Source organism: Leptodactylus fuscus, chromosome 1 (assembly GCF_031893055.1).
Source record: "Leptodactylus fuscus isolate aLepFus1 chromosome 1, aLepFus1.hap2, whole genome shotgun sequence".
In the NCBI taxonomy this organism is placed as follows: Eukaryota; Metazoa; Chordata; class Amphibia; order Anura; family Leptodactylidae; genus Leptodactylus; species Leptodactylus fuscus.
In genome coordinates, this window is record NC_134265.1 from 239,300,029 (window position 1) to 239,444,207 (window position 144,179).

At 42.4% G+C, this 144,179-nt stretch overlaps 3 protein-coding genes across 4 annotated transcripts; all 3 read right to left on the bottom strand.

Annotated features, from left to right (window-relative positions):
- Positions 1-12,253: 12,253 nt before the first annotated feature.
- On the bottom strand, positions 12,254-83,271 carry LOC142215009 (N-acylethanolamine-hydrolyzing acid amidase-like). Its single transcript, XM_075283670.1, has 11 exons — positions 83,122-83,271; positions 73,634-73,902; positions 66,023-66,187; positions 64,054-64,180; positions 58,707-58,797; positions 53,001-53,077; positions 35,441-35,613; positions 30,527-30,589; positions 27,541-27,607; positions 12,799-12,989; positions 12,254-12,662 (listed from the first exon to the last, which is right to left on the bottom strand). Exons 1-11 carry the CDS (start codon positions 83,269-83,271, stop codon positions 12,254-12,256), a joined length of 1,782 nt encoding a protein of 593 aa, XP_075139771.1.
- Positions 83,272-88,927: 5,656 nt separating this feature from the next.
- Positions 88,928-118,987, bottom strand: SDAD1 (SDA1 domain containing 1). Of its 2 annotated transcripts, XM_075264981.1 has the most exons (22): positions 118,728-118,987; positions 116,730-116,834; positions 115,916-116,014; positions 114,262-114,372; positions 112,274-112,345; positions 112,092-112,192; positions 108,825-108,882; positions 108,493-108,564; positions 108,308-108,409; positions 107,084-107,153; positions 104,333-104,436; positions 102,932-102,989; positions 102,459-102,517; positions 100,512-100,588; positions 99,079-99,176; positions 97,056-97,132; positions 94,587-94,722; positions 94,407-94,498; positions 93,364-93,554; positions 91,283-91,370; positions 89,381-89,542; positions 88,928-89,109 (listed from the first exon to the last, which is right to left on the bottom strand). In XM_075264981.1, exons 1-22 carry the CDS (start codon positions 118,815-118,817, stop codon positions 89,059-89,061), a joined length of 2,073 nt encoding a protein of 690 aa, XP_075121082.1. In that variant the 5' UTR covers positions 118,818-118,987; the 3' UTR covers positions 88,928-89,058. The 2 variants fall into 2 exon arrangements, with proteins under 2 accessions (XP_075121082.1, XP_075121092.1); XM_075264991.1 differs by lacking the exon at positions 112,274-112,345.
- Positions 118,988-125,772: 6,785 nt separating this feature from the next.
- On the bottom strand, positions 125,773-128,651 carry LOC142195328 (C-X-C motif chemokine 11-like). Its single transcript, XM_075265005.1, has 4 exons — positions 128,543-128,651; positions 127,546-127,672; positions 127,092-127,179; positions 125,773-126,015 (listed from the first exon to the last, which is right to left on the bottom strand). The coding sequence occupies exons 1-4, from the start codon at positions 128,601-128,603 to the stop codon at positions 126,007-126,009; spliced, it is 285 nt and encodes a 94-aa protein (XP_075121106.1). The 5' UTR covers positions 128,604-128,651; the 3' UTR covers positions 125,773-126,006.
- Between the last annotated feature and the right edge of the window lie 15,528 nt (positions 128,652-144,179).

Sequence of the window (144,179 nt, forward strand, 5' to 3'; positions counted from 1 at the left end):
ATAGTGGCCCCTGCACACAGTATTATGTCCCATAGTGGCCCCTGCACACAGTATTATGTCCCATAGTGGCCCCTGCACACAGTATTATGCCCCATAGTGGCCCCTGCACACAGTATTGTGCTCCATAGTGGCCACTGCACACAGTATTATGACCCTCAGTGGCCCCTACAGGACTAAATACTGTCACGTCACCCGCTGACCGCTATACCAGGACAATTGTGGATAAAAAAAATCTGGTCATGTGCATTACAATTTAGTAACTCCATGTGCTTCATATTAATAGAAGTTAACCCCATCATGTCCCTCACATTAACCCTTGCGTACCTCACATAAGAGTTACTGATATGTGAGAGACATGGAGGTAATAATAAAGTATCTTCATTATTATTACCCCCATATGTATCACATATTAGTAACTTTTATGGTGAGGCACACAGGGGTTAATGTGAGGGACATGATAGGGTTAACTGCTATTAATATGAGGCACATGGAGTTACTAAAACAAAAGTAATCACCCCAAATGCCTGATATTAATAAGTAACCCCAGTATGTACCTGTGTACCTGTTTTCTTTCTTTAGTTTCATTTTCCTGGAGCAGCTTCTTCTTCTCTTGTGTGCAGCTTGGCAGGGATAAGCCCCGCCTCCTGGGATCTCCTCAGCCCTCTCATTGGTGGGCAGAGGACAGGCAGAGAAAGGGAGGGGGGGAGAGAGGGGGAGGGGGAGCGTCCTGAAGCGCTGAGAGGAGCCAGACCTGCAGCTCCTGTATGTCAGCCGTTGCTGCAGCTTCGGGGCCCCTTGATGGTGGAAAGTATTCCACCAACAGGGGGCCCCGATCATTATACTCGGGGGTCCGAAAAGACCTCCCAGAATAATGATAGCAGCGGTAGCAGCTGCTTCTGCTGCTATGGTGGTAGTTACGCCACTGGACTCACCCCTTTAAGTATAAGTAGCTTGCATGCTAGTCTTTCCTTCAGTGTTAGCACCACCTAATAATGACACAACCCCCTAAATTTATTCATATGTAGAACCAACTATAAATCTTAAGGAGCCAGAGACAAATTGTTGCACCAGAGCTAGACTACGTTGCCAGCTGGAAACTGTCCACTGCCAATCCTCAAACCGGTTTGTTGTAATTCAGACTGTCTTGTACTTGACAGTTCCTTCAAGTCAGCATCTGAGGCTGCTCACCCACCTTGAGGGACCAGTTGCTCAAGCCATGTCACCTCCCTGCAGCTATTGGCTTGGCACCCATCAGATACAGGAACTGCCAAAGGGCCACTAGGTCGTCTTGGAAACACTGCGAATTTACCAGCAAAAGTGGAATTCCCACGCCTCGCTACTATCTGTAAAATACCTCAGCTCCCTCAAACACCTTACTCCCAAATTACCTTTTGTGTCCCCTCCATACATCTCTGACCTACTCTCCCGCTACCTGCCCACACGTAACCTTAGATCCTACAAAGACCTCCTACTCCGCTCTACGCTCATCCACTCTTCACACTACCGTCTCCAAGATTTCTCCCGTGCATCCCCAATACTCTGGAACTCCTTACCAAGACACATAAGACTGACTTCCACAATCAGAAGCTTCAAGAAGGCCCTGAAGGCTCACCTATTCAGGAAGGCCTACAACCTCCAATAACACTACTGCCACCACACCACCATCTGAACAGTCTCTTCCCTCACCTTCTGTCTCTATCCCTCTTCCCTCATAGATTGTAAGCCATTGCGGGCAGGGCCCTCTATTCCACTGTACCAGTAGGTCATTGTATTATATCTGTCTGTATATTTTGTGTACCCTATGGAAACCCTCAAATGTAAAGCACCATGGAATTAATGGTGCTATATAAATAAACAACAACAACGATAATAATAATAATTAATAAACATACATCCCCCTACTACCAACATCTATCTTCATTCTCATCAGCTCCTTCTTGCTCATAACCCACCCATATACATTGTTCTACAATACAACCTCCAAGCCTCTCATAACCATTTTGGGGAATTGCAATGGCTCCTCTTATGACTCTTCACCCTTAACCCACTAGAACGAATAACTCTTTCTAGATTTCACCAGTAACAAGCATTTGTCTTCCAAATATAGATAGGGCATGTTAAAAAATTTAAGGTGCTGGTTGGCTGAAAATAAGTATTTGTCATGAATAGGCACTTTTGGATAATCATCAGTCACATAGCAAATTTCACTGCCCCCTGATTGGGAAGTTTAGTTTTTGAACATTCCCACCATCAACTGAACAGCCACATCTTATGTGTCTTAAATCTGGTATATGGGTAGAACATCCACAGGATAGGGGATAATTTGCAGGTTAGTAGGTGCCCAATTGCTCAGACCCCACCGATCAGAATATTAAAAAAAAAACTTTTGTCCCCTGTTTAGAAAAGAGAGGTGGTCAGATAAGGCAGGCACATTCCACTGGGAGTGCTGGAGGTCCAAAAACCTTCCATTTAGAAATGGGGACAAAAATCTCCCCTTGGTGAGGCTTGAGTAACTGAACCCTTCCAATCTGATCTGCAAGTTCTTCCTCATCCTGTAGGTATAGCCCCACTAAGACATTTCTACTACAAAAGATATTTTGAAAGCTGAACCAAACAGAAACAAAGTAAACGAGGAAAGAGGAACCTAAGAAAACTTTTCCCATTGTTCTTCTAAATATATCAGGACACATTGCTAAATTCCTGCTAGCTTGATCATTAGATCATTTCAACTCTGCCACAAATAAAGCTGCTCTGTTATTCTCACAGTACAATAAATAACACTTTATCTTAGAAGAGAACATTCATATTTATAGCATAAAGGGGTTGTACCACCAATCCTATGCTGTAAATTATTATTCTATACAGATATAGTAAAATTTTCTGCTTGTAGTAGAAGGGACAGTGTTGGTTGGGGGGGGGGGGACTGGGCAATTGCCCAGGGCCCCGTCCCCAAAGGGTCCCCCAGAATCCGGAGCATCAGGCTTTTAGCCTGATGGCTTGAATCCTGGCAGCTCCACAACTGTATCAGTCTATGTGCATGCAGGACTTGTTCTTCTGTTAAAAGTAAACAAACATGATGGAAGAAACTATCTGTCATGTTTTTTACATTATAGTCAATGGGAATGGACACAGTCGGGGGGGGGGGGCTCTCTCTGTGTCTGTAACTACTATGATGTTTGTAACACTTCAGATATGTTCACATGGTAGAAAATGAAGATGAATTTCTTCATTTTCCACCGCTGGTATTTTTGCCCACGGTCCAGCCACGAGGGCATGCTAACGCAGTGCTTTGACATTCTGTTGTAGTTTCCCACTGCTGATTAGGCCCAGATGAATCGAGTAGGACGCTTCTTTATTCTGTGTCTTACTCCCATTGAGAACAAATTTGTTTTCAGCTACCATAAAAGTTAGAGTGGTAATGTGGGTTGTGGAATCTGTAGCCATAGAGTTCGATTTTTGTCTCATCTGTCCATAGGACATTCTCCCAGAAGTTTTGTGGCTTGTCAACATGTAGTTTGGTAATTATTACTTTTGGCAGATTCAAGTTATTTCTGTGACCATTGTGGGTTTTTCTTTCATTAAACGAGGGGTACTAACAATTTTGTCCATGTGTCCTCAATACCACTTACATCAAATGTTGATCTTAGCACACATGACAGATTTAATTTTGAAAATCCACTAAGATAATTTTTTATTGAATTTAATCATGCTGACTGATTTTGTTTTATTGTATTTCTATAGTAACTCGTAATAATTGTGCTAAAATATATCAAACGCTAGGTTCACATCTGAATACTGCTCTACAAAAAAAGGGGGTCTTATATAGTGTGATTGGCCAGAAAAAAGGAGTCATTTACTGTGTGATGGGCCAGAAAAAGGGGGTCATATACCATGTGATTAGCCAGGAAAATGGGTTCATAAACCGTGTGAATGACCAGACAAAGGGGACCATATATTATGTGGTGGGCCAGAAAAGGGAGGGGCACGTATCATGTGGGGGGGGGGCCAGAAAAAGCGGATCATATACTGTGTGGGGAGGTCAGAAATAGGAGGTCATGTCCCGTGTAGGGAGACAGATAAAGGGGCGCTAGAAGTGGGGTACGGTAGAAGGTTTGATTGTTAGAACTGTGTTGTTAGCAACATTTTGACTGTAAAAGTAAAATTTTAGCAAAATTCCGATAATCTGGAATTTTGAGACCTCCATCCAATAATCCGGAATATAGTGTGAACTTGTGTTAAACATGTATGTCTTTATTTGTTGACATTCCAGCGAGCTCCCTATTGTATTTTGGGCAATGAGTGGTCACAATGTTAGATTATGTGAATCATGGAATGAATAGTTGAAAGATGTTGATGTAATGAAGAGGTGCCAGAAGGTGGCATGAAACAGGAGTTTAAGTATGTTGCCTAAGTTTAGGATGTCAAAAAGATGGAACTTAGAATGATTGAAACATAAAGTGAAGTGATAATATGCACATAATAGGATGGTTATCAGATTTTGGGACAAAGCAAGTGATAGATTGCCCCAGCAAGTGAAAAGATTGCACAAGAAAGTGAACATAGGTTGATATAAACTGATTGAAATTAAAATTGACTAACTATGTGATGAATCATCAAAAGCATATGATTAATGTATATTTCCAGTCTTCTCCTTCCTTCCAGATTCTGAGTTAATGGAAAGAACTTATAAGCTATAACCCAAAGATTGGATGGTGATAAGAGACACATTATTTTATTTTAAATATGATTTTTATTGAAAAGAAGAAAACTTTTACAATATAAAAGAAGGACAATTACAAACATAAGAAAAACCAGCAAAGGTCCAATCAGTAGAGCAAGAATTGTAAGTCAGAACTTCGGGTAGCAACCTAAATACATGGATGACGCAAACATGACCAAATAAACAAAGACCAAAGGACCAGATACACAAATGCTACAAAGACACCAACTCTGCGAGAGGACAAAAAGGAGGGAAAAATCTGAAGAGAAGAGAATGAAGAAGAGAACACAACCAGAGAGGTACAGGAAGGGAGTAGGGAAAAGAAAGAATAGGAGAGACGGGATAGGGACAGAAGAGAACGAGAAAACCAAACAATAACATAAACAACATAACCACATACCTGAATACAATACTGCAAAAACACAAGGTACAACCAAAAAAAGAAAATAAAGCCACCTGGGGTAACAACACAGTAGATAGATAATGATCAATGGGTCCCCATGGGAGCAGCCTGAGGCCGAAGAGAAAGAGCTCCCTTATTAGACTCCACATATGAGATCCAGAGGGACCACTGGGATCGAAACTTGGCATAAGTATGGTTTTTGTTGGACAACAGACGTTCCAAGGTGCATGCCAAGTTCACATGGTGGAATAATTCAGCTACGGTTAAACAAAGAGCGGACTTCCACTGACGAGCGATCATAGCCCGAGCTGCGAGCACGATCTGCCACAGAACGACCTGCATCTCTGAGGGAAAACTACCAACGTCTAAGAAGCAAAGGGCGAGACTAGGAGAAGGACTGATATCAAAACCGGCTATAGTGGACATGAAGTGAAATACCGCTATCCAGAAGGCTTGAACCGGAGGGCAGTCCCACCACAAATGCAAGAAAGAACCTACTTGGCTGCATCCCCTCCAACAGAGTCTGGAACAAGAAGAATCAATGTGCGCCATTTGGGTTGGGGTCCTATACCACCGCAGCATAATTTTCAAGGCCGTTTCCCAATGAGACGCCCCCCTAGATACGCGTTTAACAAACCCAGCTGCAGTATACCAGTCCGACAGAGGGATGGTTCTGGCAAGATCCACCTCTCAATGGAGCAGGTGAAGAGGCTTGACCCGCTCCGGGGGGATAGAGAAAAAGCCATAAAACACAGATAGCCCACCTCTAACAGGCGAGGACCTATTCCACAGTTTTAAGGCTAGCCTGGGAAAGGTCAATCTAGAGGGCTCGTAGGATTGAAAAAAATGACGCAACTGCAAATATTTAAAGAAGTCCGTTTTAGGGAGATGGAACTCTTCCTGTAACATAGAGAACGACTTAAACCCTTCATCAGAGTACAGATGGGCCACTTTGTAGAGACCCCTAGAGACCCATCCACGGAGTCGCAGTTGAGGGAGAAAAGAGGTCAAATATAATAGGGGTAACTTCGACAAAGGGGCCAGGTCTTCCCTGGAGATATATGACAAAAAGTAGCGCCATGCAGTCCTTAATACTCAGCAAGGGAGGGGAAGTGATGGGGGGGCTCAAATCCTTAGGACATAAAATACTCATAAGCAGGGCATCTAGAAGGCTTTCCTCAATTTCGGCCTAACGCCATTTAGAAGTCTCATCCCACCCAACCTTAAGTTGATCAAGGATGATAAGAGACACATTAGATTCAATGGTCCCTTCCAGTTTCTGTTGATAACCAATACAGCTGTGAGAATATAAGGGAAGTCCTGTTAAACTGATAGAGGATATGGATCCTGAGAAGGAAACCTAAAGGACTATTAGACTGTTGGATCAATTGGACTATATCCCTGCGGCCAAGGAGGGTTGTGTTAGATTTTTGGGACATTGACCCTGATGAAAATTTTAAAATTTATTATGTAAATTGTGATGATAATATTGTGTTTCTTTTGCTTGTTCAAATTATTACTTTGTTTGAAAATGTTGGAACTAACATGAACGCATATATATACTAATAGATGATTTGTGAAGACAAGATGGCTGAATCTTGAGGTTAACATATCACATGACATTGGAAATTTCTCTGAGGAGAGCTGACTAATGGAAGATGAGATATGTTAAAATGGGGGAATTGTGAGGGGAAAATATCTGTGTAAAGAGAGAGACTAGCATTCCACCATCTTGTCTGCGTATATTCCATATTGCTTTTACTAATGTCTTGTCTATGTCATGCAGCTACTGTGAGAGACTTGCAATTGTGCCTTATCATATTTAGAAAAAAGGTTGGAATGTTTCTGAGTTCTCATAGATGAAACTTAGGTTCTCATGTTCCATATCAAGACACAGAATATCCATTAGATATGAGAATAGTCTAAGCTAGGATCAAGGACAGACCGTCCATCTTAGAACACTGTGCTAGCGTGATTAGAATTAAAATGGATGACACGGACAACCATGTGTTAACTCATGTATTGCTTATGCATGTTTTCATAGTTTGTAGATGCCCATTTTGTACTTTGACCAATGATAATTCATATTTCTATATGAAGTAGTTTGTTATGCCTAAATTAGCATACAACCATTATTCCTCTATAGAAGCTAACCACTAACTCTGGGCGTATAGCCAGAAGTAACAGATAAGATAAGATGCTTTCCCAGGAGCTGCAGGATGGATGCAGTAACCCTGAGGCTTATGTTTTGACTAAATGTGTTGATAGTTTGTTATGACTAAATTATGTTTATGTTTATGACTTATGTTTTGACTAAATTGCGTATTATAGTATAACTAGTTAAAAACCAGTTTTCGCCGCCTCTCTGTGCAAAGTAAAATTACCATATTTGTACATCGTAAAACATGATGGTTATTATCTTAATTAGGGGGACCCTATCACACCAACCAACCATAGCTGGGTGGGTATTTTTTTGGTGGGTGGGGGTGGGTTACCCCTTTTACCTGTAGCAATATATTATTTTTCATTCATGACTAGGAGTATTATCTATTATTATTACACTCATCCAAGATACAAAAACTGGATATACTGAAATTAATACAAAACTGCAATGCTACAATATCCGGTGATCAGGATAATAATTGTAACACTCACAATATTTCAGTTCAGACATGAGCTACTTATGATGATTAGTTCATTATTAATAATAGTGTCAAAGATAAAGACAAAAATAGCTGGCACTACCCGTCTCCAATATAGATCTTTCTTTTAAAAAGGGGGGAAACAGTAGGATCTCCTTACCCACTTTTGGTGGTGCTCTGCTGAGTCAACAGTTTTCAATAGTCCAAACAAAAGAAGTAACAGGCAACACTCACCATCCATTCAAAGGTTCTTTTAAGGCCCCGTTCACACGGGAAGTAGATGGGCGGATTTTGGCCCCGAAAGTGATGCCGCGTCACTCTTGGACCAATTTGCACCTGCCACGACTGGTGCGGGTTCCGACTGTCGTGGCTTCCCCCTCCGGAGTATGTTCAAATGAATGGGCCTATTCCAGAAGGTGCTGCCTCGAGGCGGATGCCGGGGCTGAATCAGCCGTGGAGTCTGCCTCAAGAAAGGACAGCTTGTTTCTTTTTTCCATGAGTGGCAACATGGACTCCGATTTGGCACTGCATTTCTCGATTGTTACTGAACCCTGGCTAGCTGACCTCCCTTTGTTGTTGTTCGTCTTGTCTGCGTTTTGTGCATCACTTATACAGGAAGGGAACGTCTTCGTGGTTGCCGCCTATTATGTAGGATAGGGCCTGGCAATAGGAAGGGACAGTTGGGGGCCTTCAGCTTAGGGTTCACTGTCCCTTGTGCCCTTTCCTCCAGGGTTCGCCAGCAGCTTCTGGGGAATTATCATCTGGCTATTCCCTAACACGCTGAAAAAAAAATCACTAGCGGGGAAAAAAAAAGCAAGCGACTTCAATTGAATTGAATGGGAAATGTTTTTGCAGGCGGATTTTGAGCCAGATTCCGCGTCAAAATCTGCCTGCATAAAACTCTGTGTGAACATACCCTTAGCCTGCCATGTTCCATATACCAAAATAATAGGTTAATAATCAACCTGCTAAAGTATAGTTCCATATATTGGACAAATAGCAGGTCAAAAGTTAGGGATAACCCCAAGTATATAAATATTTTTGATATAGGGCTATTGACACTCACAAATGGCATGTTGAGACTCAAATACAGTATAATTACAGGTAGCCTCTTGGCAAGTAAACCCAACTTCCCATTCAAGAAAATAAAACAAACTTAACCTTTAATAATTCCATCAGATAACAGTGTATGTTAAAATGAGGTGCAATGCTATCCATCTATTAACTCTGTGTAGTACTAAATTTAATAGCCACAATATTGAATTCCATGCTAAATTAGTAGTCTGAGAAAAAGAATGGTAATTTGTGTGACCAGCATCTATTGATTTCACCATAGCTATTTGACATTTATAGTGTAGTATTTTTTCTCACTTTTTCTCCACTGTGTATGTGATAATGATAGTATTTTAAGTCTGGGAGACCAATGCCTCTGTTATTCCACTTCAGTGTCATTGCTGTGCACTGGTTCATAGGTTGCGAGCCTGTCCACATAAAAGTGGTTATAGCATACTGAAGGAGGTATTTTTAAAATAAGGATTATGTTGTCCCCGTACAGTCCTATTTTGTGCCCTATTAATCCTATTTTCAGGTCTTTAATGAGGGGTTTGAGCACATAGATTCTGCCTGTGGTTCCATGGCAAGACTGAATGTAATAGGGGACACCCCTGTCTTCTACCATTACTCATAAGGAATGAAACCTGAGGAAAGTAGTATTCTGCAGGGTCTAGAGTGGAGGGCCAGTATACTGTAACTGTTAAGATATGGTCCAAATTTTTCCTGTTGGATTCTGTCAAATGATTTCTCTTCTGTGGGTTGTCTGATGCTTTTCCTCCTGGCACAAATCTGACTTTGTGTATTAGCTCGAGGAGGATCTCACACAGTCTAACTGTGACTACTTTTGCATACATTTTGATGTCTTTGTTCAATACAGAGATTGAGTGAAAATTTGCTCGTAGATATTGGCAATGTTGTGATAGTGGCCATCAATATTTGACTCCATTCCCCATTCCACTTAAAATATGCAGAGAGAAAAGTCTTGCAAGCAGGACTTTTCCCTCTGCCAATTTCAGGCGGAAATCAGGCAGATCCAAAGAACGGAAACCCAAATGCTAGTGTGAACTTAGCGTCAAATGGGAATGCATTCTCTGAAGCTGCTATGCCGAACACTGAAACCAGTTCAGTGGCTTTTTTTTAAATAGTTGTTGGGTAGGTCATCTGGGCCAGGGGCTTTGACAAGTATGGGTGTTCTGATGGCTATTGATATTTCTTCGTTGCTAAAAGGAAGGAGAGTTTAAAGGGGTTGTCCCATCACAAGGATCCTATCTATACTGCTTGTTAATGTGGATGTAAGACTTTTCCTAAATACACTGCTTCAGCAAAACTGCTTTGTTTGTCCACTATCTTACTTTATTCAATTCATTGTTGACACAGCCCTTCAATTATGTGCTCAAAAGTCAAGTGATGTATCTGCCTGCTCTCAGGGGGGAGGGAGGAGGGGCTAAGTGCAGGGAGCGAGCCTGTGTATCTAGCTAATCCTGTGTCTACACCATGTGACCTAGGTCCTGCACTCAGATAGAGGAGCTGCTTTCATTTCTTCTGTTCTCCCAGTTATCAGGCTAGCTAATTCAGTTGTGTTCATTATGGCAGAGACAGGCAGGCTCTGTATGTAACACAGAATGGAGTTGCTGCTGCCTGTACTTCATAGTCCAATATGGGTGGGCGGAGCTACACACAAATTTGGGGGCGGAGCTAAATGACAGGTTGCATGTGAAACCCCGCCCACCAAATGATGCAAGAAACCAGGAAGAAAGAAGATTTTACAGCAGTAAAGACTGGTGAGTATGCGACGTGGGAATACCCCTTTAATTTCTTTTCTGAGTGGTAGTTACAGTAAAAAGTTACAGAGAAATATTAATCTAATGTTTAATTTTCTTTGTTGAGGGGGAGTTGGTGTTGTCTTTACAATTATATAAAGATGGGTAGTCTTCCTTGAATTTATGTAAAATGATTCTTGACTTTACAGTTAACAACACACACAATTTTCAAAGCAAAATCAACCACATAGGGCTCACCCAGAGATGTTTTGGCTAAAGTGTATTTTTATCATATCAATGAGCCAGGGAGCCAGGAAAAATAATTCCCTACCTGACCTATTTTCATCCTAATAATTAAATCAAGGGCGTAACTATATGGGGAGCAGAGGTACCAATTGATACTGGGCTCTGGGGCCTGAGGGGGCCAAACATTTGTAGGGCCTTAGACTTGCCCTGAAAATACTTGTATATTTATTTCCAGAGGGACTGCAGGTCATTTGACTACACACGTCTAGAAGTATATGGAGATGAAGGAAAAGCTTTATGTCACAGCTAAAGTACTTTAATTATACCAGTGCAGGTCAGTACTTAACATCTTTATTCACACCAACATGCTTACAGTATTCTTTCCAGATCCAGAAACTCTTGTCATGTCCTAGGTCATCAAAGAATTGTGTAACTTGTTGAAAATAATATATTAGGGTACTTCTGTGTATCACCAAGAATCGAGGGTTATGAATGATAACCTGTTTCCCTTAGTCCAAACAGCAGCACAACAGATGGGGTATCCCTGCCCCTGTGTGCGGTTTAGGACAGGTGGAATTTTAATGAAATTAATTATAATAATGAACCCCCCCCTATAAGAAGGTAAGAGGAACCTCCTCCCCTTGTGTTGGTTATAAAGTAAAAAAATAATAGCAAATATAGGGAGGGATTCTTGTGCTGCTGTTTGGACTAAGGGAAACAGGTTATCCATCATAACCCTCGATTCCCCCACGTCCAAACCGCAGCACAACAGATGGGGATGTAGCGAGATAACCCCTAGGGAGGGCCGCCTCGGCATACAGATGACAAAACATTTTGGCCGAAGGCGGTAGCCTCTGACCCTTTAGGGTCTAAACGGTAGAGTGACAAAAGTGGATTGAGACTGCCAGGTAGCAGCATAACAAATATGCTCCAAGGAGACCGAGTGTTTTTCCGCCCAAGAGGTAGACTTTGCCTAATGGAATGGGCTTTAACAAAATCTGGGGGAGTAAACCCCTGAGATATTAAGGACAGCTTTATTGCTTCCTTGAGCCATCTGGCTAATGTGGGTTTCTAGATCCTAAACCCCCTTGGATCGCCCCAAAAAGGAAACTAGTAAGTTTTTCCTCCTTCCTAAAACTCTTAGTATGTTCTAGGTAGAGATGCAAGACTCTCACTAGATCTAGAGTTTGCCATTTCTCTTCCTCAGGAGAGGAGGGGAAAGGAAAAAAGACAGGCAAGGAAACAACCTGATTCAGGTTAACATAGGAGAGAACCTCAGGCAAAACCCCCAGCAAAAATCTTAACTGAACCCGATCAGGGAAAAAAGTGTAAGGCTCATGGGCTGACAGAGCCTGTAATTCGCCTACAAGTTTTAGCCGATGTTATAGCTAAAAGCCATCTTAACAGACATAAATTTTAGATCTGCTTCCTACATTGGTTTAAATGGAGGATTACAGAGCCCCGCTAAGACAGTAGAAAGGTCCCACTGGGGAACCAGAGATCTTATAGAAGGCCTCAACCTGGTTGCGCCTTTCAGAAACCGGGATGTAACGACATCCTGTGATAAGCGCCTGTTCAGACAGGCAGACAAGGCGGACACCTGGACCTTAAGTGTGGCAGGAGTAAGGCCTTTATCCAAGCCGTCTTGCAAGAATTCCAACAGACATTGTGTGGATGGATGGATTGTCATGAGACCTTTGTCCCTACACCAGGACTTGAAGGTGTTAAAAACTCTGAGATAAGCCTGGTTGGTAGCAGGAGCTCTAGAATGAGCTATAGTGTTCCGGACGGCTGAGGACAACTCTTCTAGTCCAGGTATGGACCGGTCAACTTCCAGGCTGTCAAGTTGAACCTCTTGAGATCTTGGCATACTCTGGCACCTTGAGTGACCAGGTTGTGCACTGGGGGGAGCCTCCACTTAGGAACTAAATGCACCTTAAAAACTGCAAGACATAAAGTTTGGTTGGATCTTACCATAATGGCGGTGAAATGACTTCCACGGCTGAGCAGCACAGGTGAGTGCGCACGGCTACTGACAAACAACAGGCAGCTGACCAAGTGCACATAGCAATAGAAAATAGTGCTTTAGTTTCTGCACTGGACACAGGAAAAACTGGAGAGGACCTAGCTACCTTATTGCTGGTAATGAACAAGCTGCAACACAGCTGAAAAAATGTCAGTAACAGGAAAGACAAAAGACTGGGATATAAACCCAGATCTTTCTCCAAACCATACAGGAGGCTAAAAAGCCTCCTCCACCTGTCCCACACAGGACAGAAAAAAACACAAGGGGAGGAGGTTCCTCTTACCTTCTTATAGGGGGGGTTCATTATTATAATTAATTTCATTAAAATTCCACCTGTCCTAAACCGCACACAGGGGCAGGGATACCCCATCTGTTGTGCTGCGGTTTGGACGTGGGGGAAACTAGTAGTCATATTGATAGATTTAATAAGGTTAAGAGGAGAAGGAATTAGAAGTTTTGATGTGTGTAGTCTGTGAAGTTTCTCAATCATCTACCAGTATTTCTTCATTTGAGCTTGTGTGTGGCTGACATCCACATGGGTCTTCTAAAGGAAAGGAAACCTAGAACAAAAAATCCACACCTTAGAACCGTAATTGTGCACAACAAGATAAAATTGCTAGAGTCACACCGATAGTTAAATGGTTATTCACAGCCTTTCATGGTTGAGATGAGAATAGTCTTGTGTCAGCCTCCCTGAGGTGGTTGGGAGTTAGGGTATGTTCACACGGCGGAAAGTGAAGAGGAATTCCTCTTCATTTTCCATCGCCAGAATTTTTGCAATGGTCTAGCGGCGACGGGATGCTGATGCAGTGCATCAGTATTCTGTTTGGGCATCTCGCTGCTGATTAGGTCCGGATGAATAGGCCTAATCTGCAGGAGTCTCAAACTCCATGGCTGAATCAGCAGGATGCTTCTTTTGTTCCGCATCCTGCTGTGATCTCTGCCTCCCTTTGAAAATAATGAGGAATCTGCACTCAAATCCACAGCAAATTTTTCTGTGTGAACACAGCCTTATGGAGAAAGCCGACATGTCAGTTTTACATTGTTTCTATAAATCCCATATAGATAAGTAGGAGTTAGGCTGAGTTCACACAGAGTCTTTTGGTCAGGATTTTGAGGCGGAATCCGCCTCAAAATCCTGCCAAAAAACCAACTCCCATTGAAATCAATGGGAGAAGGCCATTTCTTTTTTCCGTGAGCGGTCTGTTCCGACTCCCGGGAAAAAGAAGCGACATGCTTATTCTTCAGGCGGATGCCGTGGCCGGTTCAGCCATGGATGTTCGCCTGAAGACACTCCCTCCTGACTAGGCCCATTCATTTGGGCCTAATCCGGAGCAGAGTGCTGCGACTGGACTGGGACTGCACTGGCATTCAGTTGCAGCTACCAATTTTTTTGGTCCAGAATCTGAGGCGGCCTTTTCAGACCCCTCGAGTATAATAATAGTTCATGGGTGGGCAACTGTGGGTCATAATAGTAGGGTGGGCAACTGTGGGGCATAATAGAGGTTGCAGGGTCCACTGTGGCCCCTGCAACCCCACAGCGGCCCCCTGTAACCTCTATTATGCCCCACAGTGTATTGTGCCACTGATATATGTAGGTTGGGCACATGGATAAGTGAGGAGTCAAAAAAGTCTGTGTTGCAAACTGTACAGAGTCAAATTACAGTTGGAATAAGTGGTCATGGCGGTCCGAAGGGAAGAGACGGGAAATGTAGGAAGACGTCTCCTGTAAGTATTACTGCATGAAATATTACTGCATTGTATTCACTGTAATGTTACCACTATTATCCACCTAAGACAGCGGAGAGGCTAGGTTCACCACTGATTGATGAGCTATCCTTTAGACACCCAGGAACCCCATAGATTATCTGTTTGAGGAGCCCATAGCATTCGAGTGAGACCTGCACATAATACACTGAATACCTTGCGCAGTTCCATGACATTGAAGCTGTAAACAGGTCACGTAATAAACAAAAAACACATCCCTAGCCTGTGAAGAGGAAGTTGTGCTCATCTGAGCACTTCAAGCAGCTGATCTGTGAACCTTTTTGGTATCAAACCCTCATCAATCATATATTGATGTCCTATCCTAAGAATAACAGAGAGTTATTCACTGAGTTTGCATTAGTAGATGTGAAATTTAGGCATGTAACTGCGTTTTTGAAGCATGAGTTAAATACTGAAAAGTCACAGTTCTGCACTTTTGTATGTTTGGATGTATGTGCATGTATCTTTTCTGTGCTTTATTCATTTGTGCAATGTGGTAACCCCTTGGACTTCCGTACTGCAAAATTTCACACGGTGCAGACCCTTCACACGCTTCCTTTTTATATATCTATAACACAGACCAACATGCAAAAATGTACTCAGTTGAATTAATTTATTAAAATGACTTTACCTTGCTATTCTCTGCCCCGAATCATGGAAAAATAGACTTGAGGAGCAGCAGCTCTCATCATTGTTGTATGAACAGTAGCTCTAAAATAGAGAGAATGTACACCACTATAACAAAGGAAGTTGTATCTTTCAAGTCAAAAAGACAACTATACTGTATTAAGGTTAGTCAACAAGGAGATCCGGTTTTCTTTATTATGGGAGTCAATGAAGCCAACTGTGCAAGCTATTAAAGGGTATATTTGCCTTTTACCTGGTTTCTTAGGCTGGGTTCACACTAGCGTCGGTGTCCGACAGCTAGTGTCCGTAGCTAATGTCCGCGGAAGATTTTAGCATCGGTTGCTAGCTGTGTCCGTTTACAATTTCCATTATGCTAAATGGGATATTATGTAGTGTCCTTTACTGTCCGTGTGTGTCCTTAAGTGTCCGTTTACAAAGATGTCCGATTTTTCAAGCGGTCTCCTACATGTAGGATTTTGCTATCCGCTTGAAAAATCGGACATCTTTGTAAACGGACACTTAAAGGGGTTGTCCCATCACAAGGATCCTATCTACACTGCTTGTTAATGTGAATGTAAGACTTTTCCTAAATACACTGCTTCAGCAAAACTGCTTTGTTTGTCCACTATCTTACTTTATTCAATTCATTGCTGACACAGCCCTTGACTTATCTGGTCATAAGTCAAGTGATGTATCTGCTGCTCTGAGGGGGGAGGGAGGAGGGGCTAAGTGCACAGGAGCGAGCCTGGAGGGGGGTAGTTTACACTTTGGGGGGAGGGAAGGGGCCACCAATACAGACCCGGCATCCGCTGTAATAGAGAGGCGGATGCCGGGGAGTGTAGACGCCGGCACAGGTGAAGCCAGCAGCGGCAGGAGCGATGCTGCTATTGGGAGGGGAGGGGAGGGCGGAGGAGCGGAATAGCAGCATCGGTCCTGCCGCTGCTGGCTTCACCTGTGCCGGCGTCTACACTCCCCGGCATCCGCCTCTCTATTACAGCGGATGCCGGGTCTGTATTACATTGTGAGGCTGTATGTCCGATGCCTAGTGCATCGGCAGCGTACACACAGAGCCAGCGGCATAGAAGCGACGACTTCTCTACGCTGGCTTTGCATATGTAACCCCGCCCACCAATGACGTAACAAAGCTGGAAGACAGAAGAATTTACTGCAGCGAAGACTAGCGTGTTGCGACGTGGGACAACCCCTTTAAGGACACACTCGGACATTACATGATATCCCATTTAAAATAATGGAAATTGTAAACGGACACAGCTAGTGTCCGATACTAAAATCTTCCGCGGACATTAACTACGGACACTACCTGTCGGACACCGATGCTAGTGTGAACCCAGCCTTATTTGTGCCACGCAACTAAAATTAAAAGGAAAAATGAAGCAACTTTTAAATAATTTGATGAGAAAATACTTTACTGTATGACTATATTCACACACTGTAGAATTCACACCCTTTATGTACTTAACTTACATGTGTATTTATAGCTACAACTACAAACAAATCCTCTAAATACCAAAATAAGAGTTATTTATTAAGCCTAGGTTCACATCTGTGTAGAGCCTAGCCTTAATAAATCTGCGAAGTCTCCATTGCAGAATCTGCTGGAAATCGGCTGAGAGGAAATTCCTGCAAGGAGGACTATTCTCTCTGCCAGTTTTAGTATAAAAAATTCAGAAACGCAATAGACACCTGTTGTATCCAATTATAACCTATTAGGCCCACAAGTATTCTCAGGTAACCGTTGATTTAGTGGATGGGCTCTCCATTTTTTGGATCTGAACAACTGAGACGCAGCACAGCTATGAACCTAGCCTATGACAGCAGACACTGCACACTAATACAAAATGTATCACATAAAATTTTAAATATACTACTAGACAAATTGTCATCGCCAACACTTTAAGGTTATAATTTAGTTACCTAACTAAAACTCCCTGAGACGATAGCACCTGAAAAGGGAAAAAAATATATTTATTTTTATTACAGAGCAGAATACATAATATCAGTACATAATGTAGTATTAGGAAACATGAACAGGTTAAAAGGCTTTAAGAACAAACTACAATGGAGCGCCATAGCCAAATAACATTATCTTTGAGTCAGGTTTACTAATACAGTTAAAAAGAACTCTTTGTATCCTCTGACACAATATATATCATTAGAAAGCTGTTCTTGTGCTGAAATAAGCATACTTTAACTTTTGCGTGTAATTGTCCACATTGCAGACATATCAGTACCGTCAGTTTCGGGTACTGATATCACTCTATTGCTAGGGTCATTGCTCAGTGGTGGAGAACACCCTCTTCACAGTAACAGACAATACAAGTATACTGACAAAATAGTGATATTTGCTTCCAAAATTAACAGCAACTATATTTTTGCAGTAGAGGAAGTTAAACACACACAAGTCAATGTGCTTTGAATTCAGTTCATAAAAAGTTTTGTAATGGTTCTCTTTATTCTATATTCAGTTCCCTTTGGAGGAAGCCTAATAGACAAAACACATGTTGAGGCATGGTGTCTGAGTTTAATATGTATTTGCTTTGTATATATACTTTGAATAAATTATATTGATATACTTTATTTGTGTATGTTGTTCTTATATGTAGGAAATATTGTTAAGGAGTTATTGTTGTACTTACATATAACAACATATATACAGACTTTATGTTTTGATGTGGGACCTATAGTCCTTGATGGGTAATACTGATATCTTTATGATTCTGTTGCTTTTTAACCCTTTCCCAACATCCGCCGTACTAGTACAGCGGATGTCGTCTGTTTGAATATAGCGTCCGCCGGTTTTCTGCTGTTTTATATAGCAGACACCCAACAGTAATGCCCACAAAAATAAAAAAAAATCAAAAGCGCAAGACTAGCGTTTCTCACAGTTTTGCCTCTGATAAAAATTTTAAATATTAAAATATTAGAATAGGCCCAGTCTTATCTTTGTGTTCTCTGCCTGCTCTTTTTCTTCCCTCTTCATTGACTTGAGAAAACAGACATGACTAAATTCAGCCTGTCTATGGTCAGACTGAATGTACAGTGGAGGGGAAGGAGCCTCTGTTCTTGGGATCAGAGGAGGTCTCAGTGGTCAGACCACACAGATCAGTTATTAAACCTTTATCCTATGGATAAAGAATAAATGCTTTTAGTGTCATAACCAACTTAATAAAAATAAAATTTATCCAAATTTTATACTATTACATGCCCTATAAATTTATGAAATTAATAGTTTTAAAAGTTAAGGTTTTAACCCTTTAAGGTTGCCTTAAGTTGTATTTTTAAGGGGTACTTTTTTGGGGGGGATATATGTTTTATTATTTTTTCGTGAGACTGTATAAAAACCCTGTAACTCTTTCATAATTTATATAGTTTATGTTTTACTTTACACTTTTTACAAAAGAAAATGCTTATTGTGAAATATGTCATTTGGGGCCCCACCATATCTACACTACTACATTTTTTACTTTTCTGTTGAGAAGCTGTGTATGGGGAAGGAGTAGTTTTCATTGGTACCATTGGTCACTATTTATTAATTGGAGAGGTGAGATGTACAAAAAACGATTACCACTAGAGATGAGCGAACACTAAAATGTTCGAGGTTCGAAATTCGATTCGAACAGCCGCTCACTGTTCGTGTGTTCGAACGGGTTTTGAACCCCATTATAGTCTATGGGGAACATATACTCGTTAAGGGGGAAACCCAAATCCGTGTCTGGAGGGTCACCAAGTCCACTATGACACCCCAGGAAATGATGCCAACACCTCTGGAATGACACTGGGACAGCAGGGGAAGCATGTCTGGGGGCATCTAACACACCAAAGACCCTCTATTACCCCAACATCACAGCCTAACAACTACACACTTTCCACATTCCAAAAAGTCAATGTGGGAAAATACCTGGAAACCTTCTTTACTCCCCAAATGGATGAACACAAACCCCAATTTAAACTCAACAAACAGTAACAACCACCCCTTTAAATCACGTTCCCCATGACAACCACGGATGGAATAGACAATGGGAAATCCAAAAGCCCTCACCCTTAACTGTCATTTTGAGTGTGTGTGTGTGTGTGTGTGTGTGTGTGTGATGTGGTAAGACCTTCCAAAATTCACTTTTCTAGCCCTTAACATGAGCCCTTCCAAACAAAGTTACAGGACCTTAAGCTGAGCTACCAGCAGAGATTGAGGCCCTTGGCATGAGTAGAGCCTTGCACCAGCAGTGTTTTTGGCACTTAGGGTGAGTTGAGCCTTGTACCAGCGTGTGTCCCTTAACATCAGGCGAGCCCTAAGTTCTGCACTTTGCACAAAAGTTCAACATTAACCTTAGTAGCCTTAGTAGGCCTGAGAACCAGGAACAGGTCTTGCAATGGCTGTCGGATAACGCTTAAAGCACATTGTCCACCAGCCAGTCAGCCTCTAGCTCCTCTTACCCAACAGTCTTGTCCTCCTTCCACCCAAAATTCCCAATCTTCCCAGAACAATAACCCCAACTGTCCCTGCTCCCCAGAGCTGTTCTCCCTTCCTTTGACTGTACCGCAATCTGCCCCTCCATTTCGCGATTCCACGGACCTAACAGACGAGTATCTGTGTCCAGATGCTCAAACACTAGAGTCTCCTCCATCTCCGGTCGATTTGGTGGCGGATGACCAGCAACCCACCCTCATCGACGACGATGAGATGCAGTTGCTGTCAGGGCAGCCAGTTGACATGCGCATTGTGCAGGAGGAGGAGGCGAGACAGGAGTTGGAAGAGGAGGTGGTGGACGACGAGGACACCGACCCCACCTGGACAAGGCGGATGTCAAGCTGGGAAAGTAGTGTGGATGTTGAGGCAGGTGCAGCACCAAAAAGGGTAGCTAGAGGCAGAGGTCAACAGCTTCGCCGAAGCCAGGCCAGACCCGGAATGTCCGAAGATGTTCCCTTTTGTACCCAGCCCAGAAAAACTCCCCCATCGAGGGCACGTTTCTCGAAGGTGTAGAGTTTTTTCAAGGAATGCGCCGAGGACAGATATAGTGTCGTCTACACAATTTGCCTCTCGAAATCGAGTAGGGGCCCTGAGAAGAGCAACCTGTCCACCACTTCAATGCACCGTCATTTGGAATCCAAGCACTGGAATCAGTGGCAGGCAGCAACGGCAGGACAAACGTCGCCCGCCGTTCATGCCACTGCCTCTGCTCACAGTGCTGGCAATGCACTCCAGAGGACGAGCCAGGACATCACTTCATCTGCCTCCGCCACTTTGTTGACTTCTCCCTCATCCTCCCCTGTTTCTGTCTTATCTCCTTCTCCTGCACCATCAAAGGCACCATCAGGCGCTTCTTTACAACAACCCACCATCTCTCAGACATTGGAGCACCGGCAGAAATACACCGCTAACCACCCACCCACGCAAGCCTAGAACGCCAACATCGCTAAACTGCTGGCCCAGGAGATGTTGGCGTTCCGGCTTGTTGAAACTCCCGCCTTCCCAGACCTGATGGCAACTGTGGCACCTCACTATGCCGTCCCTAGCCGTCACAACTTCTCCCGGTGTGGCGTCCCCGCCTTGCACCAGCACGTGTCACTCAACATCAGGTGGGCCCTTAGTTCCGCGCTTTGCTGCAAGGTCCACTTGACCACCGACACTTGGACAAGCGCATGTGGTCAGGGATGCTGCTTATCTTTAAGGACAGGCAGGGTGAATGTGGTGGAGTCTGGTCCCGGGGTGCAAACTGAGGTACCCTATCTCCTCTCCCAGGCCAAAATTCATGGCAGGAGTAGACTGAAACCCTATGACGCTGCAACCTCCACCCCAGCTACTAGCGGCAAACGCTAAAACACTGGTGTGGGGAGATGTCAGCAAGCCGTGCTGAAGCTCATCAGCTTGGGGGACAGACAGCACAGTGCCTCCGAGGTCAGGGATGCCATCCTGGCTGAGATGGCTTTTTTTTTTCTCTGCTACACCTGGGGCCTAGCATTTTTGCACCTGTGATAATGGCTGGAACCTGGTAGCGGCTCTGGAGCTTGCCAGCCTCCAACACGTTCCATGTTTGGCCCACGTCTAACCTAGTGGTGCAACGTTTTTTGAAAACATACCCAAATGTACCGAAGCTACTGTTGAAAATGCAGCGCTTGTGCGCCCACTTTTGCAAGTGTACAGGAGTCGCTGCTAGCCTAAAAACACTCTAGCAAGGCCTACATCTGTCCAAACACAGGCTGTTGTCCATCATTCACACACGCTGAAACCCTACAATACCATATCTTGAGCAGGGTGTGTGAGCTGCACAGACCTTTGATGGAGTTCCATCTACAAAACCCAAGGGTTCCTCAAAGTCAGCTCCCAAAGTTTCTGCACCATGAGTTTCCAGGGGTGGCAGAGTTATGGCTAGGGGCAGAGGCATGGATAGGGATGATGTCTAGGGGCAAAAGCAGTGTGGATGTGGAGGCAAGCTAAGCAGCAAAAACTGGGGGTACAAGCTAAGGCATGGACTGGGGTGATGTCTAGGGGCAAAAGCAGTGTGGATGTGGAGGCAAGCTAAGCAGCAAAAACTGGGGGTACAAGCTAAGGCATGGACTGGGGTGATGTCTGGGGCAAAAGCAGTGTGGATGTGGAGGCAAGCTAAGCAGGGAAAAAGGTGGCTAGAGGCAAAGGGATGTCCAGAGGCAGAAGACAGCTGCATGACAGAAGCTAGACCTGAGCCAGCAAGGCCCAAGATGCCCTCTTTTCTAGCTTCCTTAGAAAAATTCCCCCATCGAGGCCACGTTCCTCGCTGGGGGAGATAATTTCTAAATGTATAGGTCGAGGACAAACTGAGTGTGGTTTACACACTTTGCAATGCGACTCCCCATCTCCCAGGCCTTTCATTCCAGGCTAAAGTACAGCACAACCCACCCACATGCCCAAGGCTTCAACGGCCTCATCTCAAAAATTCTGGCCCAGGAGATGTTGGGGTCCCGGCTTGTGGACACTCTGCCCTTTTTGGGCCTGCTGGCTACTGCGCCACCTCACTGTGCCGTCCACACCAGCACTTTTCCCCAAACATGAGGCGGACCCTAAGTTCAGCGCTTTGCCCAAAAGTTCCACGTGACCAGCTATGAATGGACAAGTGCATGCGGACAGGGACGCTAACTTTTAATCTTGGCACAGTGGTTGAATGTACTTGAGGCATGGACCGGGTCGCAAAATGTGGTAGACTGACTTGTCTCCCCACACAACATTCCTGGGAGGAGGGCTGAAACACCACCCTCCTCCTCCGCTGTTAGATTGACCCCAGCTACGAGCTGGAAACGCTGCAACACTGGTGTGGGGAGACGTCAGCAGGCCGGGCTGAAGCTCATCAGCTTGGGGGACGGACAGCACACTGCCTCTGAGGTCAGGGATGCCATCCTGGATCAGATGGCAATTTTATTATCCCCGCTGCCCCTGGGGCCAGGCTTTTTTGTCTTGTTGGAGGGCTCTGGAGCTTGCCAGCCTCCAACACGTTCCATGCCTGGCCCACGTGTTCAATCTAGTGGTGCAACGATTTTTAAAAACATACCCCAAATTAGCAGAGATAAGGGTGAAAGTGGGGCACTTGGACACCCACTTTCCCAAGTCTACAGTACCTGGAGCTAGCCGCAATACACTCCAGCAAGGCCTACATCTGCCTGAAGCACCTACTGTTGTGCGAGGTCACCACACGCTCAAACCCTAGATACCGTATGTTGAGCAGGGTGTGTGAGCAGCAGAGACCTTTGATGGAGTACCAGCTACAAAACCCAAGGGTTCCTCAGAGTCAGCTCCCTCACTTTCTGCACCATGAGTTTCCATGGGTGGCAGAGTTATGGCTAGAGGCACAGGCATGGATAGTGGTAATGTGTAGGGGCAAAAGCAGTGTGGATGTGGAGGCAAGCTAAGCATAAAAAACTGGGGGTAAAAGCAGAGGCATAAACTGGGGTGATGTTTAGGGGCTAAAGCAGTGTAGATGTGGAGGGAAGCTAATTCAACAAAAAAACAGGGTAGAAGCAAAGGCATAAACTGGGGTGATGTTTAGGGGCTAAAGCAGTGTAGATGTGGAGGGAAGCTAATTCAACAAAAACAGTGGGTAGAAGCAAAGGCATGCAAAACTCTACCCTGTTGGAAGACTTATTCCTAGGTCTGGAACACGTTAATGGCCCCCCCTGGACAAATTACTGCCACTCAGGGGCCTAGTGTCACCAGGAGGGACAAGTATAGGCGCATGTTGTGGGAATACCTGGCCGACACCAGCTCTGTCCTCTCCAATCCCTCTGTGCTCTACTGCCTACACTTATTTTCTCATCTTTTTTTCTGCACTGCACATCTCTTGCCTACTTCCTTTGGGATCTTAGAAGTGGTGGTCCACTTCCAAAGGTGGTAATTTCAGTGCTGGAGTTGTCAATAGACAGTGTAATGGGAGTAGCTGAGGTATCACTGTCTTAACCACTTTTTGGCACAAAATTAACTTCCAAAGCCAAGTACGGTGCAAGTATATGATGCAAGGACACCTACACACCTATCTCTGACACATTGGGGAGTTCACCCTTATGCGCCCTTTTGGCCTGCACCATCATGCGCCTCTTCCCAGCCACTCCACATCTCCCAAGCTTTTCATTGCAGGCAGAAGTACAACACAACCCACCCCCATGCCCAAGCCTTTAATAGCCTCATCGATAAACTGCTGGCCCTGGAGATGTTGGTGTTTGTTTATGCTTCTGGATACCCAGGCCTTCCGTCAGCAGATGGCAGCTGGGGCACCTCCCTATGCTGGGCCTAGCCGTTACTACTTCTCTTGGTGTGCTGTCCCTGCCTTGCGCCTGCATGTGTCCCATAACATCAGTCGGGGCCAGAGCTCTGCGCTTTGCTGCAAGGTCCACTTGACCACCGACACATGGACAAGCGCCTGTGGTCAGGGATGCTGCAGTGCTTATCTTTACTGACAGGCAGGGTGAATGTGGTGGAGTCTGGTCCCCGGGTGCAAACTGGGGTGGCCTATCTCCTCTCCCAGGCCAAAATTCATGGCAGGAGTAGACTGAAACCCTACGATGCTGCAACCTCCACCCCAGCTACTAGCGGCAAACGCTGTAACACTGGCGTGGGGAGATGTCAGCAGGCCGTGCTGAAACTGATCAGCTTGGGGGACAGACAGCACAGTGCCTCCGAGGTCAGGGATGCCATCCTGGCTGAGATGGCATTTTTTTTTCCCTGCTACACCTGGGGCCTGGCATTTTTGCGCCTGTGATAATGGCTGGAACCTGGTAGCAGATCTGGAGCTTGCCAGACTCAAACACGGTCCACGCATGGCCCACGTTTTTCAACTTGTTGGTGCCATGTTTCTTTGAAACCTACACCATTGTGCCTGATATACAGGTCAAAGTGGGGCCATTTTCGTAAGTGAGAACTAGCCTCTGCTAGGCAGAAAACATTCAGAGCACACTCCTCTCATCTTCGCACCGTTGGCTGGCGGAGGAAGACGAGGGGGTTGGAGTGGCATCTGATGTCCCTGTCCCACACGAGGCTAGAGGGTGCACTTCAGTGCATCCCATTGCTTCACCACAAATGGTGTGAAGGGGAGTGGAAAATGGAGGAAATGGAGAGTGACCCTTACAGTTGGGGCCAGCAAAGGCATGCCAAGTAACACACTGGCACACATGGCTGACTTCATCTTGCTTTTCAACACATATTTCACATCATGAAGAACAAATAATACTGGATTTTTACAAGCCTCGAACCCCGGTCTAGGTCTAATGTCTGTTCCTTTCTTATATTAGGGGAGAGGGAAAAAAAATTACTTCAGTGATACGTTTAGCGTACATAGACTGACTATTAATGTGTATCCCACTTAGTGTTGTTAGGGTTACACACCGTCACAACCTGGCTAAAGCTTCTATAGCTGTTAAGAAAGTCAACATAACTTTACGGTATCCAAAAAGACAGCTGGTACCGACAGAGAGCAAGACAAATGTCAACCAAAGCTGTGAGCTCTGAACACCCACAGTGACTTTGGCGTCATCATCATTATAAGGGAGCGGGTGGTAATAAATAACTTGGCAGTGCCTAAAACCCAAAAAGCTTATACAACTATATTTACATTAAGATACACAAATGACACTTTTTAGTAGCATGTCATGAGACAAGCTGATAAGATCTTCCTTTGTGCAGTGCTATTTGAAAGTTAAACGCTGCCTTTATTTTAATTCTGGAGAAGGTGCAGACATTAGATTTAGAACATGTTGTCTTCATTGTCCAAATCCTCTATATAGGTAATGTGTTTTTCGGGCCGAGCTGTCTGGGAACGAGCTGGTGCAGCACTGACAACCTGGGTGAATATGGCAAGAGCCTGAGATGTAGGGTGAATGAATCCCCAAATTATTTGGGGAATTTCCACTCAGAAACTGGCACTATATACCAGTAGCAAAAATTGTGGGTGCACGTAACCCCAATATATTCTTAGAATTCCCAGTCAAACAATGGCAATATATGGCAGTAGCAAGAAATGAGGGTATTTGTAACCCCAATATATTCTTTGAATTCCCAGTCAGACAATGGCACTATATGGCAGTAGCAAGAAATGAGGGTATTTGTAACCCCAATATATTCTTTGAATTCCCAGTCAGACAATGGCACTATATGGCAGTAGCAAGAAATGAGGGTATTTGTAAACCCAATATATTCTTGGAATTCCCAGTCAGACAATGGCACTATATGGCAGTAGCAAAAATAGTGGGTGTATATAGCCCCAATTCTATTGCTAGGGGACTTGCAGGGTATTTCTGAGGTGAAGGTGGGGGGGGGGGGGGGCACACCGTTGGAACGGGGATTTGGGGTGTATATATGGGGTATACGGGAATACACTGTCAGTGTATTCCATTCAGGATCCTGGGAAAGCTGGGTTGCGGCGATTGAGCCCGTCAGTGCCACGTTACACTGACAAGCTTCTCCCTGGAATTGAAGTTATATGTAACCCCAATATATTCTTTGAATTCCCAGTCAGACAATGGCACTATATGGCAGTAGCAAAAATAGTGGGTGTATATAGCCCCAATTCTATTGCTAGGGGACTTGCAGGGTATTTCTGGGGTGAAGGTGGGGGGGCACACCGTTGGAACGGGGATTTGGGGTGTATATATGGGGTATACGGGAATACACTGTCAGTGTATTCCATTCTGGATCCTGGGAAAGCTGGGTTGCGGCGATTGAGCCCGTCAGTGCCACGTTACACTGACAAGCTTCTCCCTGGAATTGAAGTTATATGTAACCCCAATATATTCTTTGAATTCCCAGTCAGACAATGGCACTATATGGCAGTAGCAAAAATAGTGGGTGTATATAGCCCCAATTCTATTGCTAGGGGACTTGCAGGGTATTTCTGAGGTGAAGGTGGGGGGGCACACCGTTGGAATGGGGATTTGGGGTGTATATATGGGGTATACGGGAATACACTGTCAGTGTATTCCATTCAGGATCCTGGGAAAGCTGGGTTGCGGCGATTGAGCCCGTCAGTGCCACGTTACACTGACAAGCTTCTCCCTGGAATTTAGCTCTTATAAGAGCTGTTGGTTGTCTTCTCCTTCCTATCCTAGCCTGTCTCTGCCTACCCAGAATCTAACCCCTAGCTAACTGGACGGAAACCTCCGTCCCCGGTGAATTGCAAGCTCAGAATGACGCGAAGCTGGGCGGCGCTGTTCTTTTAAATTAGAGGTCACATGTTTTCGGCAGCCAATGGGTTTTTCCTACTTTTTTCAACGTCACTGGTGTCGTAGTTCCTGTCCCACCTACCCTGCGCTGTTATTGGAGCAAAAAAGGCGCCAGGGAAGGTGGGAGGGGAATCGAGTAATGGCGCACTTTACCACGCGGTGTTCGATTCGATTCGAACATGCCGAACAGCCTAATATCCGATCGAACATGAGTTCGATAGAACACTGTTCGCTCATCTCTAATTACCACGCTTTTGTGTGTTTCTTTAGCAGCATTAATGTTTAGTTCCACAATGGTATTTGAACATGCGATTGGCTTTTTTACTGACAGGGAGCTGAAAAGGTGAGACAAAGGGCTCCCCCCCCCCCATTCTGGCATCTGATTTGTCTCTAACTTGTAGCAGGCACAACTTATGATCTGTAATATAACAGTGGTTATTCAGTTAAAAAGTGGAACAGGTTAAAATAGAGGCCATTGAAAAGCAATGGTCAAGTTAAAGATTGCTGTATCTGATTTATTTAAGTGTCAGGTTGAACTTTGCTACATCTGATGATAGATAGGTAGATAGATTAGAATACATAAATGAATGAATTATACCAACCTTATATAAAGTGTCTGTGTCTATGTTTTCCTGCCCAGTTTCATTCAAGGCTTGGGCTGCATAATACCTTTAGAATATAACAGAATTTATGGAAAATTAATACATATGCACCTTTTTTTCCTATCTATTTTTAGATTTCATTTATGTGACTCACATTATAAATTTCCTTTCAGGGACATAAGTTGAGGCTCTTTAATCTAATTTTCTTCCATTTTGCCTTGAGTTATCAAATTATTATTTTTTTATCATACTTAATTTTTTTTTTTTTTTTTTACCTTGGTGTGCAAAGGACTTATCCCGTGGAAAGATAGTAGTACCCTTCTATGCCTTCACATCTATTTTTTTGGTTAATACCAAATTACTCCTTGATTTAAATTTGCATTCTCATTTCCATTTTTCTATTTTGCTGTAGGAACAGAAAAAACGAACATGGTGGCAGTGCTGGATCCATCACATAATGGATACCTACAGTTCCCAATGGACCCTCTTGACTTTAATGAGATCTACTGGGGTTTCATCATGGCATCTATCATCTTATCATAAACAAAGAGTGTTGCATGCTTTGCTATTTTTCTATAAAATTTAAAGGAATATGTGACAGACTACATGCTGCAGATATGAACTGAGCCTTATGTATTAAGAGGTTATCCCAGCTTCTGATATTTATAGCCTATCCTAAGGACAAGGTGTGCATAAATGGGGGGGGGGGGGGGGTCTGACACTCGGCTTCCTGCTAATCAGCGGTTTGAAGAGACTGCAATTCCTGTGAAAGCACTGCCACCACTTCTTTGCTTTCATAGCTCTGGGCCCTGTTAGCAGCCCTAAATGATGTACTCTTAGTATTAGTGTCAGTGTCCGGTACTACAGCTCTGTTTTACCCTCACTGACCACTTGAACTTCTGCAGTTGTCACCCCTACTTTCCCCTGCACTGCTGTCATTTGGGGCTGCTCTGTCTTAATCCTTGTTGCTTCTCCTGGCAATTGTATTCAAAATTCTACAGACTACTCCTCTATTGGATCCTAGTGAGATGATTCTCTGTAATATAAAAGGACCATCTCTGCATGGACTCACACAATATATTTGCCATATTATGCCTAGGACTCATTTAAATCTTACATGGCATCCTTGCTGTATTAAAAGCTCAAAAGCCCACATAGAAGTAAATGACAAGAAACAATCTTCATATTATGACATACTCATCAATGTGAATAAACCACAGATATGAACTACTTAACCACCTCTGCCAACTCCAGTTCTTCCATCACAGTTGGAACATTTTCTTCTACCATTCTTGAGCAATCAATGCTGTTAGTTTTGGTTCCTGATATGCTACTTAGGCTCTGTACTGTTAGGTGAGCACACATCTGACAGTAGGCAGACTAAATCATATATGGGAACAGTAGAGAACAATAGAGAAAAAAAAATCCAACTGCACTGAGATTCATGCAGCAATGTCTATTAAATGATGCATAGAGAGGGACCTGTATGTACAGCTAAGGGAGTAGAAATAAAACATAACTTTTATTTTTTTAATATATTAAAATTGTGCCCATTATAGCATAAAATATTCCAGTAGGGAGATTCACTAACCAGTAAAGAGATTAGGTAGATATGGCTTCTATCTCTTAGATAAAGTGAAACTCTCCCCTTTGTCTTTCCAATTGGCAGGAAAAAAATAGGTAAGTATTCCATTTGTTCAGCAGGACTTTGAGGAGCAAGAGTTAATATGCAGCACTAGCTCCCAACAGTGCTCAGAGGTCTGACCAGGTAATGATATAGCCAGTATTTAAATGGTTAAGCAGCAGTCCTATCTATCCTCTGGTTCAATTTAGATGTATTGTAAGTCCCTGAACTATTATGTGGAGAGAAAACTATTTCCTAATACGTAGTGGACCTAGTGGACATTGTAAAAGATCCTCTTTAAAGAAGTATTTCATATCTACATTTTGAAAGCCATAACTTATCAATTTTCCTTTCATGTTCCTGTATGGGAGCTTTTGTTTTGGCAGAATGAGTAGTAAATTCTAGTGCCACTTTTTTCAGATCATTTTATCATATTTTCTTTAATCTTTCTAAGACAGAATGAAAAAAATAACAATGCTGCTAAGTTTCTTAAACTTTTTATTGTTCACCATGTGGCATAACTGGTTATCTTCACTGTGTGGTCAGTATGACTGGGGTGATACTATATTTATATATATATATTTTTTTTTAGAAATGTTTTACTAGTTTCCTAAATGTGAGCAGGCTGTTGTCCTGTTATCAATAGGTGAATAAATTCTGCAACTTCACTTGATTTTCTAGAGCAGTGTAAACTTTTTGAGACTAGAGTACATTTCCCAGACGGCCCAAAGATAAGGGACATCAGATGACTAACAAAAGCCAATGTCCAGTATGTTCATTGGCTCTTGTCATCATGTGCACTTCCACACTTTTCGCCTGCCTACATATTTCTTCACTTGCCTCTAATAGACATTGTGAGTACCTCTACCCACTCAACCTGGTTGCCCCCCCATCATCCTGCTGCCATCTTCCATCACACTACTTAGTCCGTCCGCCTGTCTGTTTGCTGTGCCCACCAATTCCCCTGCCTGCTTGCCCTGTCCATTGACTCCCCTGGCTGAATTGTGCAGCACTTCAGATATGACCGCTGATGGAGGTCATGTGATGACCCAAATATCATCAGGTGTTTTGGGACTGTAGTGTTTTAACAGCACATACATTGCTGATGGGTCACAAACCCCTGAGGTCTGAAAATGACCCCCCAGAGGGTCATAATACACACTTTGTGAAACAGTGTGTAGTAGAGTGCTAATTCTTCTATACACTCATTGGATTTGAAAATGTTGAGTAAGACCCCTTGAAGAGAATCTACCCTCCATAATTTTAAACCACAGAACTACATCCTTTGCATTGATTGCATTTAAGGGTTTAGATAACATTTACTACTGATATTGTCAAATTAAGATCAAAATATTTACATACCATCTTCGATCATTTTGAGGTGGTCTCAACCATGTATCATGATTATTTTGTAATAGGAACCATCTACATTTGTTTAGGAAATAATAGGTTAGTCAAAAAAAGGACTAAAAATCATGCCAAATATTATACTGTATATTAATACATAGCAGGATAAACATTCGAAGAGGAAACTCCCTTTAAACTGATCCTTTTTTTAACTGATTGCACTGTAGATTCGTAAGAATGGGTGGATTGGAGTACAAGGATAGATTAACAAACTTGAGGTCATTCAGTTTAGAGAAAAGACGTCTTCAGGGAGATCTAATAACAATGTACAAATACATGAAGGGACGATGCAAAGAACCTTCTGAGGATTTTTTTACTCCTAGGCCAGTGACAGTGACAAGGGAACATCCTCTACATCTGGAGGAGGGAAAGTTTCACCAGAAACATAGAAGGGGATTCTTCACAGTAAGAACAGCGAGACTCTGGAACTCTCTGCCCCAGGAAGTGGTGATGGCGGATTCACTGAACAAGTTCAAAGAGGGCCTGGATGCCTTTCTTGAAAAGAAAAATATAACAGGTTATGGACTCTAGATTTTAAGGACACGTTGATCCAGGGTTTTTATACTGACTGCCAGATTGGAGTCGGGAAGGAATTTTTTCCCTGAATTGGGGCAATTGGCATGAGCCTCATGGTTTGTTTTTTTTGCCTTCCCCTGGATCAACACTGATTGTAGGGTTATAGGTTGGACTTGATGGACTGATGTCTTTATCCAACCTCATCTACTATGTAACTACTGTGTTTCCCCGAAAGTAGGTCACCCCCTGAAAGTAAGGCATGTTTTGTTTTTTTGTTGTTGAATTGCCTAATATATCAACCCCCGAAAATAAGGCATGCCCAAAAATCATATAAGCCGGCTGAACACTGCGATGTGCTCCGTGTGCACAGGAAAGCCGGCTGCTGCCTCTGCTGTTGTATCCACTATCCCTGCTGCTGTAGGATGATCTGGGAGATGTCCGTTGTGCATACAGTGGGGCAGAAAAGTATTTAGTCAGTCACCAATAGTGCAAGTTCCACCACTTAAAAAGATGAGAGGCGTCTGTAATTTACATCATAGGTAGACCTCAACTATGAGAGACAAAATGAGAAAACAAATCCAGAAAATCACATTGTCTGATTTTGTAAGAATTTATTTGCAAATTATGGTGGAAAATAAGTATTTGGTCAGTAACAAGGTTGGCACACACTGTTGTTGGTATGTTGGCCCATTCCTCCATGCAGATCTCCTCTAGAGCAGTGATGTTTTGGGGCTGTCGCTTGGCAACACGGACTTTCAACTCCCTCCAAAGGTTTTCTATAGGGTTGAGATCTGGAGACTGGCTAGGCCACTCCAGGACCTTGAAATGCTTCTTACAAAGCCACTCCTTCATTGCCCTGGTGGTGTGCTTTGGATCATTGTCATGTTGAAAGACCCAGCCACGTTTCATCTTCAATGCCCTTGCTGATGGAAGGAGGTTTGCACTCAAAATCTCACGACACATGGCCCCATTCATTCTTTCATGTACCCGGATCAGTCGTCCTGGCCCCTTTGCAGAGAAACAGCCCCAAAGCATGATGTTTCCACCCCCATGCTTTACAGTAGGTATGGTGTTTGATGGATGCAACTCAGTATTCTCTTTCCTCCAAACACGAAAAGTTATGTTTCTACCAAACAGTTCCAGTTTGGTTTTATCAAACCATAGGACATTCTCCCAATACTCTTCTGGATCATCCAAATGCTCTCTAGCAAACTTCAGACGGGCCCGGACATGTACTGGCTTAAGCAGTGGGACACGTCTGGCACTGCAGGATCTGAGTCCCTGGCGGCGTAGTGTGTTACTGATGGTAGGCTTTGTTACATTGGTCCCAGCTCTCTGCAGTTCATTCACTAGGTCCCCCCGCGTTGTTCTGGGATTTTTGCTCACCGTTCTTGTGATCATTTTGACCCCACGGGGTGAGATTTTGCGTGGAGCCCCAGAGCGAGGGAGATTATCAGTGGTCTTGTATGTCTTCCATTTTCTAATTATTGCTCCCACAGTTGATTTCTTCAATCCAAGCTGGTTGCCTATTGCAGATTCAGTCTTCCCAGCCTGGTGCAGGGCTACAATTTTGTTTCTGGTGTCCTTTGACAGCTCTTTGGTCTTCACCATAGTGGAGTTTGGAGTCTGACTGTTTGAGGGTGTGCACAGGTGTCTTTTTATAGTGATAAGTTTAAACAGGTGCCATTACTACAGGTAATGAGTGGAGGAAAGAGGAGACTCTTAAAGAAGAAGTTACAGGTCTGTGAGAGCCAGAAATCTTGATTGCTTGTAGGTGACCAAATACTTATTTTCCACCATAATTTGCAAAAAAATTCTTACAAAATCAGACAATGTGATTTTCTGGATTTGTTTTCTCATTTTGTCTCTCATAGTTGAGGACTACCTATGATGTAAATTACAGACGCCTCTCATCTTTTTAAGTGGTGGAAATTGCACTATTGGTGACTGACTAAATACTTTTTTGCCCCACTGTATGCTGCGGGGAGTTCACTCTCCCAGCTCATCCAAAAGGCAGAGGCAGCAGCTGGCTTTCCTGTGCACACGGAGCACAGAGCACACCATCCAGCTGGCTGCCGTGTCAGTGAGGTGAGGATTGCTAAGCCCCACCCACAAAAGCCCTGCAAAGCCCTGCCCCGAAGCCTAGCTAAGCCCCACCCACCACTGCTGGGACAAACAGCAGCACCAGGGCTGCTACGAAGATGGGAAAGGTAAGTAGGATACCTTCCCCCCCTCCCCTACACTATCTACAACCAGCAGTCATACCGGCGATCCACTAAGGAAGTGCCAGCATGACTGCCGGTTGTCATAAGAAGTCCCTCAAAAATAAGACAGGCCCTATATTTAGGACAACAATTTAATATAAGACACTGTCTTATTTTCAGGGAAACATGGTATGTATGGAACCAAGGCAATAAAAAGTGAAGGTCCAGCATGTCCTTAGTTAAAATAGTTTCTGTCTTTATTCATTGCAGAATAGCCAATATAAAAAAAACGATAGTCACAGACACAGGATGGTGCAGTACAGAGCGATAAATCCAGCGTTAACCCTGACTGACACGTTTCGAGAGTATAACTCTCTTAGTCATAGTCAACTAACTTTGTGAGCACAATGTTTAAATATGTGCACACGCTGTGATTTAGACAGCTGATATTAGGCACAGCTGTGAGTCAGGGTTATACTCTCGAAACGCGTCAGCAGGGTTAACGCTGGATTTATCGCTCTGTACTGCACCATCCTGTGTCTGTGACTATTGTCTTTTTATATTGGCTATTCTGCAATCAATAAAGAAAGAAACTATTTTAACTAAGGACACGCTGGACCTTCACTTTTTATTGCCTTGGTTCCATTTCTACATGTCCCTGACCGGAGGAGCGAAGAGTCCGTGCTCACAGTCCTCTACTGTGGGAGACAAACAGTCGGGTCAGTGATATCATCTTATACATTGACTTTTTTGCAAATATGATTGCAATGATGTCTATACCACACCATGTCAATTTTTGAAATTCGTTTGGGTGGCTGTGTTTTTCCTCTCTCCCTTTCCCACTATTTTGGATGAAACATGGTATGTAAGCAGAGATTAAAGGGTCACAGAAGAGATCATCAGCGTGTAATCTGTGGAGGTCCAACAACCAGATCCCACACAGATCAGCTGCTACAGCGGCTTGCAGGTGCCTGAAGCTGGAGGTGGAAAGGTTTTTATCAACCTTTCACACAGATTGATGCAAGTTGTATAAGGTACAAATGATCACTAAAGCCATATAAAATCATTTGTTCATTTGTTGGGTGATCACTTGTACATATAAAGTGATGAAACACATGGTGGACAAAACTTTATAACTTCATACAAGCTGAAACATCATGGGTGAGCTGGGTTTGGACACATTCAGTTGAGGAACACAGCTGTTATGTGTTCTATCATCCTTGTGAGTCAGTGATCACATGCAAGCGACAGCATTCCTACAAATGTTCATTTCTGATAATTATTGGCCATAGTAAGGCTGCCCATAGACAATGTGTCTCTGCTGCATTTGTTATTGTCTAATTGCCAATTTACACCTATGCTTTTCCATTTGGAGCAACAATACAGGTACAGCCAATTGCACATATAATCATGGGGCTGCACTTGTACTGTTGCTATTGCTCCAAATGGGAGAGTACAGGTGTAAGAGCTTAGCTATAGGAAGTATAGTCGTAACTGTAGTGGACCCAGAGAGGGCCACAAAGGTACATCTGCCACATAAAAATATGCTGCAATTCTAAATAGCACAAGGTACATAAGGAAATCATTACAGATTTCCTGACTAACTGAATCCTGGCAGTTAGTGCATAATGGTTGTAGCTGGGTTACACCATAGGGGCACGGTAATAGGGTTTTAAAGTAGTTTTTCAGGCAATTTTGATGACTTGTCCTTGAAATAGGTGGCCAATATCAGATTGGTGGTAGTCTGACACCTGGCACCCCCACCAATTAGCTAGAATCAATAGCTGTGGCACTGCTGCTACACAGTGTGTAGAGAAGTAGAGGCAGATATCTCCTTCCACTGTGTACTGGCAGTTAGTGGTTACTGCAATTCAGCTCATATTGGGAATGCAATGCAGGAACTATTGTTTAGTCTGCAGTCAGTCTACAATGATGCTTGGAGTCTTGGTACCTGCTCAGTGTACAATCTGGGAAATGTGGGCAGTATATAGTCCCCACTGCATGGACCAAATGCACAAATGTGAAGCTGGCTAAAGTACTTGTCTATGCTATTGTCTAATCAGTTGTTTCATATAATTGGGTAAAGAGCCTCAAATTGGGGGCCATTTAGATTTGACAGCTGTGGTAGTCATCGGTATGTGCTACTTACATCCCATATGTGGCATTTAGATGCTCAATGTTAGCAACACCATGTCTGTCTCTGGTAATACTTGCTCCCTCTCCTGAATTTACTCCAGCAACAGTTAAGTACATATCAGTAATTAATGTTGCACTTGATAGCTGTGAAACCGCTGATTGATAGTCTGGTGCTTCATCCAGTGTCTGGTGTGGTGAGAAAAGAGTATAAGAAGCATTTATTATAGTCAAACTTATGTACTATTTCAATTGTCGACTTTAGCGGATGCTATTGTTTACTATGGCCAGAGTTACACAGGCAGTAATAACAGAAGGCTAAAACACAAACTTGCTGACCAGTACATCTTACAGTATACTAAATGATACAATTACAATGTACAATTAGTCCTGCAAACATTAAGCCCTTTTATGGCTCTGTGAACAGAAAAAAAGTTATGGGGTTCGGAAGGCATGGAGTCGAAAATAGAAATCAAAAAATGCCTGCAACAGGAAGGGATTAAAAATACCAATTTTGGCAGGTTCACACCAGCGCTCGATCTCCGTTATGCAGGTTTCCGTTTCCTGCTCGAGAAACTGGGCAGGAGACGGAAACCTGCAGTCATTTTTTAAACCCATTCATTTGAATGGGTTTGAAAAGTGTCCGGCCATGAGCGACCGTGATCGTCTTCTGCTCTCTGCGGCAAAACCTTTTTTTTTTTTAAACCAGACACAAAGCTGGACATGCAGGACTTTGTGTCGGGTAAAAAAAAAAAATTGTCGCCGCGGAGAGCAGAAAACGCTCACAGGCACTCACGGCCGGAGAGTAAATGCAGGTTTCCGTCTTCTGCCAGCAGAAAACGGAAACCTGCATAACGCAGATCGGGCGCTGGTGTCAACCTGCCCTTTGCATAATTAGCTGTAGTCATTGAAAAAGAACTTAAAATCTTAAAATAATTCATATTGGCTAAATACATAATGAAATGAAGGTGCCCCGCTAGGCAAAACTACCCTTTGCCAAATTATTTCTGCATATACAGTACTGTGCAAATGTTGTAAATATAGAAAAAAGCTGCAAAGTACAAATTCTTTAAAAAAATAGATGTGTTAATTGTTTATTTTTGTAAACTATCAAAATGTAAAGTGAATGAACCAAAGAGTAATCTAAATCCAACCGATATTTGGTGTGACCACCCTTTGCCTGTAAAACAGCATCAATTATTCTAGATATATTTGTACACAGGTTTTGAAGAAACTTAGCAGGGTGCTTGTTCTAACCACAGATCTTCGGTGGATGTAGACTTGCTCAAGTGTTTCTGTCTCTACAGGTAATCCCAGACAGGCCCCCCAGGCCAGGCCTAATTGGGGGCCATCTCATCATTTACACTACTTCTTGTCCTTTATTACACTGAAGATAGCTCTTAAAGGGGCTCTATCAGCAAAATCATGCTGCTAGAGCCCCACATATGCGTGCATAGCCTTTAAAAAGGCTATTCAGGCATCGGTAATGTTATATTAAACTACCCCCCTGTTTTAAAAAAATAACCTAAAAAAGAATGTGCTCTACTTAGGGATCGTGCACGCTGGGCGGGTATTCAGGGTGTGTCTTCATCTTCTTCCTCCAATGTCCTCCGGTCCCGTCTTCTTCCAGCGCTCGCTCGCGGACACTGATATGAAAAAACGGCCTGGGCGCATGCGCAGTAGCATGCGGCTTCTACTACGGCTACTGCGCATGCGCCCCGGCTATCACTGTCCGTTCGCGAGCGCTGGAGGAAGACGGGACCGGAGGACATCGGAGGAAGAAGAGGCGGGGATGAAGATGAACACACACCCTGAATGCCCGCCCAGGGTGCACGTTCGGTAAGTAGAGCACATTCTTTTTTAGGTTATTATTTTAAAATGGGGGGGGGGTAGTTTAATATAACATTTATGGTGCCTGAATAGCCTTTTTAAAGGCTATGCACGCATATGTGGGGCTCCAGCAGCATGATTTTGCTGATAGAGCCCCTTTAACTAGGGTTGAGCGATCGTGTCCGGAAAAGATCGGATTCCGATTGGCGATCGAGAAAAATTCACGATCGCGATCGGAATCCCGAACACGATCTTTTCCGGCGGGATCGAGGTCGGAGGTTAAGTTCCCACAATGCTTGGCTACTGGCCAATCATATTGGGAACAGCTAACATGACGCCTGAAACTCAGGCACCATGTTCGCTGTGGGCAGAAAGCTCATTGGTTGTCGGCAGCATCGTCACACCCCTCTACATAAGGGCAGTGATGATGTAGACACCACCATTTTGCTGCACATACTAGCTAGGGAGAGGATCTCAGTGGTAGCTAGGGTCAGTGTAGGCAGGTGTTTAGCTGTGCTAGTGAGGTTGTTATACTGTATATACCTTTCACAAAAGGCATCTGTTTATTCCTGACAACCAGTGGCTGTCTATAATCCAATAGGCAGTCCTGTCCTCAGAGAGATATATATATATACACCTTAGCCAACTGGTATACATCCACTCCTGAAAACCAGTGGCTGCCTATAATCCAATAGGCAGTCCTGTCCTCAGAGAGATATATATACATACCTTAGCCAAGAAGGTATACATCCACTCCTGACAACCAGTGGCTGTTATAATCCAATAGGCAGTCCTGTCCTCAGACAGATATATATATATATATATATATATATATATATATATATATATATATACACATTTATAAACTATATATATATAGACAATTAAAAAAAAAAATGTGCCACCAAAATCAAAAAAAGTAAAAGGACCCAACAGTCGTGCTCTGGCCAGTGCTCAACCACCTGCCATGAAAGGGAAAAAACAGACGTCAGCATTGCGTGTGTGTGGCAAATCCGGTATTCTGAATGCTGATAAGCCAGTCCACAGACAACTAATTACTTCATATATTGAAGCATCTTCTTCTGGAAGGACTTCCTCCTCATATTCCACTGAACGAAACTTTGGGTCATCTGCTATGCCAAATGTTCAATGGGGATCCAGTTCACCCCCTTCTAAATTAACCTGTCCAACAAATTTGGCAGAAGCTGAGGGATCTGCTGCATTATTTGATCATTCAATGTTCACAGACATACTGCTGTCATCTGACGATGATGAAACACAAATTCCAGATGTGGCTGCCTTCACCATCACCCAGGCTAGTCCATGTGTTAGTGTGGAAGATTGTTCAGAAGAGCCAGTGGATGATGACTATGTTAACAAAACTTGGTTTCCACGTGAAGAGGATCAGGGAACTAGTTCTGATGATGAGGTTCAAGTTCGTTTGCCAGTGCCACCAAAACGTCCTCCAATTAATGCACAAATCCCAGTTATAACACAAACACCAGTAAACGCTTCTCCTGCTGGCACTCTGCGACCCAAAGCGCCTAAACGTGCTAACCTGAAAAAGAAAGGCTCCAAACAAACTGTGTGGTTATATTTCACCGAAGATGAAAATGACCCAACGAGGGTGATATGCAAGACTTGCAAGCAGTCACTTAGCCGAGGAAAGGACACTAGGCACCTCAATACAAATGCTATGCCTAGGCATTTGAAATCTGTACACCCATCACTTTTTATAATATTTAATCAACAAGAAAGTGAAGAGAGGGATGTGCCTGTGAACGTTGGCCCACCACGAGCTTTGGCTAGTTCTTCAACTTACTTGTCCAATGCCAGTGCCACGTACACACCAACTTCATGTGTGCCAGGCAGCAGTGCTGGGCAACAGTCAAGCAATTTGTATAAAAGAATTACAGGAACCACTGGCCAAAGAGCCACATCTGAATTCCGCATGCCAATTGCTCCAACATGTTCCTCTCTTTCTGGCTCTAATATTCAGCCCACCCTCCAACAAGTAATGGAAAGGAAAAAAACCTATCCAGCTACACATGAGCGTGCTAAGCTGCTTACCTCCAGTATTTCAAAACTACTGGCCTTGGAAATGGTCCCTTTCCGCTTTGTGGAATCAAAGGCTTTTCACTCCCTGATGGCCCATGCTGTGCCCCAATATGTTGTACCCAGCCGCCATTACTTTTCACGAAAGGCGGTCCCTGACTTGCAGGAACATGTCAAGCAACAGATAAAGCGTGCCCTAAAGCAATCTGTTAGTGCATGTGTGCATTTCACAACAGACACGTGGACTAGCCAGCATGGGCAGGGCCATTACCTATCTCTGACCCCACATTGGGTCAACATTTTTGATCCTTGTCAGTATATTTACGGCAGTTTGTCGTCTGTTCTTCAAACCCGAAGGAGGGTCCTTTCAAATTCATTGGGGGTTCCTGAGAGTTCCGGGGACGGAATGACTTCCACACCAGAATTTGTATCAGCGTGCTAGCAAGCGAAGGCAGCAAGCAGTACTGAAATTAATTAGTTTGGGGGAACTGACTCACACTGCTGAAAACATGAAAGATGCAATAATTGCTGAAACTGACTTATGGTTTGGTCCGCTAGACCTCAAAATAGGCAACGTGGTCTGCAACAATGGTAGAAATTTGGTGGCGGCACTGAATTTGTTCCCATTGACACATATACCTTGCCTTGCGCATGTATTCAATTTGGTGGTGCAAGCGTTCTTGAAACACTATCCCGATCTTGCACCCCTGATTGGCAAAGTACGAACATTGTGTGCCCATTGTAAAAGCGGGTGCTTGGGGCTGGTTGTCAGGCAAGTAAAACACACGTGAAGCTTGGTCTTCAGGTTCAACGGATGTTCGGTTTATTAGGAGCAAATTCACAAAGTTCAACATAAACAGCTTTCTTCAGCAAAAAAGGAAAAGAAAAGGCTTACTTCAGCCACAAGGCAATGCAGTTCACAAACTTAGCAGGCTGGCCCTTCTGGTTCTCCCCAGCTACACAGGGTTTGGGTCCTCAGCTTTCAGTAGCAGCAGCAGTAATGAAAGTCAGACACATCCTCCTGTCTTCACAGGGTTAAGGCTCCAAATGGGTTCTAAGAAAACTCAGGGCCAGAGCTTGGAACCTGGGTCTATGACTACCCTCAAGACCCGGAACTGGATTCATTATTTACCTAGTGGCGAGGAGCCATCTCAATGGGATATACCTTCCCTCCACCACCTTTCCCTCCACTTGCCTACACCATATACGGCGGTCCAAGGTAGCTTCATCTCTCATGGCTCAGTTTCAGCGCAAACACCGCTTGCCCGTTCACAGGCTCATATGTGATGTGCCCACCAGGTGGAATTCGACATTGCATATGTTGCAGAGGTTTGTCGAACAGAAGCCAGCAGTAATAGATCTTTTGATGATGAGAGGAGCCTGACGTACAAATGTTGCCCCAGTAAACCTCCATCTTATGGCTGTGGAGTGGGCACAGATGCATGACGTCTGTTTGGTTCTTCAGTGTCTGGAATGCTGCACAAAAGTGGTCAGCACAAACAACACTAGCGTCAGCATGACTGTGCACATTGAAGGACAGTCTCATAACTTTGAGGGATCAGGTATGTCCAACAGAGGAGGAAGAGGATATTTTCTTGGAAGACAGCCAGGACTTGGAAGACCAACATGGCCACCCTGACTCCAGGGCTGAACAGATCAGGCAATGGTTGGAGACTGGGTCACAGACTCGAATATCCTGTGTGGGTACTTATTCAGAGGAGGAGGAGGATGAGGACAATTTGGATCAGGAGATTGATGTCAGTGTGGAGGAGTCATTCCAGCAGTCCCAGTCAACAGGCATTGTGTGTGGATGGGGGGATGCAGAAGAGACTATAGTCCGCTTAGATGAGTTGGACAGTGATGAATCGCCACCAGGTACATTGGCACACATGTGTCATTTCATGCTTAATTGTCTTCTGGAAGATAAACGTGTAAAAAACATCCTGGCAGATCCTGAATACTGGGTGGCAACCCTACTTGATCCTCGCTTCAGGGATAAAGTTCCGGGCTTCATTTCCATCACACCACAGGCTTATAGGGATATCGATATGTACCATCAAACACTGTTGGACGACTTAATGGACACATTTCCTACAGAAAGCAGTGAGTCAAGATCATCTCCAACTTCTGCACACCTTTCACAACGCCGTGGTGGTCCCAGAGACAGAAGCACAACCCGTTGCAAGGGAAGTGTGGGCATAATGGCTAGTGCTTGGCTGTCTTTGTTGAGGCCTACTACACCAACATTAAATGTAGAGGTATCAGACCGGAGACAGCATTTTTTGTTGCAGGTGCAAGACTGTATGAAAACGTACATAGACATCTTACCACAAGAGTCTTTCCTGTTGGACCCCCGGAAGAAGGCCGGTGATACGTGCCGAAACGTACGTCGGGTGGGTCAGACCCATACTGCAGGCTCCTGTGCATCACCTACTATGGGTTAGAGATGTCATTTCCTCTCCTAGATACAGTCCTATAAAAAGTTTGGGCACCCCTATTAATCGTAATCATTTTTTGTTCTAAATATTTTGGTGTTTGCAGCAGCCATTTCAGTTTGATATATCTAATAACTGATGGACACAGTAATATTTCAGGATTGAAATGAGGTTTATTGTACTAACAGAAAATGTGCAATATGCATTAAACCAAAATTTGACCGGTGCAAAAGTATGGACACCCTTATCATTTTATTGATTTGAATTCCCCTAACTACTTTTTACTGACTTACTGAAGCACAAAATTGGTTTTGTAACCTCAGTGAGCTTTGAACTTCATAGCCAGGTGTATCCAATCATAAGAAAAGGTATTTAAGGTGGCCAATTGCAAGTTGATCTCCTATTTGAATCTCCTCTGAAGAGTGGCATCATGGGCTACTCAAAACAACTCTCAAATGATCTGAAAACAAAGATTGTTCAACATAGTTGTTCAGGGGAAGGATACAAAAAGTTGTCTCAGAGATTTAACCTGTCAGTTTCCACTGTGAGGAACATAGTAAGGAAATGGAAGACCACAGGGACAGTTCTTGTTAAGCCCAGAAGTGGCAGGCCAAGAAAAATATCAGAAAGGCAGAGAAGAAGAATGGTGAGAACAGTCAAGGACAATCCACAGACCACCTCCAAAGAGCTGCAGCATCATCTTGCTGCAGATGGTGTCACTGTGCATCGGTCAACTATACAGCGCACTTTGCACAAGGAGAAGCTGTATGGGAGAGTGATGAGAAAGAAGCCGTTTCTGCACGTACGCCACAAATAGAGTTGCCTGAGGTATGAAAAAGCACATTTGGACAAGGCAGCTTCATTTTGGAAACAAAAATTGAGTTGTTTGGTTATAAAAAAAGGCGTTATGCATGGCGTCCAAAAAGAAACAGCATTCCAAGAAAAACACATGCTACCCACTGTAAAATTTGGTGGAGGTTCCATCATGCTTTGGGGCTGTGTGGCCAATGCCGGCACCGGGAATCTTGTTAAAGTTGAGGGCCGCATGGATTCCACTCAGTATCAGCAGATTCTTGAGAATAATGTTCAAGAATCAGTGACGAAGTTGAAGTTACGCCGGGGATGGATATTTCAGCAAGACAATGATCCAAAACACCGCTCCAAATCCTCAGGCATTCATGCAGAGGAACAATTACAATGTTCTGGAATGGCCATCCCAGTCCCCAGACCTGAATATCATTGAACATCTGTGGGATGATTTGAAGCGGGCTGTCCATGCTCGGCGACCATCTAACTTAACTGAACTTGAATTGTTTGTCCAAAATACCTTTATCCAGGATCCAGGAACTGATTAAAAGCTACAGGAAGCGACTAGAGGCTGTTATCTTTGCAAAAGGAGGATCTACTAAATATTAATGTCACTTTTCTGTTGAGGTGCCCATACTTTTGCACCGGTCAAATTTTGGTTTAATGCATATTGCGCATTTTCTGTTAGTACAATAAACCTCATTTCAATCCTGAAATATTACTGTGTCCATCAGTTATTAGATATATCAAACTGAAATGGCTGTTGCAAATACCAAAATATTTAGAACTAAAAATTATTAAGATTAATAGGGGTGCCCAAACTTTTTCATAGGACTGTACACTGTTTTTTGGACAGACTTTTAGTTGGAGAATGTTTCTCATATAGTATTTACTTGGATTGAGCAGCATTGTATTGTGTGTATCTCCCTGTTATCATTGCATACATTCTCTAGGACAGGGTATTTTCTCTGGCTTTCAGTGGAGATTGTGTCCACCTTCCTTCTCCTGTTTCCCATTTTATTTTTGATATGTTTTAATATGTGATTGGAAGGATTTGGAAAGGATTTGGGACATTCACATATATATACATATAAAAACCACTATATTTCCAGTGCTGCTCTTTCTCTGTATATGTCTGTTCTGGTGGTTGATAAGCACAGTTTATTGCCTCAGTGGGTTGCCCCATTTTTTGTACTGTTTTGAATAATAGTTTTCTGTGTGTTATATGTTATGTGTATTTTTAGACATGTAATGCTTCATTAATAAAAGATATATTGAATTTTTATAAAGTACGTGTATGTTGAGTATCTCAATTTGTTTGGTTTTTTTAACAATCCTATTTGTTTCTATTTGCTATTTTTTGAATTGAGATATGCCTTTTATGATTGGCTGATTTATGAGAGTCGGTTACTCTGGATTAGATGATATTTAGACTCCCGTGTGCTATGCTTCTTTTGTATATGAAAACACATAGACATCTTACCACAAGAGTCTTTCCTGCTGGACTACTGGGTGTCAAAGATGGAAATGTGGCCTGAACTTGCCCAGTATGCCCTGGGGTTACATTCCTGTCCAGCAGCTAGCGTCTTTTCTGAACGACTGTTCAGCACTGCAGGTGGTGTTGTGACGGAGCTTAGGACAAGACTCTCTGCTGACAATGTCGATCACCTGAGTTTTATAAAGATGAACGAGGCCTGGATTGAGAAGGGCTATAACACACCATTGGCATTATAAAGAAATCGATGTTGTTAAAAAAACGTATCATCGATTTTCTGTAGCTCCTCCTGCACATATTTTTTATTTTTTTTCAAAGTTACAATTTTTCAGAGGCTCATGTGCTTCAATTTTTAGATTAGAAAACAATGTTTTTATGGCCATTTAAGTCTCTTGCTGTTTCTATGAATTCTAAGAACTTGTATGTGTTTTTGGGTAGCTGTTTTTTACTTTTAAAAAACGATCTTTAGAAAAAAAAATCCCATAGACTTGCATTGGGATCGGAATTGGTTTTAAATTCTGTTTTTTTTGTTTTAAATTCTGGGGATCGGAATTGGGATCGAGATCGGGTTCGAATGAAAAATGATTGGCAATCGGATTTCAAAATCGATCCTGAAAAGTCAAGATCGGCTCAACCCTATTCTTAACTTGTGAAATAGCCTAAAGGTACCTTAAAGACCAGGCCTTATTTTTCAATAGCATTGAAGAGACAGAAGAGTTTGAGCAAGCCAACATGAGCAGAAGATTCTTGGAACAACTACCTTGCTGAATTCCTTCAAAAACTGTGTGCAAGTGTACCTGGAAGAATTGATGAAAGGCAAAGGATGGTCACATCAAAAATTGATTTCATTTAGACTTTTCTTTTGTTCACTCATTTTGCATTCTGTTAAATGACAAAAACAAACTATTAACACTTCTATTTTTTGAAAGCATTCTTACTTTGCAAAAATTTTTTCCACACTTATCTAAAACTTTTGTACAGTAAATGCAGAAAAGCAAATGCAGAACAGGCAGGATCCCTATATAATGGTAAAGGGGAACTGGTAACAGAGGATCAATAAAAGGCATAGCTATTAAATGGTTTCTTTTTCCCCAGCCAAGGGTTCAGCGAAGTCTCCTCAGGGTTCCAGACCCTGAGGGGGCCCCATAACATAAAATATACCTCTACTCTAAATGGCACAGGATGAAAAGAGGCTTCTTGCATCAGGGCTACTACGCTCCTGTTCCCAGGTAATTAAGCTAAACATATATAGTAGGGACGCTGTTTGAGTCAGTCTTAAAGGTAAATACAGGAAATTCCCCCTACGCCCAAACAGCAGCACAAGATGGGGTATTCCTGCCCCTGTGTACTGTTAGGACAGGTGGAACTTTTAATAAACTAACAAGTTCCCTCCCATAAAAGGCCCAGGAGACCTCCCCCTCCCTGTGTTTTTTTCTGTCCTGTGGACCAGGACAGGTGGAGGGAGAGGTCTCCTTTCCTCTCCCACAATTTTTTAAAGACTTTTCCTCTCCTTTTGGATTTTATGTTTCCCCCTCCCCCTCTGGGTTTTACCTGGGGCAGGGGGATTCCTTGCGGCTCCGCTTGCTTCTGCTCCCCCCCCGCCTGGGTAATGGTGCTCCGGCGGCCGGGGGGGGGGGGGGAGTGAGTCTTGCGGCGCATCCTTCGGACTGCTGTCCTGTCCCGCCGCGCTTCCCCCGCCGCCTGGATGTGCAGGCTCTGGCGGCCGGGGGAGGAGGAACCTCGCGGCGCTCTACATGTTTCTGCCGCGGGCACTGTCTGGTGCGCCGCGGACTTCCGCTTCTCCGCGCATGCGCGGGGGAGTTTGCTTCACGCATGCGCGGCTTTGCCTTCTCGCGCATGCGCAGTCCAGGGCGCTTCGTCGCTGCGCTCTGTGCCTTCTTAGAAGGCCGTTTCAGGGGGACAGGTTCCCCCCCCTGCCTTAGTTTGCAATTAGGTTAAGCTGGGGGAAGGTTTTGTAATCCCCAGCCATTCTAGGGGGCAAGAAGGTAGAGAGGGCGGAGTTAACTTAACTCCGTTCCCCCCCCCTTCTCCCTTATTTAGCTCTGGGTTGCCCAGTGTAGGTTGCCTGTCAGCTCTAGCTTGCAGGTTCCTACTGTTCCTGGGCACCCAGAACCAGAAGGCGGAATTTCCCCTACTTTGGAGATTTTCTGAACTATATCCAAGGTGATGTATGCCCCCTGGTGGGGCCTGAGGGTAGAAGCTTTAAGGTAAGAGGAATAATGAGCAATATATTTCTCTTTAGATGTCATCTTCCTCCTCTATTGTGGAAAATCCTAGGAGGAAAGCTTCTAGCAAACGGCGTCACCTTGCTTGTGCTAAATGTGAGGTGCCTTTACCGGACGGCTACGCCTACCAGTGTTGTCGCGGATGCCGAGGTCCGCCTTCAGAAGACACTTCTGTCCGTGACGTGGTTGGTTGGGTGAGAGAATTCGTTGAGGAATCAATGAGAGAAATCAAGGTCTCAATCTCTCAGCTGTCTAAAAGACCGCGCATGGAGTCATCACCCCCTTCGCTTCCACCTATGGAGGCGCTGCACATTTTGGACGAGGTTTCCTCAGAAGAGGACAACCTGGACCCAACTAAGCCGGTCTTCCCGGTGGATAGGATGCCTAAGTTGCTTAGGGTCTTACGGGCCAAGGACGCAGAGGAGGCCACGGAGGAGACTCCGTCCACCTCCCTCAAAACCTTTAAGGCCAACCCTGATATGGTCAAGAGGTTTGAAGCTGAATGGAGGTTCCCTGAGCATCCATTCAATGCTTCTAGGCGCTTTAGGGCGCTCTTTCCCTTGGCCGAGGCCCAGTTCAGCTCCTGGGGCCCCCCGCCTAAGGTCGACATAGCGGTCTCCAAATTATCTAAACGCACGGTGGTGCCAGCGGAGGATGGCTCTAACCTCCAGGATGTGATGGATCGCAGGGTGGAGGGGTCCCTGAGGCGTATTTACGCCTCTTCCTCAGCTCAAGCTTCGGTGGGCATCGCGGCTAGTGAGGTAGTCGCTAAACTGCGATCGGAGGTCTCAAATCTGGAGAGGGACATCGACTCCGGTGTCCATCGGGACGATCTGTTAAAGGCTATGACAACCATTAGCCTCATGTCCGACTACCTCTCTGAGACCGCTTTCTATCAGACCAAGCTGGCAGCGAGAACCATGGCATTGTCTACCGCCGCGAGGCGCCCCCTCTGGCTCAAGCCCTGGAAGGCAGATAACGCCTCAAAATTCAATTTATGCGCCCTGCCCTTTGAGCCAGGCAGGCTATTCGGGAGTGAACTTGACCGGCTAATGGAGGGGTTGGCCGATTCGAAAGGTAAGAACCTACCTCAGTCAACAGGATCCAGGCAACGATCCTTTCGTGGCTACGCCCCCGCGAGAGGCATGTCAAGAGGCCAGTTTCGAGGGCGCCCCTCTGGCCCTAGAGGCGGTCGAGGTTCCTCCCGTGGTGGTGGAAAAAGATCCACCTTCTGACTATCACGATTCCCTCGCCTGCAGGGCCAAGGTGGGGGGTCGGCTTTCCTTACATCTAGCCGCCTGGCACCATCATATCCAGGATCCATGGGTTCTCCAGCTTTTGCGGGAAGGCTACAAAATAAGCTTCCTATCCCCCCCTCCAGACAGATACAGGAGGACCCGCCCTCTTCAGGGCACCAAACAGCTTCATCTTCAAAGATCCGTGCAGGAGTATGTGGACAAGGCTGCGTTGGAACCCGTCCCTCCAGACCAACAGGGTCAAGGCGTTTATTCACCCGTGTTTCTAGTACCAAAGTCCACCGGAGGGTGGCGCATGATTATCGACCTGAGGTATGTAAATCAATTCATCCGCAAGGTCCGGTTCCGTATGGAGACCATAAGATCGGTTCTCCCCTTTCTGCAGCCAGGAGAACTATTCGTCACCTTGGATCTGAGGGACGCATACCTCCATATCCCCATTTATCCTCCCCACAGGAAGTACTTAAGGATTGCCACGTATTTAGACGGAAGATTACATCACTTCCAGTTTACAGCTCTCCCGTTCGGTATATCCTCGGCCCCCCACACCTTCACAAAGGTAGTGGCTCCGGTCATAGCCGCCCTGTGCCTCCAGGGGATATTTATTGTCCCTTATTTAGATGACTGGCTGATAAAAGCTCAGTCAAGGGAGGTCTTGGCCACACAGTTGGATATCACAGTGGCCTTTGTGAGCGAGCTGGGCTGGCTGGTAAACTGGCAGAAGTCGGTAGTGGTTCCATCAACCCGGATTCAGTTCCTGGGGTTCATGTTGGATTCTCTCAGTATGATGATCTCCCTGCCCTCTCCTCGGAAGGAGAAGATTGGTCGAGCGGTTCACTACCTATCCCGAACCAGGAAGGTTACAATCAGGACAGCGATGAAGGTCCTGGGTCTCATGTCCGCAACCATCGAGGCAGTTCCTTGGGCACTATGGCATATGCGCCCCTTACAACTCGAGATCCTGAGAGTATGGAACCACAGTCCTTCGGGACTTCAGAAGCCTATCCAGCTTTCCATCAGTACCCGTCGATCACTGGAATGGTGGTCTCAACTCAAGGACGGGAGGTCCACGGTCCAGACTTCCTGGACCCTGTTGACCACAGATGCCTCCCTTACAGGCTGGGGAGCGCATCTGGGGGAGACCCTAATACGAGGAGCCTGGAACCATCAAGAGAGAACTCGCTCCTCCAACTGGCGAGAGCTTATGGCAATTTATCTGGCACTACGGACTCTGACTCCCCATCTTCAGGGAAAGGCTGTCAGAATAAGGACAGACAATTCAACGGCCGTCCAATATATCAACAAACAGGGAGGCACCAGGTCTCCCTCCCTGATGAGGGTGACCAACCTGATATTCTCCTGGGCAGAGGAGAACTTGTCCCGGCTGTCAGCGGTGCATATCAAGGGCCACCTCAACGTCCTGGCAGACCAGTTAAGCAGGGGACTAATAACAACAGCCGAATGGTCTCTGTCCCCGGAAGTGTTCAAACAACTCACCAGGATGTGGGGTCTCCCCGAGGTGGATCTGATGGCCACCCAACACAACGCCAAGGTGGGACAATTCTGCTCCCTGTATCGGGACGGCAATCCCTTGGCGATCGATGCCCTGTCAATACCCTGGAGCTTCAAACTAGCATACGTTTTCCCTCCGATTCCAATGATTCCCAGGGTGTTGGCGAAACTCAGGCAGGACCAGACTTCGGCCATTGTCATTATGCCGTTCTGGCCGAAAAGGGCATGGTTTACCCACCTCATGGTAATGAGTCGAGGGACCTACTGGAGGCTTCCGTGTGTCCAAAACCTGGTAACTCTAAACAGTCAGCTCTGCCAGGATCTGGACAGGTTCAACCTCACTGCCTGGAGGTTGACCGCACCGTACGTGGAGACAGAGGATTGTCCCAGGCCGTCTTAAGAACATTGGCCCACTCTAGAGCGGATTCGACCAATCGCAGTTACCAGAGGATTGCTCGAGTATTTAAGGACTGGGGGGCCAGAAGACAGTGTGATACATCGTCCATTGAATCAGTCCTGGAGTTTTTACAAGAGGGATTGGACAAGGGATTGTCCCCGGCCACCTTGAGAGTGCATGTTTCGGCGCTATCCGCTCTATTGGGGACTAGATTGTCTCAGAATCCTCTCATAAGGCAATTCCAGAAAGGGGCCTCTAGGCTCCGACCCCCGGTACGGCCCCCGGCCCCCCAATGGGACCTAGGTGCGGTCCTACAAGGACTATGCGGCCCTCCATTTGAACCCTTAACAGAGGTGGAGCTCAAATACCTCTCATGGAAAGTAACCTTTCTTCTGGCAATCACATCTGCCAAGCGAGTAGGAGAACTCCAGGCTTTGGCGGCATCAGAGCCATACACGACCTTTTTTCCGGACCGAGTCCAGCTTAGGTTTATTCAAGGTTTTCTGCCTAAAGTTCCCTCAGTGGAAAACATAAACCAGGTTATAACCTTACCTACCTTCTTCCCCTCTCCTTCCTCGGAGTGGGAACAGAAAATGCATAGTTTGGATCTGGTGCGAACTCTGCGAATATATCTGGACCGGACAGGTCCATTCCGCAGGTCAGAAAACCTACTTGTCAATTTTTTTGGTCACAACAGGGGTAATAAGGCGTCCAAGACTACTCTGTCAAGGTGGATCAAAGAGGCCATCTCAGTGGCCCTTCAGACACAGGGGCTGCCGGTCCCAGAAATTTTGCGAGCCCATGCTACCAGGGCGGTAGCGGCGTCTTGGGCAGAGAGGCAGTCCCTCTCAGTAGACCAGATTTGTGCGGCTGCATCTTGGTCTTCCCACTTGACTTTCACCAGGCACTATAGATTGGACTGGCATACCTCCAAGGCGAAGTCCTTTGGTTACTCAATCCTGACCTCGGCCTGTCAGGATCGCCCTCCCTAGAAGGGGTATTACTTGTTAAGTCCCCATCTTGTGCTGCTGTTTGGGCGTAGGGGGAATGGAAGATTATATAGATAATCTGTTTTCCCTTAGCCCAAACAGCAACAACCTTGGCTTGTTAAGATTATATGTGGTCTTATGCTATATGGTACTTGGAGACTAACACAGGGAGGGGGAGGTCTCCTGGGCCTTTTATGGGAGGGAACTTGTTAGTTTATTAAAAGTTCCACCTGTCCTAACAGTACACAGGGGCAGGAATACCCCATCTTGTGCTGCTGTTTGGGCTAAGGGAAAACAGATTATCTATATAATCTTCCATTATAACAGTAAATAATATTAGTGTCAGATAGCATTGTTTTACTAAGGATAGAAGTTGTCAAATTAACCTGATTTGTTTATATGAAGAGGTGAGGAGAAGTCTGGACAGAGACAAGGTGGTGTCCCGCATAGATATTTAATGTGTAAAGTAAGGTGTGCTGTAAAGTAGCTTACCCTGTTGCAGGTTACAGCAATGACAGCTTCAAAAACTGCTTTCTTACAGCAAAATAATATTGATGCTTATGTAAATGTATAGACTGCTTGTTTCTCTCAGCACTGTCCTTCAGTCATGTCATTTCCCATCTATTGGTTGAACTTGATGGACATACAGTCATGGCTATAAGTGTTGGCACCCCTGAAATATTTCCAGAAAATGAAAGAAAAAAAAACTGAAGAGAAAAAGGCAAATTGGACATAATTTCACACAAACCCCCAAAAATGACACCTTTTCAAAATTGTGGGTAAATAACTTTGTTTCAAGCATGTGATGTTCGTTCAAACTCACCTGTGGCAAATAACAGGTGTGGGAAATATAAAAATCACACCTAAAACCAGATAAAAAGGAGAAAAATTGACTCAATCTTTGCATCGTATGTCTGTGTGTGCTGCTCCTTGCTTTTTGTCCATTTTACACGTGTAAAAATAGTTAGCCATTGAGTTCAATGGGTTTTTTGTTAACGCGCGTCTTTTTGCGCACGCAAAAATACGCCGTTATACAAATAAAAGCATTGAACTCAATGGCTTACTACATTTTACACATGTATTTTTACACGTGTAAAATGTAGCAAAATGCGTGGAGCGTTACTCCGTGTGAAGGCACCCTAAGCATGGAGAACAGAAAGAAGAGAACTGTCTGAGGACTTGAGAACCAAAATTGTGGAAAAATATCAATAATCTCAAAATTACAAGTCCATCTCCAGAGAGTCTTGATGTTCCTTTGTTCACGGTGTTCAACATCAAGAAGTTTACAACCCATGACACTATAACAAACCTCCCTGGACGTGGATAGAAAAGGAGAAATTGATGAAAGGTTGCAATGCAGAATAGTCCAGATGGTGAATAAGAAGCCCCGATCAAGTTCCAAAGAAATTCAAATTGTCCTGCACGTTCAGGGAGCAGCGCCAACTATCGATTTGAATGGAATGAAATGCTATGACAGGAAACCCAAGAGGTCCCCACTGCTGACACAGAGACATAAAAAAGCTAGAGTCCAGTTTGCCAAAATGTACATGAGTAAAACAATATACTTCTGGAAAAACATTTTGTGGACAAATGAGACCAGCTTTTTGGTAAAGCACATCATTCTACTGTTTACCAAAAACGAATTGAGGCCTACAAATTAAAGATCTCAATGCCAACAGTTAAAGTAGATAGATGTTTTGGGGTTGTTTTGCTGCCTCTGGCACTGGGTACCTTGACTGTATGCAAGGCATCATGAAATCTGAAGATTATGGAAGGATTTTGGGTCTCAATGTAGACCCAGTATCAAAAAGCTGGGTTTGTGTCCAAGGTCATGGGTCTTCCAGCACAACATGTATAAATGCAATAATTTTCCGGGAGAAATAATTAATTTTCTGGAAAAATTTCAGGGGTGCCAACACTCTATTACTTTTTACAGTGATACTAACTATGTAAAATATACATGCAACTATGTAAAACGAAATATCAATTTCAGCTCCTTCTGCTATATAACAAACAGCCTATAGACTACATAATTTTCAAGGAGAGAGGTTCCCTTTCACATTTCTTTCCAATAGCTGTGTAACGCTAATGCCCCACATAGTGGGCCACAGCAAAAAAAGAGCTGTGGGAAAAACCATGGTGGCAATATATCACGGTTTTTCCTGCACTGCTTTTCACAAATAGTCCACAGAGGTTTCCTTTGCAAACTTTCGGGTTCCATTATACCTATAGGGAAACCTTTGGCATTTCCGTAGGTGTAATTTACATGATGTGATTTTGTAAAGTCACTATGTTCGTCTCAAGTGTCTTTCTTGCTGGATACAGGGCACAATATGCAGCACTCCAAAACTCTGATTCTGGAAACCATAAAGTTGGACTGCTTTTAGCACTCACTATTTTAACCATTTATGAGCAATTTTACAAATGCTCTTTTTTAGTGTTCATTTCTCATGACCGTATCATCTTACATTGGTTTGCACATTCTATTCAAATCTTCATTCCAGCAAAAATAGGACTGTAAATATTGTAAATTTACCTATGAAAACAAACTTACTTTTCGTATTACCCAGCTTACAGGACTTCCACCAAATAATAAAGACACAAAATTCTTCTTCAATGAAATATTGTTCTCTGTGCATATAAATAATAATTCAATGAACTGTTAGGTAGGAATAATCCTTTAATATGGCATTTTTATATTATTTCTTTAGTTATGGGTTTATAGTCATTGAACATCATGGACTAATATGGGTATTAAAATGATAATAATAATATAATATATTTAGTCCTTAATAAAGGAATCTTGTTGGAAAATAAACAAATATGCTTTGACAACAGAGTGTGTTAACCTTTTTAAGGGTGTGGTTACATGGCGTAAAATGGATTCCGCGTGTCAACGTACCGCGTGGCTAGCCGTGACAGAATGCTGATGCAGTGCATCGGCACTGCCGTGGAATCCGCGGCAAGATAGGGCAGGTCGCTTTTTTTTTCCCCGCTACCAGCTAGTGGGAAAAAAGAAGAAAGCGGCTCCTATTGAAGTCAATGGGAGCCGTTTTTTGCAGCGGATTTTGAGGCAGATTCCGTGTCAAAATCTGCTGCCAAAAAACTCTGCGTGAACTAGCCTTTAAGCTGCACTAAATAATTATCCTTAAAGGGATTCAATCATTAAAAAGCAATTTTTTGTCCCTAACATGCAGGAGTAGCCGAAAGGCTATTCTTCCCCCACCTTTAGATGTCTTCTCCGCACCGCCGTTCAGTAGAAATCACGGTTATCTTCTGTATACTAATGAGTTCTCTCACAGCACTGAGTATATCCCCATTTCTGCAAGAAAAATCTCCAGCGCCACCTCTATCTTCGCCTGGAACGGCCTCTTCCTGCGTCTTCTTCCAGCGCTGGCTTCAAACTTCTAGGCATGCGCAGTTGGCTCTGCTGTCGGGCCTCGGGCAGAGCCGACTGTGCATGCTTGCGGCCATTTTCTTCTAGCCGCTTAACCCAGCTTACTGTGTAAGCAGCCACAAGAAAATGGCCGCTTACACCAGTTTATTGTGTAAGCGGCCACAGGAAAATTGCCATGGGCATGCGCAGTCGGCTTTGCCCGAGGCCCAATGGCCCCAATGCTGTTTGAGCGCTGGGGACCACACCCAGTGCTGCAAGAGAACTCATCTGCATACAAAACAAAACTGTGATTTCTACTGAAAGGCAGCGCGGAGAAGACATCTAAAGGTAGGAGAAGAATAGCCTTTCTTAAGGCTATTCCTACATGTTAGGGAGAAAAAAATTGCATTTTAACGATTGAATCCCTTTAAGGGTAACTAGTTGATGTGAGAATCATCACCTGTATTTCCACTATTTCCACAATTTTTCATACAAACAAGACTTTGTACATGCTGTTTATATGTCAATGGCCATGTGTGCATGCCTCACTTATCTAGTACCAAGATGCACAGTGGGAGAAGAATATTTAAGTCATGCGGATTTGTTTTATTTTTTGCTATTGTGTCGGGATGGGAGGTGTTTGGTGAACATTTTTTTAAATATGCTTAACATATATAGCTTCCTTGTAGTAGAAAACAGGCTCTAAAATTTTCCCTACCAACCCTTAACTGTACTGTTGTCAGGCAAAATTCCTACACATTTGTATTGCAAGTATGTAAAACTGTAGTATTTGTCAATGGGGGGGTTGATCACTTCAAATGGGTTTATATCTCTGGTTGTATATCACATTTAATACTGGAGCATGGTATTTTATTACAATAACATTATGAGATATATAATGTGTTAGCTGTATTGTATCCTCACTTTTTTTTAAAATGGGTGTTAAATTGTCTTACATAACGTGAGAATTACTATAATTTATTTTGATAAACCGGATGTTTGTAACTTATGATTGAATAGTGGATATTTTATTTTACTTATATAAATGAGAACTTACTACTGTAGATATGTTCAATGCTCTGCTGGGAAACCTTGTAGCCTATCATTTATGTGGAAATTGCTCTACCACAGACATTACACATACCAAATACACCCCTTCATGTGAGCAGTATTCCTTTTTCAGCAGGAAATTTTGCCCTGCCTTGCTGCAAAAGTTGTGCAGGAATGGTTTGAAAAACATATCAAAGATTAAGGCCTAGTTCACATCTGCGTTTGGTAATTCGTTCATGGAGTCCACATAGGGACCCCCCCTGAACGGAATACCAAATGCATTAGCAAGCAGAGAGCTTATGAAAGCACACGGACCCCATAGACTATAATGGGGTCCGTGTGGTTTCCGTGCGGTGTCTGTGCAGAACATGTGGACGGAAAAGTAGTTCACGATCTACTTTCATGTCTACATGACTCATGACAGCGCGCGGAAAGCACACGGACCCAATTTTAGTCTATGGGGTCCATATGCTTTCACTGCTCACCACTTGCCAATGCGTTTGGTACTCCGTTCAGAGGTCCCCGATCAAATTACTGAGCACAGATGTGAAGCAGGCCTAAGGTGTTGTTCTAGCCTATTACATGCCATCCAGCTTCTCATCTCTAATACCATTAAAGTGTACAAAACTTTCAAACAGTGCTGCATTTGTGTTACCAAAACCATTTGTAATATTCTTTAGTGACAGATTTTCGCTCTTTTCTATGAAAACCTGCACTGAAACCTTTCCTTGTTATTGGCCAAATGAATTCTGTTTCTGCATATGAGTATGGGAGTGTTCACATATACTACAGAGAAGCTGAGGCTGGGGGTTTGCATCAAACACTTACATCTCAGGAAGAAAAAAATGCAGAACTGTGGTAGTGATGAAATTATCATCTTTCCTGTGCCACCAATGTGGCAATTCTCCCTTTATTATTTCTGAAGATAATAAAAGTTAAAAACATAGCTGAAGCTGAATATAAATATGCCAGTCCTGTTTTCAACTAGCTCCGTATAAAACACCAAACATCTTATCTTTTATATGATACCAGAATCATGGTTCTACGTATTATAATGTCTGAGACATAAGTGTATGAAGTGATCACCCCCACTCTCCAGTCAAAATACATTAATAAAGTATATTACAAAACATTTTATATTCATATTAAAAAACTGGTATTTCCTGGTTTCTTTTTAAACCAAACGAATTCTTCACCTGTTGCCAAATAGAGATGAGCGAACACTGTTCGGAACAGCCGTTAGAAGCCGATAGAAATGAATGGAAGCGGCCGGCACCCAGGGGGATAAGCGGCCGGCTGCCAGCAAAGTCTGCATGCCAGGTGCTTCCATTAATTTCTATGGGCGCGTGCTGTTCGGATCGGCTTATCCGAACAGTGTTCGCTCATCTCTATTGCCAAACCTTTTAATGACACACATGCTTGTAGAAAATCAAAAGATTTTAACTTTAAGTATCATATGGGTGGAATGCATGTCTTAGGTAACAGAATTAGAGTTCTAAGTTTATATATTCTCAAATTTAGGTGGAAAGTACCACACCAAAAAAAATAAAATAATTTAAGGCTGCTGTTTTTCGAGCCAATGCCAGGAGTGGATTGAGTAGAAGGGAAAAATATAAGAACTTCTTATATATTTCCCATTCCTTTTGTAGCTACTTTTGGCTTTGGTTCAAAAAACCACAACCTAATCTGCAACAAAAAAAAGGTGTGTATCCTCAATATGGGCATATCTTCAGCCTAAAACTATACTTCTTATCAGCAAATGGCACTGTGTGGTTTAGCTCTGCTGACAGTCTCAGGCTGCAATCACACTAGCATTGGGTGACAGATCAGGGGCTCCATCCCCCATTCCGCTAAAATATGTGGAGAGAAAAGTCTTGCAAGCAGGACTTTTCTCTCCAACAATTTTGAGTGGAAACCCCGACGGAATCCCGGCGTACACTTTTGTAGTCTATGGGGTCATGGGTTTCCGTGGTTAAATGCTTTTAAAGTGGATAGGGTTTCTGTTTTTCAGGTCTCCAAGTGGACTTGAAGACTGGAAACCTGAACTCTAAACCTAGCGTCAGTCTGTGTGTGTATACAACTAAATAAAAAAATACATAGCACTATCAATTTCTATATATTTATACATTTCAAATTGGAAAGGAAGTTCTTACGCTAGGTTCACACCTGCGTTCATCTGTCCGTTCTGAGCTTTCCGTCTTCTGCATGCCAGAAGTCGGAAAGTTCAGACCGTGTCCGGCCGTGAGCGGCGGTGAGCGTTTTATGCTCTCCGCCGCGAAACCGGATTTTTTTATCCGGACACAGAGTACTGCATGTCCGACTCTGTGTCCGGATTATAAAACCCGGTTTCGCGGCGGAGAGCATAAAACGCTCACCGCCGCTCACGGCCGGACATCTCTCTCACCCATTTAAATGAATGGGTGAGAGAGACTCCTGCAGGTTTCCGTCTCCTGCCTCTGTTTTAGGCAGGAAACGGAAACCTCAAGTACGGAGTTCACAACGCAGATGTGAACAAGCCCTTAGGCATTTCTCTTCTTTTAAATACTTTCATGACTTTGGCTCAAAAAAGCAACAAAAACTTGAACAGGCTGTAGCATTCTCTATAGCAACATCTCGGTTAGTGGGTTGCAACGGAAAATGTTACAGCGGTACACATTTGCATTGTTAAAGGGATTCTACCATTAAAATCAAATTTTTTGTTCCTCACATGTAGGAATAGCCTTAGGAAAGGCTATTTGTCTGTACCTTTAGATGTCTTCTCCGCACCGCCGTTCCGTAGAAATCCTGGTTTTCCCCTCCTTCTCCAGCACCACCTCCATCTTCTTCAGGAACGGGTCTTTTTCACGTCTTCTTCCGGTAGTGGCTTCAAACATCTAGGCCTTGGGCAGCCGAATGCGCATGTCTGTCAGCCACAAGAAAATGGCCCCTTACAATACTGTGTAAGCGGCCATTTTCTTGTGGCAGGTGGGCATGTGCAGTCAGCTTTGCCCTAGGCCTAGAAGTTTGAAGTCAATCCCTGGAAGAAGATGCAAAGAAGACCCTTCCTGAAGAAGATGGAGGCGGTGCTGGAGAGTTCTCTCGCAGCATTGGGGGATGCCCCCCAGTGCTGTTTAAGCGCTGGGGCCCGCCCCCAGTGCTGTGAGAGAACTCATTTGCATACCGGAGAAAACCAGATTATATACCGAACAGCAGCGCGGAGAACACATATATAGGTAGGAGACGAACAGCCTTTCTTAAGGCTATTCATACGTGTTCAGACAAAAAATCTGATTTTAATGGTAGAATTCCTTTAATATGTAGAGATGAAGTATTTATCAAAAGGGGAGATAGTCGCTTCAAATGGCTTCCTTCCTTCCTCTGCCAGGTTTGAAGTCCTAGTTATAACATAGCCTGAGATGTCACTAGTCCATGTGATATCACTTTACACGATGTGGCGCTGCGCTCATTCTGAACGTAAAAACACGTTCAGAATGAGCGCGTAAAAAGCAGCTCCCATTGACTTGAATGGGAGCCGGCATATGTGCGCTCCCCATTGAAATCAATGAGAGGCTTTTTTTTCCCTATTGCTTTCAATGTATTACGCGCGTATCACATTGAAAGCAATAGGGGAAAAAAGCCTTCCATTGATTTCAATGGGGAGCGCACGTATGCCGGCTCCCATTCAAGTCAATGGGAGCTGCTTTTTACGCGCTCATTCTGAACGTGTTTTTACATTCAGAATGAGCGCAGTGTAACATTGTGTGAAGGCTCCCTAACAAACCATTTTTTAAAAAAATATTTTTGCCTGGAAAACCCCTTTAAGTATGTTTACAAACAAGCAGACATAAAATGTACCTCTGGCATTTGCAGATATAGTAAATTTGTATGGTCTTTGTCCAGTCCAAAGTCCAACAAAACCCACAAAAGTCGTTCCTGTGTATACAACCTAAAATGTAAGGAAAGTGTATCAGTTACATAACAATTCATTGAATAACATGCAATACATCCTAAGTAGTGGAAAGGGATAAATCCATGTTATTCTCTGTTTACAAATATTGCAACTATCATTTATGATGTAATCCAAGATGCTAAGCCAGGTCCAATACCAACAGTGCCCAATGGACCTTAATGATTTTTGATGGGACTTTTTGTGGTGTCTGTCATTTCAGTTGGAAATATAGTATTGCATTTGGAGCTTCTAGCATAAATGTGAGTATAAGGCTGAGGCGCCATGGAGCGAAACGCATAAAAAAACACATGCGTCACATTTTTCCCACAGCGTTTTTCATTACATTTTTGTAGACTTTCCGCCCTTTTAATACCTATATGTAAAAAAAACAGCATTTCCATAGGTGTAATTGACATGCTGCGATTTTCAAAAATGTGTTTTTTTCTGAAAACACAGCTTTTTTTCTGCAGATTTTTGTCTGCAATGTGTGAATGGGATTAACCAGAATCCCATTCACTTTGCAGGTAATCAGTGCTGCGAGAGAACTCATTTGCATACAGACGAAAACCGGGATTTCTAACTAACGGAGGGGCAGAGAAGATATCTAAAGGTAGGAGAAGACTAGCCTTTCGTAAGGCTATTCCTACGTGTGAACGAGAAAAAATGTGATTTTAATGGTAGAATCCATTTAAAGGTGCTCTATCATTGGAAAAAGTCATTTTTAACTAATCATATCTTTGCATAGCCTTTAAAAAGGCTATTCCACACCCATCTTTTGTATGTAAATCGCCTCAGTAGTTTTTGAATGAGACCGTTTTTATTCATATGCTAATTAGCTTCTCTGTGTACCCGGAAGTCTCTTTGTTCACTGTCTTCTGTATATACAGCACAGGCTTCTGCTGCTGCTGACTCCTCCTCCCTGCTCTCATACACAGCACACAGCAGGGAGAGGAGAACTGGCTGACAACTTCCTGTGCATGGAGAAGCTAATTAGCATATGACTAAAACGGACTTATTCAAACACTACTGAGGTGATTTACATACAAAAGGTAGGTGTGGAATAGACTTTCTAAAGGCTATGCAAGGATGTGATTAGTTAAAAATGACTTTTGCCAATGATAGAGCCCCTTTAACCCCTTCCCGACATGCGCCGTAATAGTACGGCGCGTGTCGGGTCTGTAACTATGGCGACCGCCCGGGAGCCGGGCGGCCGCCATAGCCGCCGGGTGTCTACTGCTTTAAGCAGTAGACAACCGACTCTAATGCCTCCGATCGGTCCCCGGACCGATCGGAGGCATTAACCCCTCCGGCGCTGCTGTCAAAGGCGCCGGAGGCGCCATTTTCCCGGCGGCGCATGGGCGCCGCCATTTTGGCAGGGATCGCCGGCTCCTGGAGCATGCTCCAGGGCCGACGTCATGTTGCCATGACAGCTGGGAGCCTTGTTAAAGGCTCCCAGCCGGTCTGCAAATTCTCTCTTTTGCAGGCTGGTCTATGCAGCTTGCAAAAGAGATGATGATTTTTTGCAATGCATTGCAATGCATTAGCATTGTAATGCATTGCATTAGTGATCAGACCCCCTGGGGTTCAACACCCCTAGGGGGTCTAATAAATGCAAAAAAAAAAATAAAAAAAAAAAGTAAAAAAAAATATAAAAAAATATAAAAAGTATTAAAAGTTCAAATCACCCCCCTTTCCCTAGAACAAATATAAAAGTAGTTAAAAACTGTGAAACATATACATGTTAGGTATCCCCGCGTCCGAAATCGCCCGCTCTACAAATCTATAAAAATATTTTTCCTGTTCGGTAAACGCCGTAGCAGGAAAAATAGTCAAAAGTGTCAAACCGCCGTTTTTTCACTGTTTTGATTCTGATAAAAATTTGAATAAAAAGTGATCAAAGCAATAACATTTCCCGAAAATGGTAGAATTAAAAAGTACACCCGGCCCCGCAAAAAAAGACGCCCTATACATCCCCGTACACCTATGTATAAAAAAGTTACGGCCGTCGGAATATGGCGACTTTTAGAAAAAAAATTTTTTAACACCGTTTTGGAATTTTTTTTACGGGTCAAAATGTAAATAAAACCATATAAATTTGGTATCCCTGGAACCGTACCGAAACACAGAATATAGGGGACACATCATTTTGGCTGCACAGTGAACGCCGTAAAACCAAAGCCCGTATGAAAGTCGCAGAAATGCATTTTTTCTTCAAATCCACCCCATTCTGAATTTTTTTCCTGCTTCCCAGTACATTATATAGAATAATTAATGGTAGCATCATCAAGAAAAATTTGTCCCGCAAAAATTAAGACCTCATATGGCTCTGGGAGCGGAGAAATAAAAAAGTTATGGGGTTTAGAAGGAGGGGAGTCAAAAACGAAAAACGAAAATCAAAAAATGCCATCGGCGGGAAGGGGTTAAACTGCCCCTCACTTGTTGATCAGATGAGGCAGTGCTAATGAAATTATGTGATACAAGAGCAGCTCATTTCTTTGGCTCACTGTCTAGGCCAAGTAAACCTATATTAGTCAGTATTTCTCCCCCCAGGAGTTCTTACTCATCGGGAGGTACTGGCTGGCTAAAGTCATAATTAACCTACATATAACACCTGATGCGTTTCCTTACTAACTCCAACAGTAATTCATGAGAGGTGCAAATTCTAAATTCTAAGCTTATCAGTTAGCGCTATCACTTATTCAGGTAAGTTTCTGCTGTGTATAGAGAGCTCAGTTTTGTTCCCGCTACCCCCTTAGCATTTGGGCAGAGGCGAGTGAGAGCGGCCTTTTACGAAGGAAGCCCTGCCCATCTAGCGAGTGAGAGAGACACATGGCCTTTTACCAGGGAAGCCCCACCCATCTAGTGGTGTTGCGGCCAATCCATGGGGCTGACTCTGACAGCGCCCACAGCCGTCTCATTACCCGAAGGGTCGTGTGCACATGCGCGATCACTAACCAATCGTGCACCGCCTGGGGGATGTGGCGATCCAGGGAGTCACTCCCCCATGCCGGAGAAAATCTGCATAGAGGTAAGTAAACTGGGACATATGTACAGGATATATCATTGGCAGTGCCGATGGTAATATCTCCATGGATCTACAGAGGCCAAGGAAGCCCAGATGAGGATGTCTTTACTGCCCAGGCTAATTCAGAATGAGATCCTAACATCAACCATGTTACAAGTATCTTCTATACTCAAATCAAATTCTATATAATGCCTAATGCTATTTAGGCAAAGCATGAAAAAGCAATGAAATCGAATGACAATGAAAGTTGGACAAAAGCAAAAACAACTTTATTAAACCAAGAAATTGAAATGAACCTAGTTGTTGCCACGTGGTAGGCTCAAATGACATTTCGAATTACATTCCATGCCATTTTTGATGCAAAGACATCTAAAATTTTGGCTCTTTGTTTTACATATACATTTCAGAAATCCTTGGCTGCTGCCACTGGATTGAGCGATTGCAACTGACCGGAGAGCAATTTCATGGTCAGGAATATCTTCAATTCGAAGCAAGTTCTTAGGACATACAGTGAATTGCGATCTCGCATATACTTGTTTTAAAATCCCTTCAGAAGTTCTGAGTCGGCAGCAGTGTAAATATAAGCAGTGAGAGCCCTTTGAAAGAAGCGCAGGGGACGAAGAGCTTTAGTGGCTTTTGACAGAAGTGCAGAAGCGCTGGCAGCAGCCGGCAGAGATGTAAGTAAAAGCATCGGCAGCCCATTGAAAGAAGTGCAGGGAATGAAGTGTCTTAGTGGCTTTTGACTGAAGCACCTAGAGCTACTTCATACTTTGGGAACAAAGTGCCTAGAGATACTTCATACTTTGCCTGCTTCTCCTCCGGCATTATATAGAATGCCTAGGCAATGTATGAAATGATTTGTGTTTTCATACATTGCCTGCTAGTTTTAGGCATTCTATAGAATGCCTAGGCATTCTATATAATGCCTGATTTCATACTTTGCCTGTAACATATATAACATCTCGTCAAAAATCTTCATATCCACAAGTAATTAAATATTACTTCAGTTGTGGATTAATCACATTCTTTAATGAAACATTGTTATCCAAGCATCATGAAAGTATTATTTAAACTCACAATTCTCAAAACACTATAAGAAGCAAGCATAACCAATAAAGCCATTTAATCCATTCGGCTTAACAGTTCTAACAGTTCTCCTCCCGCTGAAGGACCTTGCGGTCAAAAGCTAGTAGCGGGTAAACTCAATTTTTTTTGTGGGAGGGGGGGGTGTCTTTTTATAGTCCGCTTCAGGCAGCAAAGAGGCTAGGTTCACCCCTGACTACAGGGTGTTATAACAAATTAGGTTGGAATATATGGCAACAGTATTGGATAGAAAGGAGAATCAGGGAATAATCTAAGATTGACGTTTTTATTGATTTGATTTTATTTTTCTCTTTTGTTCTTCTCTCACAACCATGCGTAAGGGTGGGAAAGGAGTTGTAATTCCATGTTAATTGATCACCGTTGGAACATATCCACTTGTGTTATATCTATGTTTTGGAACAATCTGCTCAGATGAGTCAACGCATCTGGTCCGACATGACCTACACTTTTGCACTTGAGAAAGTGCCCGATTTGGCCCAAAACGCGTTGTGCTGTTTTACCTGCCTCAATAAAAGTTCCATTATTGGATACTTCAGTTCTTGTGTTTCATCATTACCAGCAAGCGCGGATCTCCTATTACAACGAACCCTTGGTTCTTGTTTTTCCGCACTGTTCAGATGGGTGATGTCTTTGCAATATGTATGGGATGAGGTCTAGAAATGTTATATTTATATGGATTGTATTGTCCATCTATTTATTATGAAAACTGTATTGTCTTTTCTAATTATTTTTATTTTATAATTCTAATGAAAATAAAAATATATAAATACAGTGTCAAAGGATCTCCATTTAGGTCAAACCGCCTTTTCCTAATAAAAAGCAAAAGTGGCAAGAGCAACATGACTTCTTGAAAAAAAAAAAAGATTGGCAGAAAAAGACCACAAAAAGGCACAATTTATTTCAAAAAGGCGCAAGTGGCTTAATATACTGTATGTGTCCCATTGAAATGAACATGTATGTGTAGTGTTGATGAAAAATGCAGACATCACACTTATGTAATATGTGGATGTGTGAATAAGGCCTAACAATGAACAAGCTATAAAAACCCAATCTGTTAGAAAACCATGCAATCTGGAGAAAACCCATTTCACAGATATATGTACGTTTTTATGTAGAAATTTTACCTGTCCATCCTTAATAAAATCCACATCTATTGTAATTTTTCTAAATAGGTCTGAAGCAAACAAATCCATATTTCTCCCATGGTAAATATTTCCTTTTTTGTCTTCAGCTATAATACTTGTACATGACCTGAAAAAAAACACAAGCAAAAACAGAAAACAACAACACATATTTATATTACTACTAACAGTTGAAGCGGAAATTGTTATATTAAAATGAATACCAATAGGATAAACCTGTCATATAATAATATTTAATCAGAAAATAAAAATGTGTATATCTCCTTTGGCGCTCTTCACTACAGATGCAAGGAGCAAAGTGGTGAAGATATATATATATATATATATATATATATATATATATATATATATATACTTTATTGCGCTAAACTGACCCATATAAAAATTTGCTATGTTATATGTTGCTTTGAACATGATCCACGCCTCTTGCCTCGGGACGCAGACGTCCTATACGTGGACCCTGCACATAGAGAAGAGGAGGAGAAGAGAAGAGGAGGCGGTGGAGGCTCCATTCACGAAAAGATTGCAGGTAGGTGAGTATCACCTTTTTTTCAGCGCAGTTGTGAATAATTTAATAGTATAAGTAGAGCTGAGTATAAGTAGAGCTGAGTATAAGTAGAGCTGAGTATAAGTAGAGCTGAATGTGTGTGCTAAGCACACACATTCAGCACTGCTTCATCACGCCAATACAATGCATTAGCCAGTGCTGATTGGCCAGAGTACGGAATTCGGCCAATCAGCGCTGGCTCTGCTGGAGGAGGCGGAGTCTAAGGTCGGACCTGAATGGAGACTGGTGTGGAGCGATCTTAGACTCCGCCTCCTCCAGCAGAGCCAGCGCTGATTGGCCGAATTCCGTACTCTGGCCAATCAGCACTGGCTAATGCATTGTATTGGCGTGATGAAGCAGTGCTGAATGTGTGTGCTTAGCACACACATTCAGCTCTACTTCATCGGGCTAATAGAATGCATTGGCCAGCGCTGATTGGCCGAATTCCGTACTCTGGCCAATCAGCACTGGCTAATGCATTGTATTGGCGTGATGAAGCAGTGCTGAATGTGTGTGCTTAGCACACACATTCAGCTCTACTTCATCGGGCTAATAGAATGCATTGGCCAATCAGCGCTGGCCAATGCATTCTATTAGCGTGAACTGAGTTTGCACAGGGGTTCTAGTGCACCCTCGGCTCTGCTACATCAGATTGCTACATCTGATGTAGCAGTGCCGAGTGTGCATCAGATGTGTAGTTGAGCAAAACTGACTCAGCACTGCTAAGTCTCTGCATTCGCATAGGAATGCATTGGCCAGCCTTCGGCCAATCAGCGCTGGCTCTGCCGGAGGAGGCGGAGTCTAAGGTCGGACCTGAATGGAGACTGGTGTGGAGCGATCTTAGACTCCGCCTCCTCCAGCAGAGCCAGCGCTGATTGGTCGAGTTCCGTACTCTGGCCAATCAGCACTGGCCAATGCATTTCTATGGGGAAAAGTTAGCTTGCGAAAATCGCAAACTGACAGGGATTTCCATGAAATAAAGTGACTTTTATGCCCCCAGACATGCTTCCCCTGCTGTCCCAGTGTCATTCCAGGGTGTTGGTATCATTTCCTGGGGTGTCATAGTGGACTTGGTGACCCTCCAGACACGAATTTGGGTTTCCCCCTTAACGAGTTTATGTTCCCCATAGACTATAATGGGGTTCGAAACCCATTCGAACACTCGAACAGTGAGCGGCTGTTCGAATCGAATTTCGAACCTCGAACATTTTAGTGTTCGCTCATCTCTATCTGTTATTATTACCAGGGATAAAAGCCCCCAAATAGCAATTATTTTCCATATAATACTGAAACATCCTTCCAAATGTATCTGCATATTCTGCTGCCATTGCTTCACATAAAGCTAAAATAAAAAAATCTTGCAGATCAGATTTTTTTTTTTTTTTTACACGTTATTAAACTTACAGATATTCATAGAATAGGTTTAGCAGTACAATTTCACTTGTAGGACACCCCGTTGCTTTTGCTATTCCATGTATCTCTCCAGCGAATGGTTCTTTAGCAAAGAAATCTAAGTAAACACCTGCTGCACCAAGCAATAGCGGTTTGGACCATTCAGGCTGAAGCATGCTAGAAAACAAAAGTTATGGATGAATGGTTGCAGAAGTTAATGCTTTGCCACACTCATCAAAGGTGAATTAGCAGTACTGTAATATTATGAATTAATAATAAGTAAAATAGGATTTTTAAAAATCTGTATATGCTAATCTTTGGCATAATTTGTGCATTTTTTTAAAGACACATTGAACGCTCTACACAACTGAGCAATTTTCTTCCTCTCTTCCTGGATATGGTCTTGTAGGACAAATAAGGGGAGATTTACTAAGAAAATAGACCAGAATTCTGGTGGAATTTGAACCTAAAAACTGTCTAAGGGCCGGTTCACACATGCTGATGTGTTCTGTCCGTAAGGAGTCTGCATGAGGACCCTCCCGGACGCAATACAAGCGCAACTGCAAGCGCTTTGCAGTTCAAGTGCACGGGCCGCACAGACTATAATGGGTTCCGTGGGTTTGCCGCACACTGCCCACACGAACGATTTGTTTGGCCAGTGCGCGGCAAGCCCATGGACCCCATTATAGTCTATGGGGCCCATGCGCTTGAAGTTCACAGCGCTTGCAGTTGCACTTGTGTTCCATCCGTAGGGGTCCTCATGCGGACACTTATGGATGGAACACATCAGCATGTGTGAACCAGGCATAACAATGCCCCTGTGGCATGTTTTAGACACTAAACACTTTCATTCCTTACATAAAAAGAGGCCTGGATTTACTGGATAGGGCATGGTTAATTGGCAAAGTGGGTGTGGTTTTGAAAAAATTGCCAAGTTAATTTTACCTGTGATAGTTCTGCATTTTACTCACACACTTAAAAAAAATGCAAAACACAATGGAAAAACACTAGTGTTTTTTTCATAGCAGTTTTTAGCTGCTTTATTGTATCAGTGTAGCTGCATTCACAGTGAGGAGAAAGCTTTTGGAGACTGGCCTGGTGTTACAAAGGGCAACAAGAAGTCACTTCAAGGACAAACTGACATTCTGCAGGAAGTTCAAGGATTGGACTACAGAGATCTGGGGTCAGGGCTGCACCTCTAGCGAGGCGAGGTGAGGTGGCAGTCTCAGGTGGCACTTTGGAGGGGGCGGCAGCCACGGCAATTTGATTTTTTTTTTTAACTTTTTTTTTTCTAAACTAGTGCAGGACAGGGCGATTCTGAAAACAAACCGAGCGGCCCAATCCTGAGCTGGCTTAGACCTCTGTGTCGCAGTGCAGGCGGCGTCACCCCAGGACACCCCAGATTTACAGCTTATGAGGGAAAATACACCAGAAGTGACCCCTAAAGTGACCCCAGAGTGACTCCCCCAATCACAGGAGCTACTCGGACAAAGTAGGTAATTTGGTGTTTGCAATGTACTCTGCACCGCTTATATATTCTTTCTTCACCATCCGCTGTGCAGTCACGTCTGGGATACTAATACTCACTACACCCCCTGATAAATTCTTTGAGGGGTGCAGCTTTCAAAATGGTGTCACTCCTTTGGGGAATCCACTTTTCTGGTACCTTACAGGCTCTACAAACATGACATGGCGTCCAGATACCAAACATCTGAATCTGTACTTCAAAAGTTGCATAGCGCTCCTTCCCTTCTGCGCCCTGCGGTGTGCCCAAACTGCAGTTTATGCCACATGTATGACACTGGTGTACCCGGGATAACGTACACAATGTCATATGTGGGTATAAACTGATATTAGGGCACAGCCGGATACAGAAGGGAAGAAGGGTTATTAGTTTTTTTGAGCACAGACGGTTTGGTTTTTGGATGCCATGACACTTTTGCAGAGCTGGAACGCCAGTAAAGGTGGAATCCCCTGATATGTGACCTTATTTTGGAAACTGCAACCCTGAAGGATTTATCCAGGGGTACAGAGAGCATTTTTAATCCCCAAGTGTTGCTATAACTTATTATCCACTAGCAGTTACCCGCGACTTCGTCTGCGGGTTGGCGGTGGCGCTGAACCGCTTATATCTCTTGTTCTCGCATGTCTGCCCCCTGTTTCTTGGCCCTCCATCTCTGCCTCCAGTTTCTTGTCCCTCATCTCTGCCCCCAGTTTCTTGTCCCCCCATCTCTGCCTCCAGTTTCTTGTCCCCCCTTCATCTGCCCCCAGTTTCTTGTCTCCCTATCTCTTCCCCCAGTTTCTTGTCCCCCCATCTCTTCCTCCAGTTTCTTGTCCCCTATCTCTTCCCCACCTTCATCTGCCCCCAGTTTCTTGTCCCCACATCTCTGCCCCCAGTTTCTTGTCCCCCCCCATCTCTGGCCCCAGTTTCTTGTCCCCCCCATCTCTGGCCCCAGTTTCTTGTCCCCCCATCTCTGGCCCCAGTTTCTTGTCCCCCCCTTCATCTGCCCCAGTTTCTTTGCCCCCCCCCCCCCGTTTCTTGTCCCCCCTTCATCTGCCCCCAGTTTCTTGGCCCACCTATCTCTGCCCCCAGTTTCTTGTCCCCCCATCTCTGCCCCCAGTTTCTTGTCCCCCCATTTCTGGCCCCAGTTTCTTCTCCCCCATCTCTGCCCCCAGTGTCTTGTTCCCCCCTTCATCTGCCACCAGTTTCTTGTCCCCCCATCTCTGCTCCCAGCCTCAGGCCCTCCCCACATCGGCCCCAGTGTAGTTGGACTCACCTTGCCACGCTCCCCCGCCGCTCTCTCCGCTCGCTCACTGCACATAGGTGTCGGGCGGCTGGCTGTGTATGGCGTATATGAGGCAGGTTGCTATGACAGCCGGAGCTTTGCGCTGCCTCCCTGGCCTGTCAGGCGTGTGCTTGTATTGCAGCCTAGGCAGGTAGACTGCAATAGAGGCGCCGGTATTAAACAGTGCATTGCATATACCGGTGCCTGTATTGCAGTCTACCTGCCATACGCAACCAGCCGCCCGACACCTATGTGCAGCGAGCGAGTGGAGAGAGCGGCAGGGGAGCGTTGCAAGGTGAGTCCAACTACACTGGGGCCGATGAAGGGGGGGACGTGAAGCTGGGGAATGTGGTTGATCCCTGGGGACACCGACCTAGGACCATGACACCCCCCCCCGGGACACCCCCTCCCCAACCCCCTGTACCCGCTGCACTGACCTGTGGTGTGTCGGGTGCAGCAGCCTTCTCCGTCCGCGAGCTGTGTAGATGGCCTGGGATAGCTGCGGTGCCGGGACCATGTGGGCTGCTGCCATCTTCCTCACTGTTTTCCTGCTGAGTCGGCATGCCCACCTTCAGCCCCCCAACCTATGGTGCTGCAGCCCTGGCTCCAGAGCCCGCCCACAGCCTGCAATGCACCAATAGGAGGTGCGTGGACAGACCAGCGCTGGTGGAATGCCAGCTGCTACAGCCGAGAGGATTGTTTGGAGGGTCACGGTGGCAATTTGGGGTGGGTGAGTGACCCACATTTAAAGTAGCCTACTACCTTTTCCTGGGAAATGTGTGTGTGTGAGTGTGTGAAATGTCCCCAAAATCAATTCAGCCGTTTGGCTGTGATTGAGGAACAAACATCCAAACACACAAACCCACAAACATCCAAACTCACAAACTTTCACCTTTATAATATTAATAGGATAAATGAATACAAAGCTGATTGTGAAAGGTGAAAATGACTATTTTTCCAGGAATACGTCATTTCAGTGCGTCATATGTTGTGACCGACTTGTGTTAGAGATGAACGCTCTAAAAGCTGTTATGCCTGGGATACCCGCTTACCAGTTTTTGGAGTGTGCATCTCTGCTGACATAAGTTGGGCACAACATATCGGACACTGAAATGGCAAATGTCTGGAAAAATTTCATTTTTAACTTCTCATTATCAATTTCGATTTCATTTCTGGAAACTAAATAAATGCAACACTCAAGAGTTAAAAATGCTCGCTACGGCACTTGATATATCCCATCAGTGGACTAGTGTCCAAAATGGGGTGACATGTCTGTGGATTCCACTTTATTGGCAATTCAGGGGCTTTGCAAAAGTGGCATGGCGTCCAAAAACCAAAATAGCGCTCCTTCCCTTCTGTGTCTGGCTGTGCCCAAACAGCCATTTCTACCCACATATGGCATTAAGTCTGTTATCTGGGATACACCAGTGTCGTACATGTGGGCATACACCACTATTTGGGTACACAGCAGGGCACAGATGTGAAGGAGCGATATGTGCTTTTGGAGTGCAGATTTAGATTCTTGTTTTTGGACACCATGTCACATTTGCAGAGACCCTAGAATTTCCCCTACAAAATGAGGTCACTTCTTGGGGAATTCCAGTTTACTGTCAACTCCAGGGCTCTACAAAAACAACATGGCGCCCTGAAAGTCCCTCTAACTCTGTAACCCAATAGCTAAAAAGCACAGTGCTCCTTCCCTTCTAAGCCCTGCTGTGTTTGCCCCTCAGGATGGCCCCTTAATAGTATTAGGAGTGCAGGTCTCTGACAACAAAAAGTGGGTGCAATGTATTGGGCACCAAAATGGCATATTTCTTTACAAATTTCAATTTTCAGTTTGTACATTAATTTTTGGGAAGCATTTTTAGGCTCAAAATGATAATACGCCTTGATACATTCCATGATGGGTGTAGTTTTTAAAATGGGGTCACTTTTGAGGGGTTTCCTTAGGGGCTCAGCAAATGCGACATGGCACCTGAAAACTATTCCAGCAACATCTGCCCTCCAAAAGCCAAATAGCGCTCTTTCCATTCTGAGCCCCACCATGTTCCCATATAGCAGATTATGGCCACATAAGGGATATTGCCTTGTTCATGAGCAATTATTTAACAAACTGTAAGAGGTTTTTCTCCTTTAACCCCTTGTTAAAATGAAAACTTTGGGGATAAAGGGACATTTTATTAATTTTTAACCTACACATCCCAAGGTTAGTAAAATCTGTGAAACGGCTATAGGGTCAAAATGCTCACTCTACTCCTCAATGAATACTTTAACCCCTTCCCGACATGCGCTGTAATAGTACGGCGCATGTCGGGTCTGTAACTATGGCGACCGCCCGAGAGCCGGGCGGCCGCCATAGCCGCCGGGTGTCTACTGCTTTAAGCAGTAGACAACTGGCTCTAATGCCTCCGATCGGTCCCCGGACCGATCGGAGGCATTAACCCCTCCAGCGCCGCGGTCAAATGCGCCGGAGGCGCCATTTTCCCGGCGGCGCATGGGCACCGCCATTTTGGCCGAGATCGCCGGCTCCTGGAGCATGCTCCAGAGCTGACGTCCCGTTGCCATGACAGCCGGGAGCCTTGTACAGGCTCCCAGGCTTGTCTGCAAATCCTTTCTTTTGCAGGCTGGTCTATGCAGCCTGCAAAAGAAATGATGATTTTTTGCAATGCATTGCAATGCATTAGCATTGTAATGCATTGCATTAGTGATCAGACCCCCTGGGGTTCAACACCCCTAGGGGGTCTAATAAATGCAAAAAAAAATAAAAAAAAGTTAAAAAAAAATATAAAAAAAATATAAAAAGAATTAAAAGTTCAAATCACCCCCCTTTCCCTAGAACACATATAAAAGTAGTTAAAAACTGTGAAACATATACATGTTAGGTATCCCCGCGTCCGAAATCGCCCGCTCTACAAATCTATAAAAATATTTTTCCTGTTCGGTAAACGCCGTAGCGGGAAAAATAGTCGAAAGTGCCAAACCGCCATTTTTTCACTGTTTTGATCCTGATAAAAATTTGAATAAAAAGTGATCAAAGCAATAACATTTCCCGAAAATGGTAGAACTAAAAAGTACACCCGGCCCCGCAAAAAAAGACGCCCTATGCATCCCTGTACACTTACGTATAAAAAAGTTACGGCCGTCGGAATATGGCGACTTTATTGTTTTTGTTTAATTTTTAGTGTTTTCTTTTATATAATTCATTTTATACAGGAAAGGGGCATTATGAGCTTTATTCATTTATAATTTTTTTATGTACTTTTTTTAAAAAAAAATTTATTTATTTTTTCTTTTTTTACATGTCCCATTAGGTAACCTGAATCAGCAAATCTTTGATCACTGGCCAGACCCAGAGCTGCAGAAAATACTTAACAGCCCCTATCTCACCGAAGGAAGGGGTGCTGATGGGGATCATCTACATGGTGGAACTCCTTAGATTCCGCATTAATATTAATGTAGTGGATGTTAATGGGGTTAATGGAGTGGGAGCTTCAGTTACAGGTATACCTGGTTCCGCTGTTGCCAACTCAGATAGAGAGTGGGTGGACGCCTGGTGATGTACTATTATGTCCATTTACACCAAGTAACATTTACCCAGGATGTAATAGTTAGTCATGTGTAGACCAAATTAGATTATTGACAATGAAAGGGTTAATTGTCCTTTGTCTGTAGTTCTGTATTAGAGCAGGAATGCTTCTGCTAGGCTACTAACAGCAGCACAGATCTGCTCACTCACTCCTATCTATGATGTCTATCACTAAAATTCCTTTTATTTGCTAAAAGGGATTCTACTATTACAATCAAATTTTTTCTCACTAACACGTAGGAATAGCCTTAAGAAAGGCTATTCTTCTCCTACCTTTAGATGTGTTCTCCCTGCGTCCCCAATGCTGCGAGAGAACTGTCTCCACCTTCTTCAGGAATGGCTTCTCTGTGCGTCTTCTTCCGGCGCTGGTGGTCAAACTTCTAGACCTTGGGCAGAGCCGACTGCGCATGCCCACAGTCCACAAGAAAATCGCTGCTTACTTACTGTGTAAGCAGCCATTTTTCTCGTGCCCACCAGCATGCGCAGTTGGCTCTGCCCGAGGTCTAGAAGTTTGACAGCCAACACCGGAAGAAGACGCGTGAAGAGGCCGTTCCTGAAGAAGATGGAGGCGTCGCTGGAGAGTTCTCTTGCAGCATTGGGGACGTCCACATTGCTGTGAGAGAACTCATTTGCATACCAACAAAAACCGGCATTTCTACCGAACGAATTCAAGGCAGTGAGTAGGCAAGAATGTGTTGCCATCAGGCAGGATTAGGCCCAGATGAGATCAAGTGTCTGCTAGGTTCATACCTTCCTTGGAAACCTAATCTGCTTGAAAACACTATAACAGGGGTCTGCCAGGTTTCCATCTAGTAACTGCCCAAAATATGCGAGAGAAAAACCATACTTGCAGGAATTTTCTCTCCGCATTTTTCAAGTGGATTCGGGGACGGAAACCCCGAAACGAATGGAGGCGCAGGTGTGAACCCAGCCTTACCAGGGTAAATTGCAGAAGTTTTGAAAAATAAGGGTCAATACTGTAAAGTCTTTACATAATCTTGATGTATTTGTCATTAAAAGGTTATTTAATGCACTTTGTGCTAAGAACAAGGCCCTTAGGAAAAGAAATGCATTAAAAGTTTAAAAACTTGAAATTGAAATTCCTATAGTTGTACTTCACTAAACCATAGAGACATCTCAATGAAAGATCTAAAACACTGAAACAGCAAACTTTGTGAAAGCCAAAATTTTGTCATAAAACTTTTGACCACGACTATAGATGTATAGGAATGGAACGGTTTTAAAACTTACCTCATTAAAAAATCTCCGTATTGTTTCAACTTGGTTATGTTATAATTCTGCAAAATGTGATCCCAGCGGTTCTCAGCTTTGAGATCCAAGCTGATATTATAACGTGGTACGACATAGTCCTTTACCTCATAGCTTGATGACAGAGAACATGTAACTAATGGAAGCAAAAAATACATCCAAGCCATAGTAAAGGAAGTCAACCTGATCACACTTGGTATAGTAAAAGCACATAGAGGTCTGTAACAACTATTTATGTATATTGTGCACAACTGTGTGGGACGTCAGTATTTACATGGATCAGAGATCAAGTATACAAACTGTGCAACAAACAAAGCTGCCCACATAATAAATGGCCACTGTGTAAATAACATAGTGCTACTACACAATATTGTACTAGGGTCAATGTGCAAAGATTGCTGGTGAAATACAATTTGTGCAAATAAGCACAGGCTTACCTAGAATGAACAGTAATGTTATATGAGCCTGTGTAGGAAGCAAAACATACCAACTTGATGTAAAAGCTTAGCTTTAGATTGATTTTATTTATCATATGCCACACTGAAAATAAGTATACGCATACAAAACACACCACACAATTACAATTATGCTTCCAAAAGATATCTATTTGTAAAGCAGGAGGCTTCAAATTTCTAACCATTCATGCCCAGGTGACTTTGTAATATATTTTATTAAAGAAAAATAGTTATGACTCCTCTTATTTCCATCTCCTTTCCTTGCACTGACCACTTTTAATGAATACACTGTTCAAGTTCACAGTATTGGACTGGGATGTCTAGGGCTCAACAGTGGAATTGTTTCAAGGACCCCTGCAGATCAGCTGTACAGACACAGCGTGACTACAGGTAATGACAATGCTATGCTGCTCACCGGCAATACAATGTTCACCACTGCACTACCTAAACCCACCTCTACACTATGTATGGCAAGGGAGCAGTGTGGCTTCTGGAATTGTTAACATTAACACGGCCTATGCAACGATAGTACCTACAACTGCAGTTATCAAGAATATGAAGAGTGAGTAGTGCAGCACTTAGCTTGGACAATACAATACCTGGATCTGCATGGTCTGGTAAACATCTGATCTGCAGTGTACCTAACAGTCTAGATCTAAGAGATCAGAGGGGTTCTAACACTTAAGGCCACAGCTGATCAACTGTTTGAAAAGACCATGGTGGTTTTGCGAGTGTCCCCACCCCTTCGCTATTTACATTGCACATACAGTGTTGGCCAAAAGTATTGGCACCCCTGCAATTCTGTCATATAATACTAATTTTCTTCCAGAAAATTATTGCAATCACAAATTCTTTGGTATTATTATCTTCATTTAATTTGTCTTCAATGGAAAACCACAAAAAGAATTGTCAAAAAAGCCAAATTGGATATAATTCCACAGCAAACATAAAAAAGGGGGTGGACAAAAGTATTGGCACTGTTTGAAAAATCATGTGATGCTTCTCTAATTTGTGTAATAAACAGCGCCTGTTATTTACCTGAGGCACCTAACAGGTGGTGGCAATAACTAAATCACACTTGCAGCCAGTTGAAATGGATTAAAGTTGACTCAACCTCTTTCCTGTGTCCTTGTGTGTACCACATTGAGCATGGAGAAAAGAAAGAAGACCAAAGAACTTTCTGAGGACTTGAGAAGCAAAATCGTGAGGAAGCATGAGCAATCTCAAGGCTACAAGTCCATCTCCAAAGACCTGAATGTTCCTGTGTCTACCGTGCGCAGTTTCATCAAGAAGTTTAAAGCCCATGGCATTGTGGCTAACCTCCCTAGATGTGGACGGAAAAAAAAAATTGACGAGAGATTTCAACGCAAGATTGTGCAGATGGTGGATAAAGAACCTCAACTAACATCCAAACAAGTTCAAGCTGCCCTGCAGTCCGAGGGTACAACAGTGTCAACCCGTACTATCCGTCGCCGTCTGAATGAAAAGGGACTGTATGGTAGGATACCCAGGAAGATCTCACTTCTTACCCAGAGACATAAAAAAGCCAGGCACGACTCTGCCAAAACTTACCTGAGAAAGCCAAAAACGTTTTGGAAGAACGTTCCCTGGTCAGATGAGACAAAAGTAGAGCTTTTTGGGAAAAGGCATCAACATAGAATTTACAGGAAAAAAAAAGAGGCCTTCAAAGAAAAGAACACAGTCCCTACAGTCAAACATGGCGGAGGTTCTCTGATGTTTTGGGGTTGCTTTGCTGCCTCTGGCACTGGACTGCTTGACCGTGTGCATGGCATTATGAAGTCTGAAGACTACCAACAAACTTTACAGAATAATGTAGGGCCCAGTGTGAGAAAGCTGGGCCTCCCTCAGAGGTCATGGGTCTTCCAGCAGGACAATGACCTAAAACACACTTCAAAAAGCACTAGAAAATGGTTTGAGAGAAAGCACTGGAGACTTCTAAAGTGGCCAGCAATGAGTCCAGACCTGAATCCCATAGAACACCTGTGGAGAGATCTCAAAATGGCAGTTTGGAGAAGGCACCCTTCAAATCTCAGGGACCTGGAGCAGTTTGGCAAAGAAGAATGGCCTAAAATTCCAGCAGAGCATTGTAAGAAACTCATTGATGGTTACCGGAAGCGGTTGTTCGCAGTTATTTTGTCTAAAGGTTGTGCTACCAAGTATTAGGCTGAGGGTGCCAATACTTTTGTCCCGCCCATTTTTGGAGTTTTGTGTAAAATGATCAATGATTTTAATTTTTTTTTTTCATTCTCTTTTGTGTTTTTTCATTGTAAGCAAAATAAATGAAGATATTAATACCAAAGAGTTTGTGCTTGCAATCATTTTCTGGAAGAAAATGAGTATTATCTGACAGAATTGCAGGGGTGCCAATACTTTTGGCTAACACTGTATATGTTTTATAGTGACCGTGAAATGTAATTACAGTGATAATATCATGTCTACTATAAAATAGATGGGGTGTGATGTATATAACTTAGGGGCCCCACACAGTGTAATATGCCTCACTGTAGCCCCCACAAAGTATAAAATGCTACATAGTGGCCCCCACACAGTATAATGCTCCACAGTGGCCCCCACAAAGTACAAAATGCTCCAGAGTGGCACCCACACAGTATAAAATGCTCCACAGTGGCCCCACACAGTATCATATGCTGCACAATGGCCCCAACACAGTATATGCGCCACAGTGACCCTCACACAGTATTATATGCTCCACAGTGGTCCATACACAGTATAATATGCTCCATAGTTGTCTCCAAACAGTATTATATGCTCCACAGTGCCCCCACATATTATAATATGCTCCATAGTGGCCTCCACACAATATAATGTGCTCCACAGTGGTCCCCACATAGCATAATATGCTGCACAGTGGCCTCACACAGTATAATATGCTACACAGTGCAGTGGCTCCCACACAAAACAATATGCTCCACAGGGGCCCCACACAGTATAATATTCTCCACAGATGTAAACCTGCAAAATAGTACAGTCCACACCACATTATGCGGTTGTGCTATGAAACACTCCCTAGAAACTACAACCACATCTCATTATCTCTCTTATCTATATTTGCTTGTCTTCATGCTATCTTTATAAATTTTAGTGGCCTGCAGATGTAAGTTGTGTACAGAATTCAGAGTATGAGTGTGAACAGTGTATTCAGAAACAGTAAAGCAGGGTTCACACTAGTGTCTGTGTCCGACGCTAATGTCCGCGCAAAATCTTGCGTGGACATTCGCATCAGACACTAGTTGTGTCCTTTATCTTTTGCATTATTTTAAATGGGACATCATGCCGTGTCCTTTACTGTCCGTGTGTGTCCTTAAGTGTCCGTTTACAAAGATGTCTGACTTTTTAAGCGGACAGCTAAATCCTACATGCAAAGGCTTTAGAGAGCCTTTGCATATTTCAGCAAGATAATATTAAACCACATACTGCATCCATCACACCAGCATGTCTTCACCGAAGAACACTCTGGGTGATGAACTGGTCTTTCACAAATAAAAAATATTTGACACATTGTGGAATAAAATATCTGCCAAAGATGACCTAAAACTACAAAGGTAAAATCCTACATAAGACAAGAATGGGACAAAATTCTTTTCTCAAAACTCCAGCAATTGGTCTCTTCACCTCCCAGATGTTTACAGGCGGTAAAAAGAGGAATGGATACTACACAATGTTAGACATGACCAGGGGCCTAACTTGAGGGGCCTCAGAAATTGCAGTTGCACCCAGGCCAATGGCCCATAAGGTGACTTTTCTCCACATGAAGTGGCAAATACCATAAGCAATATGTTGCAGTTGGGAGGCCTGGTATAGATTTTGCATTGGGGCCCAGGAGCTTCATGTTACAGATCTGGACATGGCTCTGTCCTTTTTTAACATGCATTGCTGTCATCAATATCTAAATGAGTTAATTTGTTAATAAGTGACATGGAGATGATCTAATTTACAACTTCTGATATGAGTTCTATGTTCTACTGTGAATAAAATCTGAGATTTTCACATTCCTAATTCATTGCATTCTTGTTTTCTTTACATTTTACACATTGTGCCATCCTTTTTGTATTTGGGGGTTGTACCAGTGAAGCCATATATTTGATAAAGAACATGTAACCAATTTGCTGTTGTGACAGGTATCACACTTTTGACATAAAAAAATAAAACCTGAACTCTAAATTATAGAACCTAGAATATGACATATTTTCATTTGTTTCACACTTTTTTGTTAAAGAGGACCTTTCATCAGATTGGGCACAGGCAGTTCCATATACTGCTGGAAAGTTGACAGTGCGCTGAATTCAGTGCACTGTTGGCTTTCCCGATCTGTGCCCCGGGTAAAGCGCTATCGGTCCCGGTACCGTAGCGCTTTACTGTGCGAGCGGGGAGGAACGCCACCTCCCTCTGATCACAGTGCTTGTCCATAGACGAGTATTATCAGGAGGGGAGGGGGCGTCCCTCCCCGCTCGCATTGTGCAGCGCGATAGGCGCTGCTTGGCAGAACTGACACCTCTTCTGTAACACCAGATGAATTCCATGGGTGGGGGCACAACATTAGAGGTATTTGTTTCAATATTGGGGGTCATTTGAAAGGGCTTATACCAGTGATCGGCATTTACACTTATTGTGGGCATTACTATTGGATCAATGAACCAAGCTGGACAACAAAATCGGACCTTTTCCATATATTGCTTCCTGGACTGTCGCCCCGCACACAAGACTGTGTAATTCATGGTCATGTGTACGGGTCCTTCTAAATGAATAGGTCAGTGTAATGTGGATTGTAAAAGAATGGTTAATACATATATAGGAAATAGCCTACTTTGCCTTTTCCAAACTCACTTCTTGCTTGGGCTGCAAGAAACTGCGTCAAAGCAGCACATGTGTAAGCTTCCTTAAATATTGGGGTAAAGATTGGCCATGAATCTATGATTATGCATAAAGCTAAAATTTTGAAAGAGTATGCCTAAAAATTTTAAAAAATAAGACTTTACCAAATAACAATGCCGGGAACCAAGCTTTACATATTTACATAGAGATTTCAGGAATTTATTCTAAGAAAATCTATGTGGAATTTCACATGGGGTGTTGGATTGGATTTTCATGAATGATTAACATGTGTATCACAGACTTTGCGAAAACGACTTTGCTCTTTGATTTATGTTGGGCACTGTGCATTTTTCTGACCACATTGTATATTATAATTCACTTTCCATTACTGATCTTATGAAATATTATATTCAAAGTATTATATTCAAATATTATAGTCAAAGGAAAACAACTTAAATGGGTAGGCATCCATATGAATTTGATATTACTGAAACAAAATAGATCCATCAAATGAATATACAGTCATTGCCATAAGTATTGCCACACCTGAAATGAAGTCTTTCTCCCAGAAAATTATTGCAATTACACATGTTGTGATATACATGTATAAAAACTGGGCACTCACCACATGAAGCGTATGATAAAATCCAGTCTTTATTTCATAAATTTATATAAAAACACGCACGGGAGGAGGCACACATGAGAGGAGTGAGCGACAGCTGTTTTGTGCAGACAACACTTTTTCAAGCTCAATTTGAAAAAGTGCTGTCTACATGAAACAGCTGTCGCTCACTCCTCTCATGTGTGCCTCCTCCCGTGTGTGTTTTTATATGGATTTATGAAATAAAGACTGGATTTTTATCACACGCTTCATGTGGTGAGTGCCCAGTTTTTCTATTTTTTCCTCACTGGACTGTTTTATATACTGTGAGCACCACCAGAAAGTTACATGAAGCTTATCCTATTATCCTTCACTATATGGCCCGTGTGCATCTAGTAGTGCCACCCTACTCTCTATATTGATTTGTGATATACATGTGTTTATTTCCTTTGTGTGTATTGGAACAACACAAAAAAAGAGAAAAATAGCAAAAAATAATATCATTTCTTGCAAAACACCAAAAATGGGCCGTACAAAATTACTGGCACCCTAAACTTAATATTTAGTTGCAAACCTTAGGAAAAAATAACAAAGCAATCACTTCCTATAACCATCAGCAAGCTTCTTACACTTCTCAACTGGAATTTTGGACCACTTTTTTTTTTGTTGCAAACTGCTCCAAGTTTCTCATATTTGAAGGGTGCCTTCTCTTCTCCCAACAGCAATTTTAAGATCTCTTCACAGGTGTTCAATGAGATTTAGATCCAGACTCATTGCTGGTCACTTCAGAACTCTCCAGTGCTTTGTTTCCATCCATTTCTGAGTGATTTTTTAAGTATATTTGGGGTTATTGTCCTGCTGGAAGACTCATGACCTAGCATGCAAACCCAGCTTGCTGACCCTTCACTTGACTGCTATAACTACAGACTTGAAAAACAAGTGGTGAAAAAAAAGTAATAATAAGGTAAGGTTTGCCTGAAAGAACACTTTTAAAATTATTTTATCTTTATTATAACAAATATAAAAATGTATGATCCTAACCAATCGAGTAGGACTACGCTGGTGGTTATTAAGGCCTGGTTCACATCTGCAATCGGTATTCCATTGGGGAGTCTGCTTGTTGAACTCCTGAACTGAATACCGAACGCACTGACAAGCGGTGAGCTTATGAAATCACACGGATCCCATAGACTATAATGGGGTCCGTGTGTTTTCCGTGAGGTCTCTGCATGAGCCATGTGGAGAGAAAAGTACTTCATGAACTACTTTCCTCTCTGCATGACTCGTGCGGACATCACCCATTATGGTCTATGAGGTCATTGTGCTTTCATTGCTCACCGCTTGTCAGTGCGTTCGGTATTCCGTTTGGAGGATCTCCAAGTGGACTCCCCGAACGGAATTCCGAACGATGATGTGAACCAGGCCTCAGGCTAGCTAAAGAAAGATATCTGTGGATTCAGTTGTTAGAGAGGGAATGCTAAGAGCGAATACTATATGTACCGTAGGTACATGCCACAGACTGCACACTTTTCAGATATAATACTGAATATGCACAGCTAGTTTAATATGTTCAGAAAACAGGTACTAGATGTATTAACCTCTGCAGCACCTACATCTAATATAGCTAAAATGATACCATGCTGGTGAATATATAAAATATGGAAATAAAGGTAGTGATATCGGCTGTACCCACACATTTTGTAAATGTTGTATATCCCCAATTGATAGCACCAGTGAGTTACCACACTAAACGTATGTGATAACTAAGCAAAACAGGCAAACTTTTAATCCTGATAATACATAACGATCAAAAACCAGCCACAATACACTATATAAACCTAGTTGTTAGAGGTTTTTATTAACCCCTTCCCGCCGATGGCATTTTTTGATTTTCGTTTTTGACTCCCCTCCTTCTAAACCCCATAACTTTTTTATTTCTACGCTCCCAGAGTCATATGAGGCCTTAATTTTTGCGGGACAATTTTTTCTTCATGATGCCACCATTAATTATTCTATATATTGTACTGGGAAGCAGGAAAAAAATTCAGAATGGGGTGGATTTGAAGAAAAAATGCATTTCTGCGACTTTCTTACGGGCTTTGGTTTTACGGCGTTCACTGTGCAGCCAAAATGACATGTCCCCTGTATTCTGTGTTTCGGTACGGTTCCAAGGATACCAAATTTATATGGTTTTATTTACATTTTGACCCCTAAAAAAAATTCCAAAACGGTGTTAAAATTTTTTTTTTCTAAAAGTCGCCATATTCCGACGGCCGTAACTTTTTTATACATAGGTGTACGGGGATGCATAGGGTGTCTTTTTTTGCGGGGCCGGGTGTACTTTTTAGTTCTACCATTTTTGGGAAATGTTATTGCTTTGATCACTTTTTATTCAAATTTTTATCAGAATTAAAACAGTGAAAAAACGGTGGTTTGGCACTTTTGACTATTTTTCCTGCTATGGCGTTTACCGAACAGGAAAAATATTTTTATAGATTTGTAGAGCGGGCGATTTCGGACGCGGGGATACCTAACATGTATATGTTTCACAGTTTTTAACTACTTTTATATTTGTTCTAGGGAAAGGGGGGTGATTTGAACTTTTAATACTTTTTATATTTTTTTATATTTTTTTTTTATTTTTTTTTTGAATTTATTAGACCCCCTAGGGGTGTTGAACCCCAGGGGGTCTGATCACTAATGCAATGCATTACAATGCTAATGCATTGCAAAAAATCATCATCTCTTTTGCAGGCTGTATACACCAGCCTGCAAAAGAGAGAATTTGCAGACTGGCTGGGAGCCCTTAACAAGGCTCCCGGCTGTCATGGCAACGGGGGGTCGGCCCTGGAGCATGCTCCAGGAGCCGGCGATCCCTGCCAAAATGGCGGCGCCCATGCGCCGCCGGGAAGATGGCGCCTCCGGCGCCTTTGACAGCAGCGCCGGAGGGGTTAATGCCTCCGATCGGTCCGGGGACCGATCGGAGGCATTAGAGCCGGTTGTCTACTGCTTAAAGCAGTAGACACCCGGCGGCTATGACGGTCGCCATAGTTACAGACCCGACACGCGCCGTACTATTACGGCGCATGTCGGGAAGGGGTTAAAGTGACTATTCTTCCTGTTTCCTTTATTAGTTGGAAACAAAGGTGTGGCACGAGACTAAGATTCAATGAGTGAAACCTTGTTTGTTTCTATAATTCATCAACCTCACGCGTGTCCCCCTCCCCCCCACACACAATTCAGAGAGGTTCATCTGAGGTGAGAAAGAATAACAGAGCCAATATCACTACCTTTATTTCCCATACGTTATGTATTCACCAGCATGGTATTAGCTGTGTATATTCAGAATTATATCTGAAAAGAGTGCAGTCCCTGGTGTATATATATATATATATATATATATATATTTCTTCTCTAACAATTGAATCCACAGAGATCTTTCTTTAGCTAGCCTGAGTAACCGCAGCACAGTCCTACTCCGTTGGTTAGGATCATACGTTTTTATATTTGTTATAATAAAGATAAAATAATGAAGTGTTCTTCAGGCAAACCTTACATACTTCACTTGACTGTCTTTCACACTGTGCACTTCTTTTATGTATATTGCCCTCATTTTCCTGCAGCTCAGCTTTTCCTCTGTTCTGAAGAGACCCATCAAAGGGTATGACTTTTCCGCACGGTAGCTGCAACAGGATGGCTATGAAGTACATCCCGCTCCTGATTAGGCCTGAATGAATGGGCATAATCAGGAGTGAGTCTCAAGCCATGGACGCCGCAGCTAACTCAGTCTCGGAATCAGCGGGAAGATAGGGCATGTCACTTCTTTTTCCCGCTAGCAAAAGAAAAAAAAAAAAAAAGCTAGTGAGTAAAAAAAAAAAAAGCTAGTGACTCACATTGAAATGAATAACAGACGTTTTTGCATCAAAATCCGCCTGCAAAAAAACTCTTATCTTCCTCTTTAACCCCTTAGTGACCTGTGGCGTGGGTGCGTGGTACTTGGTGCAATGAAAGGGCAGCCTCAGGAGTGGGTGTTAGCTGTAATTGTAACACCTTGCTCCATAACCATCAGTCAGAGCTGAGCAATTCCACCATGTAGATGACCCTCCCCACAGAGGAAAACTGCACTTTGAAATCTCAGGCATGCGCAGTAACGCTCCCTTCTGAACGCTACTACACATGCCCGGGTGCCATTTTCTTTTGCGCTTTCTTCTGTTGTCCACAAAAAAATGGCGTTCAGGCATGTGCAGTAGCGCTCAGAAGGTAGCGTTACTGCGCATGCCTGAGATTTCAAAGCGCAGGGATCGAGGCTACTGAAAATGAAGTGAATAGAAAGTTCGCAGAGTTTTCCTCCGTGGACTTTCTGTTATAATTAGATCTATGGGAAAACTGCCAGCATTTCTGTAGATATAATTGACATGCTGAAATTTCCAAAACCGTGCCGTTTTTGGAAATCACAGCATGTCCGCACCGTGGTTTTTACCGCAAGGTGGGCATGGGACTCACTAGAATCCCATCCACTTTGCACTTACTGTAAAACGCCATGATTTTTTCCACGGGGTTTCTGCCTTGGCTAGATTGTGGTGTTTCCTATTTAGATTTTTTTTTTTATCAGCTTTCTAGTACATTGTATGGAATACTAAAAGGTAGAATTACAAAGTGCAATTTGTCCCAAAAAATTAATTGAACAGTAATGCACTTAGCTCAAGCCTTGAGTCCAGCTTGTCCAGAACTGTATGGGAAAAATAAAGAAGTTATGGCTTTGGAAGATGGGGAGTAAAAAAGAAAATTGAAAAATGGCTGTGGCAGGAAGGGGTTAGGGTGCATTCACATATTGCAAAGAACAAAGTAGTCAGCGGCACTACTGCAACAGCGCTCGTATTCACAATCTTGTGTCAGTATTGGCAAATCTTCCAGCTGTAACAGCCAAAAAACCATGGAATAAATAAAATCCCAGGGTGGTGCTCACTGTGAAAAAACCTAGACAGGCAGTGACATATGTGAAATGTAGAAAACAGGGCACTCACCCGCCACGGGATACATAAAACATTCGTTTTTATTTCATCCTCTTTAAAAAAAAGGTCAAACCTTGACCATCGGGGTACAGAAGACGGAATGATGCAAAGAAACAAACAGCGACGATCGTTTCGTGCTTAGTGCACTTCGTCAGGCTTCTTTCAACTGCTAGCAACATCATTGATTTATCCAGATGGAACAGGTCAACACGCCTACTTTTGACCTTACTACACCCAAGTTCAGATAATTACATTCATCAGTTAAAAACAAGTTAAAATACACAATCGATGTAATGTTGATAACATGTAATACATCATACATTATTAGCCTCAGTTTGTGACATTTTTCTCTATAGAGTGTAATTCTTTTATTAAATGTGCACCAATTGGCGCTACCCCTAATTCACCTTCCGCCACCAGCACATCTATATAACGGATCTATAAAAGGGAATTACATTGCTATTCCTATACTGAAACTATAACATTTGTCATGATCCCTGATTATCAATCTATTAGAGACGGACCCAAACAGGAACTACATACATAAACTACGTTTATCCTCGTTCCTGTGCTATGGGGCAGGGAAAAAAAAAAAACCTAGCCTACTCCAAACTCCTCCCCTTCATTCTTTTAAATAATATAGGACTAAACAACGCTGTTCCGTTTAGGTCTATAGCAGTCTCTTGTTGTCTACACCTAATTCCCTATACCACAGGATTATAAACGCCTATCGAAAAAAAAAAAAAAAAAAAAGCTGAGTAAATTTATCTAGCTACGTATATCAATCTATGGAAAAATATAACGGATCGTACCAGATATCGCTAGATGTAAACAGCGATTTATCTTGCACTCCTTACTAGCGGAAGTAGCTGAAGTAAGGACTTTTTTCCTATATTGCACATTATAAGACGTGTCAAAGCTCTTCTAGGGGATAACATAAGAAAAACAAACAGGGCGAAGCAGACACATATTGTTCATGTGAAAATTACAAAAAAACGCTCATATCAACCCTCTCATTGAGACCAAGTGGTCCCATTGCTCCCGTGCGCAGAATGATCTTAGCCTCTTCCTGTAATAACTTTCTACCTCTATCACCTCCTCTGGGCAGGGGTTCTATATGGCGTAACCCACAGAAAGACAGACAATCAGCTCTCCCTCCGTGGGCCTCCCTAACATGTTCTATCAGTCGTGGCGATCCTTTGCCGAACATGTTCCCTAAACCTATGATACATCGGTCTAATAGTTTTGCCCACATAGAACTTCCTACATGGGCATGTGATCACATAGACCACAAAGGACGTTTTACACGTAATGAACTGTCTAATATTAAATTCAATGCCTCCTATATTCATAAATTTCGCTTGACTGTTAAACTGACAGTAAGAACAGTTTTTGCAACGGAAGTTGCCTTGCGGTTTTAACCCGGTTAGCCACGTATTTTTTTGTGATGTAAAGTTGCTAGATACAACGCTATCTCGAATTGTTCGACATTTTTTAAAAGTTATTAATGGTCGATTAATTGCTGTCTTCGCCAATATAGGGTCATTTTCTAACAAGTGCCAGTTTCTATGAATCGCGCTTTTAATTTGGTTGGCCAGTGGGCTAAACTTAAAGGAAAACACAAACCTGTTTGGTGCGCTTTTCTTTTTCACATGAAACAGTTTTTCTCGATCACTATTGCTGGCTCTATGATAGGCTTTATCGATTATTCTTTTAGGGTGCATTCACACTACTGATACGCTGCCTGATTCTGAACGTAAAAACACGTTCAGAATCAGTGTGTATAAAGCAGTTCCCATTCAATTCAATGGGAGCCGGCATACGAGCGCTCCCCATTGAAACGAATGGGCTGCTTTTTTCTCTACGAGCGCTCCCATTGAAGTGAATGGGAAGTGCTCGCGTGTTCGCGTGTACGGCTCGGAATGAGCTGAGCTAGCCGTAGACGCGAGCACTTCCCATTCATTTCAATGGGAGCCGGCATACGAGCGCTCCTCATTGAAATGAACGGGCTGCTTTTTTCACTACGAGCGCTCCCATTGAAACTGCTTTATACGCGCTGATTCTGAACGTGTTTTAACGTTCAGAATCAGGCAGCGTATCAGTAGTGTGAATGCACCCTTAGAGCACATTACATTTTGGCCCAGAATCACATGCTCTATGAAATTAGACATCTGAAAGTTAGTGACAATTTAAGGCAGGCAACTTAGCCTGTGGCCTGCGTAGCTGTTCTACATACTGTATTTGCCTGTACTTTATACAACTGACGCTGTTGCAAACCAGTCAAAAAGTAATTTGAAGAAAAAAGGATTCCAAGCGGTTACACATCGGATATCCAAATCTGTTTTTTAGACAGATTATTCATTGAATGTCCATTCAAAAAAACTGACTGTTTGTGTCTGTTTTTTTTTGTTCCCCTTCTTCATTCTGAGCATATGCAGAGGGAAAAATGGATAGCAAAACAGACACAAACTCATTACTGTCTGTTTGTAGCACACGTTGTCCAGAAAGTTCCTCTAAATCTAAACTCAGAAAGCGCAGCCGTGCTGTGTACCCAAACAGAAGTTATACACCTACATATACAACTTCTTTGTATCCAGGATAACCCACTTAATAGCTTTAAGAGTACGTCTCTGATGACACAAAGTGGACACAATTTATTGGGCACTGAAATGGCATACTTCTTTAAAAATTTTAATTTTCACTTTGTATGTTAATTTTCGGGGAGCACTATTGGACTCAAAATGAAAAATTCTTTGAGGAATGTAGTTTCTCAAATGTTTTCACTTTTGAGGGGTTTCCATTGCACTGGTACTTTAGGGGCACTGCAAATGTGACACGGCACCTGAAAACTATCCCAGCCACATCTGCCCTCCAAAAGCCAAATAACGCGCTTTACTTTCAGAGCATCAACATGTACCCATATATCAGATTACGACCACATATGGAATATGCCTTGTTCATGAGAAATTGATTAACAAGCAGTGGGGGGCTCTCTCTCCTTTACCATCTTGTGAAAATAAAATAAATTTAGTCATTTTTCCTTTGCACATCATAATGTTAATAAAATCTGTGAAACACCTTTGTGGTCAAAATGATCAATAGACCCCCTTGATGAATTCTCAACTCCATTTTGTTTCAATTCCCATGAAATGTTTAAAGAGTTAACAAATTTCCCAAGCGCTGTTTTACTGTGTTTCTCCGAAAATAAGACAGGGTCTTATTTTTTTCTCTGAAAAAAAAAAAAAAAGGCTACGGCATATTTTCGGGGTTGGTCTTAATTCTTTCCATGAACAATTAGCACACATTTGATTACTTTTTGTTTCAATTTTGATCAGAGGCGAAACATGAAAAAACATCAGTTCGGCATTTTTGATTTTTTTTTTTTTTTGTTCAAAATATAAATTTTTTTTTTTATATTATATATTTATATATTTTTTAAGTTTGTAGACTGGGCACTTTTGGAAATAGGGATACCTAATGTGTATGTGTCTGACAGTAATTTTTTAGTTTTATATAAATTCTAGTGCAATATATATATTTTATTAACTGCCCTCCCCACAGTGTTGCGACGCTTACATCTATGCATCTTGATGCCATGGAATCCACTGAGGCCCAATCATATACCTTGCGGTTCCTGACATCATGTAAAAGTACAGAAGAGAGAAGGGAGTCGTGCTACAGCCCAGGAGAGGTGAATAACAGTTTTTTTTTATTTTTTTTTACATTTTATCACCTCACCAGAGCTTCCTCTTATTATACTCTGGGGTCTTCACAAGTGTCATCGGTCATGTGGCATAACGCCACTATGTGTCTTTATGCCACAAGACAGGCCCTGACATCATCACTGGAAGCCAGAAGAGCAGAGCTAGAATTCAGGGAAGATGAGCAACACTGTCAAGTTTATTCACCTCCTATAGGCCTACACTAATCATACTCTGAGGGTCTGAAGAGACCCCAGAGTATAATAGTGGTTAGTGAGTGGCAAACTCCACAAACTAACATTAGGTCAGGCTGTGGTAAAACAGAGGAGTTGTAGTTTGTGATGTAGCCCAACAACTTCATAGTCCTGCTATTCTGCCTCCCATTGTTTTCAAAAGGAGGCAACAGAAGATAATTGTTTTTGGGTGTGCAGAAAACTGCGGTATATTACATTTTTATGTGTGTGTGTGTGTGTGTGTGTGTCTATATCTATATATCATAAGAAGGTTGAACAGGCCATATATACATGTAGTAAAAATAATAAAGAGAAATCAATTATTGTGAAAACAAATATCAGTTAATCAGTTTAATCTGTTTTTTGTTTTTTTTTTATTTTGGCAAAGTTCATTAACTGAAAACTTCCAAAAACCATGTGTTTTCACTGCTGGAGTTCAACAATACTTACACAATTTTGGGCAAAGTGTTTTAAAGTCTTAGCCAAGATGGGTGATACAAAGCTTTATGTACATAATTGGTTATATTACATTCCGACAAGAGAAAATCATGTTATTTGTTCAGTCGTTTTCGTTTCTTCAGAAGAGATTCTCGCAGAGCAATCTGAAGAAAAAAAAATAAAAGTTAGGAAAGGGAGTGGCTAATATCTAATATATATTTTACTTGGCGCCAACACAGTGCTTTTGAGAAATCGTCAATCGTGTGTGCAAATCTATCTGCTGTTTTTTTTTTCATGTCAAGAACCAAAAATTAACATGCTTGCATATGTTTGACTGAAGAGAACAAGTTTGTGGGAGTGCCAGGAGAGAGATGTCAGTACGCACTTTTATCCAAATTATGTCATTTTCTACCAGTTATCAGTTGCCAATATTACCTGTTTGTCCCTGAATGAACGCTTGTTTTTGGATCGGATATTCTGGCTATATCTCATCATCATAAAGCTTTTATTCTTTTTCTTCTCCTTGTTGGTGGTGCTGGCATGAGGATTCATTCTCATTTTTTTCCTCACAAATTCTTTTCTGTCTGTCTTACCAGCCTATTGAAAGAAATTGAGGACAAAAAAAAAATAGGTAAAACCTGAAATGTATAATAAAGAGGAATCTGAAGGTATAAATCATGCTGTTAATTTGACATGTACATTAAGACGGAAGCATTTTGACAGCCACTCATCTGTAGCTCATGTATAGATGGGATAGTGATCAATATTTTTCAGTTAGCTAAACAGATAAGATTAATTCTGTGTTACACTATAAGGTTTCCGTTTATTAACTGCTGCAATTGCTTGGGCTGTATTTTCTTCTAAGAAGCATCATTTTGTAAGGTGCCAAAATGGCATCTGCAACATCAGTCACAGGTAGATAAAAAACACTCAGCAAAGGAATGCAACTTTTTGCTTCAGTATATATTCTTATTCATATATATATATATATATAAAATGGTATTAACAAAGCCTTAAAAAAGAAATGCATCAAGAGCTGTGATATACACTCACCGGCCACTTTATTAGGTACACCATGCTAGTAACGGGTTGGACCCCCTTTTGCCTTCAGAACTGCCTCAATTCTTCGTGGCATAGATTCAACAAGGTGCTGGAAGCATTCCTCAGAGATTTTGGTCCATATTGACAAGATGGCATCACACAGTTGCCGCAGATTTGTTGGCTGCACATCCACGATGCGAATCTCCCGTTCCACCACATCCCAAAGATGCTCTATTGGATTGAGATCTGGTGACTGTGGAGGCCATTGGAGTACAGTGAACTCATTGTCATGTTCAAGAAACCAGTCTGAGATGATTCCAGCTTTATGACATGGCGCATTATCCTGCTGAAAGTAGCCATCAGATGTTGGGTACATTGTGGTCATAAAGGGATGGACATGGTCAGCAACAATACTCAGGTAGGCTTTGGCTTTGCAACGATGCTCAATTGGTACCAAGGGGCCCAAAGAGTGCCAAGAAAATATTCCCCACACCATGACACCACCACCAGCCTGAACCGTTGATACAAGGCAGGATGGATCCATGCTTTCATGTTGTTGACGCCAAATTCTGACCCTACCATCCGAATGTCGCAGCAGAAATCGAGACTCATCAGACCAGGCAACGTTTTTCCAATCTTCAATTGTCCAATTTTGATGAGCTTGTGCAAATTGTAGCCTCAGTTTCCTGTTCTTAGCTGAAAGGAGTGGCACCCGGTGTGTGGTCTTCTGCTGCTGTAGCCCATCTGCCTCAAAGTTCGACGTACTGTGCGTTCAGAGATGCTCTTCTGGCTACCTTGGTTGTAACGGGTGGCTATTTGAGTCACTGTTGCCTTTCTATCAGCTCGAACCAGTCTGGCCATTCTCCTCTGACCTCTGGCATCAACAACGCATTTCCGCCCACAGAACTGCCGCTCACTGGATGTTTTTTCTTTTTTGGACCATTCTCTGTAAACCCTAGAGATGGTTGTGCGTGAAAATCCCTAGTAGATCAGCAGTTTCTGAAATACTCAGACCAGCCCTTCTGGCACCAACAACCATGCCACGTTCAAAGGCACTCAAATCACCTTTCTTCCCCATACTGATGCTCGGTTTGAACTGCAGGAGATTGTCTTGACCATGTCTACATGCCTAAATGCACTGAGTTGCCGCCATGTGATTGGCTGATTAGAAATTAAGTGTTAACGAGCAGTTGGACAGGTGTACCTAATAAAGTGGCCGGTGAGTGTGGTGAGTGTATATGTGATATATACATGTGATAATAGAGCAAAATAAAGTAAAAATATATTATAATTTACCATAACTGTTGCAAGCCGAGTTTCCTTGTCAGATTTCGGCTTTTTGTGCAGATGTTCTATATCTCGAAGTGACAGTAATTCACCCTTCCTATACAAAAAATAAAAAAAATGTGTAGTCAGTTGAAGTTACATGTAATAAACAAATATTAAATAAATTCTTAAGTTAAAATGTTCAAGGTATTTTTCAGGAAGTTACTGTGGTATACAGAACAGTAGAAATAGACAATTTACCATGTTAATGAAAATAAACTAAACAAAACAAACACATTATGGGTCTCTCCATATTGTGTATGATAATAGCAATGCACCATAAAATTAAGGTGCCAGAAAAGTTCTGTTCTTCTCAAAAACATAAAATATTAAACGGATCAAAGAATATGTACTCCTACACTGTACCAAAAAAAAAATAAAATATTAACCCCTTCCCTCCAGGAATTTTTGGATTCTCATTTTTGACTACCCTCCTTCCAAGCCCCATAACGTTTTTTTCGTCTCTTCACCAAGCCATATGAGGGTTTAATGTTTGCGGCACAAATTGTTCTTCATAATGGTACCATTAACCCTTTCCTGACATCCACTGTAATAATACGGAAGACGTCAGGTATTTAAATATGGTGGGTGCTCAGCTCCTGGTTAAAGCTGACCAATGTGCCATTTTTCTGGGAAGCAAGATTCATGGCCAGCGTTCTGTTGGCATGACAACTGGAAGCCTATTGAAGGCTCCCAGACTTGTCTACTATTCATTTGTATACAAATACCAATATATTGCAATGCATTGCATTGCATTAGTGATCAGATCCCCTGGTGTTCAAGATCTCTAGGGGAGTTCATGTATGCAAAAAATAAAAAATTTATAAAATTCTAAATTCCTCAGAACATATATAAAGTACTTAAATACTGTGAAACACATACACATTAGGTATACCTGTGTCTGAAAACATCTGGTATACAAACTTCTAAAAATATTTCTCCTGTACTGTATATGTCATCGTGGGGGGAAAAAAAATTAAAGGTGCTTAATCACCGTTTTGCAGTGTTTTGCCTCTGATAAAAATACAGCTTCCCAGTACATTGTACAGAATAATAGGGTTGAGGGGATATCGTCACTCCATAGGCAGAGAACCACCATTTAGGTGTGTGGAGTCTTATTAAGCCATGAGCGCTCCACTGTGCAAAGGAACATGGGAAGAATATGCAACTGACTTCCATGATGTAATTAGGATGCCAGTGCCTCAAGTATGCACACCAATAGAGGGCGCTGACTGAGAATGTGCAAGTCTATCTTCCATGATGTAATTCACACACTCCACACACCTAAATGGTGGTTCTCTCCCTATGGAGTGACTATATCCCCCCAACCCTGTCTAAGCCTCTCACCTCTGCCAGATCAGTCCTCTCTGCGCCAAGCTGATGAGATGCAAATACATCGAAACAGCTGTCCTTGGCTGAGAGACTGTATCTGGTAAAATCCCAACATCATTGCAAACAAAGGCCTCTGAGAATGTCGGCATGATGTTAAAGGGAGCGCCCTCTATTGGATGTCTTGACTGAGACGGTCTTCCTAATTACATCATGAAAGATAGACTTGTATATTCTCAGTCAGCGCCCTCTATTGGTGTGCATACTTGAGGCACTGGCATCCTAATTACATCATTGAAATCAGATTTGCATATTCTTCCCATGCAGAATAATAGTACCATTGTAAAGAACAGTTTGTTTCACAAACATTAAACCCTCATATGGCTCTTGAAAAGGGAAAATACAGAAAAAACAAAAAGTTATGGGGGTTGAAAGGCAGGGAGTCAAAAACAAAAACGGAAAAAGGTCACTAGTGGGAAGGGGTTAATTATTCTGTACAATGCACTGGGATGCTAGAAAAAAAATTGAGAGTGGGGTGGAAAGTACATTGTGTGGCTATTTTACGGGCTTTGTTTTTACAGCGGTCATTGTGCAGCCAAAATGACATGTCACCTGTATTCTATTAAGGGGTTAAAAAGTTGAAGGGGGCTGCTATGTACTTTGTATAAGCCAGCCAGGGACACTACACAAATACTGTATTTACAGCATATGAAAGTACAAACCTATCTTCATCGTCACTGTCAATTTCAATATTCTTTCTCTTCTCCGCTTTTCCAGGAGCCGAGTTTACTTCTTTAGCCAATTGTGCAACACGGATTTTTTTGAATTCTTCTTGTGTGAGGAGTCTGCTGGCACTAACAGCAGCAGCCTTGGCTTTTCGCTCATCTTCTGGCATTGACTGAAGTTTTTCTGCCTATAAAAATCACCGCAGAATTAATTTAACACTATCTATGAGTAACATCAGCTTAAAAAGGATTCTATCATTAAAAAAACCCTGTTTTTAAACTAAAAGCACAATAGAAAGGATATTCATCTCTTAGGGGTCGTTCACACTACCGTCTGTGTCCGACAGGTAGTGTCCGCTCAAAATCTGGCACGGACATTAGCAGCAGACACTAGCTGTGTCCGTGACACCTGTCATTTATTTAAATGGCGATCGGGTGCGTTCTTTTGCACTCCGTGCCCTTCCTTCACTGTCCGCATGTAAAGATGTCCGACTTTTCAAGCGGACAGAAAAACCCTACATGTCGGGTTTACTCCCCCCGTGTGAACTAACCCTAACTGTGCTCAGAACGCACAAGGAGCGTTTCCCCCATGCTCAGAGCACAGTGTTGTCATCCACTCCAGTGCATAAAGCAGGAAGGAGTTAAGCGTTTTTGGTTTCAAAAACAGCTTCATATCAGCTTCAAAACTATCTGAAATTTTTCCCTTTGAGAGAAGAAACCTTCTGCCCTATCTTGAACAAGGAAAAAGCTCCAAATTCCATTGAAACTAATTTGACCCCTCTTTATAATGAGGACCTTCATATCCTCTAACATTGGGGATCTTATACAGTATTACAAAGCGGTTGGTGAGCTGAATTCAGGACATTTTCAGTTTTGTTAGAGGGTTTTGACTACTGATATTCCAGTCCTGTCAGAGATGATTTTACAGCTCAGCAGCATTGCAGGGCAGAGCAATACACTAACAAATTAACTTGCACAGCAGTATAATAACTTACTCATATCATAAAATTAAAAGTATTAAACAAAATTCCAAAACTTACAATTTCCTGTTGCTCCTCATCAGAAGAGTGATGGACATCAATCCACTCGCCATCTTCATCATCATCACTGAGGCTTGCACTTTCCCAGCCATCTGAGAACAAAACATTTTGTGCATAAATACATTTGCATGAAAAAAAGCTCACACTTGTGCCACTTGTTATACTATTTCTTCAACTTACCATCTTCCCCGACCTCTTCTGTCCCTTCTGTCACAGTTTCAACTTCCAATACCTCAGCTCCTGGAATATAGTCTTTTGCTACCAGTTCTCCATATGCATGAATTTTTGCCTCTGTTGATGCTTCTGTTGGTTTGCCCTGAACAAATATATTAAAAGCTTAGAATATCAACATTACATGGACTACACACTATCTAAGATGGTAAAATCAAGACATACAATATACATGTTAGCATCAGGAGATGAAAACAGCCAGACCCAAGCTTGGGCCTTTTGGGACAATGACCAAATGTCCGAATGACGGAAGGGGTCAGAGAGAGACAAATAGACCTGGATTGCCCGACGTGGGCAAGGAAGTTATTGCTCATGCAGTGCCTGGGGTCCAGGCAGAAAAACGATAAGATAATACTCTAAATGATGTGAAGGACAAACCTGTCCTCACATAGAATCAAAAAGGGAGGCTTCTGGGACAGGGAAGCCAGACCTGAGACCCTACAAATGGAAGAGATGGCCATTAGGAAGGAAACCACCCAGGACCGAAAGCGAAGCGAGACCTCACCAAGTGCTCAAGAGGTGGAGCCTGAAGCATCTCAAGGACAAGATTAAGATCCCGCAGGAGAGAGGAGCATAGTGTGCTACTCCCTGCAGGAAGGTCTTCACATGAGGACGCAAGGTTAGGAACTTCCGAAAAATTAACGGAAAGATCAGAAAAAAAAACCCTGCCCCTTAAAAGAAGAAAAAAACCTTGGTCCAAACCGGACTGGAGAAAAGCCGGGATCCAGGGAGGAGAGTGGATGGAAGTCATTACCCTCATACCACTGTACGTATGCCTTCCATGAGTGATGAAATATCAGTGTTTCGGACCCTGAACCTGTACTGAACAAAACGAGTGAAAAACTGAGTTGCCTCAGGACCTTGTCTTAAACGGTCATGCGAGTAAACGCAGCTGAGGTAAAGTGGAAAAACGGTCCTTGAGAAAGAGAGTGACTAGCAGAGGAAGATGACAAGGAGCATCCGTCAGCAGGAATATGAGAGCTGCATATCTGAGATCGGCAGGGCCAAAGCGGTTCTGGGACTTGGCCATGTAGTGGGAGAGCGTGTGGTTCATGCGGGAGGCAAAGAGGTCTATGTCAGGACTGTCCAAGCAGGGGCACAACTGTAGAAAGATCTTCTGGAAGAGCAACCATGTGCCTTGGATGAGCTTTCCTCGGCTTAAGTCATCTGCTGCCTGGTCCGTTCCTGGAAAATGAGGACTGCCAACAGGGCTGGAACCAGATGCTTCACCCAAAGAAAAGAGCAAGTGGCTACTTGTAAGACCATACAGATCCTCGTGCCCCCTGAAGGTTGAAGCAGGCAACTGTGGTTGAGTTGGCGGTCTGGACTCCCTAGGAGGGGAGAGCTCCAGTGAAGCAGGGGCCAAGAAGATTGCCTCTAGTTCCATTAGGTAGATCTGGAAGAAGTCTCTGCTTCGAACCACAGGCCCTGAATGGTTAAAGCACCGAAGACCGCCACCCAGTCGGAAGACTGGTGTCAGAGGGATCAACTGCCAAAGGAGGGTCTGAAGGAATTCACCTGAGAGATTCCTTGGGAGAAGACCAACCAGAGAAGATCTTGGGAAACTCAAGGAGACAGGAGAAACAAGCATTCGAGCTGGACAGAGACTTGTCCTAGCAATCCAGGAATGCGAAGTGCAAGGGCTCAAATGGAACTAAGCCATAAAGAAAGCCTCAAATGTCAAGATCATCATGTCCAGGACTCGCAGGCAGAAGTGAAGAACGAACGGAGGGATCCTCCGAAGGTAGGACACATCGAATCAGAAGGTCAGTATCTTGGACTCTGGGAGGAAAAACTTGCACTTGTGTGTATCAAGGAACATGTCCAGGAATTGCACGCGGAATGAGACAGGACTTTTCTTCGATGATGAGATAGGGAAATCAATGAAGCGGGCTAAAGTGATCTGCAGGCTGGTCAGAATGTCCATCCTGGAGGGAGCTTGCACCCGAAGGTTGACCAAGTACAGAATCACGATAACTTCTCTGGAACAGAGAATGGACAGAAGGGACATCACCTGGGAGAAACTTTGGGAGGTGAGCGTCGATAAAGAAGGCACGACATGAAGTTACTGGTCTCCAGGGATACCACCACGGAGCACAGGAACTTACATGAGCTCTCCTATGGACACTAGGTTAGAAACAGAGTAGCACACTGTCTGCGAATAATCTGGAGATGGAGCAGATTTATTTTACAATTCCAAGTGCCTAGTGGTCATTTCTATGGCCATGGTGCTGTGTCCCACAATGAAATTAGGATGAAAAGTATGTTCTTAAAAGTATAATCTGAGAGCAGTTAAAAAATCATAAGAATGAATTATATGGCAAATGCAAATAAACTTGAATCACCTCAGAATACTGACAATTGCTCACCATGGAAATGTCTCTGTAAAAACACTAATAAAGCAGAAGTTAAACTTACCCGGAATTTCTTTTGCAGCATGTGAGGGTTTAAAGAACGGAAAAGCTGTATCAGCGCTCTAGCAGACATCGAGACATCTAATTGAAACACCAAAGAAGAAGAAATGTTTGCAAACAAGAACGGGGAAAAAAAAACCAAAGGCACAATTTTTCCTGCACATGCTGCATGTATGGATTTCTTGACCTTTCCTTATTAAGAGGGCTTCCCCATCTCAGGGTTTCACCTATATCCTCTCCCCTTAAATTCCATTTCAGATCAAGCCAAAAGTGTGCTCTCAACGAACAGTGTGCTAAACTGCACAGTTATATCTGGATTTACATACAGAGATACTGTTCCAGCACTGCTCTACACCTTATCAGGGCTCAAAAGCTCTGAGAACTTTGAAGATAGAAACAAAAAGAGGAGAGAATATTGATGGCCTGGAACACGGACCGAGTTATGAGCCTGACCACTGGGGCTAGATAAAAAGAGTTGGTGTGTAACCTAGGCAATGAGCTGTAAACACCGAGGAAGCATTACAAATCATTTCTGGCAACCAGAGAACAATAGATATGTATTGTGTAAAACACTTCACCTAGCTTAGGATACAAGTTTAAAGGTGATCATGGAGATGGGACTATCCCTTACCAAATGTCTGAAGTACTCCATGCTATACTACTCTAATGATTCTGTAATCACTCAAGAACTCAACTCAAGAGTTAGATGCTATTCTATGCAACTCTTACATGCTGTGGCATTAATTGGAGGGGCCCCTCTATTTTCAATGGTTGACCATTTGGTAATTCAGCTTGCCTGAGATAAGCGGACCACTGACCAACCAGTCGAAAGTCTCATTCTAGGGGTATTATTTCTTCTGGGTATTGATGGGGGCCAGAGAAACAAGATTTGTGCCATGTTTGATAAAAAGCCTAATGAGGGATAAATGTGCTTTACCAAGATAAATGTGTTTTAGTTCAATATGTGCCAAGGAAATGGTGCATACCCTGTAATTGATTTATTTTGAGTGTGTCTCACTCAAAAAGGATAAAAAAGCAAGACAGAACCGAGCAGTATATAGTGTAGTAGTGACTGGTCAAGGTGAGGGGCACTAACAGATGTTTAGTATTCTCTCACCTGGTGAAGTTGTGAAAAATTCACAACTACCATAAAGGCTTGGGAACCAATCAAAGGGGGTTCCTTCCCATCTGAGGCAAAGCAGCTAGATCCTTATTCACCAATGGTGTTGAAGATATATGCGAGGATCAGGATAAAGGACAGCGCTTCACTTAGAATAGTTGATATCCGCTTTATTAGAGTTCAGCACTGAACTGTAATAAAGCGGATATCAACTATTCTAAGTGAAGCGCTGTCCTTTATCCTGGTCCTTGCATATATCACTCAAAAAGGAAGCATTGCTCAACTAGAAAGGGGCATGGCCTAAAATGTTATACTCTGTCCAAAATTGCACCACAATCTGGTACAAAACACTGCTATAAACTAATAGCAAAATCAAACTATCCATTGCGAATATGTGCCATATTTATCAGTTCTATCATGCCATAATGTCCTTATCGGGACACTTGTGATAGATACGATACATTCTAAAAGTTCTCAGCGTATTTTATTTCATTTTATTCATAGCTCAGAAACCATATATCTATTCAGCACACACTGTCATCTGTTGTAGAGGAGACCTGCCCCCTTACCCCCAACTCAATGTCCTCTTTCATTTGTCTCTGCTTGGTGACCACTTTGCTTCAGCATTTGAAATCAGCGCGTAGTTTTGCTGGAATAGTCCCCAAGGAGCCTTAGAACTCAAACACTTACTAAATCTGCCACTTTCATAGCAGTGGTTCTCAACCACAGCATTTACCCCTTGAGACTGCATGTTGTATTCCCTGGGGTACACATACAACATGTTGAGAACCATTGTGCTAGAGTAAGTTTTTAAATAAACATTTCTAAGTTTCTAAATATTTCTAGAAATTGAAAGGATTACCGTAGTTTTGTGTACAAGCAGCATAACCTTTCAGTAAATACTTACTTTTATCCTTGTGGGTCTTATACTGCGACAGATCCTGTAAGAGTTCTTCTTTCATTGCCAAAGGACAGCGAGCAGTTAGCTCTTTTATGGCATTTATTCTATAAAATCACAAGTAAACAAGTTCAGCAACTTTGATCTTAGAGCAAACTGTAACAGTAATTTTGCTGTGTCAGAAAAAAACAAAAATGTTATATTATAAATAGGCCAAGGGAGATGAAAAAAATAAATATAATCACCCTCACCTTTTCCCAGTGGCTTCCAGCACGGTTCTGTCCTGTCAGTTCATTGTTGTCTTCAAATTGAAGTCTCTGCAACATGTGATCGCTGTATGTCCTTGGGTCACTTCCTGATGCTACTGATTGGCATCAGCGGTCATGTGACCACTAAGGACAATTAGAGGCTTCAGCAGAAGCGAACCGGGATGTTACAGCCGACGAGGAGTTTCACTAGCAGAGCAGCAGGACTGGACCGCGCTGGGAGGACACCGGAGTACCAATATATATCAGTAATGGGGAAATATACCGTGAAAGATGAAAATACTACGGTATATAACACTCTCTACTGACGACTAGAAAGGTCTACTTTAAAGCAACACATGAGCATTTTTTATTTTTTGCAGCTATGCAAGGTAGTTATCAAAATAGATTCACTGAGTAGACTACTATTGCTATTGAGGGGATGGTCTTTCAGACCATAGGAGTCTAAAAAAAGTGTTGTCCCTTTAAAAATGATTAGCTTTGAAGCAATAACAGAAATTTTTAGTTGTAAGGTTTCACGTCTGGAAAAATAGCGACAAAATTAGACATTTATTAATGTAAAGTTCTTGGGACTGCTCCAATTAAATAGTTGGTGAATCTCAAATTCCTCACACCTGTCCCAAGTATAAGTCGCCATGAAAAAAGATCAAGCATCTACTACTAACCTACTGAATGCATATCTAATGCTAAAAGGTTGACAGTCTTACTTCTAGTGTACAAGGCTGTATTACGCCTCTGTACAAACCCTGAGTACGCAGACTAATTTTCTGTCACATTCTGCATGGATTTAACAAAAATCAAACCGTGATACATACAACTGGATGCTATAATATGGGGGTACTGTTTCCCTTACAAGCACAGCTTCTAGTGAAGAATATCCTTGACATAGTTCACCATATGGAAAACATCCAATATAAAATGTCTGACAGAACTAATACAGAATGTTAATGTTCACAGCATAGTTGCTGAGAGAATTTTTCTAAGCAGATAGTGTTAAGAGCTTTTTACAATGATCTAAGGGTATGTTCACATGGCAGTATTCTGCTCAGTATTTCACTACGCCAATCATTCCATTAAACTTTGTCGATTTCATTGCTAGTTTTGGCATAAAGATACTGACGCAGAATACGGAGGAGAATTTGGCTGAGTGATCATTCTGAAGATGCTGGCACTTACCCAACAGTCATCACTTCTCCTGAATTTCTGTCAGTAACAAAGTTATTAGCAATGGTCATCAGCACAGACTCGGCAATCTGGAACACCAAAGCTCAGAAATTAGAATATGGCATATTCTTACTGTCATAAACAATATCCAATTATCATCCTATTGCACATAAGAAAAAAAAGGACATGTTCACGTGATACCAAAAAAGGGCAGAGTACACACCCACTTGTAACAGTAAGTCAAGATCTATAGGCCCACTATAAGGGGGCATTCACACGGAGGAAGTTGGCGCTGATTGTGGCACGATAAACTCGCGGCAGAATCAGCGCTGAAAAAAAAAAAAAAAGACCCCCCCATTGACTTCAATGGGTTCCGTTTTCCGTGCAGAACCCATTGAAATCAATGGGAGACGCTTTTTTAAGCGCTGATTCTGCTGCAAGTTATTGTGCCAGAATCAGTGCCAACTTCCTCCGTGTGAATGCCCTCTAAGAGAAAAAATACATTTTAACACATATCATGGGCTCCATATATATATATATATATATATATATATATATATATATATATATATATGTGTGTGTGTGTGTGTGTGTGTGTGAAAAGGTGTAAATATTTAGCCCCACAGGCGGAAGGTGGTGATGGTATGAACTATGCTCATGTTTCACCCATCTCCTTTCAAGTTTTTAAAGGGGACCTTTCATGTCCTCAAGCACATGCGGTGTCTGCTTTCTAGCAGTGAATTACACCGTATGTACTCAAGGACATTTTTTGTCCTTAAGTGATAATCAAGAATTTGTTTCATTACTACAAATGGGTATACACTCTCCGTTTTATGGTGACGTGGTTGTTTTTGCTTTTGTGTCTTGTACATTTGTTTACAATTAGAGATGAGCGAACACTGTTCGGATCAGCTGATCCGAACAGCACGCACCCATAGAAATGAATGGAAACACCTGTGACGCCGGCAAAGTCAGCGTCACAGGTGCTTCCATTCATTTCTTTGGGTGCGTGCTGTTCGGATCGGCTGATTCGAACAGTGTTCGCTCATCTCTATTTACAATTTGTTTACATACATGAGGTGGAACCTCACCCTTTGATATTTTTATAGTTGCAGCTGCTTGTCTCTATTATTTTTTTAAATTTTTAATACTATTACTGAGGCATTCAAATATAACCGTCCATGTGTCAGTCTCTCTCTACTTCACAGAAAAAAAAAAAATACAAAATCTGAAAAATAATGTCAAACAAAAATTAAATCTGAACTGTTAAATGTGTTTAATGCATTTCCAATCGTATATGGTTTCAATATTAAATCCACAACATTAAAAAGGTTGTCCAGGAATTGCGGGGGAAGGTTAAAAAAACCAAAGCTCCCCAACCCAGTGCTGCCACTTCTGCCTGGATCAGAGTACCGGGGGACAGGAGAGTATAGGTTTTTATTTTATTTTTCACCTTGAGTAATTCCTGAACAAGACTTTAAAACATCCAATGGTCCATTTGAACGATCAACATGGATGCTAAGGGTTAACTGACAATCTGAAAAGGTTGTGGATCTGTGAGGTTTTGGAAGCTAAATCAGCTTGTGCAGATTGTGAGTGTAGTTATAATTTTTCACCACTCACTGGCAACTATATCTGGAAGGGGAGTGAGAACAGAGGTGGTATGTATATATAGCCATCTCTATTCCCCTTTTATGGATGTCATTGCTAGGCCGTTTTTGTGATTCCCATAAAGAGGTAACAGCCAAGAATATATATAACCACTTCTTTTTTTCCTCACCTTGGAAACCCATTCTAGAAAAAGATTCCTGTATCAGAGATAGGACCTGCACACAATGACAGCATATCCACAGGATATACTGTAAATGTCCAAGATGGGAATGTCCCTTTAATATGACTAAAATGTTGCACTAATTAATATGAAAATAAATTACAACTATAGTAAGAATCAGAAATTACCTCAGGAGGAACCAGGTGATGAGTAGCTTGAGCAGCAAACAAGAGAATCTTCGTTACATCTGAATAACAGAAAATGAAGAATTTGAGAATAATTTGGTTTATGTATTCCACTTATAGCAGTAATCATAGAAGTAAAAACAGTGCGGCAGAGTGAATTTACATAAATATCTAAAGCTAGGAATACTCCTTTAAAATAAAACTAAAGCTTGAAATACACATTATATAAAAGTTGCCTAAAACCCAAGTACTTTGGCAGGATCAATCCATGACCTAATTTGTACAGGGCCTGCTGACTGCTCAGTAATATATGTCTGTCCTGTCCTTGACTCCTGTGGAAGAAGCCTATACCATTGAAATAAACATGTATGATGGAGTTGTGTGAAACAAGTGGTTGGTTCACTGTTTTTTGTATACTTATGGCTTGTTTTATTAACTGCAGAACATGGTGCAGAGACTAAAGGAAGAAGGCTTACCTCTTTGGTGCGGCTGCAGAAATCTTTGTATAAATGGATAGAAATTAAAAAGAAATAGCTGTAAGAAAAAAATGTTCACAGTCAGCATCAACCACCAAAACAAAAGACTGCATATTAAATGTGAACACCTAAAAACACTTCAAATCTCCACGTTACAAGGTAAATGTACGCCAAATAGTTTTGTCCAAGCCCTGTTTTGCCCAAGCAGAAGCCAGGCAGTGAAACTGCAGAGAGATCAGGTACTCTAAAGGCTCTAGCTCTCAAGCTGCAATTTTGATCAGGTTTTGAAGCCAAGAATCTTTACAAATAAGCCAAAACCAAGCCTATTTGAACCAGACCTAGTGCTGGTTGAAGTGAGAGATGGATATACTTCACTTCACTCTGTGCACATGGAAACACATGTTGCTGACTGTGTGCAAGGAGAGGACAATCTCTTATCCCTATGACTTCACATGAACTGAGTGGAAGGGGTACTCTGAACTTCTGTTCATATCATGCTCCTTATCAATCAGTAAGCATACTTGTTCTTGCATTTATGCACATACTGGCATACTGAAAACAGGAACATTTGTTCATTCAAGGACCGTTTTGTGCATTCATGAAGGCTTCCTCTAAATCCACTGTGTTTCACAGAACAGTAGAAATAGATAATATACCGTCTTAATGGAAAAAAAACCCCTAAAAAACCCACAATTGGTCTCTCCATATCCTGAATCATAATAACCATATGTTCTAAAATTAAGATGCCAGAACAGATATTTTCTATTCTTCTCACCTCTCAAAAACATAAGTTACTAAAAACTGATCATAGTAATATGTATCCCTACACTGTACCAATGAAATTTAGCCCCTACCTAACCCCTAATTTTTTGACTTTTGTTTTTGACTCCCTGCCTTCCAAACCCCATAACTTTTTTATTTTTCCGTTCACAAAGTCGTATAAAGGCTTAATGTTAACGTTCTGTATGATGGGAAGCAGAAAAAAAAATCAAAATGGGGTGGAATTGAAAAAAAAAACAGAATTTGTGTGACATTAGAGGGAGTCTATCATTGGCTATAGCGATTTTTAACTAAGCATATCTTTGCATAGCCTTTGAAAAGGGTATTCCAAGGCATAATTTTAATTCACTGATCGCAGATGAATGCAGATTAAGTACATTGTCTACATCCCTTTTGTTTAAATGTCCATCTTCCTGTGTTTCCCTTCCATGATGCATTATGGCTTACTTCAGAGATGACTCACAGCACCTCCTTCTCTCCCTCTCACACTCCCCCTTCCTGTTTCTCTAGTTAACCTGCCCACTACACCCTCAGGAGCCAACTTAAGACTCCTAGTTCTCACTTAATAACCATATTGCACACATTCCTAAGAATATCTTTACATGGAAAGCAGTAACTCACTTCATGAATTCCAACAAGCCTGGAGATGAGGTCCATAAGCATCATTTTTACTTCAAATCGCTCCTTAGATTTCTCCAGCTCCTTTAAAAGTTTTTCCGCAAAGTCTGAATGGAAATTAAACAGTGTATAAAATTAAGTTTTATATTACATAAAATATTTTTTCATCTCTGCCACTTATCCTCTATCCACAGAAGTTTCAGATTGTGTGTGTATATATATATATATACACACACAAACATATACACAATCTCTTACAGAGTGAGACAAATGGACACGGATCACATCCAAGCAGTGATGAAAGTGCTCAAACATGTGCTTGGGATACAGACATAAAGATGGTAGGACAATGTCCTCATTGACGTGAAGGAAAAACTAATAGCCACCAGGAAGGCAACCTTCCAGGACTGAAGGTGAAGAAAGATCTCATGTAAGTTCTCAGCACCTCAAGAACGAGATTAAGGTCTAATAGTTTCAAGGGAGGGGGAGCACAGTGTGCCACTCCCTGCAGAAAAGTCTTTATCTGAGGACGGAAGGCTGGGGTCTCCTGAAAATAATGCAAAGGGCAGAAACCTGCCCCCCAGGAGAAGAAAGACCAAGTCCTTGGTCTAGACCGGACTGGAGAAAAGCCAGGATCCAGGAAGATCCACGAAAGAGAAAAGGAGAGAGTATGGAAATCATTACTCTCACACAAATGTACATAGGGTTTCTGGGCCTTGACAATGATCTGGATAACAGGCTCTGAAAAACCGCAATGAGTCAGGACCTCGGCTTCAACAGCCACTCCGTTAAACACAGCTGAAGAAAAATGGGGTGGAACAGCGGTCTTAGAGGCAGAAGTTTAAAACTGGCTAGCACAGTGTCTTTGGAGAGTGTATAGCCCAGAGGCAGAGTGGAAATCTTTTGCTACTCCTAGTGACAGCCTCCTAGTGGCCAGGTCTATACCCATGATGCTATGTCACCAAATGAAATAAGCAACAAATTAAGCCTTATGCATCATCAAAAATGAGCAGGAAATATTATTTGAATAACTCAAAAGCAGGACAGTACGCCTATTTTTAGTCATCATATGACTAGCATTTTGTATTATTTATCAGTTTTCTCCTCAGCAGGCTGAATTCTTTTTACTTTTCTCTGATCTGGTGGGTGGAGAATAGCTGACATGAGCTACACACAGTAAGTAGAGGAGAATCTGCTGCATAGACATCTCTCTCTCTCACTCAGAAGTAGCCCAGTGGTCATGCAAGATATATACAGAGAAGTACTGACATTTACTGATATGAATTTAATACTTTGGTTGCAATAGAAACTCCCCATACAGCAACATATGCTGTTCTCGTTTTACCTTTGTTCAATTTTCACAGATCTCCTTAATATATATCAAAAAGTTCTACTTTTCACCTGTAATATTCATTTATGAAAATTTGTTCATAACTAGAGGCAGACTAACTCCTTCCCGACATCCGCCGTACTAGTACGGCAGACGCCGGGTGTTTAACTATGGCGGCCTCCCGGGAGTCGGGCGGCCGTCACAGTTGCCGGGTGTCTACTGATTTACGCAGTAGACACCCAGCGCTAACATCCCCGGCCGGTGCCCGGACCGATCGGGGGCGTTAACCCTTTCGGCGCCTTGGTCAGCATTTTCCCGGCGGGGCATGGGCACGGCCATTTTGATGGTGATCGCCGGCACCTGGAGCAAGCTCCAGGGCCGACGTCACGTTGGCATGACAGCTGGGAGCCTTGTAAAGGTTCCCCAGCCTGTCTGCAGTGCTTTTCTTTTGCGGGCTGCTGTATGCAGCCTGCAAAAGAAATGACGATTTTTTTGCAATGTATTGCAATGCATTAGCATTTTAATGCATTGCATTAGTGATCAGATCCCCCTGGGGTTCAAGACCCCTAGGGGGTCTAATAAATGCATAAAAAAAAAAAAAAAAAAAAAGTAAAAAATTAAAAAGTATTAAAAATTCAAATCACCCCCCTTTCCCTAGAACACATATAAAAGTAGCTAAATACTAATACTGTGAAACACCTACATGTTAGGCATCCCCGTGTCCGAAAATGCCAGCTCTACAAATCTATAGAAATATTTTTCACGTACGGTAAACGCCGTAGTGGGAAAAAAGGTCAAACGTGCCAAACCGCCATTTTTTTCACTGTTTTGCCTCTGATAAAAATTTGAATAAAAAAAAAAGATCAAATCAATACCAATTTGCCAAAATAGTAGAACTAAAAAGTACACCCCGCCCCACAAAAAAAGGCGCCCTATACATCCCCATACACGGAAGTATAAAAAAAGTTACGGGTATCAGTATATGGCGACTTTTAGAAAAAAAAAAAATTGGCACAGTTTTGGATGTTTTTAAGGGGGTTAAAATGTAAATAAAACCATATAAATTTGGTATCCCCAGAATCGCACCGAAACATAGAATACAGGTGACATGTGATTTTGGCTGCAGTGATTTTCGCTGCATAATGAACACCGTAAAAACAAATCCCGTAAGAAAATTGCACAAATGAACTTTTTCTTCAAATTGCCCCCATTCTGAATTTTTTTCCAGCTTGCCAGTACATTGTACAGAATAATTAATGGTGGCATCACGAAAAAAAAGAGAAATAAAAAAAGTTATGAGGTTTGGAAGGGGGAGAGTCAAAAATGAAAAACGAAAATCAAAAAATGCCGTCAGCGGGAAGGGGTTAAACACTCAAGTAATAGTTAACAGAGTCTTTTCAAATGTATTCCTTTTGACAGATTACCTTGAGGGTCATGCACCAGGTGAACTGCTGAAAAGTTGAATACCTCTGGCTTTCTCTTCTTCTTATGTTTCTATGCACACAATAACAAAGGAGTAAAATGAATATCATCTCTTCTTGTAATCCTGTCATTTTCAAACTATGACTGATGATATTCTAATGCAAACCTTTATGTTTTTTATGAGAAAACTGTTTAAGGCTAAAACCCGCATTGTGGAAACACATATTGGCTGCTGTGGACAAAACACAACCCCCAAAAAAACATTGCATTTTACAGTGATAACAAATAAAATAAGATTCTACTCCTCCACACGTTGTGGAAAAAGAGTGCTGTAGAAAATCTCCATTTATGAAAACTGCAACATGTTAATTTTACCTGCAGAATCACAAGTGGTTTCTCTATAGATTTAATCATGGAAGAAAAATGCAGCAAATACTCAATGAAAAACTCTCCAGAAAACAATATACCACGTTTTCTAGTTGCTTTTTTTTGCTACATAGGGGCCTTAGCCTAAAGCTGGGGCTACAAGTGTTGGCCCATTGTGGACTGCCTGCAGCAGCATAGCCCACAGAATGGATTGCATTGCAAAAGTTGAAAACTGTTGCAAAATCCGCAGCAATAACTTAGGGGGTGTTCACACTACTGTCAGTGTCCGACAGCTAGTGTCCGCTGCTAATGTCCGTGACATTTTGCATTGATTTAAATGGACATCGGGTGCGTTCTTTTACTGTCCGTGCGTGTCCTTAACTGTCCGTTCCCAAAGATGTCCGACTTTTCAAGTGGACAGCTAAACCTGACATGTAGGTTTTTGCTGTCCACTTGAAAAGTCGGACATCTTTGGGAACGGACAGTTAAGGACACCCACGGACAGTAAAAGAACGCACCCGATGACCATTTAAATCAATGCAAAATATCACGGACACAGCTAGTGTCCGCTGCTAATGTCCACACAAGATTTTGCACGGACATTAGCAGCAGACACTAGCCATCTGACACCGACTGTAGTGTGAACGCTCTCTAACATGCTGTTTTGAACAGCGGGTTCTTTCTGCTGTGTAAGGATTGGATTTGCTTCACAATTGGGTTAAACGCAGTGATTCGACCGCTAACTAACTGGCAACGTGTGGCCCTGGCCTGATACTATTTCAGACAGTTCCTCTTCCTTTATGAAAAACACAATGAATGTAATATTTTACCACTGACAGTATTGTCTTTTAAACATGCACCTTTAAGACTTTCATGGCTTTCTCCAGTTTCTTCTTGCTTTTTGTATTCTTTTTTCCAGTAGCATACCTCACCATCAAGTCTCTTGCAGTTGGTCCTTCGTCCTTCAATTGAAATTGTGAATTAATTTAACTCAAAACGTAAGTGAAGTGTGCAATCTTGAAATATCTATTATGACAGGACTAACCTCTGATTCAGAGTCACTGTCTTTCTTCTCATCATCCCTTCCTAGGAAGAATTGCAATGCTGCGACCAAGATCTAGGAAGAAATTAAACGGATTTAAGGTAATATATGACATTCTAAAACACTGTACAATTTTCTGTGGATACCCATGAGGACAGCCATTTTGCACAACCTGAAGACCTGCTCTTTGCTCCCCTCCCCACCCACGCATCAGTTCAGAGCAGCCAAGGAGACAAATGGTGACATTTTGGCTATGACCCTTATGAATATACATTAGGAAATTATCAGCAAAATGTTGTAAAAAGTAAGGTTTTATTTTACAATTAGGAACTCACCTTGGTGACTTTAGAAAAGCAGGCTGTGGTGATTACATTGACCGTTTTAGCATCATTCCTGTTACATAAAAAATAAAGTACTGAATTATAAAAGAATAAAAACAGCACTTCTGTTGCAGATATACCGTATTTTTCGGACTATAAGACGCACTTTATTTCCCCCAAATTTTGGGGGAAAAGAAGGGTGCGTCTTATAGTCTGAATGTGGCGCCTGGCACCCGCTGTAATAGAGAGGCGGATGCCGGCAAGGGATAGATGCAGGTGCCGGGGCCTGAGACATCGCTGCGCTCCTCTGCCCTGCATGAAGCCAGCAGCGGGAGGAGTGATGCTATTCCGCTCCTCCGTCCCTCCGCCGCTGGCTTCATGCAGGGCAGAGGAGCGCAGCGATGTCTCAGGCCCCGGCACCTGTGATGGCGTCTATCCCTCGGGTCAGTATCGGTGGCCCCTTCTCCCCCTGGGCCGGTCCCCACCGGCCCCGTACCTGTGAAGTTGCAGGCTGGCTCCTGTGCAGCGATATCGCAGGAGCCGACCTGTTCGGGTGAGAGCCTAATGAGGCTCCCAGGCCTGTCACTGCTATATTAGTATTGTGGCTGGGTCTGTGACCAGCCGTAATACTAATAGACAGAATGTCCCATAGACGGCAATACAGTTGTATTGCCGTCTATGGGACTTGCAATCAAGTGACCGCAGGTTCAAGCCCCCGGGGGGGAACAAAATAGTAAAAAAAAAAAAAAAAAAAAAAAAAGCTTTAAAAATATATAATAAAAATATGAAATAAAAGTTCTAAATCACCTCCTTTCCCTAGAATATATATAACAGTAGAAAATCATATATCATAAACTGCCGGTTTTTTTTTCAATACAAGGTGATCTAAGCAATAGATATTCCCCAAAATGGTAAACTAAAAAGTACATCTGGCCCTGCAAAAAAAAAAAAAAACACTCTATGCGTCCCCGTACAGCTGCAGGGTCACCTGTCAATGTGGCCTTGCAGCTGTTGCAAAACTACAACTCCCATATATTAAATATTTTACCATTTTTTGCTTCAAATTTTTTTCCCCCTATTTTCCTCCTCTAAAACCTTATAGTCTTATAGTCCAGTGCGTCTTATAGTCCGAAAAATACGGTAAATCCAGCCTTATCTGCTCTTAACAAAATCACCTCCAAGATTCCCATTTCCCATACTCTGGAAACAACTACCATATTATATAAGACTGTCACGCTCACAACCTTCAAGAGGGCCCTGAAGACTCATCTCTTCAGGAAAGTCTAAACCTTCAATGATCCTGATTCCACCACAGGTACAGACACACAGACTATATACTGGAAGACCTAATAACAATGTGCAAATACATGAAGGGACAGCACAAAGAACTTTCTAAGGATCTTTTTATTCCTAGGTCAGTGACAGTGACAAGAGGACATCCTCTACGTCTGTAGGAGAGAAAGCTTCACCAGAAATATAGAAGGGGATTCTTCACAGTAAGAACAGTGAGACTATGGAATTCTCTGTCCCAAGAAGTGGTGATGGTGGATTCATTAAACACGTTCAAAGAGGGCCTGGATGCCTTTCATGAAAAGAACAATATTACGAGTTATGGATTCTGTTAAGGAAAGTTGATCCAGGGTTTTATGCTGACTGACTAGTCGAGAAGGATTTTTCCCCCCGAAATGGGGCAATTGGCATGAGCCTTGTGGGTTTTTTGCCTTCCTCTGGATCAACACGGTAGGGTTGTGGGTTGGACTTGATAGACTAGTGTCTTCATCCAACCTGACCTACTATGTATCCATACCACCATCTGAACAATAAAACCCATAAAGTCCTCATTTTTCTGAAAATAGAACTGCAATGCAAAGAAAGGCATCTATAGAAAGTGTAAAAGCAGCCCCTACAAAGTACTGGCATTAATTTAATACAGATTTTGCTGCTGACAAACTCCCTTTAATAAATTTTGTGATATACTTTTTTAAAGGGTCTCCATCAGCAAAATTATGCTGTATGAGCCCCACATATGCATGAATAGCCTTTAAAAAGGCTATTCCGGCACCGCTAATCTTATTTTAAACCCCCATCCCGTTTTAAAATAAAACTATAAAAACATATATGTAAATCATACCTGAATGTGCACGGTCCGACGTCATCTTCTGGCACGCCTACCTCGTCTTTCTTCTTGCAGTGATGCCCTCTGGTCCTGGCTCTTCCACGCCTTCAGCGTCCTCTTCTTCCGGCGTGATGGCTTCAAATCCCGTGTCTGCGTAGTAGTTTCCACCTCCGGAGTGCTACTGCGCAGGCTTCAGCGCTGTTTTTAGCAATGGCAGTTCGCTCGTGAAATTGTAAGGGGAACTGAGCATCCTGAGCGCTGAAGCCTGCGCAGTAGCGCTCCGGAGGGAATCACTACTACGCAGGTGTGGGATTTGAAGCCATCACGCCAGAAGAAGAGGACGCTGAAGGTGTGGAAGAGCCAGGACCAGAGGGCTTCGCTGCAAGGAGAAAGAAGAGGTAGGCGTGCCAGAAGATGACGTTGGATCGTGCACGACCGGCCACCGTTATATATTTACATATATGTTTTTATAGTTTTATTTTAAAACGGGATGGGGGTTTAAAATAAGATTAGCGGTGCCTGAATAGCCTTTTTAAAGGCTATTCACAAATATGTGGGGCTCAAACAGCAAAATTTTGCTGATAGAGCCCCTTTAAAAAATTTGGTGCCTTTCTGTGAAATCCTGTACTTCTTTGTACTTTCCTTATTTCTCTATTACAAGCAGAAATCCGTTTGCTGCTTGCACAAAGTGAGAAGGGTGGTCTCTTGTATAAGGCAGGGACTCACTTCAGATAGACATATCTTGGGCATTATAAAAAGAATAAAGGTTCTTTTGGCATCATATGAAAAATGATATCATTCAGAGATATCATCAGTTGAAAATACTGTTGGAGAATGGAAGCAGCAGTTCCTAAATATAAATATGCCAATCCTGAATGATTTTATTTGGCGATATGTCTGGAAATACAGGTAGCTTCCTTGCACCTGTACACCCACACACCTAGTAAAAGCAGTGAACAGATTAAACTCAATACAAAAACAAGGGAAAATATTTTAAAAAAACAAGATGTAACAGCAGAATACCAAAATTTTGTAAACAAAGCATATTAGAAAAATGTACTGATGTCACAAAAGCTGCCAGAAAATAAAATATTGTTTGAAAGTTTATTGATGCTGTAACACAATTCTCTCAACAGATGCAAATTTACCCAAGATAGTTTACTTACCAAATATTTCTTCTGTATAGTTCTATCATGACATCTAATGACATCTTAGCTGCTACTGCGTTACTGTCTCTTAGCATTGTATACATGAAGTTCTGCAGAGTCTACGAGAACAAGAAACTATATTACAACATTTATCTCAGCCCATTCTTACCCAAATGCAATACTTAGACGTAGGTACTTACTGTGTTGACTTTGTTATTTTTATGTTTTGCATTGATATTTTTGATGTCTGTCACAATATGAGTGTACAAAGTCTATAAAAAAAAAAAAAAAGTGTGATAGAGGGGTTAACAGTAGTTTCCAATTCTTTATTCATTTAGTTTCAATATTTATTTTTCTCTATTTACTCTAGGGTCACATATGAGCTTGGTTTTCCACTCTTCAGGTCCCCAAGAGGACCCGAAGAACAGAAACCCAAAATAGTTAAAAAGCAATTAGCTGAGGACCCCATAGACTATAATGTGCTGGGTTTATGCCTGAAAAATGCAGAGAGAAAAGTCCCATTTGCAGCCTTAGGGTAAGCTCACACGATGTAATGTTGAACGTGATCTGGCACGTATACACGTGCCGGCAGATAATGCGCTCAAAATGCTCCCACTCATTTCAATGGGAGTTAGGAGCGTATATGCCGCGTTATTTTGCGCCCGCAAAATCACGGGCGCAAAATAACGCGGTGGATACACTCCTAACGCCCACTGAAATGCATGGGAGCATTTTGAGCGTGTCATCTGCCAGCACATGTATACGTGCCAGATCACGAGCAACGTTACATCGTGTGAACTTACCCTTACATGTAAATATCTTTAGGGAAGAAGTGCTGGTATGGGATCATACTCACTATAAAGCAGCACATATACATTAGAAATGTCGTCTGATTTCAGATTTTGCTCAATCATCTAACTTAACTCCTCTATAAAACACAGACAGATAATCGATAGGCACTTAAGTCTGGTTATAAGCATTTTAATCCCCTGACTTCAGCTTCTTCATTAGAAGAAAAATAAAAGAAGAGAGACAACGTATCCCCGAGATAGTAGTATACTGATGATAACACTTGTAGCCAAATAGGTTGCTATCACCTAATTTCTTCTTCTGCTGAGGCTTTACTCTCTGCTCTAGATAACTGCTCTTTTGCCCAGCTCATTCCCTAATAGCTTGAATCACATCTCTCACTTTGTGCCGCTTGCTAGTGGAGTGAACTGAGGTTTTAGCAGAGCCTGTCTGCTAAAAAGAAAAAAAAAAAAAAGCGGTTACCCATGGACTTTCAATAAAATATTCGGCAGAGAGAGAAGTCCTCTGTGCAGCACTTTTCTGTCTGCCGATTTTAGGCGGAATATGTGATGGAGTCTTCTATGGAGACTTAAAAGCATATGTCAACCTAGCCAGAGTCTGCAGTTAGGGGTGAATATCTAGATCTGAAAGTGAAGCCCTGGTAGGAGAAGAAACGCCCGTAAAGTCCTTTTCAGCTAATTTGTCTAGGTATAAAATCATGATTTTTATGAAAACTGAGCTGCAATGCAGAATTAGAAAGGCATTGTTATAAAGTATTTTCCTGCTGACAGATTCCTTTTAAGTCCTTCATGGAAATCTTTCTAATGCCGGGTTCACACAGAGTTCTTTTGGATCGGATTTTGAGGCGGGAAGTCACCTCAGAATCCGGTCCAAAAAATGCCTCCTGCAGTTGTTGCGGATTCCAGCAGTCGTGGCATTCCGTTCCGGCCTAGTCGGGAGGCATTGTCGCAACGTGGACACTGCGGTGGAATCCGTGTCAAGAAAGGGCAGGTCGCTTCTTTTTTGTGCGGGCGGGAAAAAAATGCTCACGGAAAAAGGAAAGGACCAGCTTCCAATGAAATAAATGGGACACTATTTTTTGAGCCGGATTTTGACGCAGATTCCGCATCAAAATCCAGGCGAAAAAACCTTGCGTCAGCATAAAGCTGACGACACACTTTGTGGAAAATATGTGCTTTTAGTTGCAGATATTGCTGCAATTGAAGCCAAAGTCAAGTTGAGATCAAAAGGAATGGGAAATATAAATGAGGCAATTATAATGTGTCTCCCTTCTGTGAAATCAAGTCCTAGCCTTTGTTTGGTCTCAACCTAAAGCAATTCTTTAGCGCAAACTAGTCCACTTGTACTTAAGAATTCTGCTCATTGAAAATTTTATTACCTTCCTTAGTAGTTTATCTTGACATCTCAAAAGTTCAAAGAAAAGTTCTAGAAGAACCGAAGGTGTTATTAAGTCCTTGTTTCTTAGTAAAACTAGAGCTTTGCATAAAGTCTGGAAGACAAAAAACAAATGAGTCAAAGAAACACTCAAAAAACATACAAAGAAACACTCAAAAAATTACATTATAGGTGCAACATGAAAATAAGGCAGTCTTCCATCTCAATGGTCATGTAGTCTCTATAACCGTCCAGATTCTACACTGCTCCGCAATAGCAAGTTCTATACAGATAAATGTGAAGGATGTCAGCCTGTGTAACCTCCATTTTGGATTCCGGTGCCATGCCTGCAGCCATGTTACGTTCCTCTTTGTTTAGCTAGCCAATTCCCCCTCAGCCTTAATTGAGATGCGACTCCTCTCAAGTTTCAATCCAATTATGTTATGCTAATTATACTAGTCCAAACTGTTTTTTTGTCTACACACTGTACTTAAAACTACCTCCTTCCTTCCATTAAATCAGAACCCACTATATACACACAACAGCTGTGTGTGTTTCTCAAAGCTAGCTTATACATCAACTTTATTAATTTGCACTTCAATACAGTGATACAGAGAGCAGACTGTGCTCACAACAACAACAGGCATCTACTTGGCTCTGCTGAGGAGGATTGGGGAGATAAGGAGAAAGGAAACACTGACTCCATCACTCAACGATCAGGTCCATTTCTTTACTACCGTGTGGTCCTGATGGGACTCTTACAATTTCTCTAAACCGCCTTGACTCATTTCATCTATGTAATGTCTCATCTGGCGATCCTTGTTTTCCCAGGCCCTCCCCCTCCTTCCCTGTCCTGGTCTCATTCTTGTCCATGTCTTAGTTTTCAGTATCTTGTCCTGGGTTATACTAAGACAAATACAGATTGTTCCGTTTCTACTGTTGTTATTTTGTATACAAAAAAAAACAAAACAAAAACAAACTTAAACATTTATAAAACAGACATCGACTCAACATTTACAGATATAATGCATTGGCTCTCTCAATACCGTATAGATCTACTGTATATCGTTGGTTGCAACATTACTTACCTAAAACTTGCTATGACAGACCCTTCAATAGTGACTCACTTCAACTGGCAAATAATATATAATTAACATAGAAAAGTGGGTGGGCAGACTTAGGGTATGTTCACACAGAGGAATTTGCTGTGGATTTTGTGTGGTTTTGCCTCAATCTGGGGCAGATTCCTCCCAAAATCCACATCCCATTGTTTTCAATGGGAGGCAGAGATCACAGCAGGACGTGGAAAAAAAAAAGAAGCATCCTGCTCAATCTTGCCATGGCTTCCGAGGCTCGAGACCCTGCCCATTCATCTGGGCCTAATTAGCAGCGGGAAGTCATGACAGAATGGCAATGCATTGCATCAGCATCCCATTGCAGTTAGACCATGGGCGAAAATTTCATTTTCCACTGTGAGACCATATCTTTAGGCAGTAAGAGTGAATGTCTGAGATAACCATAGTCTGGTTGCTGTAGCTACCCACCTGTACATAATAACTGACAAGAATGCCTGATCAGCTAAAGTTAGACATGTTAGGGATTTATGAATAAATCCTTAGGCGATAGCTTGAAATATTATTATGTAGAAAGTAGATTACCATTCTGAGATCAGGATCCATGACTGTGTGTTGTGAAGACAGAATCGATTTCAGCTGCTGTGGAAAATCCTGAAGATGTTCTGGATAACAGTGTGCAGTCTAAAAAGCACAAAATGCATATATTTACATCCAGCATAGTTCTTCATAGCTGTTACGTGACAACATATTAGGGTATGTATTACAGCTACAAAACTCAGTCCCCTTCTCTCCTCTCATCAATTGATTCTGGATCACCATAAAACCCTTTGGTGATAAAAGCTTAGTACAGCAGAAACCTCTACAATGTAGACACACACAAAAAAAAAATTATATAACAGCTGCGTGAGGCGGCCTTGAAGGGGTTGCTCAGCCCCAAATTAAATTTTCATACTGATGACCTATCCACAGGATCCTCTGTTTCTGCAATTTCCAGGTACTGGAACCTGATAGCAGACGGGTAGCACATGCAATGTCATTCCTATTTAAGTAATAGAAACGACGTAGCAGTTCACCAAAACCACCACTACCCAGTAGATAGGTCAGCTAGAATAGATGATTTGTGCAAGATCTGGGTGTCAGACCCCAACAGATATCACACCGATAAACTTGTCAATATGATTTGGGGTCAGCCCACCACTTTAAAACACAGGTTATGAAAGAAAATATCACTCATCAAGTGATAAATCAAACTGAGCTGTGGGGGTATTGATCAATAATATAAAAATTGATTGAACTAATCTAATTATATAAAAATATGTATATTTATATGTGCCCAAGTCCAGGAAAGCCTCTTTAAAAGCAAACTTTTCCAAATACAGTTTATAAAGGTTTTTACCTGTGCCATAAACATGACCAACGTAGCCAAATCCTTGTTAGGGCGGTCTGGTTGCAGCTTGAAAACCTCAATGACCGACTGATAATGTTTAAACTGTTGTAAAAACTAAAAAAAAATAAAAAAAATACAATAGTATAACATTTACCACATCTTTCTCCTGTAGCTATATTCACAAACAAAAGCAAAATCTGTAGCAATGCCTGGTACAATTAGTTGCTTTAGAAGGAGTCTATCATGTCTCCCAAACATACTCAACTGTAAACTCCATATTACAGAGCACATTATAGTGATGAACAATATCTGTTATATATGTCACTTTTTTTAGGGTTCGTTCACACTGGGCAAGAGGGGGCGGATTTTGATGCCGAATCCACCTCAAAGATTGTAGATTGTAAGCCCTCGCAGGCAGGGCCCTCTACCCCACTGTGCCAGTCGGTCATTGTTAGTATTACATCTACCTGTATATTCTGTGTATTGTATGTAACCCCCAAATGTAAAGCACCATGGAATTAATGATGCTATCTAAATAAATAATAATAATCCGCCCCCTCACAACAAAGGTCTATGTATTCAGCCGCGGCGTTGCCTCGCGACAGCACCCTCCGGACTAGGTTCATTCATTTGAGTCTACTCCGAAGCAGGAAGCCGTGACTGTCGGAAAGGGTGACAGTCGCGGGAGGAACATTTTGGTCCTTCCCATGTCAAAATCAAGACCAAAATACGCTGTCACCAACACCGTGTGAACTAGCTCTTACATTTATAGAAAACAAATGTATACAGATTAGGCAAATGTTGCACTGGGAGAGGGCTTTCCCACTCAGACTTCTACCATCTCCCGCCTGCGCTATCACGTGCCGTGAGAGTTGATCTTTCCCAGTGCAGTGACATCACCCATCCTATTTCAGCAGCGCCACCAAGGATGAAGGTCTGCCCCCAGTTCACCGAAGTTGTTTTATATTAATCTACAAAAGTGATATACATAATAGAGCTATGTTATTCATAGTTGCTCTGTACCATTAGGACCTTTCAAGTCCTCAGAGATATGCGGTATAACATACTGCTAGAAAGCAATTCAGGACATTGTCAGCTTTGCTGGTATGCTCCTGGGTGCTGGTTTTCTCAGTGGCGTTGGTTTCGGCACCAGTATTTCTACTATTGGAAAGCAGAGTGTGTTCTTCCATAGCTTTGTACCATCAGTGGGGAATTCCTCATAGGCCAGCAATGATGCTAGGCTGTAAGTGGAGAGATAAAGGTGCCAAAGTGAACGATACTTCCAGCGTCAGGGCGCATACCGGGAAAGCTGACTGTGTGTCCCCACCTTCATATGCAGTAGCTGCTTACATCATCGCTGCAGCTCTGGAGGAGTGTAGTAATGGTAATAAATATCCCCCATCAAAAATTTGTCTGCAAGGTACACACCACAGCAAGATGGCTCAGTGGCCTTGCAGCGATTGAGTTTTAAGGCTTGGCTCACATCTGCGTTTGGTATTCCATTTGGGTAGTACGAGTGCATTAAAAAAACGGTTAGCTAAGAAACCACATGGACTATAATGGGGTCCGTGTGTTTTCTTTTGCTGCTTGCAGGACTTTTCTCTCCGCATGATTCATGTGGACACTACACAGAAAATACACGGACCCCATTATAGTCTATAGGATCCGTGTGTGGTTTCTTAGCTAACCACTTTTTAATGCATTCGGTATTCCTTTTGGGGTGGGGGAGGAGGTCCCCAAGCAGACTACACAAACGAAATACCACTAACATCTGCAAGAAGCTTGTGTGGGTTTCCTCTCGCACTCCAAAGTCATACTGATAGGGATTGTAGATTGTGAGCCCTATATTGGACAGTGGCTGACAATGTCTGTACACTGCTGCAGAATATGATGGCGATAAACAAGTAGAAAAATAAATAGGAAGTTTTCACCAAAACAAGCAGCCATATGCAGCAGTACAGTGCCGCGATCATTACATGTCAGGTAGCCCCAGGACCAGTTTCCTACCTCCTCGGTGTATGAGGTCGGGTCCCTCTTGATCAGGTTCTGAAGCTGGGGAAGGTTAGTCGGCAGCTTGTTGTTATTTCTCCCGGACATGATGGCGGTTCCGTGTAAGCCTCTTCAGTCCCAGCAATAAGAACTTCCTATATTTTCTGTCGTACAGTATTCGCTATACAGTCCGGTGGGCAATAAGTTTCAATGCCTAGTACACGTGTGTGCACTCTTGGAAGCCACCATGTTGAACTTCCTGTCCCGTCTGTGTTGGGCGTTACGTCACGAGGGAAGCCCAAATAGGACAAATGTATAAGAATAGCAAACGTAGAACATGGCGCCATCTAGTGTTTCCTCATAATAATTACAGCGTGCAGATAGAGAATGTGACTCATGAGGAAGTCCCTGGGGTCATTATTGTCACTGCTTGTCACAATTATTCATCATAATATTAGAAAATGATTACAAAACTGGGAAACTGGGTAATTGTCATACATGTGCACCCTCTTTGTGATACATAAGGGTTGGCTCTATTACAATAATATTAGATGTAATTGCTGTAACTAATTCAGGACTGGACACTTTTCCCTTCAACAGGACTGGACACTTTTTAAGGTTTTTTTTGAAGGCACAAACATTTTTTTCCTTTTTTCTTTCATAAAAAAATGGCCTGGGCGCCTGCGCAATAGCCGTAGTAGAAGCCGCATGCTACTGCGCAAGCGCCCAGGCCAGTGGCGTAACTAGGAATGGCGGGGCCCCGTGGCGAACTTTTGACATGGGGCCCCCCCGACACCGAAGATCTCGACAGAGTCCCTCCTACGCATTCCTGTGCGCTCTATTATGACCAATAGTGGCCCCTGCACACAGTATTATGTCCCTTAGTGGCCCCTGTACACAGTATTATGTCCCTTAGAGGCCCCTGCACACAGTATTATGTCCCATAGTGGCCCCTGCACACAGTATTATGTCCCTTAGAGGCCCCTGCACACAGTATTATGTCCCTTAGAGGCCCCTGCACACAGTATTATACCCAATAGTGGCCCCTGCACACAGTATTATGTCCCATAGTGGCCCCTGCACACAGTATTATGTCCCTTAGAGGCCCCTGCACACAGTATTATGTCCCTTAGTGGCCCCTGTACACAGTATTATGTCCCTCAGTGGCCCCTGCACACAGTATTATGCCCCATAGTGGCCCCTGCACACAGTATTATGTCCCTTAGAGGCCCCTGCACACAGTATTATGTCCCTTAGTGGCCCCTGTACACAGTATTATGTCCCTTAGTGGCCCCTGTACACAGTATTATGTCCCTTAGAGGCCCCTGCACACAGTATTATGTCCCTTAGTGGCCCCTGTACACAGTATTATGTCCCTCAGTGGCCCCTGTACACAGTATTATGTTCCATAGTGGCCCCTGCACACAGTATTATGTCCCTTAGTGGCCCCTACAGGACTAAATACTGTCACGTCACCGCTGACCGCTATACCAGGACAAATTGTGGATAAAAAATCTGGTCATGTGCATTACAATTTAGTAACTCCATGTGCCTCATATTAATAGTATTAAAAGTATTAAAAGTTAACCCCATCATGTCCCTCACATTAACCCCTATGTGCCTCACCATAAGAGTTACTGATATGTGAGAGACATGGAGGTAATAATAAAGTATTTTCATTATTATTACCCCCATATGTCTCACATATCAGTAACTCTTATGGTGAGGCACACAGGGGTTAATGTGAGGGACATGATAGGGTTAACTGCTATTAATATGAGGCACATGGCGTTACTAAAACAAAAGTAATCACCCCAAATGCCTGATATTAATAAGTATAGTAACCCCAGTATGTACCTGTGTACCTGATATTAATAAGTATAGTAACCCCAGTATGTAACTGTGTACCTGATATTAATAAGTATAGTAACCCCAGTATGTACCTGTGTACCTGATATTAATAAGTATAGTAACCCCGGTATGTACCTGTGGATCTGATATTAATAAGTATAGTAACCCCAGTATGTACCTGTGGATCTGATATTAATAAGTAACCCCAGTATGTACCTGTGTATCTTTAGTTTCAGTTTCCTGGAGCAGCTTCTTCCTCTTCTTCTCTTGCAGGACGGCAGGGCAGGGATAAGCCCCGCCTCCTCCTCTCATTGGTGGGCAGAGGACAGCAGAGAAAGGGAGGGGGGAGAGAGGGGGAGCATCCTGCAGCGCTGAGAGGAGCCAGACCTGCAGCTCCTGTGTGTCAGCCGTTGCTGCAGCTTCGGGGCCCCCTGTTGGTGGAAAGTATTCCACCAACAGGGGGCCCCGATCATTATACTCGGGGGTCCGAAAAGACCTCCGAGAATAATGATAGCAGCGGTAGCAGCTGTCACTGGGCCCCTGATGTCCCGGGCCCTGTGGCAGCTGCCTCTGCTGCTATGGTGGTAGTTACGCCACTGGACCAGGCCATTTTTTTTAATCAATGTCAGTTCGCGAGCGCCGGAGGAGGACGGGACCCGAGGACATCGGAGGAAGAAGAGGCATGGATGAAGAAGACGGCGCACCCTGAATGCCCGCCCACCGTGCACGATGCGTAAGTAGATCACATTCTTTTTTAGGTTATTATTTTAAAACTGGGGAGTAGTTTAATACAACATTTACGGTGCCTGAATAGCCTTTTTAAAGGCTATTCACGCATATGTGGGGCTCTATCAGCATGATTTTGCTAATAGAGCCCCTTTCAAGGCTAATTCTTCCACATCCAAATCTAATCCTTGACCTCTAAACCATCCACAGAATCTGTTCTCCCTTGCAGCACATCTTTTCTCTCTCTTTCCTACAGCATTTGTATACTGCCCTTCCTGCACAACATTACTTTGTGAATTATTCATAAAATTAAAAATAAAGTCAGTGTTTTAAACATAGCTCAAAATAGTTTTATTTCCAATTTGCGTATTCATATCATTCACAAATAATTTTAACATTGACAGGTAGGTGACATATACTGTACAGTGAACAGTTAAATAAGGCTGATAAACAATGCAACCTTTAATATGTTTGTCTGTATAAGACCTCATGCATGTGTCCGTATTTTGGCTCTGTATGGAAATAAACTGCCTATAGAAGTTCAAAGGGGCTCTATAAGCAAAATCATTCTGGTAAAGCCCCATATATGCGTGAATAGCCTTTAAAAAGGCTATTCAGGCACCGCTAAAGTTATATTAAACTACCCCCCAGTTTTAAAATAATACCCTAAAAAAGAATGTGATCAACTTACCCATCGTGCACGGTGGGCAGGCATTCAGGGTCCACCGTCTTCTTCATCCACGCCTCCTTTTCCTGCGATGTCCTCGGGTCCCGTCTTCCTCCGGCGCTCGCGAACTGACATTGCTAAAAAAAAATGGTGTGCGCAGTAGCCGTAGTAGAAGCAGCATGCTACTGCGCATGCGCCCAGGCCATTTTTTTAGCAATTTCAGTTCGCGAGCGCCGGAGGAAGACGGGACCCGAGGACATCGCAGGAAGAGGAGGCGTGGATGAAGAAGACGGTGGACCCTGAATGCCCGTCCACTGTGCACGATGGGTAAGTTGATCACATTCTTTTTTAGGGTATTATTTTAAAACTGGGGGGTAGTTTAATATAACTTTAGCGGTGCCTGAATAGCTTTTTTAAAGGCTATGCACGCATATGTGGGGCTCTAGCAGCATGATTTGGCTGATAGAGCCCCTTTAAAATGCTTATCTCTACCTGATAACCTTTTATATGACTCCACATGAATATTATATTTACTTTGAAGTGCTTAAAGGAGAGAGAACAGTTCAGTGCATATGGATGCCGCAACCCAGATGGAGAAAACCAGAAGATGGAAGTAGTAGTAGTAGTAGAGTTCTGCTCCTGGGCCTCACAATGCTAAGGGGGTCCTGCATATGGATGCCGCAACCCAGATGGAGAAAACCAGAAGATGGAAGTAGTAGTAGTAGTATTAAAGCTCTGCTCCTGGGCCTCACAATGCTAAGGGGGTCCTGCAGGACTACCTAAAGGTGGTGGTAGTGTTTCTCCTGGGGCTCTCTTGGTTGGAGAGAGGACCTCTGTACTGTGAGCCGGTGTGATGGTGTTCAGAAAGGCCCTTATGAAGCAGGAACGACTCAGACAGCCAGATGTGCAGTGAAACAGGATAATGCTTTACTCAGCAACTGGAAAAGTAACAACAAGCAGCTTCCAAAATGGGGGTAGTAGTTCTACCCCATCTCCCCAGCCTTGGTTTTAGGAAGTGCACAGGAATGTTTAAGGCTCTAAGAATACCTCCACTCTAACTATAACTCCTCTGATGCGCCACTTTCAGCTGTAGATACTGGTAGTGCAGGGTAGTCCTGACAGGGATCTGTTTACCTTTAGATAAGGTGCTGAGTCAACTCCTGTCATGGAACCCCACTGCCCCGCCTGGAACAATGAGTCAAACTCCTGACAGCTAAATGCCCTTGCTTAGGGCTGTCTCTAGATGAGCCTTGGGCTGTATTCTTTCTCTAGAAGCAGTTTGGATGGATATTGATGTACATAATGAACATTGAATTCCTAATGGGTATACCCAAAAATATCAAAACAAATTGAGTGTGAATAGTCAATTATTAATATACCCTATTATTAGTGATTGACTCTTCACACTCAGTTTGCCGTTGAAGTAAAGCCTCAGTGTTGGCTTGTAGTAATCTTTCTGCAATCTGCAACTTCTGCACACTAAGGATAGACTGAGCTCCAACAGTCGTTCAGGAAACAAACCCCGCACAGCACCGGCCTGTGATAGGCCAGGGCTGTACCAAGTCTTAGGGTTAGAAACACTGGGGAACCACAGGGTAAAAACAATAGGAAAATCTGAAAACAATATATACAGTAAATAGAACAAAGAAGACATACCGTCATAACCCAGAGGCACAGAAGACAAACAATTAAAGCAGTAGCACTTTGGGATGCTGCATGGAGCTCAACAGTGTCTGCAGTGTACAGATGCTGGCTGGACAGTTTTAATGCAAGTTTTGGTGCAGTTTTGATGCATTGTGTTAGCCAAAGCAAAGAGTGGATCCAAGAGGAAGAATATATATTTCTACTCTCTGTGACTCTCAAAAACAGGATGTATAACTTCAGCTTTAGAAGAGTTGGCTGCTTTGCATACTTGTGATGAGCTTGTGATCAGTAGAAAAAGAGCTCTCTGAACCAGATTAATTCGCCAATGATCTGTTGTACATTTATTGCACTTTTATTTCCAGCACTGATAACTATGCTTGGCATTACATTCACATTTCGTTTGGAGGCCATGTTGGGAGCCACCATCAGAAATTCTGTTATAATTGATGCGAAAAATAGCACAGCATTCTGGGCTACTCTCCCCATCAAAATGATAGACAATAGGACCTATTACAAGTCAATTGTATCCATTAGGCACTGCTGCTGATTGTAATACAATACTCTCTGGGTTTGTTTTTTCAGTTCCTATGATGGAAAATTGATAAAAAAAATATTGAAAGTGTTAACAGAGCCTTACAAAGCTTTAACTAACAAGTAACAACCCAATCACTTCTTGGTAATCCCAATTTAGAAATAAAAATGTCAAAGGGATTTGATAAATATAAAAATTGCTTCCTGAGGTATTTTTCATGAGTGTCTTCTTAGTTTCAGTCTTCATTTACTTTTATAAATCATCCATAGTTTAGTTATTAAACAATCTAATTTTTTCTTCACTGACCAAAACGTACATCATCATGCTGTTAATTCTATACACTAGACAGTGTATGCAAACACAAACTCAAAAAAGATGGTGGTTAGCATCTTAACTTGAGCTGAAATTTTTTGGGTTACTTTTACGTTAAGTTCAGTAAATTGTACTATAAATATACCTGCTGTCAACAATGACTGTGCTGCTGCAACTGACGAAAATTTGTTGGCCATATTAGCTGCCATGGGGCCAATATACTGCCCTACTCTCACATGAAATTCACAGATTTGTGAATTATGTAAGGCTCCTCCTGTTCCCCCTATTTAGTACTCCTAGCAACCATATCAAACCATCAATTTCCATACTAAAATGAATATCTGTAACTGCCATGCTCAGGCAGTGTATTCATCTAAATTTACATCCAGTCTTTAGTGCATTGCAATTTTTCTCCTTGTGAACAAACCTAATATATTAGCCATAAATTGTTAAATATTATCAGGGTCTGGGGTTGTTAGGTGGGGTGGGTTTTATAACACCCACTTCATAATAAACAGATCCTACTATAGTGTCTATTGTGACCTTGGACATGGGGTAGTCCTTGACATCCCCATGGATGCAACAAACACTCATATGTTTTTCCGGGATAAAGTCCCCAGCTATCAAGCTGGCATGCACCAGAGTGACCAGGCTACCAGAGTCCAACAACGCCTGGACAGAATGGCCATTCAACACAACTTGGCAGAGCTGTGGCCCAGTCTCTAGTTCCAATGCCGCAGCACACACAGGTCTGGCAAATAATGATCGACGCCTACCAGCGTCACAGTCCATTGGCTCAGAGGTGAATGGTCACTGGGCAGCAATATGTCCCCTCTCATGACATCGCCAACATTGTACCAGCCCTGGTTTCTCCAGCAGAGAGTCCCTTCTTGTGCTGTGGACCGCCTGAAAAACCCATCACGAGCTCTTTTCTCTCCGCCCTCAAGCTTTGAACTTTTACGAAAAATAATGAAACATGTATTTTAATTTCCAAGATGAAGTTTTCTAGGGTAATGGAAAAGTATTTTATCTGTGTATAATAGGATAAAATTTACTAATCCTATGTGAGATCGTGGCAGTCCAACCCCATGATACCTATGTTCAGCAGTATGAAGGGGTTTCTTCATTCCATTTAGTACCTGGATGTCTTTTTCTTCATCAAGACATAATGGCCTGCCCATAGGGTAGCTGTGCCTGCTACTGCACCTCTGGCCATTCATTCAGTTATGGTCATACATTCTATTTTTTTTATATTACTATTAATCATTAATTTATAGATTTTGCTTTTTATTTTTAAAAATGCCAATAGATACCATGTTGCCTTTTATCATGCTGTGCTCATTTATTGTATACAGAAGAACCAATCTAAATTGTGGCTAGTAGATTTAAACAAATTGTAAATATCATGAGTTTTGATATACTTTGACTTGACCACTCATCCTATAAGCAAGAATTATTTGTTACATGATTAATACAGTTAAAAAAGAATGATGTTAACTAAAGCCTGTATTTGCTTTAGATTACATTGAGTTGGCCATTGCTGTCATCTTATTTCACTTCACTGCTCAGATTACCTGTAACAAGAAAGAAGGATGTTTAATGCATTGTTCATTCTGTTTAGCCTTTGTACAATTAGCGTGAGTGCTATTTGCTACATACACTGAGGGGAATTTTCCTATGTCAGTATTGATCCGCTGTGTCCCGGACTGGAAGTGTGCCGAATTTAGTAAGTGATAAATTAGGGGTGCATCTTTGACTCATCCTAGGGCTGCATCATCCATAAGGCAAGGTGAGCTGCTCTATCTATCTATCTATCTATCTATCTATCTATCTATCTATCTATCTATCTATCTGTGTGCTTTATACAGTATACTGTTTGTATGTTGTGGTTTTTGTGTACAGTATAATTTGTGTCAGCACTTATTCTGCTCTTGTATATTTGACCACTGCACAGTACCACTTTTCTAGTCCTGTATACTGAGTGAAATTCTCAGTATCTGCTGTGATTCAGGGTAGGGTGCCTTTTCATTTTCTCCTCAGGCAGCAGGAAGGCTAGGCACAGCCCTGCATAAACTTAATCTACTTTACACCAGTTGCTTTTGTAAATTATAATTAAATCTGCTGGGCTGTGGGAAACCACATCTCTGCCCCTGAAATGCCCACCTTTTGGAAAAGTGGCATATGGGGCACAAAAAGACAAGGTGCAATTTTTACTACAATTTTCTGCCATAAAAAATGATAAATTCCCTCCACTGTCTTTAGGGAAAGGCAAAAAAATCTATGTTTTCTCTTAAAAACTTATGTAATGATTTGGGGGTCTGGTGTGAAGCAGAAAATACACCCTGTAAGAATGGTGCTATAGATATTATTACACATATACTTTACAGCAAGGGGATCAGGCATAAGCTTATGCATGCATAGCAACACATTGTGCTGCCTAAAATCACAGCATTGCTCCGCCTCCCTGACATACAATGAAAATGTGGTCCAAATATGACTTGCAAGTTACCACGACCACCACACGGTAGTTGCCAAAAATCACTAAGCCAAAGTCAACATATATTCCCTAGCCTTATAGTTATTTGCATGCTTTTTTATAGTGGCTATGTAAATCTAGCAAGGAAAAAAGGAACTGTGGTTAGGATCTTACTTTTTTCTTTGCAAATTCAATAAGTGTCTTCACCAATTTGGTGTCAGGATTCAGACACATTGGTCTTTTTCCATGCTTGAATTTAACACTATCAAGACAAACAAAAAAAAAAAGTTATAGCAGGAATTTTTTTTACCTGGATCACACTGGGATCCAGTGTAAGTCAGCTGAAGCTGCAGTTCTCTGAGGTGTAGGTGACGCGGCTAGACATGTTTGACTAGACATGTTTTCTTTATTGAGAACAACAGACATGTTAAGTTCCACAATATTTTTTTTTTTTGTCCCGCCATCTGTGGGGAGATCAGAACATACATTACAGTCATCAGCTTGTCTCGACAAAATTAGTGGGTGCGCCCAATGTTATTCTAATACAATGTTGTTCTGTACAGGCGAATTAAAACACTGAATGTGTTTTAGTTGCTTGAGTTAGCTTAAACCAAGTGTTAATACGTACACAACTTCCATCTTCTCACACTTGCCACTTGGTGCATACACTTCAAATCTGTTGATCTGCTTAAGATCCACATTATTTGCACCCTGTCCCTTGCACAAACAGCGTCTCTTCCCCACAAGGGACATGCCTATAAATAAAAGAAATGTTATGACTATTTATACAGGACTAATTCTGCCTTAACCCTTAAGTACTATCATGGTGTCTATTATACACCACTACCATAGACATATCATTAGGATAAAAACCATGATAGTATCTAAGGCTTAAGATGCTCTATATATAACAACTTCCCACAACCAATTCAGAATAAACAGTAGTTGGCTATAGCATCCAGAAATTACATCTTATTCTCTATACAGCAATGGCAAAATTTTAACTAGAGATAAACAGATGATCTCATTTGTCTTTATATAATAGTAGAATTTACGTCTATTAAGTTTTTATTTTCTTCATTTAAGTCCCTCAAACATATTTGTTAACAAGCAGATGCGGCTTAAGAAATAACTTCATGCAGCAAACTAGTGTCAAAATTTTAATGCATCCAACCAGTCAATAAACAGTGTAAAGTTGTTCAATAAAAATATTCACCGGCGCTTTCCAGGAACTGGACAGAAAGCAAACACGTTAGGGTATTTGCCCTAATGGCTGTCTGACTACCCTTAGTAAAATGCAGCAGCTAGGTACGATTATAGGGGACCTCTACATCACTACTTAAAAACCTGCAGAAATACAGAGGGAACAGACAAATGCAACATTTATATGTTCTCCTTCTGCCCAAAATACATCACCATAGATTTTTAGAATACAAAATATTTGTGCACAAATAACCTCCAATTTCAATGGTGCATTGAATAATACAGTATAATGCATCATTATTACATATACATGAAAAACATTTGCGATAATGTTACCATTCAGATATACAATATATTTTACCATTAAAATGTTAGTTACATTTTTTTTTTAATACACTTGTTTTTTATTTAAAAATACTTACTTTGCACGCATGTCTGAAGAAGGATCAGTGAGCAGAGGACAACAATGACTGATCTGTACATCGTGATGGATGAAAGCAGAAGTAGATATGAAAAAAAGGATTTCCCATAAGTTGCAGAGCAAAGAGGGATTTGTAACTAACAGTCCAGTGGCAGGATCCTATATAGATATCCTGCATTCACACCCACTTAATTCAGAAACCACCATGGGAAAATCCCATAGACTGATCTAACTGAATGGGACTTTCTTATATTAGCAACTTCTCATTTTTTTGAAAAGACACATGTTATCAGAAAAGGAGCTTCATCCATATAATATGGAGTAACATAAGAAAGACAGTGGAAAATGATTAACAAAGAATAATAATTGCCATTTACCAATATTTAATATTTACCAGGATGTCTACATTTATTATGCAGTTATGAGATGGGTAGAAATGCATATTATGTTCTCTTGTCTATTATAAAGGGATTTGATACTTGTATGGAGTAAGTGAATATACATATTGGTGCATGACAGAAATAATAATAATAATTCATGAAATACTGTTCAAGGTTACTACAATATTACTGATGGACTGATTTGTATCCACTGGAAGTAAACAGTGAATGACAGCAAGCAGAGATCTTGAAAACCATGAGGAATTGATACAGAGAGTATATTGGAAAATTGTATAACTTTTCAGTATATACACAATAACATTCATTTGCTGAGTCTGGACAAGCCATTTAAGGACCTGTATTAACTTCTGCTTTTGTTTTTGAAGGAAATATCATTTAACTATTGCAGAATAGTCACATCTGCTAATTGTATAGCTTCAATTGCCACATTTCTTACTAGTAAGTCTCAATACAACTTTACAACCATATCACAGAAGCATTTTTTCAGTTTATGGAGCATTAAGTAAACTGCTCTGAACACTGTATAATGGTCCAGCTGAGTTGTAATTCCCTCCCCTCCTGATAGTACTCGTCCATAGATGAGTACTAGGGGGGCATTCCTCACCAATCTCACAGTACAGCGCTATAGGCGCTGTTGTGCGGAAGGGCGTTCCTGACAGACTGTCAGAAATGCCCTACTGACGGTGAAGAGCTACGGTACTGGCACTGATAGCTCTTCACCCGGGGCACGGATTGTGAAAGCCGACAGCGCGCTGAATTCAATGCACTGTCTGCTTTCTAGCGGTATATAAAACTGCACGTGCCCCAGGTGGTGAAAGGTTCTCTTTAAAGGGATCCTATCACTCACACACAATTTTTTTTTTTTTTAGGTACCACGTCGGAATAGCCTTAAGAAAGGCTGTTTGTCTCCTACCTTTTGTCGTCTTCTCCATGCAACCGTTCGCCTACAATCCCGGGTTTCTCTCGCTCTGCAAATTAGCTCTCTCGCAGCACTGGGGGCGGGCCCCAGCGCTCAAACAGCACTGGGGGGCATCCCCAATGCTGCGAGAGAACTCTCTCCAGCGTCGCCTCCATCTTCGTCAGCAGCGTACTCTTCAGCCTCTTCTTCCGGTGATGGCTTGTAACTTCTAGGTCTTCGGCCTTGGGCAGAGCAGACTGCACATACCCACAGGCCACGAGAAAAATGGCCGCTTGCACAGTGTTGTAAGCGGCTATTTTCTCGCCCCCAGTGCTGCGAGAGAGGTAATTTGCATACCGAGAGAAACCGGGATTGTAGGCGCGGAGAAGACGATGAGGTAGGAGATGAATAGCCTTTCTTAAGGCTATTCCGATGTGGTACATAGAACAAATTGTGTGTGAGTGATAGGATCCCTTTAAGCCTCGTGTGCATTTTGGTCCATAATACAGTGCACAATAGAAACTAAATTGTACACCATATTACAATCAGTACTATTCTATATTGGGTAACACATATTGAACACATCTCTTATAGGGATGAACATGGTCAGAAATATGTAAGACACCTTTACATCTTGTGCTTTTTTATGTCACATTGCTGTATATTTCGGTTCTTTTTTACAAAGAGGCCTTGGTAATAATAAAAAAAAATGGTTCATGAGCATTTATTCCAGACATCTCCTTTCCTAATCTCCTTTGAAGGACTTGGCTCTTCCGTGCATTTTCTCAGAAGGCATCCATTTCCCGTAATATCTAACTTGTTATTCCCCAGCCACATAAAAACAGTGACTTGCATGTAAATGAAAAGTGAAATCATTTATGATGCCTTTTCTTCCACATTTTTTATGATGTGATAGAAGAACTTTCACAAAGTAAAAATATAGTAACAAGGTGTATTGTACTTTGACCTGCTATTTATTTACTGGACTTGGTGTCACAGCAGTCTAGGACAGTTAACTCATGATCTCTCTCTTATCAATCATAGTTTCATTTAGTCTCCCAGTATCCCATAACTGAGAGTCTTAGAGTCTCCTGAATTGAAAAGCGTTGGTAAATGCAGGAAGGTATGGCCCTAAGGAATGTTAAGATCTAAACACTAAACCACAGAATAGATTCATGTACCACATTACCAGTTCACTGTCTGTTTGGAGCGGGTTGTCACATGATCCACTACTCTGCCTCCTCCATCTGTAGAGAAGAGGACCCTCTCGCAGTCTTCTACCCTGAGAGGAGCTTGATAAGCCATGGAGTAGGGTGACTGAGCATTTCAAAGACAGTGTTTTATAAATGTGACTGTGCTCCTCCTCTTCTGCAGCTCCATTGGGAAGTTGAGAAAATGTGAAATACAGGTGTTTTCAAATCTAATCTCCTGTTCCTTGTGAGCCAAGTGTAAGATGAAATCCTGATCTTTCCAATTAAGCATCCTATCCTATCCAGCAATAGGGCAGGGAGGGCCACCAGGCAGCAGTCTTTGGGCAGGGAACCAGTGAGTCTTCTTGACTGCAATGGCTGTGGAGAAGGATAAGGAAAAAATATATATCATTGTACTGTATTAGCCAGGTGATATGAAATATAAAGATTGAGTCTTCAGTAGTTGATACCTTTTTAATGGATAACAAAAATGATGATAGATTGCAAGCTTGGAGATAGGTAGGTAACTATCAGGGACGTATTTAAAATTTCACTTTTATTGATATGTATTAAATGCTATACTTAGTACAAGACAACATAACAAAAATGTGGTATAAAATACCTCAAAATTCACAAAGGTAATGATTATGTGCAACCACTTAGCCTGTGGGGGAGTGGGACACACCGTCCTCCACAATCGTTTATTTACCCCACTAGTGTTACACTTCTTATCTTTGTTGTGGATAATGGGATCAAGAGCAGGGCTAGAAAAATGTGTGCTATAGCCGCCTTTGTTATCTATAGAATACTGACTGGCAAATAACTCCACTGTTATAGATTTTTCCTTCCCATAAGCTGGAGCTACAGTTAATAATTCATTTTGTTAAAACACTGAAGCTCTCTGCTGTGCATTAAAATGCCTACAAAAGAGGACTTGTTAGCAGGCTGGTATACAGAGTAACCGGATAGTAACACCTATCTAAGGCTAAAGTAGTTATCCGGGTAGAGCTGCTCTGCTGCTGATAAATCACATGCAGCTCAGACAGCTCAATTCCCCTTGCCTGCTTTAGGGCTAAAACAATAGCCGAGATTATCTTAATCTTTGCCTGAAGCAGCGTTTCAACATACTAACACTCTCCCTGTCAGCATGAATCATCAGAGGCTTTTGTTGTGCACAGGAGATTAACTGACCACTATCTAAATCAAATTAGCGTCTTATGATATGACTCCCGTTTCCCCCATGGCATTGATGTTTAGCCATAGGGGGGCACGAGAAAATGCTGAGTTTAAATGTGCAAAGCCACACCCCCTAGCAGACGCTATAACTGTCATGACCTGATTGTTTGTTGGTGTGCTGTTCTGTCGGGGATTTGATCCGGGCTTCTGTGATCGGCTGCTGGGTTCCCTGCCATGGAGCCATCAGTGTGCACATAGTGTTCTGGACTTCTGAACACACTTGAGGTTATACGAGTCTAACCTCAGGTGTTATGGGTCGCCATCATCCTATGGGAGGATCTGGGGGCCTTTATTAGGAAGAGGGCTGGCTCCACCAGTTGCCGGTTTTTGTGGTCCCAACCTAGAATTCTTGGCTTTAGGAGGAAGAGGAGTGATTTGCTTGTGCTTACTGACTAAAAAGGAGTTTGAGTGTTGTTTGTGTGTGAGTTGGTTTTTCCCTCCAAACTTCTATTCTGCCCTTCCCTTCATGTCTGTTTGCTTGGCACTATCCGGTTGTTTGAGGTGGGTTCCAGTTTATTTTTCCCCAGTCTCGTGTTTGCCCTTTCCTCACCTCTCCACTGTCCCTCTCCTCATTCCTCTTGTTTTGTACTCTGTTGTGCTGCATGTCAGTTGTCCAGCACCTCCCGTCCGGTTTGTTTGTCTGCAGCTGCACCTTTATTTCTGTAGGGGTCACCACCCTAGAATCCCCAGTCCCTAGCTTTCTTGCAGCTCTTGCCCTGTCTGTCTGTCAGGTCTTCGTGCTAGAGAGCCAGGAGTCGTCGGGGCCAAGGTTAGCTTGGAGACAGCTGACCACCACCCGTAGGCCACCGTAGTGCCAGGGATAGTCTCCTTCCCCTGTCTCCTTAGTGGTGCTATCTGCAGCCTAGAATCTGTGTCTGGACTCTGACACGAACGTGACAATAACCAATCAGCGTGTGCAAACCAGACCAATAGTTCTGACGGCCGGCATGCGACGTTGTGTCTTTACTGCACATGTGCAGGCGAGCACCACTCAGAAGCCGGAGGTGTGTCCTTACTCAATACGGCCGACTCCGCCCCGAGCTCCCTGCACATTCAATGACATCAGCTAGATGAGAACTGCCAGAAAGACCATTCATAATAACTCCCCAACTCCGCCCCCCTGCAGTTCAAATACACAATTGTTACAAAGGAAATGTCTATACAGGTGAGTATATGACCTGATGAATATATAAAACACCATGACTATATGACAGAACACTGGGATCCCCTTCCAGAGGGGGACTCACTCAGCACAACATCCTGGTACCAGCTACATGGGGATACTGCACAGGGAAAACAGATGACTACACCTCATGCATAACCCCTATCAAGAACTATATTTCTTGATAGGGGTTATGCATGAGGTGTAGTCATCTGTTTTCCCTGTGCAGTATCCCCATGTAGCTGGTACCAGGATGTTGTGCTGAGTGAGTCCCCCTCTGGGAGGGGATCCCAGTGTTCTGTCATATAGTCATGGTGTTTTATATATTCATCAGATCATATACTCACCTGTATAGACATTTCCTTTGTAACAATTGTGTATTTGAACTGCAGGGGGGCGGAGTTGGGGAGTTATTATGAATGGTCTTTCTGGCAGTTCTCATCTAGCTGATGTCATTGAATGTGCAGGGAGCTCGGGGTGGAGTCGGCCGTATTGAGTAAGGACACACCTCCGGCTTCTGAGTGGTGCTCGCCTGCACATGTGCAGTAAAGACACAACGTCGCATGCTGGCCGTCAGAACTATGGGTCTGGTTTGCACATGCTGATTGGTTATAGCGTCTGCTAGGGGGTGTTGCTTTGCACATTTAAACTCAGCATTTTCTCGCGCCCCCCTATGGCTAAACATCAATGCCATGGGGGAAACGGGAGTCATATCATAAGACGCTAATGTGATTTAGATAGTGGTCAGTTAATCTCCTGTGCACAACAAAAGCCTCTGATGATTCATGCTGACAGGGAGAGTGTTAGTATGTTGAAACGCCACTTCAGGCAAAGATTAAGATAATCTCGGCTATTGTTTTAGCCCTAAAGCAGGCAAGGGGAATTGAGCTGTCTGAGCTGCCTGTGATTTATCAGCAGCAGAGCAGCTCTACCCGGATAACTACTTTAGCCTTAGATAGGTGTTACTATCCGGTTACTCTGTATACCAGCCTGCTAACAAGTCCTCTTTTGTAGGCATTTTAATGCACAGCAGAGAGCTTCAGTGTTTTAACAAAATGAATTATTAACTGTAGCTCCAGCTTATGGGAAGGAAAAATCTATAGCAGTGGAGTTATTTGCCAGCCAGTACTCTATAGATAACAAAGGCGGCTATAGCACACGTTTTTCTAGCCCTGCTCTTGATCCCATTATCCACAACAAAGATAAGAAGTGTAACACTAGTGGGGTAAATAAACGATTGTGGAGGACGGTGTGTCCCACTCCCCCACAGGCTAGGTGGTTGCACATAATCATTACCTTTGTGAATTTTGGGGTATTTTATACCACATTTTTGTTATGTTGTCTTGTACTAAGTATAGCTTTTAATACATATCAATAAAAGTGAAATTTTAAATACGTCCCTGATAGTTACCTACCTATCTCCAATTTTTGTTTATTAACTAGCATTGGTTATCTCTACTTTAATTTTTGAATTAGATTGCAAGCTTTCAAGACTACTAGGTCTTTTCATCAGGCATGGTATGACACAATATCTGAAGGCATGCATACTCATACACAAAATGAGGCACATGAATCAAGTGACGGGATGGAAAGCAGTACACACAAATAAATAAGTTGAGAAAACAGCAAATTATCAGTTCAATGGATAGCTGGTTAATTTGTTAAACAGAGAGGACGAAATCATGTTGCACAAATATGAAGCTGGCTGATGAAGATCAGGTCTGCAATAAGGCCTGGTTCACATTTGTGTTCGGAATTTGGTTCGGGGAGTCCGTATGGGGACACCTGAACAGAATACCGAACGCATTGACAAACGGTGAGCATATGAAAGCACACTAACTCCATAGACTATACTGGGGTCTGTGTGTTTTCTGCGCTGTGTCCGCATGGAACATGCGGAGAGAAAAGTACTTCATGAACTACTTTCCTCTCCGCATGACTCGTGCGGACAGTGCATGGAAAACACATGAACCCCTTAATTAGCCTATGGGGTCCGTATGCTTTCATATGCACACTGCTTGTCAATGCATTCAATATTCCGTTCAGAGGGTCCCCATTCGGACTACCCAAACATAATGCTGAATGAAAGAAACAGTCTGAGTTTGGTACACAGGTTAAGGCAATAGTTGTATTGTGAGGCAGGTGTAATAGTCATGTAACAATCCACGTTCTGTACACAGGTAAGGCAATAGTTGTACTGTGAGGCAGGAGTAATAGTCATGTAACAATCCACGTTCTGTACACAGGTTAAGGCAATAGTTGTATTGTGAGGCAGGAGTAATAGTCATGTAACAATCCACGTTCTGTACACAGGTTAAGGCAATAGTTGTATTGTGAGGCAGGAGTAATAGTCATGTAACAATCCACGTTCTGTACACAGGTACGGCAGTAGTTGTAATGTGAGGCAGAAGCAGTAGTCAAGTATCAATCAAAGTTCAGTATATGAGTAAGGCAATAGTTATAGCAGGAACAGTAGCTAGACTAAAGACAGGGAAGTGGTGAAGCTTGGCTTAAATAGGAAGTCCAAGGGTCCAGCTAATCAGGCAATCAAGGCAAGGTTACTTGTCACAAGAATCTAGGATCAGAAAATTATCTTAATTTTCCTGTAGCTCAGTATCCCAATGAGATGAGCTACTGTCTACAACACAGGAGGCTCTGGGTTCAAATCCTGAAACCCACAACCTGGCCCCTGAATAGAGTCAGTATTTCTTCAAGCATGTTGGAACTGAGGTCAATGGTTCTATGCACCCTGTCAAATGCCTTCTCAGCAACTGTTAATAATAAGCAAAAGGGGTACCAGATGCAATTTGGATTAGTGAGATAGATATGATAGTGTTATCTCAAGCCCTGATTCCCAGGATAAAGCCCAACTGCTCCTGATAATTCTCTGGAATATGAAGTTGAAGTCAAAGTGCCAGTATCTTGGTGTAAAATTTTATGTCTATATTAATTGACGAAATTGTCCTGAAGTTTCCGCATGTCATCGGTTCCCTACCCAGCTTGGGAGGCACTGAACTATAGGCCTGAAGTGATTAAGAGGAACAGGGATAATCATATGAGACGGCATTAAATGCATAGAGAACATAAGGTTTAAGTGCCTCTGCAAAGATCTTCTAAAATGCAGGCGTAAAGCCATCTGGCCCTGGGCTTTTCCCAGATTTAAGTTCCCTGATAGCATAAATGATCTCAGTATCAGTAAAGTCTTGTTCCAGTTCAATAGGAGTGTTATAGTTGAGCAGGCCTGGGGTATTATCCCGCAAATAATCCTCTATGTGGACCACAGAGTGTAGGGGGAGTGGGCAGCGTCTGAAGGAATGTTATATAATACCTGTGTGCCAGTAAACAAGATCATGCTAAAAATTTGCCCCCAAGCTGCTCGAGGGTTGATTGCCCATGCCAACCAAGCATCACATTTGTCACTGTACTCGAGGTATCACCTTTTCCCTTAGATCTCTGGACCTGGAGAGAGAAAATATTGTGACAAAGGAAAGAAATTTCAGCTTTTAAATGTGAATGGGAGTCCTCCCAAATTACCAGGGTAGTGAGTAAGTCTTTCAGTCTTAGAGAATGCTACCTTTTCAGGTTAGCCCCATAAGAGTTGAATATGCCTTGTAATATACATTTAAGAGCTTCCCATTGAATAGGGGTGCTCATGTTGTCGGTCAAGTTATAAAGTGCAAACGAATGAATAGCCAAAGAAATCTCAGCCAGGCTGGGTTGTCCGCTATTTGGGTAGAATGTTCTTCGATACCCATTCTGTGAGAGTCAAGCATAGTCACATCTGTCAGTTGTGCAACTTAACTTGCACCTGGCCAAGCTGCTGGTGGTATAGGCACTGCCATACCACTTAATGGACCCCTCTGCATGTCAACAACCAATGGCATGTGCTCAACTTCCATGGAGGATACCTAGCCGCCATTAGTTCTCTAGGAAAGCTGTCCCTGTTTTATATCACCATGTGTGTGAGAACTTGGGACTTTCCTTGGATAAGTTGTCTGGGGCAAGGTGCACACCACTGTTGACACATAGAGCAGCATTTATTGGCAAGGTCAATACATGGCTTTCATGGCATACTGGGTATATTGTCTTGAGCAGCAGCGGACAACATCCAGAAAGGCAGCAAGACCAGGTCCTATTCTTAACCTGACTGTGCAGGCCCATGCAGGGCTCATCCACCTCCTCTGGATCCTCCTCTTTGGACTGTTTACTTTCACCAGGATAAGCCATCGCTTTCACTCCTCTTCCTGCTCCTGCCCCCTTGTTTCTTAGGTGTAAGGTGAAGATGCTATGCAGTTCTGCTAATAATAAACCTGGAGGAGGATGAGTGAAGGTCATTATGGTATGGTTGAGGAACTGGAACTCCTAGACTGGAAGAGGAGGAAGACTCCCTTGGATGCAGAGTGGGACCTTGAGATGTCACAGTCACAGTTAGAGGAGGGAGCTAACCCTTATCTGTTCAAGAAGAAGAAGATGATGAGGCTGACCAAAATGGCCAAGAACACCAATCATGTGTTAAATAACAATGGTACTGCACACTCCGGTGTAGAAATGGAGGTGCAAGCAAAAATAGGGTCTGTCGACATCCAAAAAGAAAATTCTGCTGCACAATCTAATTTTGCAGTTAAACACAAAGTCTTTTATTGTAGATACAACACAAATTGATGCAACATGGACATAAAGGCCTATATGTGCAATAAAAACTAATAACTAATGCCATGGGAGCACTTTGCATTTCCTACATAGATCCGGCATGAGTAAGGTCGGACGACCGAAATGTCCCATTACCAATTGATCTATCTTTCTACTTTGCACATATATGCCTTTATGTCCATGGCAAATCAATTTTTGTTGTATCTACAATAAAAGACTTTGTGTTTCACTGCAAAATTAGAGTGTGCAGCAGAATTTTCTTTTTGGAAGAACACCAATCATGGCAGGCCCCTGAGTCTTTGCATACGATATCAAGCTGTATACTCTGCTGCTTACACAGCGACAAGCTTATTATTAGTATCAAGCAAACGGATGAGTAGAGATGAGCAAGTAGTGAAATATTCAATATTCGATTCGATAGTCAATATTTGACTATTCGATCGAATATCTAATCCCATTACAGTCTATGGAAAAAAAATGCTCATTTCAGGGAAACCAAAATTCGACCAATTGGAGTCACCAAGTCCGCAATGACACCTCAGGAAATGATGCCAACACCTCTGGAATGTAACTGGGACAGCAGGGGAAGCATGCCTGGGGGCATCAAACACGTCCAAGTCCAGGATTATCCCACTATCACAGCCTATCAACTAGACACTCCAAACTCAATATAACCTCTATGGAAAGTGGAAAAATACTTGTAATCATTCTTTCCTCTACATTAGTATGGACAGAAAGACAAATTTTAAGCTAAAGAAACCTTAGCATGCACCCCTTTTAATCCCGTTGCCCATGACAGCTACAGATGTATACTTATATAACTGGAGATGGGCAAGGTATATAGCGCCCAAATACCTGTGTATGTTAGAAGTATATACTGAGCTCAAAACAGGTATATAACAGGAGATGGGCAAGGTATATAGAGCCCAAAATCCTCTGTATGTTAGAAGTATATACTGAGCTCAAAACATGTATATAACTGGAGATGGGCAAGGTATACAGAGCCCAAAATCCCCTGTATGTTAGAAGTATATACTAAGCTCAAAACAGGCACATAACAGGAGATGGGCAAGGTATATAGAGCCCAAAATCCTCTGTACATTAGAGGTATAAAAGCGTACTGTATAGCAAGTATCTAGCTTACAAGTATAGCGCAGGAGATGGGAAAGGTAGATTGGGGGAAAAGGTGGTACATAATTGGAGCCCTAACAAAGGCTTTTGGGAAAATTAGTTGCAAAAAGATGTATATACACATGGTATATATACAATCTTCAAGCAGTGGTAGATCTAAGTTTAGTTCTTATAAGAGCTATTGGTGTAAGATTCCTGCCTAAATAATTGTAATTCTTAGCTAACCCTGGCATAACATCTATCCCTGTCTACTTCACAGTCACATCTGACCCGTCTGAAAACCACTATTCTTATGGATTCGAGGTTACCTGATTTAGCCAGCCAATGACTGTACACATTTTTTTTTCCAATGCCTACGTTGTCCTACTTCCTGTCCCACCTCCCCTGCAAAGTTATTGGTGTAAAAAAAGCACCAGGGAAGGTGGGAGGGTCATCAAATTTTTACTGCTTTTACTGCGTGGTATTCGACTGATTTCGAATATTTTGAATACCGTAAAATTTGATTGAATCCCTACTCAGGGCTCGTTCACATCAGCGTTGTGAACTCCGTACTGCAGGTTTCCGTTTCGTGCCTAAAACAGAGGCAGGAGACGGAAACCTGCAGGAGTCTCTCTCACCCATTCATTTGAATGGGTGAGAGAGATGTCCGGCCGTGAGTGGCGGTGAGCGTTTTATGCTCTCCGCCGCGAAACCGGGTTTTATAATCCGGACACAGAGTCGGACATGCAGTACTCTGTGTCTGGATAAAAAAATCCGATTTCGCGGCGGAGAGCATAAAACGCTCACCGCCGCTCATGGCCGGACCCGGTCTGAGCTTTCCGACTTCTGGCATGAAGAAGACGGAAAGCTCAGAACGGACAGGTGAACGCTAGTGTGAACCTAGCGTCAATCGAATACTATTCGATACTATATCTCTACGGATGAGTATTGGATTGCAGTGCACTTAGACACTTGCTATAAAGACCAAAAAACCTTCATCAGGGATTCTGCCTCTTCGTCTATGCATAAAATTCCCTCCCCTCTAATATGGTTTAATACATTCAAGACCACAAATTGTAGTAGTGGTCAAATAATGGGAAATATCCTGAAATACAGGTGGATATTATTGGAGAATGTATAGAATTTAGTTTAACACGTAACGCCTTCACCTGTAATAATTCATAGGGATACACGGTGGCTTAGTGGTTAGCACTGCAGCTTTGTGTCATCTGAGTACTGGGTTTGAATCCTGCTATGGACTACATCTGCAATGAGTTTGTACGTTCTCCCTTTGTTTGTATTTCTTCCCATACTCCAAAGAAGTACTGATATGGGGCTCACAATCTATATAATAAAAAATAACTTTATATATAGGCATGGGTGGGCCAACGATTCAAGGAAGGGAATAGAAAATAATCTCCTATAGTTCCCTGGCTTCTACCCATGCATGTAATGTAGAGCTTTCGAGAAACAAATGCTAGAAAAATGACTACGATAATGACTAAGACTTTGGATAGCAGGGGAGATATAGAATATACAATAAAAGATTATATTAATTGTTTCACTAAAGCTGCGTACACATGGGGTTTTATTTTGGACTGGATTTTGACGCGGAGGTCAATTCAGAATCCAGTCCAAAAATGCATACAGTGGACCGGCATGGAGTCACGGCATTCCGCTCCAGATTAGGCCCAAATGAATGGGCCTAGTTGGGAGGGCGTGTTTGCGCTGTGGACTCTGCGGCGGATTCTGCCGCAAGAAAGGGCATGTCGCTTCTTTTTTTCCGCTCGCAGAAAAAGAAACCCATTGAATACAAAGGGAGGTGGTTTTTTGAGCCGGATTTTGATGCGAATTCCGCATCAAAATCCAGCCCGAAAAACCCCGTGTGAACCCGGCTTAAGGGTGCCATTTATTGTATTAGATGCTTACAGATACAAATTTGTCTCCCAAATAACAATAAGCCCCTGTAGCACTTACAAGCTATCAAGATGGACTAATTTTTCTACAAAACCATTGCTTTTTGCAATGTAGCCTCCATGTGTGTCTAAAAAAAAACACATGCACACATATTTCCCTAATAAATGTGTAATTTTTGGGGCATTTTAAATGTTAAAGGAGTAAACGTCAGTATCAGTGCAGTGTATGGTTAAACTCGGAGTTTGTATTATCTGCATACCATTTGTTTTTCCATAGACATAAGAATTACATTTGCTTGTGATCCCCGTAGATCACCGATACTGATGTACTCCCATGCTGCTCACTCACTGTACAAAATGTATCAGTGAGTGTACAGTAGGTACTGCAACAATCCTGCATAGACTTCATAGATATCAGTATTTTTTGAAAGTGGAGTAAAAAAACAACTTAGAATAAAGGCAAAGTAAAATAAATAATTGGATCTTTATTAAACTCTTCAATTTGAAAATAAGGTAAATAAACACATTTTTTTTCTTCACAATATAACTCAAAAATGTATTTACATATTATTGAAACATATTACAGATATACATGTTACTCATGTTATATTTCTATCATCTATCTATCTATCTATCTATTGTCTATCTATCTATCTACAGTATTTATACATATGTATATAAATATAACTTAAGACAATTCCTATTTGAGAAATCAATATTTACAAATCATGAAAAAGGAAACAAATCATTACTCAATAACAAAACATAAAATCAGAATTATTATTTATAATGATCAATGACAGCTATCCATATGTCCATAGGATCTTCCATACATGCCCATGTTTACTGGTGGTGAATCACTTCAATGTGCTTGACTCGTCTAAAGAAATTAACATATCAGTTAGAATGATAGATAGATAGATAGATAGATAGATAGATAGATAGATAGGAGATAGATAGATAGATAGGAGATAGATAGACAGACAGATAGATAGATAGATAGATAGATAGATAGATAGATAGATAGATAGAGATAGATGATAGATAGGAGATAGATAGACAGACAGACAGACAGACAGACAGATAGATAGATAGATAGAGATAGACGATAGATAGATAGATAGATAGATAGATAGATAGATAGATAGATAGATAGGTAGATAGATAGATATGAAATGAACACCTACTGATTTTTTCTTCCCAAAAGAGCTTTTACTTCTTTTAGGGCAGGGCTGACACATATTGGAACACTCCGATTTTTTAAAGTGGCACTGTGGAAAGTATAGAGAAAGCAATTTTTTTTAGTATATAGTTTCCTACATACATTTTCTGTTAACGGTAATGTTCCATTCATTTCAGGTTTCTGCTGTCTGTTGATCAGATCCTTTTAAAGCTAAGTCCTCACGTTGCAGAAATACTATTTTTATTCTTACAGACTTTGTTGTGGTTTTTTGAACCAAAGCCAAGAATGGCTACAAATGGAAAGGGAAATGTATAGGAAGCTCTTATATTTCTACCTTTTGCTCAATCCACTCCTGGCTTTGGCTCAAAAAAACTGCAACAAAATCTGCAACAAAAAATCTGCAGTTCTTCAATATGGGGCTTTAGCACAATTGATTTTTTTAGTAGTATAAATGGATACAAATATCCATTTTGCCTCATATCACTTGGTCTATTGGCGGCCTTTTGGCCTCTTTTGGTTATGCTCCCCTAGACCACTGCTGAGACCTGTGTTTGGCCTTTAGGGTCAAGTGTGTTGCGCTGACCTCACAATGCTAAGTCCTGGAGATATGATGTCGGTGCACCCCATGTGTGGGCTATCACTGGATTCCCAGTAAAGGTGAGTATAGCTGTTTTTTCAGCTAGCAGAAACATTAAGCCTCTTGCTAAATCTTCAGGCAGATTCTGGCTGATACCTCCCAATGAGGTTAATTGGAGGTGGAAAAATACTGCCTGGAAGGTGTACAATTTCATCCACTCCGGGATCCACAGTATAATTTGTTTCGAAATCTGGTAAAGCAGAAAAAATCAGTTTCAAATACCTGAAACTGAATTTTCAGCTGGAACAAATTCCTGAAGCTCAAATTTTCAGCTAGCAAAAATTCACCTAAGTGAACATACCATAACAGTGTTTCAGATGTAAAAGGAAAATGTTTGCAAACAGATGCAATCTGTTTGCAGTCGTTATACAGTACATTGACTCTAATGTTTAAAAAAAAATTGATCAAATGGAGTCAAAAAGCAGTTTTTTTTAACATTATAGTCTATATGTCTACTGACAGATACAATTTTTTAGCCATTTTGTTTATACAAATGTACGTGACAGACACAGTGCATTAACATAATGTTACTTTACAGCATAGTCTCAAGTCAACCTCCTTACACAAACAGTGACCTAAGTCCAGGCAGCATTAAGAGGATTATATGTCAACTTACATGTATTCAACATTTTCGCACGTAGAGCTTCTGGGGTAAATCTCCAGCTTTTCCATTGCCTTTATGTTTAGTTTGTTAGAAACTTTAGTGCACAAACAGCGATTTCCTCAAGCCACTGCAGCTCCTGAGAGAGAAACAATGATCAATGAACATCTAGATATTGTGAAGTAGTAGAATAGAATAATTTAATGTCATATAACTGTACCTTGTATTAGAGTGGCAGACAGCAGCACAACACATATGGCAACAATTTTGCAGTCCATAATGATCTAATGAAGTATCTTCCGCGCTGCAAGTTGTTAACACATAACGCAGGGAGTAAGGGCTGACTGTATAGTATATATAGATCTGTAATGCATTGCGTCACCAAAAATGGGAAATCCCGAAAACCTCAATTTCCTTTAAATAATGTGAACTTAGAAAAAGATGCAAGTAAAATCATGGCTTTCATGCACCTAAATTAATTTCAATCCTTATGAATGTTATATCCTTATTTCAGTTACACTTCCCCTAATATATGCAGTGTGAACAAAACACAATTTTGTTCACACTACATATATTAGGACATATACAAACACATATACAAACAAGCATGTATAGTGCATGGTAGTACACATACATAAAACACACTATACATTC

Bases quoted from the DNA above. Each gene is read 5' to 3' on its own strand.
- LOC142215009 (XM_075283670.1), bottom strand. From the start codon at position 83,271: ATGTACTTCATAGCCATCCTGTTGCAGCTACCGTGCGGAAAAGTCATA. The intron at 66,188-73,633 runs GTAAGTTTTAAA...TTTGTTTTCTAG, and splicing joins TACGGAGATTTTTTAATGAG to CATGCTTCAGCCTGAATGGT. The intron at 27,608-30,526 runs GTATGTAAATAT...TATATTCTAAAG, and splicing joins CCTCAAAATGATCGAAGATG to GTATTATGCAGCCCAAGCCT.
- SDAD1 (XM_075264981.1), bottom strand. From the start codon at position 118,817: ATGTCCGGGAGAAATAACAACAAGCTGCCGACTAACCTTCCCCAGCTT. The intron at 112,193-112,273 runs GTAAGTACCTAC...TTGTTCTCGTAG, and splicing joins AAAATAACAAAGTCAACACA to ACTCTGCAGAACTTCATGTA. The intron at 102,990-104,332 runs GTGAGTTACTGC...TTTTTCTTACAG, and splicing joins GGCTTGTTGGAATTCATGAA to CTATTTCTTTTTAATTTCTA.
- LOC142195328 (XM_075265005.1), bottom strand. From the start codon at position 128,603: ATGTACAGATCAGTCATTGTTGTCCTCTGCTCACTGATCCTTCTTCAG. The intron at 127,673-128,542 runs GTAAGTATTTTT...TTTTATTTATAG, and splicing joins TCTTCAGACATGCGTGCAAA to GCATGTCCCTTGTGGGGAAG. The intron at 127,180-127,545 runs GTACGTATTAAC...TTGTCTTGATAG, and splicing joins TGTGAGAAGATGGAAGTTGT to TGTTAAATTCAAGCATGGAA.